The following is a 139,303-nucleotide window of genomic DNA, read 5'->3' as shown; positions in this document are numbered from 1 at the left end:
ACACATGTCGAGGGTGTCGATTTAAACCCAGTGTTTGAAGTATTGAAAAATAATAAAAAAAGAAAGAACCACCGTTTGCCTCATGTTAGATCAAGCATCGAATGCTAAAAGGGACAATCCCAACTTGAAACATTGTAACATAGATAATTGCTTGGGTCTCCAAATCTTAAGGTAAAGGAACCAACCCATGGCTAAGCTAAACTAAAAAAATTTTGAACAAGGAGAACTGAGTGATCTTAGGCTTAGTCAGATGGGTGTATGCGGGACACTGACTTGGGTCTGGTGTGAGTACCACATGTGGCTGGCTAGGTCAACTCGATCGCAATAAAATATTTCAGAGTTTTAATGCATCTAGTTGAGCCGAGAATTGGTGGTTCGAATTTCAAACAAGTTAGACCAGTCGCTAGTTCAAATCTTAGAGGCGCCCATCCTTTATCTAAGCTAAGCTGATTTATATTAGAACCATGAGGATGATTAAGATTATACACCTCGAGCTGGTCACAAAGTATCTCAACTGAAACTGGTCAAAATATAAAAAATATTTTTGAAACAAATAAATAAATAAATGCATTAAAAATCAATCAAAAATTTGAAAAATAATTAAAAGTTGTACCACTCAATGATTTGAATCGACTGACTAAGGTTGATTCGGGCCGCCTGCGAAAGGGTTCGATGTTCTTGAAGGCCAATAAATTCAAGTCAGCTTGCCATAGAGCGAGAGCGGGTAATCGTAGCCAGTAGGTCAAGACCCGGTCCAGGTTGAGCGTCGTCGCGGCGGGAAAGTGCGAGTCCGCCCTCTCCTTCTTCCTTGTCGAGTTAGAACAGGGAACGAAGAGGATCCGGCGAAGAAGGAAGAAGCGGTGAGGTTCGGTTTTCGTCCGGAGCAGAGGACAAGCCATGGTGGGGGTCATGGCGGGAAGTGAAGCGAGGAATAAGGCGCTCAACCTCCTCAACGCCGTCAAGTTCCCGCCCGACCTACCGTCGAAGCTTGAGAATTTGGGGCGGCTCGGGGAGGTGATCGTCTCCAGGGATCCTTCTCTTCTCCGGGAATTCTTACCCCACGTCGTCGAGTTTCAGTCAGATAAAGCGAGCCCCGTGAGGAAATTCATCGCTGAGTACGACGTTCTTCCGTCTTCTTTACGTTTCTTCCACTTTCGTCTTCGTTCTTAGCATACGGAGGCTTGTCGTCTAGGGTTGGGGTAAAGAGAGGGTGCATTTTTTGTTGGGTTCTGTTCTTATCGACATGGTTGTTGTTTCTGGTCTTGTTCTTCTTTCTCTTGATCTTGGTTCTGGTGTTATTGTTGCGGAGTTCCGCACCATGTTTCTCAATGCACAGTAGGCTGTCGACGCGATCCTCGTTCCTCTCTTTAGCAGTTTACGTAAATTACTTGAGCTTTGTCTTTTGGGGAATTAACGAATATACATATTATTGTTTGCCTTCTTCTGATTACTTCGGCGTAATTTTTTGAAAAATGACATGCATCTGTTGGACAGAAGTTTATGTTTATCCATCTAGGTTTACCTAAGATTAACAATTTTCTTGCTGTGGTCCGTTTGTATACTAAATGGAAGCAACACTTCTCTCTGGCGTCTTTCTACGAGAACTTCATACATGTGGTGTTCCAATGTTGTAGTGCATGCACCATAACGACCAACAATTTCCTACGGCTTTTGGAGTGGTCATCACAAATGAACTATATCTGCATTGTGGGAGTAATATCTAGAAGAATGAAAAAGGGAGAAGGCATCGTTATGTGGTTGGAAGATTTGACATACATCAGACATTATGGACTCTACAAACCGTGTCATTGCATGATTCGGGTTGGATGTTACACAACGTATTTCTTTTCTTCATTTTGTTTCACAAACAAATTCAGTGTGGGTGAGATTGTGTTTGGGATGATGTTCTTATCATTATGAACTGTGTTCTTGTTCTGGATCCAACTCAGAGATCATGTCCCATCTGGTCTACAACAATTATGATGCTAGACAGGATCCTTACGGTGTTCCTTTCATATACAACATATTTTAGACTTGATTTTATCCTGGGTCTGATATTACATGAAATACCAGTTTCAGAATAACACCATCTCCACTTGTTTTTGTGGTCATCAAGCTCCTGATACGGACTACTGTACTTGATGATATGAGTTGAATATGGTTTTTACTGCATTTAGTAGCTCGTACGTTTTGCAGGTATCTGCCTCTCTAGAAGTACCTCAAAAGAGTCTATGTATTCACGTCAAAATTTCCTTTCTCTTGGCTTGTCCCCTTGGTCTTATTTATCATCCTATGTCATGACTCTTCCCTTGAATTAGCGGAACTCTGTGTAAGTTACTTGAGGGTAGCAAAGTTCCAATGATTGTTATCTGCATATTCTGTGATATTTCTTCGAGCAGTAACTTAAAGGTAGAAATAAATCTGTTAAATATATTAACCGACAAACAAAGGCCCTAAGGCCTCGCAAATGCCAAAGATATGTAATGAAATATGGTTTTATTCAATGACCTCAGAAAAGCTGTATAAAACAGCATCCAGAATAACCTGGAAGAAAACTTATTTACAGACAAACATAAATTAGAGAAACAAAGGTAGACCCATTGGTGCTACAGCTAGCCCGAACCTGGTCGAGGGTTAATCTTGACCAGGTTACAGCTGAGTGGTTAATCGAATAATCCAGCTTTAATGATCTGCTTGCTAGTTGAGAGCTTGCAGAGGACATCCAAAGGAGGTTTCCAAACTTCACACGTTGAGCATAAGGTGTATTTCATAGGTTGGAGGAATGTTAGGTGTCTGACCCTATACGAGAGTCCATTTCCTTTTAATTGTGTTTTATTTTGCTTTCAGATGTTATGAGTCACAGTTACAGTCAGATCGAGTGGATTAGCCCCAGTCAGATGATAAACCCACCCCTACTCAGTATAGTTTCTATATTTCCAGACTAATTAAACCCCTAATCAATAGAGAATACATGAGTTTTGTGTCGCTGGAGCCCTTGACCGAAATTGAGGGCTGCTTCTTCTTCCTCGTATATATGCGGTGCATGAAAAAAAGGGCCCCGAATGTTGGACCAAAGTAGACTGAGTCAATTTTGACCAAGTTCAGAAATGGCCAGACATGGACCTGGAGTGTTGACTGATTTGGTCAATGTTGTGAATTAGCCATGTCCCAAGGCCACATTCGTGTCCGAGCATGTCGACATGGATGTGACGCCCATCTAGAGGTGTCCCTGTATCATAGCCTCAAAAAAAAAAAAATCAGAGACCAAGCTCTGATACTATTAAAAGTAAAGCTGTTAAACAATCAAGTGATCAACAAATAAAGGCACTCAGGCCTGAAAAGTATTTTTGTTGAATAACCTCAGAAAAGCTGTATAAAAAAGCATACAAGATAACTTGGAAGACATCTTATTTATAGACAAACATAAATGAGAGAAAGAAAAGGGCAGATGTAAGGCGACCTAGCTGTTGGGCTAGCTCCAACGGCTTTTAAAAAGAGCCACTAGAAACCGCTACCTCCAACCTGCTCAATGGTTAATGAATAACTGCGCGGAGTTGTAAACGGCGAGGTTTTTCTCGGGTATAATACAGTGAGCTTGAAAAAAAAGGGAAAAAAAGGGGAAAAATACGGTGAATTTTTGAAAATTTAAAAAAACTAAAAATGAGGGAAAAATAAAATAAGTGAGAAACTAATAACAGAAACATCAAAAGGTAAGTAGATTTGCAACAAATAAAAAATAAAAAATGAAAAAAAAACTGTTTGGCATTAAAACAATTGAAAAAATGAAAAAAATGAAAAAAGTGAAAAAAACGCGTCAAAAACGCATTTTTTTCGTTTTTAATGTTTTTTCAAAAAACACTTTTTTTTTAAAAGTTTTAAATGGTCATTTAATTTATCGCGTTCTTTTCGAGTTTTTTTCGAAAAAACCGCGTTTTCTGTGACTATACAGGCTAATCTTGACCAGGTTCAGCTGCTAAATAAATATATGCCTAAAGTAAAAATAGCAAATACATAAAAAATGAAAATTACATGAATAAACTTATATACAAGGATGTATATTAGATTTAATGTATGCATACATGCAAATATATTGTCATATGTATTACACATATGTAGGTATAGATGAAGATGTATATATAAGCATAAATACAATAGATACACAAGTATTTACATATAATCTAACAAAATAATGTAGAATCAATGGTCCAGTTTAGGAATAATTTGTGTTGGAGCTACAGCTACTATTTCATAGGAAAATATTTAGGTCCAGCCCACTGGGATGATATTCCTTATAATTCTTGAAACTGCAGGATTATTGGAGAAATTGGATTTAAGCATATGAGCTTTTTACCTGAACTGGTCCCTGTCCTAATATCTTTATTGAACGATGCAACGCCTGCTGTAGCTCGACAGGCTGTTACTAGTGGAGCATATCTATTTCAGAAGACCATGGGATATATTGCATTTCGGGTATGTATTTTTACCTGCCTAGAATTTTTATTTCTTTACATCGTTCTCTGTGATTATTACCCTAGTCACATGCATAAATGCATATAACAGTTAGTTTTGTATAATCTGACATCTCAGGCTGACATGAACTGTTCATGACATGGCAACTAGGGTATCGACACCATCAAAGAGTTGAAAATTTGAAATGATATCCTAGTCCTAGCTAAGTTTCTATGTTTTTTCTTTTTTGGGTCATATGGAATATCAAATCATTCAATTTCATGGAATTCAGTTACTTGCATATCTAATTTTACAGAATATATATTGTTACTCAAGATCTGTATTCTTGATTATGGTTACAATTTCCAAAGCTTCCATCTACTCCTTGTTAGCCATATTATATTATGCCCTTGTTCCACTGCCCTGGTGTGACAGAAGCCATATAATTAATCATTTAAATGGTGTCCATTTGAATATGAGATTTAATTGCCAATGATGATGATATGACTTTTGTCAATTTTCTGACGTTTCTCTCAGGGTTTATATTCAGAGGAATTAGATAACTTACTTGAATCATCATGGACTTCGATAACAAAGCTGAAGGAGGCATTATATGAAGTTGCTTTTCAGGTAAAGATCTGCTTGATCCAAAGCTTGCATGATTATTCTTTTGACTAGTCTAATTTTTGGTTACATGTTCACAAGCCTGGAAATGATGGTGCACGGATACTAGCTGTAAGGTTTGTCAAATCTACTATTCTCCTTTTTACTCCGGATCCAAATGGCAGTTCGCAGTCACCACCTCAGATAGATGCTGATGGTAATATTAACATATTTTGATTTGATACTTTGGTTATTGGCAGAACCATTTTACAATGTCTATATTCCTATTTTTGATGGTACAATGTTTAATGATGAAGTTTCATTGTCTACACCAGAAAAAAATATTGAGTTCAACATATCATGGCTGCGCAGTGGCCATCCACTGCTTACTACATCAGATCTAGCTCTTGAAGCCAGCAGGAACTTGGGTCTGTTACTTGATATGCTTAGGTCACCATCACTAAAGACATTAAGTAACTCTGTCATTGTTGTACTGATCAATAGGTATGTAGACATATGGAACTTATGTTTGTTTCCTTAGGCCACTATAAAGCTTCCCTTGAAAAAGTTTTCTCTGTACTTGCTAGGTTTCAATTTTGTTCAACTATTTGTAGTTGATATCTTCAGTTAATTTTATTATATTGCTGTGTATAAGAGTTTCATGTTGGTGTTCTCACCAGATTGTGATTTTTGCTTCTTTTATTCATTGCTTGATATTACTGAATGCCACCAGTCATTAATAGCAGAAAGTTTTTTTTTTTTTTTTTTGAGCGACTGACATTCACTGGAATTTTTTCATTTTTCATCTTAACCAGTTTGTCAGATGTTGCAAAGAAGAGGCCAGCATTTTATGGGCGTATTCTGCCAGTTATTCTTGGCCTGGATGCTTCAGTTTGCACATTAAATGGATCTCGGATCTCTGGTGTACCCAATGCATTGAAGCATGCCTTCTTAACATGCCTAAAGTGTAGCCATCCAGGGGCTATCCCGGTATTGTATTATATTTCTCGATGTGTCACCCACAAAAATGTTATTAGTTTCTATTTGCTGCCTGACATATAGGAGTGCTAGTCTGATGCCTTTAAGGCTTTAAAAATAGTTATATTTCTTTGTTTGGCAATCTGGGAATTGGCCCCATTGCCTGATTCACAATGCAGCCATTGTTGTGAATATGATAATCTGATAAACCCGGATGGTGTTTTTATCTATGTTGCTATCTATTGCCTCTGCCTTGATATGCTATTGTTTTGCATTTGCTTTTTGCCTTCTGCTTTATATTTGCAGGTATATGCATAAATGCACACTTATATCTGTGTTTTGTTTATAGTGGGGTGCATACTTATAGTGGGTACTGAAAACCTTCGCGAATTAGAGCCTATAGCGCACACCAGGAGAGCCTGATCTCTTGTCTAATATTGTAAAGTGTGTGCTGCAATGTGTATCAGTCAGGCCAATAGTTATGCTGTATTGTGAAGTATCATAAGAAATTGTAAATTTATTGTTAAAAAATTTAAAAAAATAAAAGGTAAAAAAATAAAAAGTAGAGAAAAATCGGGAAAAATAAGAAAAATATGTTTCCGATGGAAAACATGTCAGACATAAATACAGGATTATAAAGATGAGCATTCATTAATTTAACATAACATAACCACAATGTCATAAGTCACATGGGTACTTCAATAAGGTCCACGTACCCGTGAGAGCGTACCCATACCTAAAGTGGGTACTTAGAGACACTTGGGTACTGTTTAGCATGTAGCTGATCCAAACTACTTATTTTATTTGATTTATTTTTTTTAACTCAGTTTTCATTCTGTTTTGAATTATTGTTCAGTAACATATAATGTTTTTATTTATATCACTTGTTTATTTAAATGTTGCTTTCATTTTGATTTTTTCTAGATTTTACATATATATATATATGTATATATCTTGCCGTATCCCCGTACTCACATTTCCTGAAGTTACGGTCTCATAACACATACATAAATTTACAGTCTTATACAGCACTGATAAATTTATTCAATGCAAGTAAGAAATGGTTAATGTTTTCAACCACAAGAAATGGGAAGCAATAAACCTATTTTTTCTTCAATTGTAGATCGACCTCCTATGCGCTTATATAGCTTCAAACTGACTTTTTCTCCTTCATAGTTAGAAGATCTCCTTCACATTTAACTCCTAAGAGTTTGCAAAAGTTGAGTGAAAGGGGCTTCTTAAAATCCAAAAGGAAAAATAGGTGTTCAGGTGTGTTTTTCTTCCACCAACCCCATATTGTAAGGTACGAGGTGTATTGCACCATATCATAAAATACGAGGCCTTGATGCAAGATATGGGGCCTTACTGTAAGGTACAGCGATATACAAGGCACACCCTCGTACCTAGTTAAGGGGTGGTATTGTATCTTAAAACTTAGTAGTTGCAATACATAGTGATAGTGTATGATACAACCTTGTATTGCACGTTGTGTACAACATTGCTCTTGTTTACTTTTCCTCTTTCTTTTATTGGATACACTTTTAGGTGGACATCTGATGCATGATTAAAGTTCCTCACTCTAATCCCCAATGAAGAATAAACTGAACAAAGAATAGAAACAAAGAAAGGAACAAAAGGAGATAACAAAACAAATCAAGGTTATTGGTTAGTCACTCTTCACTAACTTCAAATGAATCACACGTGCCCTCAAAACAGGGCTTTGTAAACAATTTAGATCTTGAATCCAAAACTAAAATAGCAAGGTCTGGACTCTTAACCAATAAAAGAAAGCATATAAGAGATCCAATAAACCTAACATAAAATGGATATGTTCTAGGACCAGTTTTGAGTGAATTTCTCTTGTGTCATTCTCACTGGGTTGAAGAGTCGTTCTCATCAATGAGATCTTCGATCTTCGATGGGGTTCACCTTCAGCTGTTGAGATAGTCCCAGACAACCACTACTTCTATGAATGGCTTTCTAGTTCCACTTCTGGCGTTGTCCGTCCATTGAACGCCTTCTGTGGTTGTCAGGGACGTGGATGGGGCAAGATCTCTATGCTACTAGTGCACCTTTCGTGTCCATCACATTCAGTGGTTTCCTCTTTACCAATCCTTCGGGCGGCAGCATCAAAAGCTTTGCTCAAACGCGACATGCTCTCTTATAGTTCAAAATTCCAACAACATACCGTAGGGCTGCTCTTCAAACTCTTTAGTACGTTTCATACCAGGATTGTCCGTCTTTTCTTCTGCCAGTGCAAAGAATGAATGAGGACCTGAGCTTTGATACCAATCTAGCATAATGATGAAAGCTCCTTACTTTAATCCATGTGGAAGAGGGAAATGACAAAGCAAATTAGGGTTCTTAAACCATCTTCACCAACTTCAAATGAATCATACGTGCCTTTAAATAGAGTTTTCTAATTAATTGGATTTCGGAGCCAAAACGAAAATAATAATGTTCGAAGTACAACTTAATCTAATAAATGAAAACACATAAGAGATCCAATAAAGTGAAATAAAATGGATCCATTCTAGGTAGTAGGATCCACTCTGAGCGAACTGCTCTTGTGTCAACATCCCCTGACCACATATCAACCATCTGCCTGTCCAATGTTTTCCCACTATTTGGTGGCTTATCAGTTAAACAACCAGTAATGCTGCAAATATAGCTAGTCTTGCATCAAAGTGGGTCTATAAAGATGTATTTTCCTTGTTTATGGTCTTCCAACTTGTTGAATGTATGTCGATCAGAATTCTTTGAAATCTTTGTAAGAAACAGTACATATTCATCACCAATTCAAATTCTTTTGGCATATAAGAGAAATAATTCAGATCTCTTATTAGACCACAATATCTCATATTTTCAAGTTTCTTTTATTGCTAAACACTAAAAATTCAGCCTTCTAATTGATTTGAATGATTCTGAATCAATAATTTGACATCCAAGCAAGCTAATAAAAAACATCTGCAATCATGTTCATCTTTCAATGTTGTGGTGTGTAGTGGCGGGATAGACTTATAGAAGCTCTGAAAGCCATGGATGCTGGAGAGCTTGCAGATGAAGCTCTTTCTCAGCTAGATAAACTTTCTAGTGAGGTGCAACCATTACAGGTTTGAAGTTTGTGTCGTAATTTTTGTCTAAGTAATCTTTCGTAACTATATTTCTTTTTTTGATCTAATTGGTCTTTAATGCATATAGGAGGCAAAAGGTGGCGTAGAATTGGCTGACTTGCCTATAACTGATCATGGCAAGAAAAGAAGTGTTACCCAAGATACCGACTTCACTGCAACTTCTGATTCATTGGGAAAAAGAATACGACAGGCTCCACCTATGTCACAGGGGCAACCCACAGTGTCAGTCGAGACAAATCTGAGAGCTCCAGAAGACTTTGTACCTAATGGGATTAAAGATACAAGCACAGATGAAGTTTGTGGCCCTGTGCAGCAGCTTGTTGCTATGTTTGGTGCTTTGGTTGCCCAAGGTGATAAAGCTACTGGTTCGCTAGAGATCTTAATTGGAAGCATTTCTTCTGACCTGCTGGCTGAAGTGGTAATTGCTAATATGCGTCATCTTCCACCTTGTCGTCCTAATGTTGAGGAGGAAGAAGAAACTGTAAGTGTAGGATTCATTTCGAGCCTTGTCAGCAGTACACTTGATATCAAGCCATCTTCAAATACGTTGGAAATCATGACATCCGTTTTGGGCTTAAGGTTACCTGCATCTTGTGACAGCACAGTAATATTTCTTTTCTTTTTCTTTTTCTTTTCCTCTCATTTTGCCTTGGAGTAATCTGATGACTCGTTCTTCTCTGATTTCATCTTCTTTCTTTTATTTATGAAACTCATTTGTTTGAATTTTTCAAAAAATTTAGGTGGTTCACCATATTGAAAAATCTGAAGTCAAGGAAGCAACATATACCACCTCAGTTCCAGTTAAAATTGCAGGTGCAGACATGCCAGTTGTGTCTCATTCTCCATCTGTCACTGGCAATTTTAACATTCAACCAATGATAAATGATGTTGGGCCTTCAGAAGCTTCAATCCCTGGTTTAGAAGGTTCAGCTCCTGTTGTTGGGAGTCTGGAAAATGAGCAAGCGTGTTATGCTTCAACTGCAGATTCACTTGGAACACATCGTGAGGATGCAGCTAGTTCCGGTTTATCATTTGCTAACAAAGTTCCTTCAACTGCTACTGTTTCAACTGATCATTCGGAGGCACTTAGCCCAAGGGAATCTGCAGCAGATACAAGCTGGATTTCTTCTGCAGCTTCAACTAATGTAGCATTCTCTACTTCATTGTCACTTAATAAGACAGCACCTCCAACTGCTAACCTATCTGAAGAGCAGAAGGACGAATTGCAGAAATTGGCATATATCCGCATAATTAATACTTACAAAAGTGTAGCGATTACAGGAGGCTCAGATGTCCACTTCTCCGTCCTGGCATATATTGGTAGCGAGGTAATGCATCTATAAACTTCATATCTTATCTCATCCAGCTACTTACGTCAATGATGCTATTTTTGGTTCACTGTTTGTTGATTTGAAGCTTAATGTAAAAGGTGTTTCACTATGCTAAGTAGAATATAAATATTCTGAGGCCTTCTTTGTTTTGCTATATTCCTCTTGGTTGCTGGAATATTTTGTAGTAGTTGTTAGTTTTTTCATATCACTGGTGTTTCCCCATGCTTAGGCCGTCACAACAGTTTCTTGTGATTCATTTGTTTGCATTTTGTTGACTCTCTTCTCTGTCTCTCTCTCGTTCTCTCTCCTGTTGGAGGTGAGTTTTTTTGATAGTAATGTCGATATATTGGCTTTCTCTCTCTCTCTCTCTCTCTCCAAATTAGAGTTACAGAATTAGCATACTTTCCATGTCTGGCAAATCCAAATGTGTGTCTGCATGATTTTGTTTCTTCGCCTGGGAAAACAACTCTCCATGCGTGTGAGATTCATCCTTTTGCAGATTAACATACTTTCCTTGTCAGTGAAATCCTTTCTACATGCCTACATGATTTTGTTTCTTACCTTGGTAAAGCAACTCTGCATGTTTCTGAAATCCATCCTTTGCAGGATTTCCCTAGTAACTCCTTGACTATCTGTCTCTTTGTCTGTCTCCCTCTTAGAAGGAAGATGAAAGAGCAAATCAGAGGAACACAACTAGTGAAATCCATTCCCATGCATCTGCATGAATTTGTTTCTGGATAGTAGCAGTAGGATATGTTGGAGAGAGAGAGAAAGAGAGAGCGGTGTGTGGTAGCCAGTACTAGTGCCACTTTAAGGGCAACAAATATATATATATATATATATATATATATATATATATATATATATATAGAGAGAGAGAGAGAGAGAGAGAGAGAGAGAGAGAGAGAGAGAGAGAGAGCTAGTTTTTGATGACCCATGCATCATGCCTGACCCTGACTTGCTTCTGTCAACAACGCTGGGAGCACAAACTTGCTTTCTTCCACCAGTGACCTTTGAGAGCCTGGATCTGCCTCCATTGGCAACCTGTTTTTTTGCTAATGTAGCTGCTTCTACCGTAGAGCTCTGGGAAAACACAAAGAGTTTTACCCTTGATAAGGGTAAAATAAAATTTTATTTAAAGTTAAATGATCTCCTTGGCAAGCTATCTAACACATGTCACTTATTTTTCCCCGAAGATGTTGACTTGCAAAATTTTGGAACTGGAGCATGTTTTTCTCATACGCTTATAACTTGATCCTATATATACACACACACACATTATTGGGAAATGGTACGTGATGACTAGATGATGGACGTGATAACAACCCTATCTCTTGGAAAAGTGATTTATTTGATCAGATTTTGTGTGCTGCTTATGAGATAAAAATATTGAGGGCATTTATATTCTAATCCGTATTAATTAGCCACATAAGCAAAAACTTTATATTTCTCTAGATGATCTCCTAATTGTTCGAAAACAATAAGTGGTGGTTTCTTATCCCACAATTACTTTATTCAGGTTGAGATTGCTTTCGAGAAAAGCTTTTCCAATTATATCACATAAATTTTGCAATTTTTTATTTGACATCTTACGAACCTTGCTCCTGTTATCCCTCCAACTTGCTTGAATTAATCATTTGCTCTAACCATTAGAAGATTTCCAGATGATTGTTTTCTCTTTTTTGCCTGCAATCACTTATTCTTCTCTCTCCTCTCCATGTTATGCCTGGTCCTTAGATGCTCATGTACTACCCTTATCCCCTAGCAGGCTAGCTGTTATGAATTGTTCATATGTGGAGTCCCTTCCAAGGATCTGCTATCCTCTCTTGGTATACACATGTTATTTCAAATCATCACCTAGGTGATATGAATCGTGTCGATATGAAGTCCCTTATGACAATTTGTTTCTCTCTTGGTATAAACTTTACTCCACCAGTACTTCGATTTGCTACTCTTTCATTATTTATTGGCCTCTTTGTAAGGTTTAACTTTAAAGCAGCATTGACTGATAATTCCTCTACCTAAAAAGCTTCTCATGTTCGAAAGACACCTATAATAAGACAGTCATAATTTAGCATCTCTTGTCATTAATCATGCAACACTCTTGCAGGTCTGTAGTTGGTAAAATTTATCATTTTTTAATTATTTCTTGTAAATAGTTTCTCTTGACAAAGGCAGAACTTCTTTATGTGCCTTTGCAGTTTTCTTTCCCTGCCTCGTTTGTTTTCTTCAAATGACCATTTTATTGCTTTTTCTTAGGAAAAAGTTTATTGGTCCACTACATATTCTAAGAAGTCACCACTGTGGACACAAGAACAGAAAATATTGAGAGTTATCGCTTATTCTTACACGACCTAACTCTATGGTATTGCTTCCTGGCCATTTTCTCATTCTGCACGTTAGAATGCCTTTGTGGAGTTTGTTATACTTAGACTATGGACGATTTGTCTCCCTCACCCCACCCCAAAAAAAAAAAAAAAATCATCATCAACTCTTCCGTAATCACTATTTCTAGTTTACAAGACTGTCAATTGCTCTTTTTTGAGGTTATAGGGCCTGGTTTATCTAGTGCAGCCAAAGTGGTTCCTTCTTGGTTCCACCTGCATGTCATGCCACACCATCATAATTGGCTGAAGAGAGGGCAGCAATCTGTCATTTTGAATCTCATGCTTGTATTTCTATTTTTCGGTTTGAAACATATCATTTCATGTCTTGCATATTTTGAGAATTTTGATGTTTTGTTTGACTTTCATTTTGTCTGGTGCTTGCAGTATCCATTGGAGCTAGATGCATGGGGCCTTCTGCAAAAACATATTTTGGATGACTACCTAAATCATGAGGTAATTATGTTTTGCTTTGCATGTTCTTTTTCTCTTATCAAGTCTAGAGAGGATCTTAAAGTTTCTTAATGCATTCAAAAGCATAAAATGGTCCAATTTTATGATTTGGCCTTTATTACAATACATCAGAACCATGTTAATATGTCTTTTCAGTAGATTTTGAAGTATATAATTCTCTTATCGTGTTGGACAGTCAGAATGACATTGATCATGCTGTGAGCGATTTATATATCTTCTGTACATCCCACTTGTTACAGTTTGAATTTTCTAGGTACATGATGAAGGGATTCTTTTCTGTAGATCAGTGAAAATTGGTGCATGACTGAAGAGCAGTTCAAGGACTTGCTCTCTCTCTCTCTCTCTCTCTTTCTTTTTTTCTAGGTGTGACTCTTTTAAGCTTTTTCTTTCTTGTAATGGGTTGTTAAAGGGGTTTTACCACTTCCAAACAAATACTTCTGTATCCTTGTTCCGTGAAACACCACGTTTTCCGTGATTTATGCAATCTTTGTAATTGGACATGGTCTAAGAATACCATATTTTGGTTTACATCTTACTTGAAATTATCTGGTATCTCATTGAGAGAGATGCCAAAAAGAGTCTCCTATGGTCATACAAATCCTTCTGTATCTTTATTTCTAATATACTGGGATTCTATAATAAGTTGACATTGTTGTAGAAGAAGAAGTTGTATGTTACTCTAACTTTCTCCTGACATACTGCAGGGGCATGAGTTGACATTGCGGGTACTATATAAGCTTTTTGTTGAGGCTGAGCAGGAGCATGACTTCTTTGCCTCGACTACCGCAACCTCTGCCTATGAAACCTTCCTTTTGACTGTAGTATGTTGTTTCTTTACCCAAGTAGCTTTTACAAACTAAGAATTCTTGAATGCTTTATTTGGAATGTTTTTGCACCCACAGATTTCTACTTATAGAATGTGCTTATTACCTGAATAGGCTGAAAGTCTACGAGATTCTTTCCCTGCATCGGACAAATCTCTTAGCAGACTATTTGGTGAGGCACCTTATTTGCCAAAACCAGTATTTAAATTGTTAGAATGTCTATGCTCTCCTGGAAATAACGAGATATACAGCAAGGAATTGAAGTCTGGTGACCGAGTTACTCAAGGCCTTAGTGCTGTATGGAGTTTAATTTTATTACGGCCTCCAATTCGTGATGTTTGCTTGAAGATTGCATTACAGGTATATCTTACATCCGAGATGCTCTAGCAGTTGTACTTTTGTGTCCCTTTTCTATGCCTAGGTGCTAAGTTAGTCCCATGAAAATGCTGATAATGTGTCCACTTCCAATGAACGGAAACATGTATCACTTGGGTATGCTATCTCATGTACCTGTTTTTGTCCTTTCACCTCTAAAATTCAAGTAACTTTACTTTTTTTGTTGCATCTGAGAGCCATTATTGAAGATATGCATGCTTTTTGCTTAACTCCTCTCTGGTTTTCTGTTTACGTTCTATTTTGATTTCTCTTGTGCTTCTTTACATGTCTGCATTATTGAAATAGTGTGGTACAAGATAAATATTTTATGAACAAAAGATTGAAGAACAATCATTATTTTTTTGTGCTTCTAAAATAGTCTTGATTCTCTACTCTTTTGCATGAAAACCCATCATGCCTGTATCTGATTCAAAAATATAAAGGTTCCTGGTAATATAGTATCTTTTTTCTTTTTATATTGGAGAATTATGGATTTCAAGTGGAACTCAGCTTGAACCTGGGTTATGGATTTGTAATTCCTTAGACCATCCACTATCCAATTTATTTATTGGACTCTTCAGGTCTGACCTGCTTCGTCGACGGGATCACCTTCTTGCATGCCAAACTTGTAGTTCGCTGTGTCACATGGGTGCAGATGCAAGCACAGAACATTTTAGAAAACCTTAGGTGCGTATAATATATATATATCAAATAACAAATTTGAAACTACAAATCAATGATTCAACAGGGACTTAGAGTCTTTAAGTTTCAAATTCACACTTCATCATTCTATTGTTGTTCCATTGATATCTTGATTTTCTTCAATGATTTCATTTGAATCATCACCAGAATAATCAAAAGAAGGAATAGTAGGATAAATTAAACTCATATTAGCATTATATAAGTTGTGCTCTCCTTCAAAATCAAATTCTTCGTCCCCATCCCAATATTGATCCGGTTATAAGATGAAACTTAATAAGATGAAAATGTTAACCACAAAAATGTAATGAAACTAATGCAACACAAAAGATCATTGAGTCAACAAAATAACAGAAAGAATTATTTTTCCTTTCTTGAAAGAAGATACAAATTGGAGTATACAAAAACCAAGTCCTCTACATGCGGGCTAGGGAGTTTATTCATTTTAATGTTGTGTATATGAGAATATGTGTTCCAATTTCTTTGGCAACATGATGACGTAACAGACTGTGGTAGTAATCTCATTGCAAGTTTTCAAAGCATGGGCATTCCTGATCCATAAGTCGTCCAATTTGCTACCCCTGAATCTTTAGAGACAAATTTTTTTATAGATAGCCTTAAATATTCATAAATAACTTGTCTTTTGATATAAGAATCTATACAAAGTCACTCTATACATGATATTCTGTTTATATATATCTCATTATCTAGATTTGGAGGGACACATCTAGGAGCTCCTTCCAGCCATTTTTTAGTATTTAGGATTTAAAGAATGAGCCATGAGTGCAGGAAAGTATTGGTCTTATCTTATTTTTTGAATGAACTTGATAAAAAAAACCTCTGAATTATCAAGTGAACTTTTTTTCTTCTCATGCTTAACAAGTCTAGGTTGAATTTCTTTAACCACATCATCCCACATTTCATAAAATCTATGACGCATAGGCTCATCATCTTTATCTACAATATGGATTACTGTAACGAGTGCTTTTGTTGGGATGCATTAAAAGGATTTGCCAGTTTTCTGAAGAAATGCAACTTTGAAATGTTACATGCAAGAGAACATGATACATATACAGTCAAGAATGAATAGGATTCTATCACATTTTTGGGGATCTTTGCCACCGTCTTTATTGCCGTATGTGTGATACCCGTACTGGAATAATTTATTCTATCATGCATTATGTCATGTTGAATTTGTATGCATTCAACTTTTACTCTTCATTTTTTTGTTCTTTTCCATCGTTTCAGTTGGCAACCATCATTTCATTCCTTGTAAGAGTTACTGGGCATGTTTCTGACAAGTATTTCTCTTCTTGTCTCCTGCAGAGTGCTGTTCATCATTTAGAAGAAGTGAGAATGAAGGCAATAAGATTGGTATCTATTTGTGATTTACTTTCCTACACAATATAAGTGGCTTATTTTATTGTCTGCTGAGTGCTTATGTTTTGGTTGTACAGGTGGCCAACAAGTTGTACCCAATGTCCTGCATTTCACAAACCATAGAAGAATTTGCCAGTGAGAAGCTGCTTTCAGCAGTAAATGATCTTCAAACTACACTATTGGGAGACGGTAACTCATCTAAGGTATTAACTGCCTATGCCCGCAAAGAGCTACCTTTGTTTAATGTAAAGTGTAAACAATCATCTTTTAGATATAGTGATGAGATATTCTTAAAAATAGTTGAACATTTTCCATGAGAAAGTGCTTTCATCAAAATATGGCACTGTAAAACTGTTTGTTGAAATACAACATCTAATTTCATCTGCAAGTAGAGCTGTTGTAAAGAAGAATTTTTGTTTGCACATGAGCTGATGTTTAATAGGCGCCAGACGGGTATTATGTGTTTTAATTTATATTTTAAGAAGTATATAAAATCTTTTGTCACGTAGCTTTGAGCCTAGGTTCCTGGGAAAACTGCTGTGTGCCTAAAACAGTTCGTTTTGCCACATTGTTTGTTGTTTGTGTCTGGAAGTTCATGTCCAGCATGCATCAAAGCTTCGATAATGCATACCTATTATAATGGATTACTGCTACTTATTTGTACAGAATACTGATGGGCAGTTGGCTGCATCTGACGATGTATCTGAAGCTTTGGTCTCCGAGGCACAAAGATGCATGTCACTTTACTTTGCGCTATGCACGAAGGTACTGAAAATGCCTTAATTATAATAGCTTGTGCATGTAGGAAATCCTCTCCAACCTATTTGAGCATATGTTACATGCACAATTTTACATGTTGATGTTGTACATATTCTTGTAGACAAGAAGATACTTTAGTGACAAGTAAACCTAGCATCTGACTTCATCAACATTTTCCATTGACTTTGTCATTACTTTTTGTGAATCTGAGTTATTACAACTGCTTTCGATAATGTATTTATCTTATGTACACTCGTCCATGTATCTTACAGGAGGTGTAATAGATTACATCCTTAATGACATTTCGAAAACTGTTTTTTGGGTTTTAGTGCATATAAAGCCCATTCAAGGTGAATGTTAAGTGTTTAATGAGAGGTGGATTTACACATCTAAGGAGAAAAATCGAAGCTGATTTCATGCATAAAAGATAAGGGCTTTCATGATTTTTTTGCATAGAGCCTACTTCCATTCTCTTCTCTAAGGTGGAAAACTTAAGTAAGGTGGAAAATTTAAGCTATTTTTTGACTGTTGGCATGCTTGGGAAGCAAAACAATAGGAAGTGGATACATTGTTTTTCTCCTTTTTGGATTAGCTTACTATAAATTTGGGAATTTTTTTTAAAGTTTTCTTCATTATTTCTAGACTTCTGGTGAAGGCATGCTTACTGTCTAGGGAGGATGTGTATATGAAATGGAAACTAGATCATGACTTTTACAATCCTCAAAACCTTGACCATTTTCTCCTTTTCTTTTCTATATATATATATATATATATATATATATATATATATTGTATATATGTCTTATCTTCCTGAATGTTTTCTCTTCAACATTTAATGAGGAGAGAGAGAGACATACAGGTCAAGGTTTCTATCCTACAAGATAGAGGTCAAAGTTGTTAGTTATGGTTCTTGGAAAGCTAGGATTGGAGTTTAGATTGTGCCTGCCTAATATTAGCTGTCAGGGTGTGCTTCCTGGTAATTTATGTATTTTTCTCAAAAGTCTGATTGCAGAGTTGGATGCTAATGTTTGGAAATGTTGTAGTAAAAAAGACCTGAAAATCCAATGTCTACAGATTTTATGAACATAGAAAGCTAAGAATATTAGCTTTGAAAACCCTTTCAAAATCTGATTTAGACGTAGGATTTTCATTTTTAATTTTATAGGCCTTGAACATTCTGCAACCATCCATACGGTATGATTTCTGAAACAGCTTAAAAATGGTTGAAAAGGCAGATGGCCCTTACATGGCATGTTATATATATATATATATATATATATATATATATATATATATATATATATGAGTAGTGCTCGATTGAACGATGCCAAATCCTTGCCTAATCACTGACAAACATAGAAACAGAGAAGAATCATTAAAAAAAAGAGACGGGAGCTAAGTCACATGGATGCACCCGGATCGACGCAACACAGTTGCACATGTTAGTGCCGCAGACCAAACAGGTGTCCCCTTCTTTACCTTGAAACCACCCCAAAATAAAAACTTACCTCATGTCTCTCTCTCTCTCTCTCCTCCCAACACTCTTTTCTTCTCAGAACACTCGCTCTCTATGTTATCAAAGTTGCTAGGTGCAGCATATATATATAAAACTCCTACCACACACCCTCATTTTTTTGAAAATTCCTGTACCCACACACACTATCTATGTTATCAAAGTCGCTAGGTGCAGCTTGGGACAGTCTGTGCCCAGGCACACTTAGGCAACTGTTTAACTAATTATGGCTGTACCTATTACATACAGTCAAGTATTATATAATTTATGTTATATAGTATCAGATTGTCATATACGACTTATATGTTAAAAAGTTTGGGAAACAACTGTTATATATATTAAGTTATTAATTAATATGTTATATAATGTGACTAATAGTGATAACAATCCATAATAGTCACTACTTTATGATTTATAATTGTATATTATACTTGTATTTCGAAGACAAAATGTATAGCATTGACGATTCAAGAAATTGAAAATCAATACAATAAGTTGCTAGACTCAAATGTCAATTGAGCATTATTCACTTTTTCTCTCTCCCTCTCTCTCTACACACACACATATCATAGTCACAAATATTTGCATTATTTATGAAATATTGGGATGAAAACACCAAAAACAAGCGAAACGTATGAATAATGGAAAATGCCGTAATATTTTTAAAATATCGAGAAAATGAAATATCATAACATTTTTGTGAGTTTTAAAAGATTATTTTTGATATTTTTTTTTTTCTTTTTACATTTTAATACTCTTTTAAATCTTTATCAATGTTTTCTAAGAAAATCAGGAGAAAATTTATAACTTGTATTTTTCTATAATACTTTTTCTGAATGTTTTTGTATTTTCTTGAGCAACACAAACTTTTCTACTAATATTTGAGGAAAATATCATTAGAAACCTGAGAATGATATATATTGACACACACACACACACACACATATATTTGGGCTTTTTCTCTTTTGGGTTTGGGTAGGCGGTGGGGGTGGAAGGGGTGGAGGAATTGAGGTTGTACCTGTTACCTTCTGAACCATTTTCAGGTGCACAACCTGAATCGATTTCCCTCTTGAATAATGGAGTGGGTGAGTATGTGCAAAGGTTGGTAGCTACAATTCAGCGCATATATATGTGTGTGGGTGCTGCCATGCTCACATTTTTTTGTGAAAAATGGTGAATCATATCCTGAATATCCAGTTCCTCATCCCTTGCAGATGGGCACATGGAGATTCATGCTCGAATGTATATGTGTGTTTCCTTGGTTGCAATTTGATAGAACATTATAGCCTCAAATATTCTAGTATCTAAAGTTCCTCTGTTTTTGTATGGATAGAAGCACTCTCTGCTCTGGCAGGTGTTCACTGTGTATAGAAGTGCATCGGAGGCTGCAAAGGAGGTTTGTTTTTATTTGTATCTCTTAATGGTGGCTGGATTTTTGTATTTAAGCATGCTTATAGATTTTTTGACATAATGCAGGCCATTCGTAAACAGATTCCAATTCTGGTACGGACTATTGGTTCTTCTGCAGAGTTGCTTTCTGTCATTTCAGACCTTCCTGCAGGAAGCGAGAACCTACTTATGCTGGTCCGTTTTTGTCCATACTGCAACCCTTTTTTTAATCTGTTTAGAAGAAATGGTCTATTGCTGTCCTCTTACTGCTCAGATATGATTTGCTCTTTCTCAATTTTCTGTGTGTTCATGCAGGTTTTGCATACGCTGACGGATGGGGCAATCCCTTCACCAGACCTGATATGTGCTGTCAAAAGGTTATATGAGTCAAAGCTGAAGGTAAAAAGATGTCCATTCCAAGGCATGGAATACACAAGATACTTGATGTCTTATGGGATCTTACCTAATTCTCTTCTTGCAGGACGTTGCTATTCTCATTCCGATACTGTCATCTATGCCAAAGGATGAGGTCTTCTTAACTTGTCATTTATTTAGCAGTTGTAAACAGTCATATGTTCAATTGTTGTGTTGTTGACTTGGATGATCGAGTATAATGATGTTATTGTCTTTAAGGTTTTATGAGAATAGTCAGTATGGTTGAAAATCCCTTGTTATTCATATGTCATTAGCTTTTGTCTCAGAGATGATTCTAGTTTATTCTTTTGGTTCTGTTTGGTTTCTTATGCTGTATTTGTTGTACCCTGTTATATTTCTCCATGGAGGTTAGTATAAAATAGGAGATCTTGGCCTCAAATATTTTTTTGTAATTTGGTGTAGATATGATGCAACCATTCAAATGATATTTCTTTTTTCTCACATTAGATTTATTAGTCTAAAACAATGCTTTACTATAACTATTTTGATTGCTGTCCTCTAATTTCAATGGGCCAAATACTTCTTTTGCATGGAAGGTGGGTTTTCTTTGTGCTTCAAATATGTCAATGACTTTGTGATATTGGTATTGGAGAATCCATGTACTTGTGATAATGTTGGCATTTACTTTCATGGCTAATATATTCTGTTACTTGTTGGATGATCATTTGTCAGATTCTACCAATATTTCCCAAGCTGGTTGGTCTTCCACTTGACAAGTTCCGAGCTGTACTAAATTGTATACTAAAGGTAAGGTTACTTTTTTGAGCTTTTGATTGTTTTACCTGATAGATTCTATTATTTTCTCCCATTAGTTTTTCTATTAATGTCTTGCCGTGTATATCTAAAACAATTTATTGGCCCATAGTGGAGGATCCAGAAACTTTCCTCGTGAGGCCTGTTCATATTTGCCAAAATATTAGGGAAAAGAAAGGGGGGCGGGGAGGTCGGTTGTTGGCTGCTTCTTTTTCTTCTTCTTAATACTTAATGGTGCCATGCACACTTTTTTAGAAAATTTCGTATGTGGATTTAGTAAATTCTGGAGGACAATGGCCACTACCAAGCCCCTTGGCTCCTCTCATGCCTAGGGGGTTTGGTGTATCGAGTGGGGCTTCAGATGCAACAAATGCAATGGAAGTTACTAACCTTGGCGCTTTATGCTGCCACCATTGGAAAAATTATCATTGCCAGGGCGTGGTTTTTCTCATGCAGGATACAGAGAAAAAGGAAAAAAATGATTTATTTTGATAAGGAAGACATATATGTAGATAAGCAGTGTATCTTTATGATATGTGTGTATTTTCAATTTTCACCTTGTGGGTTTTGACGATTTGGAGATATTGGTGGAATTAGCTATGTATAATAGTTTGAGTCCATTCATCTGATGGCTTATGCATGTGAACTTGTCAATGACTTAAAAGATGTAAAGTTTTTATGCCTCGATATTTTGAAGCCTGCTTCCACGAGTTTGTTCTACTTATTCCCAAGCAGCCTTTATCTTAATTGATGATGACATGTACAACGTGTTTCAGCAATTGTATGTTTTTCCACAATTCCCTCAGTTCGTGCCTGATGTTTAATTGTTTTGTTTTCAGGGGCCTTCTCCTGTCCTTTCTCCAGCTGAAGTCTTAATTGCTATCCATGGAATTGATCCAGATAAAGATGGCATAGCCCTGAAAAAGGTAACGATTGTGCTCATGTATTTTTGTTGAAGTTCAGAGAAATAAAAAGTGAAGAAACAGTCCTTAATGAATCCGTTTATTTCATTTTTTTCTTATATGGTCAAATCGTCAAATGCATTGGACAGAGAAGGGTGAATCTAAATTAGCAACATCTTTATCTTAATCTAATATCAAATAATTGATAAACTGCATTTTATGCAGGTCACAGATGCATGCTCTGCTTGCTTTGAGCGTCAGGCTGATTTTACCCAACAAGTTCTTGCTAAAGTTTTAAATCAGTTGGTATGTTGGTCTATTTGTGAAGATCATGTTTCAAGATAGAGCTTTTCAACCAATCTATTTTCTAAAACAGGTTGAACAGATTCCTCTTCCTTTATTGTTCATGCGCACAGTTATACAGTCCATTGGAGCTTGTCCCTCTCTGGTAAGTAATAGCTTTCCCAGTCATTGTAAAATGTGATGGCTGAGCACTTAGAAGATTGTTTCGCACCAGTAACAAATTATTACTATCTGGTGAAACTGCCCAAAAATTGGGGCAGATTCATGGAACCATGTAACAGTGTTCCACGAATCTACCTAAATTTTGAGGCAAAATCATTGGACAGTAACAATTTGTTATGGGTGCCAAACGGCCCTTTAAGGTCGGATTGTCAATGGATTCTTAGATTCCTGACGGGTTTTCCTCAGCTGCAGCTACTGGTTCCTCCTCAGCTGCTGCTACTGGTTCCCTTTTTAACCAACACAATATAATATATTATGCTTTATCTGATGGTTACTTTTGTGTATGTTTTTATGCCATGAGCTCCTCAAGTGGAAGCATTTCATTGCATTTCCATTGAACACAAGAATTCTCGCTATTTCTTAGATTCATGGACCAAATTCAATTCAGTGGTGTCTTTCACTCACATTTTTTTCCAGTATTTAACTTCAAGAAGTTGCCTTTGTTATTGTGTTTTTCAACACATAATAATGTTTTGTGAACTGAGTTAATGAGCTTCACAACAGACATAATTAATGACAAAATGCAGGAAAAAATGTTCAATTTGTTGCTTTTATGATAATTCCTTTGCCTGCATGTCACTGGTTTAGGTCCCAGATTCATATCCTGTGGGCTGGCTAGACATGCTTATATCTGTTGGGTGTACCTGGACCCAGCTTTTAGGCTTTGTCAAAATATGTTATTTTTGGTTGAAGCTCAGCCAGATTAAACGGCTTCACTGAAGTTGAGATGCTAATGTGGTAAACTGCCAATGATGCAGGTGGACTTTGTGATGGATATCCTTTTGCGCCTTGTCAACAAACAAGTATAACTTCTGGACTTATTCAAACAAATATTAATTTAGGTGTTATTGTTTAGCTGTTTCAAGCATGATCATCTGGTTGGTAGAGAAGAACATCAACTGAGAGCCTTCTAAGTTTGAGGAACTTCATGGTGTTTCATAACTTCTAGCATGTCCTGAATACGTTTGGATGGATAACTCTATGTGCTTAGAATAATTGTCTGGGTTCATGCAGATTTGGAAATTCCCAAAATTGTGGGTGGGCTTCTTGAAATGTGCACTCCAGACACAGCCACAATCTTTCGGTGTGCTACTTCAGGTGATGTGTTGTATACTATGTGAATAGATCTATGTTGGTTTCTTGGACTTTGTTCGTGACCATGTGAATTTTGGTTTGTGGGGCTTACTTTTTGTGATGGATGGAAGTTTGAGAGAGAGAGAGAGAGAGAGATCCTGGCCGTGGGTTTTCCTTTATATGTTTGTACCATTCTTGAAATATAACTAAGTGATGAATTTCTTCCTTTTTCCTCCTCCAACAGTTGCCGGCTGCACAACTTGAAAATGCCCTGAACCGGAGCCCTCCTCTTAGAGTACCACTGGTTGCTCATGCAAGCCAACCGAATATCTGTTCATCACTTCCCAGGTTACTTTTAGATTCATACATCCTTTCCCAGGTTCACCATCCCCCTGCTTATTGTGTTTCTGATGATGAAAAATTTAGGTCTACCTTGGTGGTTTTGGGGCTAGCCTCCGATTCTCAACCTACAAGTCAGGCACAATCAGTCCAACAAACCAGTGAGCATGGGAATGCTGGTGGAACATTTGCCACTGAAACAACTCAAGAGTCATCTGCTGCTGGCTAATGAGTGGACGGACAGATTTAACAACAGGTTTTCAAATTTGACGGAAGGCTGTCAGGAGGAATAATCTAGCCCTACAAGAAGGCTCTACTTGTATCAGTAGATGAGTAACCTTCACTGGCATGACAATCCAGTGTGGAAATTCCGTGTCCTGATGGAACTTGAAAGAAGCTGAAGGAGGAATTAGTTATTCCTGCCCTGCAAATCCCTGCCCTGAAAATCGAGGCCGGCTTGGATCCCACAAACAGCTGAATGGCACCTCCTTGTGATGCTTAAAATGCGCCACAATTTATGAGAGTTCAGGTGAAGCAGCAGCATCTGAGATTCAGGCCTCATCTGTAGATACTAGAGAACATGCTTGCCTGCTCGCGAAAGTTTTGTTGCTAGTGAGGTAAATCCGTAAATTTGTTAAATGTATCATAAAAATTACATTTTGTCGTCTTCATACATCTAGGGTTCTGTTTATAGATCCAACCCATTGAGCGGCTTTCTTTAGATTTTGTTCAGGGGTGTCCGTTGGCTTGCTATAGTGCATGCACTTTGACCTTCCAAGAAATTAAGGGTAGTTCAGTGTATCACTACTTTTTGCTTTTTGGTGCCAGTGGAGTCTTAATTGGGAGCCTTGAGCAGTGTATGTGTGTATTTTGCAGCTGTGCATCTGATACTCTAGATGAACACACAACCCCTCATAAAGCATTAAAATAGTGGAAAAAAAATTGGTTAAACTCAGCCAGCTTTAGATCTTGGTTTGATGAGGCTTTCGTGTTTAAACTTTTGATTTATATCGGTCGCTAAATTTGGCCTGTGCGAGGTGTAAGCATTTTCACATGATGATTCTGTTCTGGTTAGCCGTGTTCATGTGATCCATGATTTTCCTGGAAATTGATACGATCAAACACAAAAAAGTAAAATGTTGTCAAACATGAGCAATCATTTGTTAAGGACGCCCTCAGTAGGGCTGCATCAATCCTATCAAATACGTGTGCATCGTGTGTTCCGTTATCAAATAGAAAGCCAATAATGTCCCTAACACGGGGAAAAGAGAATAAATGTTCAAGTTTTGAAGTCTAGTCCTTCCTTATATTGGTGGAATATTGTGGATGAGGGTGAACCCGATAAGAACAGTAGTTGGATCCACTGTAGGCCGGCAGATTAAATGCGATCGACCCAGGTGGGTAGCATCATTTATTTGTAGAACAAAAATTTTTAAGCCCAACTTTTGATGATATGTCAAAAATATACTTGAATTAGTTTTTTTTAATTATTCTTTAGACGCCATTTAAAGAAACAAAGTACAAAAAAACACCTATTGTTAGGGCAAGGAGTAAATACCATTCAACCGTTGAAAGATAATAAAAAAACTGCTTAATTCTTAAGAGAAATTTTTAACAAAGCCGTTTTTATAAATGACAGAAATCCTCCTCGTAATGAACTATTCTCCACTATCTGAAGTTTTTTTTTTTTTTTTTTTTTTTTTTTGTTGGTTTTCAGTTGCCAATTGCCATTTTATATCAAAAGTTAATGTTTTCTTCTACAGGCTGCGCTTTAAGAAATTTCTTTCGCAAGTTGAGCACTTATTGTTCAATGTTAGCGTCATTTAGAAATTTTGATCATGTTTTTCTTTTACATTTCAAAGTTTGACCCAATTTTTGTAAAAATTTTCTTTTGTCAAATCACTTTTAAAATAAATCATACCCTTCAAGGTCCATACTACAGTTGGTGGGGATTGGGGCATGTCTCTAATTTAATTCTGGCAGGTGCTATATCTCTCTCTGTGCTTTAAAGGTGATAAGGTCATTCCTACCATTGCTGATGTCTAGAATCCAACCCCATGACAAAGAAAGTCTTCTGTAGGCAGCATGTTGTTAACCTTTCACTCACTACTAAAAATAAATGCTACATTTTGGGCCCTCGACTGCTCTCATCCAACCATTTTTAGTGAAAAGACGGGAACTAGACAAGTCGGTAATGGACACTCGCAATATGATAATGTCAGGATTTCTAAAAGAGATGAAGACAAACGATAGTTGATATTTCTCAAAATATGCCGAAATACAATCATGAGATTATACGACATTTGCCATTGCCCCTCCGTTACGGCGACGCACAAATTGAAAATGTCAAAAAATTACCAAGTGGGCACAGTTGGTACCGACCAAAATGAAATGAAAGTGGGAAAGCAAATCCTAGAAAAAAAAAAAAAGTCTTCTATTCAAACCGGGTGTAAGATTTTATTTCCAAACTCAACAGCACCTTGGAAAACATTCCATATGAAGCCTCCAATTTGACCTTTGCCTACATTCCCATTTAAATTCCTTAAGCAATATAATTTTATACTTATATCCGATCCGAATCGGATAGCCATTGAAAGATCCGATATCCACCACCGGGACGCCAACCGCCCCCCACGCTCACGGCCTCCGACTTTTCTTCCCTTCCCACGTGGCGGCGTTCCATTGGTGGAAACCGCTGGCTCCCGGAAGGGAATCAAGCAGGCAGCTCAGCGTTCACACTTGGTGAAGTTACGAAAACACCCCTTGGGGACAGACCGCCGGGCTCCCGCAACTGCTCCCCCGCCATTGAGGAATGGAGGAGGAAGACGGCCCCAGAGGTTGACCGTGGTCCGGCTCGAGCAATCTGAACCGCTCGTTCGTGGGAGCAAGTTCGCACCGTCGGATTGGGAGGATCGGACGCTCAGAGTTGAGATAAATGGAAGATTCCAGAAACAGCGGAGATATCCGTTCCTATAAAGATGGGGTTCCTGAGCGTGGAGTGCTCGTGTCGCTTGTGTGTTCGCTCCTTGCTCTCTGAGTTTCCACTCTTTTTGGGGGTTCTCGGTGGTGCTGCCTTTCTTTCCGTCTTCTTTCACTCCAGTGAGTTCTCGGTGAGCAGATCGTTTTTTCCTTTTTACACTTGCTTTGCTTACGCTTTATATTTTTTTGATTTGTCTTCCTTTTTTTCTTTTTCTAATTTGCTAATGGGTGCTTTTATATGCTGTTGTTTTTTTCTGATGATGCTTCATCATGGTTATGTTCCTTTTCTTCTTCTTTTTCTTTTTTTTTTGAGATTTTTGTGATGGTGTTGATTCTGCGGATAACCATTTTGTTTGCTCGTTTTCTTTAGATTTGAGCTTCGGCTGCTTCCGTGATTCATTTTTTTTGTTTTCGTCTCTCCTCTGTTTCACAAATCTTCCGCCCTTTAGCTGGTGGATTTTTGAAAGAAGCTGGCTGGTTTTCTTCTTCTTCTTCATCATCATCATCATCGTCATTTCTTTTTTCTCTTTTTACTTTGATGATCTCTTTTTCTTTGACCACTCGTGGCGGAGCTTGCTGGGCATTTGATCCCTTTCCTTTCAGCCTTTGATGTCTTACCTGCTGCCTAGATGCTTCATTTTCTCTTATATATGATTCTGGTCTACTCCGTTTCGTTTTTTTTTTTCTACAACTTCGTCCGTAACACAAATAGACTGATATTTCGACAACTTCGTTCCGTTACAATCTATTCCGACAAATAGATGAATCTCCTGCTGATTCTACGATTCTTTTCCAGTTAAACTTGCACTTTATTTCGTTGACATTAATTGCTAAACTAATTCCGGCGATTTTCCCTTTTTGTGCTTGTATTTCAAATTTGATTCTTCGGAGCAATGTTGATTGCTCTTTTTAAGCAATTCATAATGTTGTCCCTTTTAGTTCTTTAACTTCGGAGCAATGTTGATTGTCATATATATATATATATATATATAAGAAAACTGAATGGTGACCAACAAATTCCTGATTACTTTTTTACAAAGGCTTCTAAAATTATAATTTTAATGTCAATATATATGTTTTTAAACATGCACATTACCTTTGCATAACTAGATTTTCATAAAAACTGCCGAAAACAAATGAATTTGTAAAACCAAGTTCTGAAATAAAATTCATTTAAAACTTCTCTCTCTCTCACACACACACACACACACCCACGTGCACACACATATGTATGATATCCAACATTTCAAGTGTTCTTTTATAAATCCAACCATATTGATTTGAACACATTAAAAACCAAGAATAAAAAAGAGAACATTTGTTAGTATGAATCGGATTTTATCAGCCTACGACTGTAAAACCATAATACCATTTGACTTCTGAACCCTTTTAGAAAGTCGAGCTACATATTGAAATGCCATTTAGAGTCTATTTAAGTCAGACTTGTTCAGAACAGCTCACAAAGAGCGCTTTGCCTAGACATACACCAATCTAACTCACCATTTCTAGTAACGGCATGGAAACACGCCCTGCTCCTTTGCGGCGGTTGAGTTTTTTATACCTTGTATAGTAGTACTGAATTTTGGACCGTGACCTAGTTTCGCATTGTGGTGATAATTTAGATTCCGCTTTCTTGGCGCGAAGGATAATACTGAAGCCGCCTTCCGACTTTTAACTTTTCCCTAACCTTTCTTGTTGCCTTTCCCATTCTTTTGAAAGTATTGAAATGTGGTTCTAATTCGCGTCACTCAATCGATTTTTTTTGAAAATTTTGGTTCATATATAGTTTTTTGAATTATATTCGTTCTCCTTTTGAGCCAGCTTACTGTTTTCCTTAGCTCTTTATTCTTGTTTACTTCTGAAATTGCCATTTTCTGAAGCCCAAGTAGCGAGGCTGTTGGCCTCTGCACTGTGAAATTTCTCAATCGTGATTGTAAAGCTTGCTCCATTTCACATGACGCTTGTTTTCTTAGAAGTGTTTTATAATTCTTTTAGAGAAATCTATATGTTAGCTTCTTGCTCGCTCTTGAGCTTGCGCTTCTTAAACTGTTTCAAATGTCATGCGCCTGTTGTCCATTTCCTAAACGCTCAGCGTGAGGTCTTTCAGTTCATTTCTTTGGCGAGAAGTTACGGTTTGACTAATCGACGGAAAGTTCTCTGCATTTTCAGGCTTTCAGTCATGTCGAGGTGCTACTGCTACCCAACTGTTAGCGAGGAATACAAGAAAGCCGTTGAGAAATGCAAGAGAAAGCTCAGAGGGCTCATCGCTGAGAAAAACTGTGCCCCCCTTATTCTCCGTCTAGCGTAAGTCTCGATTTCTTTATTTCGTTTCTCACGATGACTGGAAACCCTTTAGAAGCAGACCACTATATAGGCCTCAAGAAAGAGTCTGCGGGAGCCGACGCCGCTGGCGGCAGATTCTGAAATATCACTTTGACAAAAGTTAACGAAATTTAGCTTAGATTGAGTCGTTCATACTCATAGGACGCATACTGATCTTACCAAATAGAGAAAAGTATATTGATGAGAGAACCCTCAAGTGAATGACGTTTATCATAACTAAGCGGCTACTCCAACCGTCTAATCGACACAAAATGAGAAAGCTACTCACTGACATGCACGGACCTGGAAAACAGTTTGCAAATCGGCCTGTCAGAAAGTAATTGTTCCTTCTGGAATGGCCAGTCTGACGTCCATCTGCGCGAATTTGTCAATACCGACAGGGTGAAAACAAGCTAGCTGTTCCTTCACTTTTCGATAAAAAAGGATTGCTTATTGTTGAGTAACAAGTGCACCGAAGACATTCCCCAAATAAGTCAAACATGCTTCTGTTCTTTATTTAAGGTTGCCTGTTTTTAAATCTATGGATTTAAAACACAACCTAAATGAACGCATTTAGGATGGATTTATCACAATTTCTACGATCAAGAATTGTGTCTATTTTGCCTGTTTGTTGTATCTGTTCATGCGAGACGCAAAAACCACACTTCTTTAGTCACAGATTATTAAAATTCTTCGACTCTTCCCTCCGTGATATCGTACTAGTACCCGTCTCAGAGGCGGTTATTTCACCGTCTCGACATGATATGATGCAGATGGCATTCGGCCGGAACTTTTGATGTGAAAACGAAGACTGGCGGCCCTTTCGGTACCATCAAGAACCCGGTCGAGCTTGGCCATGCGGCTAATGCTGGACTGGACATTGCCGTCAGGCTCTTGGAACCAATAAGGGAGCAGTTCCCCATCCTTTCATATGCCGATTTTGTTCAGGTGAACTGAGTGCCTTCTTCCTCCTCTAGCCCGCCTTCCCTTCCACCTTAATGAATGAAATTGCGTTTCCGTCTTGTTCATTTTCATAAATGAGATTTTGTATTGCATTGGAAACGCTTGACTGCAAGAAATATTTAAATCCTATCGGTTTGATGTAGTTGGCTGGAGTCGTCGCTGTTGAGGTTACTGGGGGACCGGATGTTCCTTTTCATCCAGGGAGGCCGGTAGATCTCTAAACCCGGAATTTGCTTTGATTCTTTCTGCTTTCTGTATGCCTACTCCCAATCCATAATCTTTTCTCTTGTTGATCCTAATTGCGGTACAACGTGATACCTGCAGGACAAAACTGAGTCTCCAGTGGAAGGCCGCCTTCCTGACGCCAACCAGGGTATGCATCATGAACATGTGACATCAAGTGCGCTTGTTCACGCTTGTAGGCTTATTACCTTCGATGGCCTGTCTTCCTAATTCTTTTCAGGTGTTGATCACTTAAGGGTTGTCTTTAAGCAACACATGGGTCTATCTGACCAGGATATTGTTGCACTGTCTGGTGGGCATACCCTGGTAAGCTTGATTTTTCCCAAAGATGTGCATTCTGTCTTTTACCTTTTGTAGTCCAATCGAGCTCCTTGTCATGCTGGGAATAACCAAATTAAAGACCTTACCAGCAGTCGGACTTGCAAATTACCTTTCCAATGGAAACAATGCCTGGATAAAAAAAAAAAAAATCAGGAATTCGATAAAAAAATCATGATTTCGATAAAAATTCACAAAGTGGGAACTTATAGAACAGAAGCAGGGGGAGCTGTCTATTCTTGTGTTTTGTTTAAGCGAAACCAAACAAAGATAACAAGTTTGGCATGACCACCATTTCTTGCAGGGACGGGCCCACAAGGAGCGGTCTGGATTCGAAGGACCCTGGACTCGCGACCCTCTGATATTCGACAACAACTACTTCAAGTAAGTTAAACAATAAAATCTCTCTCTCTACTTAGTCTCTCGTTTTTGTTTTCTTTTCCAGATAGTGTGAAGGATCCAATTCAGAACATGATTGTTGTGTTACAGGGAGCTGCTGACTGGAGAGAAGGCAGGTCTGCTTCAGTTGCCAACTGACAAAGCTCTTCTGAGCGACCCAGTCTTCCGTCCCCTGGTGGAGAAGTATGCGGCTGTAAGTATTTGGGCACATTCTGCGTTTCACTCCTTTTCTCGCGGGTCACTTCTTCGTCTCTAGTTATACCATAGGTTAAATGAGAACTACTTTTGACAAAAGCCCTCTTGAACTTTTCTGCATATTGATTTGAAACAGGACGAGGATGCTTTCTTTGCTGATTACGCTGAGGCTCACCGGAGGCTCTCAGAACTGGGGTAAGATAAGCCTCTAGTAGCTTTCTCTGGGGAAGGAAGTTCCCATTTTTGGCCGATGCACTTGCTTTAACTCTCATCTTTGTTTCTTTTACCATCAGATTTGCTGAATGCTGAGGCCGAATCATGACATTACCGGTGTTGAAGGTACCTTGGCTCTTTTTCCGGGAGGTCTTTGCTGACCAAGCGAAGAAACTGGGTGTTGATGTGTCGTGTGTTTGGGTGTCATTGCAGGGGAATAAGGGAAAAGAAATTTTCCGTGGTAGCGTATGTATCGTACTGGATGTTGTTATGTATAACATGTCAGTTCTTTAGTACCTATCCTGCTAGTATCGTCTGTGTCTGGCTGTGAAAATTTAATGAGATGTTTTTCCGGATGGCCTCAAGTAGATGGTGTTTTTGCAACTTAGCATAAGAAAACACAGGAAACGTCTTTGTTGTGCCTCGCGTTCACATGGTCAGTTTCGGGCTTAAAACCTTCAACAAGTCAAGGGTTTTTCGTTGACACGAGCTGAGTTTTGTTGACATAACATAATAGACCTTGAAACCGCAGATTTTGATTTTATAGATGGAAGAAGCAATTTGTTTGCTTGCTCTCTTCAGCAAAAGACTATTGGGTAATAGATCCCACTGCTTTTTAATGCTAGTCGTAAGATAGGCCTACGCCTTTCCCAAAAGCAGTAAACTGAACGTATACAACTCTTGAATTTGTTGCTTTTCCCTTCTTACTGATAAGGGCAACCTTACGTACACAACTCGGTCAATGATATGCCTTGAGGTTTTCTTCCAGGGATGGTGAAGCCATGACTGTTAGGTCAGTGGTTGAAGGTTTTTAAACTTAAATGGCCACTATTCTCAGCTCGATTTTAACATGTAAACTCTTTTTATTTTGTTTTTTAAACGATGGCAGTAAAACGAGCGCGCGCCCACACACACACACACATATATAAGCTGAACTTGGAGTGCCATCCAATCATAGCCTAGCCACTCAATGCATTGATTGAGTCATGCGCGTATGGTTTAACAGAGAGGTGAATGAATTATGGACAGATGCATATGGAAGATGAGAATTCTTATCAGTCGTAGCATTGCCATCGTGAGAAATAAAATGTTCCTTTGCCGACATCAAAAGTTGGTGAAACAGTAGAAAAGCAATCTCTAACAATTGAAGACCCAATTGGTTGGAAATTGCAGGGAGTGGCAACTGCTTCAGACCAGAACTTTCTCTTTGAAATCGTTGACTGTGGTGGCATTAGCTTCAACCCTTCAGTGAACACCCCGAGCGTACATAAGCAACTGGCATCGATTTCCTTACTCATCTTAAAAAAGGAAAAAGAACGTTGTTCTGACCTGTCTATTTGAAGCATTACACGTTCAGTCATGGCTGCAGCATTCCAGATGCTTCTTCATTGCTGAAGGCCAATGATCACTAACATGGGACAGTATGTTAGGACTTGGCAACAACGGAAAAACTACACTTACATATGAAAAGGGATGGATGCATCTCTCTTGTAACTTTGTAAGACTAAAAATTGAAAAGTAAATTTCCTTTTTGTAAAATGTTTGAAGCATACAATTTTTCTTAAAAATATAAAAACAACTCTCCTTTGAACATGGATTCCCTAGGATGCCCCATCGTGAGCAAAATTCTTTCCCACACTGTAGAGGGTGCGGCGTGTTCGTTTCACCAATCGTGCGGTTTCCCATTCAAACACAACCTTACAAGTCCAAAAGTTCCCCTTAGAAGTAGATAGATTTTCTTGCAACACCATAAATGTGGTACATGAGAAGCAAAAGCAAATAGTTTTAATTTTTTTTTTTTCAAAGTTAAAATCATGGGTGCTTTTTATAATTATAGGAATATATTATGTTTTTTTTTTAATCCGTGACAGTAAAAATATTCAATTACCGAATCATTGTTGCGTTAATAATAGATAATTGAGCCTTTTCACTGTTATAGTTAAAACACGTAACAAACAACCAGAACAGGAGAAAAACTCGTGATTGGGAGAAAAAAGAAATAAATAAACAGCGGCACCTTCTATGCAAATAGGTAACGGGGAAAGAGGAAGACACGTGGCGGGCGTATGATGAAGCCAACGTCCTTTCGGTGTCGTCACGGAAACTGCAAGCGAGGCAGTCGCGGGGAGTTACCACACTTTCCCACGAAAATTCCGAACATCCGCTGGCCGTTGACGAGATGCATAACTGGTGGTCGTCCATCTGACGGCGGCGGCGATTTTCTCCGTCCATCCGTGGGAACGCGCTCTTTCTTGGTCAGCGGAGGCTTCGCCCCTCCTTCTTTCACCGCTGTCGTTAAGAAGAAGAAGAAGAAGGAGGAGGAGGAGGAGAATCGGTTTTTCTTGCGATTCGTGCTATATAGAAGAGGCGGACGTTTCAACCCCTTCTGCAGCGAACGCCACTCTACCCTTTCTCCGCAATCCTTTCATTTCATCCGACTCTTCTCACAACTCTTCCCCTCTCGTCCTTGACCATGGACAACGCCGCCGGCCCCCTGCCCCAAGGCGGGCAAGATTTTCCGGCTATCCACACCCACGGCGGCCGTTACGTCCAGTACAACATCTTCGGCAACAACTTCGAGGTCACCTCCAAATACACTCCTCCCATCGTTCCCATAGGCCGCGGCGCTTACGGAATTGTCTGGTGAATCTCTCTCTCTCTCTCTCCCTTTGTGGCAGCTTTTTTGTTTTCCTTCTCCCCTTTCGGTATGTTTTTTTTTTTCTTTTCCTTATTGTTAGCAAGAAATGATCGCTCAGCCAACGACATCTCTGATCCGAGCAACCTACCTAGCTAGCTTCGCTTAAGGCCTATGAGTTAGATTAGAGCTCAAGAACTCGAAACAGGCGGTGCGTGTGATCTCTTGGAGCAATTCGATCAAGGTCTGCTTAGTTTCCAGCAAAAACAACAAAACTCCAAGTTATGAAGTTTCGCGCAGACGCAGCCATACCAACAATGGCACCCATCAGGAGACGTGACGTCCTTCTCTTCATCTTCACATCGCACTTGAATGAACACCTTGGGGGTTTAGCTTTCATTTCTTTTGTTGGCTTTAAACTGCTGCTGATGATGCCGATATACACAAAAACACACCATCTCCGTTTTTTTGGTCTGGTGCCAACCAACAGATTGCAGCTCAACGAAAGTGCACTCATCTCTAATGAACCTTTTAGCAACTTCCAGAAGCAGATGAACTTCAGATTGCGTTGGATCACCTGATCTGGGTTTGAAGCTCACAATCAAAGCCAGAGATGATGATGATGATAACAACAGTAAATGGTGCGGAGAAAGTTAGGTGGCCAGCTAATCTGTAAAACGTTTCTGATTTCTCTTCTTTCTTTTGTCAACTAGCTAATGGTGATGACAAAATATCGATGGGGATTGAAGATATACCAGAACGAATAAAAGAGAAAGGTGGGCGTTAGACGATCAAGGCTAGAATTAGTCTGTGTGCTTTGCCTTGAGTTGTAGGTTCACCGGGATTGCGCGTCAGTTACTCTGGGTAAAGTGGCGGACCCAGTCCACTGGGTCTAGTCAAGGGTGAAGAGAGAGAGAGAGCGAGAGAGACGTCGGCAGATCTGACTACTCGCATGTGTAAAGTGTCGGAGAAAAGTTAAAGGAAGCAAGAAAATGATAAGTTCGTGGGTAGGCCGTCTGGGCCCAGGCCAACAACCGCGGGCCCAGTCAATCCTGTGCATGACCCCCAAAAGGTCAAGCAAGGTTCTTAATCAAACATAATATCCGATGGAAGTAAGAAAAGGTCAGACCCAGTCGGCGAACAGGGTCGGATGAAAGAATAAATACAAATTAATTCTTCACCAATCGAAAAGTTACTTTTGAAAGAAGCAAAGAACAAAAATACGAGTAGTGCGGTTTTTCTCTTGTTGAATTGCAGATCAGTTGTTTGCCAATTGCTGACGGATTGATTTTCTGACCACCTGATCAAAGTGACAAGTTCAATTAATAGGTTTAGCCAGTTAATCAATCGGCTTTCTCGCTCATTTGCTGATTAAATGTGCTTTGAATAATCCTGTCAATGTTGCTCTGCAAATTTGTTTTCACTAGTTAATTCAGTACATGATTGTTGTTGTTATGTGTTCTGTAGTTCGGTATACAACTCGGAGACGAACGAACAGGTGGCCGTAAAGAAGATTGCTAATGCTTTTGACAACCCCACTGATGCTAAGAGAACTCTTCGGGAGATCAAACTCCTTCGGCATTTGGACCATGAAAATGTATGAATATTTTCTTAGTTTTCTTGACTTGTTTGCTTGAGGTTGTAGCCCTTTTCATGCGTACTTTTGTATGTGCGTGCGTCCTTAGCTATTGCTTGTTATGTGTACTACGCATTAGAATACCAAAAAAGGCATGGATTTTGTATGTGCGTGCGTCCTTAGGCTACCTGGTTTTCACAGGAAATTTACAAAAGACCAGCATTCTAGGCAAGCTTGTCAGTTCACTGTATCAAACAGTTGGTCGTGGCGGTGTTTCACGTTGCCAAGTATAATATGGGGGTGACCTGAGCTTGTAGGCAACAAGAAGCAGGTTCTGTAGCTTGCTATGATTGTTCTTTGCCTATATGTAGTATTGCCTGAAAATATTTGCTGTTTAATTGTTTCTCTGTTTTGAGGATAAAGGCAGTTTTTGTTTTTTTATCAGTTTGCTGATTATTTCTTGCTGCATGAGTCGATACTGAGTCATTTATCTGTACAACAATTCCACATGTTCTAGTCGCTGAGTCGCGGGAAGAAAATGTTTAGATTACAAAGTAATACGATACTTCTTTGGTACAGGTCATAAGTATCAGAGACGTGATTCCACCACCTCAACCAGAAGCATTCAATGATGTCTATATCGCCTCTGAGCTTATGGACACAGATCTTCATCACATAATTCGCTCAAATCAAGCTCTATCTGATGAACATTGTCAGGTAATCCTTGCGCTCATTTGGTTCCTCACAATTATTAATCTTATGCTAAGCTCTTAAAAGCTGAATTCTCCGCTATAAACTTATGCTTGCAGTATTTCATGTACCAAATCCTTCGCGGCCTCAAGTACATCCATTCTGCTAATGTTCTTCACAGAGACCTGAAACCAAGCAATCTGTTGGTGAACGCAAATTGTGACCTGAAGATATGCGACTTCGGGCTTGCACGACCAACATCGGAGAATGACTTCATGACTGAGTATGTTGTTACAAGATGGTACAGAGCACCCGAGCTTCTTCTCAACTCGTCAGACTACACGGCAGCTATAGATGTTTGGTCAGTGGGATGCATTTTCATGGAGTTGATGAACAGAAGGCCACTATTTCCAGGGAGAGACCAGATGCACCAGTTGCGCTTGCTAACAGAGGTAAACACTTCAAATCTGAAGTTTCAGTAGCAATACGTAGATTCATTAGTGAATATTGCTGCCAATTATAGGAGTTCAACCTGACAGAAAGAATTGTCCATCAAGTGCATTAATCAACAGCCACATTTCTTGTTAGTTACTCTCTCTTCTGTGTTCTGCAGCTGATTGGAACACCGACAGCAGCTGATATTGAATTTGTTAGGAGCGAGGATGCTCGGAGGTACATTCTGCAGCTTCCACAACAACCACGCCAATCTTTTGCAGAATTGTTTCCTCATGTTCACCCCGTGGCCATCGATCTTGTAGAGAGAATGTTGACTTTTAATCCTGCTCAACGAATAACAGGTACCGATCTTCATCTCGTGCTCTCTAGCCAACTTACCAGGATAGCTTTTATACACTACTGGATTGTACGAACTAACAAAGACCTATTTGATCAAGACTTTCTTTCTCTTTCTCTCTCTCTCTCTGTGCATGTGTGGGTTTGCTAATTTGCACTATATTGCAGTTGAGGAAGCACTGGCCCACCCATACTTGGCAGCGCTACATGATTTGGGGGATGAACCAGTTTGTGCACAACCGTTTCTCTTCGATTTTGAGCAAAATGGTTTGACGGTGGAGCAGATGAAGGAGCTGATATATAGGGAGTCTCTGGCATATAATAATCCACAGTTTCAATGTTGAGCGACAGTATTCGTGCTTTCTGTCTATATGGCAGACACTGGTTTGCTGATATCCCCAAGGGAAAGGAAGAGGACTAGCCAGGCCGCTCATATGGATAGACACCCATGCTGCAATTCTCTGCTCTGGGTCCTGTGAATTCTTTTCCTTTCGTACCTCTATAAACTCTTTCGGATGTTTCTGATTTCCTTCCTGCTGCTATAGAGGTTCCAATTACGACAACTCTAAGACTAGTTGTTCCTGCTAATTTCTCCTTGTAACTCAATGGACTGCTGTGCTGACTGCACCACTATGCCCTTTCTATTTGCGAATCCATGATGTAGTCATCAACATGTGAAGGGCTTCAATTGGACCTACTTTCTTCAAATTACAGTCAGATGAAGTGATTAAATTATTCTGTTCTCACTTATCCTTCTTCTTCTTAAGGGAAGCTGGGGCTAGGAAGAAGATCGTTATGACGTTGTATACTAACAACCTCTAGCGTTGAACACTTGAAGGTCTCACCTTCGACCTCCTACCTAGGTGAATCAATCTCCTGCTGATTATCGCCTGTGGTGCTTATGTGCAGAACTTCTAGAAGTTCAGAAAGGAGGAGTCAATTTCTGGCGGAACTTGTTCATCTCAATAGGACATAGGAGGGCATGCTAAAAAGTACCCTAATCACAATCTTTCATCAAGTTTAACAATAAGGAGAGGAGCAAAGTGCAGCTCCTATGACACAAATAAAGGGCAGGAGGATCGCCGCAAGAACCATAGGACTTGAGATAAAAGCTTATCAGATGAAGTAATTAGCACAACTAACTAACCAGATGCCACCCCAAATTTGACAAGTAAATATAAATTAGATTCGGATGTCCAACGAGTTCAGTAGGAGAAAGTCCACACCAACTGCGGATCCATACCATCATATGCCGGTGTTTACCAGCGCAGGACATGAATCTCATGTCTAGAATCAAATTGACTTTTTGACCAGATAGTGAGCAAGGAATGGACATCCACGCCAGACTTGTAAATAGAAATTTACTAGGTTATTTATGACCACTCATCAAACGAACCGACTGTACAAGAGTTGAGCTCTGATCTGTATTGAGTTAAGACACCACACCTTTTGCAGAAAAATTAATCCTAGAAATAAACCCAATAAAAACTTTCGGGGTTTACTTTAGTAATCCAATGTGAAATCCACGAAATCACAAATTGATACCACAGGAAGGCCAGTTAGCACTTAGCAGTTGGAAATTGGAATAATTGCAAAACTTTTGGTTGTCAAAATAGAAGCACATGCACCACTGTGCCCCTAGTAAAATGAAGCGGTTCGTTTATGACCAGACCGAGAGTTTTTGTTGCCTGCAACGCAAGTATAAACTCCGAGGCTAGTAACTCCGCCCACAGGGCCAACGCTTGTTTTGGTTTGTGCATAGGGTTGATGCCCATGGGAGTCAAACCAACCACCGGCCTCATTGCCAGTCGTTAGCCCAACCCAAACCCCTTCAGGCAAAAGGAATGCAGTTGTTGCGGTTTTCAAGTAAACAAGTTTCACAAACAACAATAACTCTGTACAGTTTCCACATAAACATGGCATGTCAAACATTTACACGAATGTCCATTCTGATTTAGAATATTTGCTCTAGTTTTCCACATGAATTTCTCTCTCTCTCTCTCTCTCAAGGGTAGATGCATATTCTATGACTTAAAGACCAGTTCCACTTGCGAGCTTAGAGTGGGAGAAATGCAACCGACCTAAATCGACTTTTTGACCTTCCGTATTCCTGAAATGCTATGCAAGACGAGAAAGAAGTCCATCTACCTCTGGGGAGACAACACGGTTGAGCTTTTCGTATTATCTCCGGAGCTTCGTTACTGAATATCCTTCAGAACTAACCCTTTTCATCAGCTCAGCCTGCAGTCACAACACAAGGTGCCAGCTTGTCAGATATCATTGATTGCTACTTCTACCATTCAGGGCAAGTTAGCAGATTTTCTTACTCAGGCTTCGCTCGAGTTGAGCATTGTGTTTCCCAATGCCAGATTTACCTCATGGGAAACAGATGGTATTCAGCCATTATTGATTGAAACGTCTTAGGTTTTCTTCCCTACATTTCCCTTGGTTCATAAAGCATGACTAGCAGCGGACAGTAAGAGAAATTTTTGGTGAGATAAATTACAAAAACGTGGTACCTGTATTAGTGACGTTATGAACCCGCCTCCCTGTAATTTTTGCATTAAATCAAACATAAAAGTGTCAAATTATGATAAACACATCAATTCTGAAATTTTGAATTGTCAATAAGATCAAGCTACCTTGAAATCTTTCATCTCCCACGACACCTCCTCCCAGCTTTTAGACTGCAAACCTTCCCATGAAGAAGGGACTTGTATCCTCTTTACATGCTGTACCAGCCTTAGGCTATCTATATGTGTTCACCCACAAAGAAATAGTAAGTACATTTACACATGCAGACAAGCAAAATGTTAAGAGTAGGCACTTCAGATGCAGAATATAAATAATGCTAGTTGCGTGGTTTCTAGCAACTAGACAACCCATTGGACTGCCAGAAAGACAAGGATTAGCACTTGATCTAAAAACTAGAAAGCAAGAATGGGAAAGAGAAGAAAACAAAAAGCTGACAATAAGCTTGGGCAAGGATATAAAGGTTGAAAGTCAGTGATGATACTGGGATCTAAAGGCAGTGAAACATACTAGTGACAAAGGCCTCAACCCAAATGCCATGCTTTGACCATGAAGGTGCAACTTCACAGAAGGGAATTCCCATGCTCGAGCAAATTCTACATGTATTAAAGCATATATAAGTAAAACATGAAATTCACAAATCGCCACAAGTGCTGTCAACAGGTTCAATGTGAAATTTGTCTTTTTGGTCGAAATAGATGATTATAACCAAGATAAATACAAAGCCAGAAAACTGTAGGCAAAAAAATAAAATATTAGTAATAAATCAGTAAGCAGTACAAAGGCATTAAATGAGCAGTCGCACAGAAAAGGTGAGGAGCAGCCATAGGTTGAAGCCACACTACTTCAACTTGTTCAGAATCCATTCATATTCAAAAACATGAACTTACAGGAAACAACTTACTCCAAAACTATCTGTCGAATTACTCCAGGTAGAACACCATCGTTCAGTGGAGCAGTTTGAACCACATAGGGATGCATATTATTTGGATTAGTTGGACCCTCATCACTCATTTGGTTCATGTCCTGTATGCCATAAATTAATTAAACAAGCTTAAGTTAAAACAATTTTATTGGGAAATTCATTAACTACAAGAGGATTTTAAACGAAACTATGAAGAAAAAACCCATAACATATTAAACACTAAACTATCTCCAAAAAATGAAGCATCATAATCAAACAAACCTTTGTGAGTAAGACATATTAAACAAACTAATTTAGGAGGCTGTGCTGATTTTATGTAGGAAAGTGATGGTCTTACTTATTACTTCTTATTGATAGTAAAACAAGAGCTTTTTAGGCATGGTAGTAGTTCTGTCATAAATAGGTTAACCTTATCAATAAGTTGTGACTTTGATGGTGGAAACTGTGAAAATAATGAAATTTGTTTTTTCTTTTTGCCAACATTGGTTATCCTGGTGGACTGGCACTGTAATAACAAAAAGGAAACCTGAATATTTCATTAGATTGCACTTTGTTCAGCAAACGACTAATATGTTGTATGCTTAAAAATCTTTGTAAGCAACGTCCAAATAACATAAAGCTGGCACCTGCTATTTAATAGCCCGAACATTTAAGTCATTGTCCTAAACCGAAATAAGTCATTGTCCTAAAAACTAACACTCTTAGACAAAATGAGAAGATGAAACGGGGAACAAAATTGTACATGAATTGCCTAATGATAGAAAACACGACGACTGGAGCAGAAAAAATGGATAACTAAGTAAAAGAAAATAAAATCCTTATCCAAACAAGAATGAAACTGACCTAGCAGAAAATACAAGCGCATCAGATTTTATGTGTGAAGTAAAGGACTCTAAGTACACACAGGAAAAGCGAGATCAGCCAACAACTCACCCTTCGACAAACAACAAAGAAATTTGTAACTGTTCCCTCCAAAATGTGGTCACCATCATTTGACAAGAGAAGCTCTGTTACTAATGGAGCCCTTAACTTCTCCAAGTATTTTCTCGTCCTGCAAAAAATTATGAATATGAATAAGTAAAGGAAGCCTTCTAACGGAAGCATATATAATTTTTTTCTCAAGGATTTTGCCCATGCATTTTGCTTATAGAACAAGCAAAATTTCCATGACTTCTCTGTAGCAAATGTCTGGTACACTTCTTAAAAGAGAACCTGGTACATTTTCATCTCCAAATTATCAACTGAATGGAAAAAAGAAGAAAGGTTCAAATTTCAGACTAAACAAACCTTGCCCATTCAGAGAACTTTGACATAGCGATTTCCCTGCTCTGACCCACAAGAGCTAAACAAGCAGCACTATCACTCAGACCAAACTTCATTGGCAAATAACCTCCAATGTGCACATAGACATCACAAGGTCTCACAACAGAATCATCATCAGGTTGGTCAGTGGTTCCGTGAACAAGTGATGTAATTGCCAACTCTTCTCCATGTTTCCTCTTCTTCAGCGCTAGTGCCAACCCATTTTTCAAGGAACTGTCGACAAGAGGTCTGATGAATATGTCCCAAGATGACTCAAATCTGCATTTTAACGGGTACAAGTCTGGCCTTCTTTCACCTAAAATTTCAACAGACTGCACTAGGCGTCGTAGATGTCTCTCCCAGAACATCACGTAAGAAGCATTCTCATGTGTTCGGAACGTCGTATATGCACCTAACAATGAAAAACAGGAGATACTAGGTATTTAAGAAAACGATCGATAATGGTCCTAGATCTGCTACAAAGCTAGTATCAAATAATCAGTAGCTTTCGTCGAACATGTGAAACTCTACTAGTTTCGTAACAACTAGTGATGCAACCGTTAAGTACCACGGCACCAAGTAGAAAAGGTGGAAAATAAACTAGAAGTCAGAAATAACCCTTTACAGAAACATTTACTCTTTCCCCTTCATTGTGAAACGATCTTCACAAATAAGAATGAACTGGTGCTCCACAAAAAACCACATGCCAAAGACGCCGCATAACAACCATAAACCAACAGAAAAATTGCCTCAAAATAATGGATGCTAGTTACTGAATTCCGGGGAAAGGACCCAAGACAACAGATGGTGGTCACTGGCATACAGAATCGCTTACTATACCGCAGAATTATAACTAAGGGAGCCTACCCACTGCGTACGTTGGATCCAAAAAACCATCCGCGGGGTGTCTGTATCCAACTATTTAACCAGAAGACCTGCATAAGTTGGGGAATTGCGGAAAGAGAGAGAGAGAGAGAGAGAGAGAGAGATGGACCTGAATAAGTTTGTAGGAAGGCAGAAACTGGAGCGGCATTGCTGGGTTGAATGACAACGCCATTCTTCACCAGAAGGGGAAGCGAACCCTCCATCACCCGTCCCCTTGCTCGAGCGACGCCTCGTCCAAGGGATGCAAACGGGTTGAATTCGTGTCATTCGACATAAAGAAATTCAAAGAAGGAAAATGTTTCATGTAGATCAATAAAGCGGAGGAAGAAGGTTGCTTTTCTCTATAAAAAAACAAAAAGTTCAACAACAACAACTATTGAATAAAAAAACATTTCTTCCAGACTTAGAGTCTGTTTGGTAGGTAGGCGAGAAACAAATGGATTGAGTTGTTTGGTTGGCTAAGTGGAAAAAAGAAAAAGAATTCGTTAAAGAAAATAAAAGGAAAAAAAAAAAAAGAGATTGTTTAGTCTTTTTCAAATATGACGGATTGAAAGGAAAAGAAAAAAAAAAAAAAAGGTAAGTGAAAGAGTTTTTTATTCTCATACTATTATTCCTTTTTAAATCCATGTGCTAGTCATTCTTTCTAAACCCACGTGCTATTTAGTTTTTTTCTTTCATTCTATTCTTTTTTTCTTTCATTTTTATCCAAACAAACTTTTTAATCAACTATTTTCATTCTTTTTCATTTCATTCCTTTCCCTCCTCTTTCTTTTCCCATCCCTTCCCTTCCCTTCCCATCACATTCTCTCTCTTTTCATTCCTTCCTTTCCCTCCAACCAAACAAAATGTTACTGACTAATAATTTGCCTCTTTAGTTTTCCCCTTCTCTTTCTCTGAGTCTCCCGTTCTTTCTTTCCCTAACTCCCTTTCTTGCTCTCTCAAACTCTCTCCCCGGTTTGCGTTGAAGGGAAAGAGAGTCGCAATGGATAAAGGTGGGCGTTTGGATGGTCGGTACTCAATCGGTATTCTTATTTAGTTGGACTTCAGCTCCATCTTGAATTTCAAAAAGGGTACTGGGCCGGCTAAATAAGTTATCGGGTCGGGTCAAATAAATTCTCGGTTAAGTTTGATAAGATTTTTTAATATATATTTTATTAATTTATATATATAATTATAATATTTTATATTAAAAATATATATTTTTAATTTAATCAAATTAAGCTCCAACTTCCTTTTTTAAGTGTGGGGACGGAGTTCGAGTGTCAGGCCCCACTCCTTATCGGGTCTGGCTCGATGGTCAGACTTGTTTATTCTTTAAAATTTACAAAATCAACTCTCATTGGAAAAGAGATTTCAAAAACACACTTTAATTCAGAAATTTTCTGAACAGCCACTCTCTAAAACTTTCCCGCTTCACATTAGACCTAACTCAATCCAAAGAAAGAAAATGAATTACAGAATCATTTCTTCCTGACTTGCTGCGATCGATAAAAATTAATTAATCGAAATTGCATCTTCAAGCCAAACGTTGTTAGTTTCTAAGAACGTTTATTGAGCTGACAAAATGCAAGCTCAAAGGCTAATTGAAACGCTTAAATAATGAGAAAGAAAGATCTCCTCATTCGCATGGCCGTAATTAAGAAATGAATTAAAAGGAAAATGTGAAGGTCCAACTCATGATCGAATCATTAATTTGTACTCTTCAAAGAAAGAAGCAAAAATGAAGAATGTTACCATTCATTGGTTCAGAAAGGTTGTGTTTGATTACCATGGATATCATATAGAGTGCAAATCAAAGAAACAAAGATGAGATCAGTCAATGGTACAAACCTAACAATGGTTATTGCATATTTTCTGAATATACATGTCTCATAATTTTCAGGAGTCTGTATAAATCAATGATAAACTTCTTGAGTTTACAAAGTCTTTTTACACAGATGGAACAAAAACTGACTTTGCAGGAACCTTTTAAGTTTTCAATTTCGTGCATTTCGTTGGTACCATGAAGAAATTTTTAGAACATGGGAGGAACTAACATTTTGTATGAAAGAATACATAAATAAGTTTTTTTTTTCCAAGTCACAAAATTCATTTCTTAAGTCATCTGACAACGGTGGATGAAGGCAAGGTTGTTGTATAATCATTGAGTCATAGTTAGGGCTGCACCAACTCGGATTCGATTCGAACTCACTCAAGTAAACTTGACTCGAGCTCGACCCATTTTTTATACGAGCTGAGCTCGAGCTTAAATATAAACTTGAGTATATCAACAAGTCGAGTTTGAGTTAGTCGAACTTCGGCTCAACCAAACTGGAGTTTAAGTTTTTGTTTTGGGTTTTTAGTTTTCTTCTCTTCAACGACGCTTCTCTTTAATTTTTTCTCCCATTTTTCTCTCTCCTCACCCCGTTGGTGTTCATTTTTCCTCTGGTTTTTCTCTTTCTTTACCCATGCCTTCATCCACACGGCAACGCTTTCCTTTACTCTCATTATTTTTTCTCACCATGCTTCATATCATCATCCTCTCTTACCACCATTATATTATAAAAAAGAGAAGACGACCATTACTGACATGCAGAAAACATGACCTCAAGTTCAACTCTCCTCATGTTTAGTCAGCTCCAACTCCATTTCGAACTCAATATCAGCTTCACAACTTCAATTTGAACTCAAATGGAGTTCGAGTTGACTAAACTGAGTAGAGTTGAACTCGAGGTCGTGTGCAGTCCTGGTCATAATTAAATGTTGTTGTCTACTGACGCCGTTTTCTGCATGTCAGTCGTCTTCTCTTTTTTATAATATAATGGTGGTAAGAGAGATGACCTATCACTCAAGCGGAGTACCCATCACTCAATCTGCTCTTCTCTCATTTCTGCCAAGTTATTTTTAATCGTGGATTCCAAGTTACGTGTATTTTATATATTTTCATTTAAACAAATTGAAGATATCATTAGCATGAGTTTTAAATCCATGCTAGCTATATGTTAAAAACAAGTCAGATGAAAAGTGGTGCAATCTAAAATCCAAAATGACCAGAAGAAAAGTGGTTCAATCTTAAATCCAAATCACCATACATCTTATCACTTAAAATTAACGAGATTTAACACCTGATAGAAAATGTGTAGCCCCAACATTACCCATATATCTTAAAAAGTTGTTGGTTCCATTATTTGCGTAATACCTCTGCGCTTTCATCTGCCATTCAACGCCCATGTCCACTCCTGAGCTATACATCGAGATCTCGCCGTTCAATTGAAAATATCGGATAACTCAAGCTTTGTGTCGTTTGATGTACATATTTTTTAAAATCATCATTAAGGGATTATATATATATATATATATATATATATATAGTCTCATAACATTGTATTTATTAAGGTCCCACAAAACAGGGTTTAGAAATGCATGGTATTTAAAATAGACAGAGGAAACCCAAAACCACTATCGATATTAGGGAGAGAGCTGAAACCTAAACAATCAAATGAATGAAATATTATGAAGAAAAGCAAAAAAAGATGTTAAAGGGGTGGCCGGCATAGGCCTTGGTCTCCCCTCATATTTTAAAAATTTTAAAAATTTATATGTAAATCTAAAAAATTTTAGTTTAATATATATATAAATTTAAAAAATTTCTACTTCGATCCCTATTAAAATTTTGAAAGTATAATTTGACCCTTGGGACAAAAAAATCTTTGACTCAACACCAGTTTGCAATACACCGTTTTTAGAAGAGAGAGAAAATCACACTTGTAACATTCCGCTAAAACCCCACAACAAGGTGTTAGAAAGGTAGGAATGCAGGACCGGATGCAGTCTCAAATAATGGACTTTATGTATACAACGTTTCTAACAACATTTGGTTGAAGCCAAGCAGCTGCCATATAAAAAATCTTTATGTAGTGCAAATTGTCCTTTTCATGAGGGGGAAGCAAGGGGGCTGGCAGAGTGAACACAAGTCGAGTCGAGCCCGAGTTCAGCCAGCTCAAGCTTAGCTTGAATAATGAAACCCCGAGCTCGACTCAATTCGTGCTCAACGTAAGCAACGAACTCGACTCGATAGTTACGTGTTGAGCTCGAGCTCGACCCGACTCGTTGTTCACTCCTAGTTTCCATGTCCCTGGAGACCCACGTCCCTTGGAGACCAACTCAACTAAAAATTGAAAGGCAAGGGAGACCCACGTCCCTGGAGCACCATTATTTGCTTTGTGAAACACATGCCCAAAACAAATACTTTTATCAACTTATCAGTTCCACTTGCAACTCGGGTTTGGCTTATTACAGGTCGAGTACTTGACACCCCAACATGTACTCAGCCCTATGCGCAGGCTTATCCAAGCCCTGGGCGGAGGGAGGGGGAGGGCCACCTAGGCCATGACCCTGCCCCAGCTAACTGAAAAAAAAATTACATTGAAAAAATTAAAAACTTTTAGTTGCCTCATGTATATTTGAATTTGAATTCAGTTTGATCCTACCCAAATTTAAAGGTTGAATTGTTCCGACTGCCCTTAAAAAAAATCCTATCTCCACCCCTAATCCGAGCCCCTTTGTTACATGAAAGGAATCGATTTCACCCCCTCATCTTATGTCATTTCACAAAGAGCAAAATTGGTATTTGGTGAAATAATGGTATAATGACCTCTTTACGAGCAATTTTTCCAAAGTATCTGTCTAAAAGAATCGGCAATGACTTAGAAAGTGTCTATCCTCTGAATCTGGTTATGTACGACGCCTTTATGTATGAAATATCAACTTTATTTTAATAATGACAAAAAATGCCATGACTAATAAAAAAAACTTTTTTGAAACAAAAAAACAAATAAAAAAAGACAGATTCCTCAAAGTGAATAGTACAAACTTGCCAATTATGACCAACACATCCAATGAAAACTGGTTATATACATTATCCAATGCACAAAAGTATTGTGTATTGGGGTGTAGTGATCATAATAATAATACTCGAGAGTCATTGTCAGGGCATAGAAAAAATACGAAAAAATCAAAAATTCAAAAAAGACTTTGTTTTTTTTTTTTTCAAAATCGGCAAAAATCGCCATGGCACCACCCCCAATGCACCCAACTAATAAGGAGCCACCCATTTGACAGAGTACAAAGGTTAGTTGGGAGGGTGTTGGAATTTGGACAACCATTTATTATTGCAGTTTGTTGGGACCCGGTCCTTTTATATGTTGTCGTCAGAATCCTGCAAGCATTTAATTTCTGCAAGCATTTAATTTCGTTTCAGTATACAGTGCATTTAATTGCTAGGTAGTTAAAAGTTAAAAAACTGTTACTGATGAACAATCGTTATATAGGCTTAACAATTACAGTGTTTTGAGCAACAATTAACAGTACTTTTTAACAACAACATTTCAATTTTTGGCCATTCGGTAGGCAGGTTTGTATTGTTTTATATGCATATATAAAAGTTGGTTGGTAGAATATTGGACCACTGCTTTTAGATTATGTCTATATAAAAGCTAGTGGAGAGTTTCATCGCTGTTGTGCTCTTTAGCACTTCCTACTTCCTTTTTGTTTTTGAGTCTGCGAAGTCATCATTTGGTGCTCGTAAGAAGATCGACATAGCTCAGTACCACCATAGATTGTGTGGGACGGCCGGTCCGCTGAGATAATTAGTCGGTGAAGTGATTTCAAGATGTGGTTCTGCGAAACTTTGCTCAGTTGTCTCAGCTAAGGAGGTATGCATATTACAGTCTCTCTTTGAGGTTAATATATATGAGGTAGATTTTTTACTAGGTGAAAATTGTTCAAGGTGCTGAAAATATGCTGACTTTTCATTGCATTAAGATCTCAAAATACGAAGATAATTATTGTTATAAATTAAGCAGCTTCTGGCTTTCTTTCCAAGCTTATCCAGGTCCTAATCTTTTCCACGCTTCCATGGACGAAAACTCTGCTTGGCAACCACTCCTTGCTGAAGATGGCGGATCAGAAGGTGGGTTTCTCCTCAAGTCCGCTGAAGGCCTGAAGTTATTCCTGAGCTATGGGCTAAAGCTTCTTATGGCAGCCATCTTTGTCACCTGGGTTGCCTTCATCTTCCTCCTCCCCACCCACTTCATGGGAAAACTGCTCGCACAATGGATTTCGATAACCAACACTACAGTATATGGTATATCAGGCAAGGACCCTGGAGATAATATGATTCTTTAATCATCAGATCGGAGGCTGGAGAAGAATAACTTAGCTTCAGCAATATTTATTATCTTGCTCTCTTTTAATTTCCTCCATTGGCAGGGATTCCTTTTCTTCTGTTCAGCGCCCCCGTTCTGGCTACTGCGCTTCTGGGGGCTGCGTACCTCTCTTTTTTTCCCACGGAGTACGATTGGCATGAGGCCTCACCGCTTATGAGCTTCCTTCAAGATCTTGTCTATAACTGTGCTTCTCAGCTCACGCTTTTTTTGGCATTGCAGAAGAGCTCATGAACTGATTAAATTGGTTGCAGGAGAAAGAAGAAGCGTACGTCATCCTCCCGGACCTTGTGGACTCATCCGGTCATCGTAAACGGGCCTCTTGGTGTGGTTTCTGCTGCAGAACTGATCGGGATAATTGCATTTGCCGTTTATATCCTTTGGGCGCTGCCTGCATATATAATAAGAGACATTACCTCCGGACCGTTTCTTGCTCCAAGAGCCGGCCTGTAAATTTCATACACCCCTCTTTTCTTTTTTCTTTCCTGCTGATAACCTGCACCATGGTCTCCATTTGCAAATGAACATAACATAGTTGATTGAGCTGACAGGTTAGTAAACCACTGGTTTAAAGGGTGGTAGGCACTGTTGTTCGTTGAAGGGAGAAACACAAAAGTTTGTCCCGTCTGAACCCAGCTTCCTACCTTGGGCAGTAAGATTTTTCCTTCCGGGCACCTGAAACTGAAAGACTTACATTTCCAGGCTTAGGATCCCATGCATGTAACAAATCCTCCATGTTGGATGCATTTAGTTCCGATTAGATGGAGTTGCTGAATTAGGAAAAATCCACTACTACTGTAGTACGAAACACGCTTACAGGAAGACGACGGATGAATATTCTTGAAAGCATTAGTTTTGTAGGCCGATGGGTACAAGGCCGTGCTTTTGCAAGTACCAATTAGAGAGAGATTCTAGCATAAGAAGTGGCCACCTCACGATCTTAGGTTCTCGTATTTCAATGGCAATACAAAAATGGGTGCTTTGTGTGAATTATAACCTTTCAGCGTTCCTGTCAAAACCAAGGGGCGTTTAGATGGCACCCCATAAACAAAACTCTTTTCTAAAGACTGTAACTTGATTAAAAACTCAGTTTCTGAAATCTACTTTGGATCTTTGCCTTAAAAAACATATGTGAAGTCGGATTTTCTAGGCCTTTTAATTCATAAGTACGTCAAAACTAGCAGGATTTTGAAGAGTCCAATTTGGATGATCGTCCAAATCTGCCTGAAATGATGTTCCCAAGGCCAAAGTTGGTTTTCAACTGTCATTCAAACCGCCACATTTTTTTATAAATTTGCCTTTGACTGTCAACTAAACAAGCTTAATTAAAAGACTCCTTAGATCGAAAACAGTTCTCATCCAACTACAAATGGAAGGGACTTAGTGCTTGGGCCATAGTCCTCGGCAGAAAATTATTATTAATTTTTTTCCGTCGTTTTAGCGTTGGAGCATCTGAGGCTCAAAGTCTCTCTAAACTTCCTGTGTGCGTATAATGGCTTCTTCTGCGGCTTGTATAATACTCTAGTCACTGTATTGCACTACAAGTTATATGATGGTCTTGCAAATTATGTCTGTGTTTGAGTTACTGAACTTTCGTTGCAGTGATCTTATGGCATCCTACGTCGGTCGCCGTCTGGCAGCTGTTGGATTCTACTGCACTGCTTTTCTTCTTATACCCACAGCTAGAGGTTCTCTTCTTCTCCGCGTTTTAGACATTCCATTCGAGCAAGCAATAAGGTATCACAGGCGGCTCGGACATGTGACGTTGATTCTCTTCACTTTGCACGGCGTGGTTTTTATCATATCCTGGGCTCGCCTTGGTTTGTTGCCAGAAAAGGTCAGTAAAAACCAGACATTCGTTTGCATCTGATTTTTCTGGTTTTCTTTTTGGTTTCTTACTGTCACCATGACTTAAAACGGGAAGTCTGTGGCGAAGTTAGAAAAATTTTTATTTGATTAAAAAAAAAAGACCTCTTTAATATATAGTAAGTTGATTGATGGAAACTATATATAAATAAATAAATAAATAATTGAAGGGCAAAAAAATATAAATAAGTAAAAAGGTTGGATCCAACCGATAATAATAAAGAGAGGAAAGCCCATGTCATATATATAAGGGCTGGGCTTCATCTTGTCATTTAACACCTGGGCCGGTCCGATTAAAAACATTCACCGGCCTGCGCATTGAGGATATATATATATAGGGTTTGGGCACTCAATACCCGAATCGGGTACACATCATGATAAATGCCTGGAAAACCCTCTTCATGTGTCATTCATTTCATGTGTCATTCATTGATGGCATCCTTTGGAACTCATCATGTGTTGCCAATAGCACCGTTACAAACTCTTAGCATGCCGATAAAAGGTTTTTGAGATATGAAATATTAAGGATTTCAATATGGGGGTTCATCCAACTAAGTAACTGACGGGTATAAAGTTGAAGGTTGAAACCAGCCCAATAATTAAGAGGGCCGGGTTTGGGCCACTGGCAAGAACTTCGAGCCAGCCCTAACCTGACTTTGTAAAGCCTTGGGCTGGCCTGCCCTAGCCTATGCCCAGCCCTACATATCAATCATGAACTGCTTATCCAGTATCGACTTTAAAGAATTTTAGCGTGCACACAACCTTTAAAATCAGATCTCAAAAGCTTAAATTTTTTATTACTAAATTGTGATTAATATATGTATTATTTGCTACCACTTTATGGTGTCAGAGATGTTAAAGTTATACTACGTTGTGTTCATCTAATATTGTGTATGGAAAATTTTGCAGATAATTGAGTGGAAAACTGACGATGTCTCTCATTTTCCTGGGGTTATAAGCCTTTTGGCTGGGCTATTGATGTGGGTCACTTCGGTTTCTCGAGTGAGAAGAAAGAGCTTCGAGCTCTTTTACTACACCCATCAGCTCTATGTAGTCTTCATCATTTTCGCTGCATTACATGTTGGAATTAATCTGTTCTACATCATTGCTGGTTCAGTTTTTTTGTTTATTATGGATCGGTTTCTCAGATTCTGGCAGTCAAGGGCTACCGTGGATGTGCTTTCAGTGAAATGCTTTCCATGTGGAGCAGTAGAATTGACTTTATCAAAGCCCAAAAGTACTGCTCTTTTACATGCCTTCAATTTAACTTCTGTAACAGTAGAACAAATTATATATGCTACGGTCCTTTTCATGACAAAAATCATATATATATGCTTAGCTTTCTCTTCTACTAATCAAAGTTTTTCTTTTCCAAATTGGACCAAGACTAGTTTACATGCGCAATTGATCATGTCAATTCACTCCTTCATGTTTAATATTAATTGAAGGAATGAGTTAATGGAGATTATTAGATCTATTTTTTCAAATTAAACGTTCTCATGTGGCTGTCTAGATCACTCCTGACTAGATGCTAATTATGATTAAAACAACAAAAAACATAGATTTGATCTAGAAGTGGTGCAAATGTTAGGGATACTGGACTTATCATTGCAGTAAGACACATGAACCAACTAGATCGCTTCTGATTAAGATTCTTCTAATCATGATTAAAATAACAAAAAACATACATTTGTTCTACAAGTGTAAATGTTAGGGACATTGGACTTATCATTGCAGTGAGAGTGTAAGACACAGGAACTATCAACATAATTTCTGTATAAAGTGGAAGATGAGAAAGTAAGCACATGCATATGTGGGAATATTTGATATCGATCTTTTCCTAGTTCATCCTCGATTACAGGCAAGTGACAGACTCATAGCTTCCTTTGAAACGGCGCTCAATATTAAATATGACAAGTAAAGTTTATGTTCCTTAATATTATGGCAGTAAGTACACCATATACATGAAAGAAATAAAGGAATGGATTAATAGAGGAAAGCATATATAAAAATATTTGTTGCTGTGAAGTCGATAAGGTGGAATAGAAGTAGCCTTTTGTTTTGATCAATACCATAATGCTTCAACATTTTTCTGTTTTTCATGTTGGTATGAGTCTCTTGATGCGATGTGTCTATGAAGAGTTGTCTTAATTTAATTTCTGTTGGTTTTGCTGCCTCTAGATATGAGATACAATCCTCTCAGCTTCGTTTTCCTACAAGTAAGGGAGGTGTCCTGGTTCCAATGGCATCCTTTTAGTGTATGTTCTAGCCCACTAGATGGCAGGTTGCAGTTAACAGTTCTAATTAAAGTTTCCGGGAGGTGGACACAAAATTAAGAGACACAATCATGAATGCTAAGAATCATGCTAAGTCCAGAATAAGTGCAGCAGTTGAGGGATCATATGGGTGTAGATCGCTGTACCATCTGCAGTAAGCTCACATCTCTATGATCCTATCTAGTTACTCTAAGATAGCAGCAGCTTAATTTATTGGTGCAATATCTCGTGTTTTATTTTCTCAATAGCTCAAATGACTAAGTTTAGCTGTGTAGAATCAATTACATGCATTGCTGCCCAACAGTTCTTGCATAGTTTACATATCAATATATTGTTTTCGTCTTGAGCCCAACGAGTGAAACCATTAAAAATAACATAATTCATTCAATATTATTATTCTGAGACATTACTGTATTGTGTTTTAAAAGATTTTCCACTCATTGATTTTTCCATTATTCTTCATATCTTTTGAAGATTTAGAATTTCTGATAATGTTTCACCAAGATTTTCCCAACTAGAAAAATCAAGTATTGGGAAAGTTCTCTTAACTACGGAGACAACATTGAGGAATGATCCATCTGGTCATCGTTTCTACTTTTCATGCTTCCCTGTCTTCTATCAATTGCATTAGCTGAAGTGGTATGATAGGTAAACTTGGTGTTATCTATTTTGGTAATACCATACTTAATGTAGTAGAAATTGCTTGTAGCTGGCTGCTTAATTGGCTTCGATGAACACGGGTTAAACCTAACACGCAACAGATTGAGAATAACTTTTGCAGCATTAACAAGTCAAATGGGTTAGCAGTATTCAAAACTATGTTCCAGTCCTGCACATTTCAGAAAACACTTGTAGATCATGTGAATCTTACGATGAGTAACTGCCCAGTAAAGACTATACGCAGAGATAATTAATCGTCTACCCGACCAATTAATATGGTGTCAGAGATTCATCAGTATCGGCATTTCAGAGTTTGGATATCAGTGCATAGACTATATTCTAAAATCATTCAGTAACCTATTACTGGAAGTTGAACTAAAACACATTCTTGGCTATAATTACATATGTTCTATTACGATGGTACATACATGCAGAAGTTTAATTTGTTTCTATCAGTCTTGCTTTTATGAACGACTCAAAGTGCAGTTTCTACCTTCGCAGATACGAAAATCTCGTATTGGTAGCTGGAGGCATAGGCATCTCGCCTTTCATTGCCGTTCTGAAGGATATCATTCATAGAGCTCAGGAAGAAAAGGATTGCCTACCCAGAAAGATTTTGCTTGTTTGGTCAGTGAAAAGATCAAAGGAGATTTCTCTTCTTTCTGACATGAATACAACATCCATAAGCGCATTCTTTCCCAAAGTTTTAAATATAGAAATTCAAGCTTATGTAACACAAGAATCAGGAATTCTACTGGTATGTTTCATATTTAAATTGTGACTATTAAAAGTAGCATTTGGGATGATGAGCTTAGTTCCATGATCTACAAACTAATACAGGAAGATGGAAATTATAATTCCGGAGGGGAGATAGTGAATTACTTTCCCAGCACTGGTAATAGCATGTCAACTTTGGTTGGTTCATGGAGTGCGAAATGGTTGGGGATCTACATGTTCTCTTCGATATTTGGGTTTATAGCACTTGAAGGTCTGGCGGAATTCGTCTTGGAAAAGATAAATATATCAATCTCATGGTTAAACGCAGTTGTATGCATCATTTGCATGCTCGCAAGCGTCATCTTGTTTGGAGGGCCTGTTATCATGCTTTGGCGTCGGCAGGAAAGCAGCGAGTTGGAGTTTGATGTCCATAAGGAGAACAATGATGCTGCAGGACTAAATAGCCCCACTGAGTACTGCGAAGACGCATCAAATGATCTTCTTGCCTTGGTATCTACTCATTATGGCCAAAGGCCAAACTATAAAGGTAATCCGTTTTTTTGGTAAACTACTCATATTGGTCAGTTTGTTAGTATTTCATGTATCTTCTGCTCCAAGACAAATGATAGATTTATTAGATTAGATACTTTCACAAAGGTTCCACGAATTTGCCACAATTTTTGATGCACATGCTTGACTTGGAACGATAACAAAGTATCCTTCTTGCCAAGCCAAACAGCCCCTTCATGTCAGGCACATAGGAATCTAGTGAGAGAAGGAGATGTTTAATTATGATCTTAAAATTCACTACAACAGAACTCAAAGGATCAAATGTCTGCGAGCCAGGTGGGTGACATTCTTGAGATCATATTTATTATCTGATTCTTTTCTATTCCCATTGTTTCTGGCAGAAATTTTCAGTTCTACATCAGAAAAGTGGGGGAAATCGGATGTGGGGGTTCTCGTCTGTGGTCCACCAGGCCTTGAGTCGAGCGTTGCTGCAGAGTGCAGAAACATATGCCAACCCGTTTTCCACTTCCATAGCCTCAGCTTTGAATTTTAACTATGTTGATGTGCAATTATCAATGCATTGCATTGTTAGCTAAAACTTAAATGGGGTAATCATTTTTTGGAGCTTGATGAGATTGGCAGCTTGCTGTTCAGCTGAAAATGTGACGCAGGAGCAGAGCAACCAGATTTATTTTCATATTTAGGATTTTCATTTGTTATTTTCTTTCATTTGATTCTGTCCGTTTTTATCCCATTCAAAGGCATTCAGGCCTCATTTATAACCAGTTTTTGAGTGAATAAAAAAAAACCATAATGGTTATTTATGTTTTCTTTTCACCTTTTATAGTATATTATGCTTTTCTTTAGGTAGGCATTGGTCGTGGCTTAGAAGAGAAATCCTTCTTTCTTATTGTATCAACTTGGTATCAGAGATTTGGTTTGTTTTTCCCTATTGATCGTGATAATGCATAATCCGAGGAAGAGTCCTGAAGGCCAGGAGCATATCATGCAAGAAATGAATGAATTTTTAGTTGAATTTAAGAAAAAAAATATGCAACCAAGAAGAAAAAACCTGCAAATTAAGAAAAATCTTTCAAAAGGATAGGAAGAGTATCAGATACAATTGAAACCCATCGTCTGGCAGCAAAGAAGCAGAGATGTATCCAGCGTCGGAGAGCAAAGAGGCAGACATGACTCCAACATGGGAGCGCAGGATTGGCATGTACGCATGCCGGTGGAAACCCAAGACCTGGCGTAGGTTATAACCAGGTTGCAGACGGAAGAGCGGTACCAGAAAGCTTTTGGCGTACCCCGTTCTCAGACATAGGGTGGCACCCATGCTTGAAGACACCAGAATCTACCCCACCAGTGAGCATTCCGCCTACCAGTGGGTCTGGGACGAGCAGTAGTCGATGTCCTCCACCATCGCCACGGATCCCCGTGGTGGGAGGCAAAGCGCGGCCCGGATCGAGAGAGCTGAAACTTAAACAATCAAATCAAATATTACGAAAAGAAGATATCAACGCCCAAGGGCACAGGAGCCTTGGTTGCCCTTCAGATTTTAAAAACTTTAAATATAGAAGTTTTTAGTTTAATATATATAAATCCCAACAAGGTGTTAGAAAGGTAGGAATGCAGGACCGAATGCTGAGCCAAGTCTCAAATAATGGACGTTATGTATATAAAGTTTTTAACAACATTTGGTTGAAGCCAAGCGGCTGTCATATAGAATCTATTTAGAAGTAGGGGGAGGGGGTGGCAGGGGCTATTGGCCCCCTCAATTTTTTTTTTAATAAAAAAAATCATGTAATTTTTTAATTTTAACTTATATAAAAATTTTGAAAAATTATATTGAGCGCATGTTAAAAATTTGAAACTATATTTTGGTTCTCCAATAAAAAAAATTCCTTACATGGCGATGTGTCTCGCCAAGATAAAAATACCACAGCTCCCACCAGATTGTGAAGATCAAAATGGACCATGGTATGCTGACCCCATTATGGATTTATGGTGCCTCTATAATTGTTGAATCTCTCCTAACATTGGCCCCCCGATTAGATGAATAAGTGATTCCTCAAAGTGAACCAAACTGGTTATATACATCATTCAAAAACACTTTTTTTTTTTCAAAAATCCATAAAATCTCTTTTTTTTTTTTTTTGGTGCACATATTTTATGTGCAACACCCCAGTGCACGCAACTCACTTTCGCACTCTCTTGTAAGATCAACCTCTTGACAAAGTACATCTCACCTTTTAGTTTCGTTGGGTGGGTGTTCGAATTTGAACAATCATTTATGATTGCGCTTGGTTGGGACCCGGTCTTTCAATATGTAGTCAGCATTTAATTTCAGTGTTTATATAATAATAAACTAATACTACTACTAATAACAATAATTCAAGTTGTATTGAATATTGCTGCATAGTTAAAAGTTAAAAAACTGTTACTAATGAACAATTGTTATAAAGGTTTAACGACAGTATATAGTGCAGTTACAGTGTTTTTAGCAAGAATTAACGGTACTTTTTAAGAACAACTTTTCAATTTTGACCATTCAGTAGGTAGATTTGTATTATGTTATTGGCATATATAAAAGTTTGGTGGAATATTGCGCCACTGCTTTTAAATTATGTGTATATGAAAGCTAGTGGAGAGTTTCATCGCTGTTGTGCTCTTTTGTACTCCTACTTCCTTTTTGTAGTCTGCGAAGTGATCATGTGGTGCTCGTAAGGAGATCGACACAGCCTGTCGGCTGAGATAATTAGTCGGCTGCAAAACTTTGCTCAATTGTCTCAGCTAAGGAGGTATGCACATTACAGTCTCTCTTTGAGGTCAATATTTATGAGGTAGATTTTTTACTAAGTGAAAATTGTTCAAGGTGCTGAAAATATGCTGACTTTTCTTCGCATTAAAATCTCAAAATACGAATATCATTATTGTTATAAATTAAGCAGCATCTGACTTTCTTATCAAGCTTATACAGGTGCTAAATTTTTCCACGCTTCCATGGACGAAAACTCTGCTCGGCAACCACTCGTTGCAGAAGATGGTGGATCAGAAGGTGGGTTTCTCCTCAAGTCCGCTGAAGGTCTGAAACTTTTCCTGAGCTGTGGGCTAAAGCTTCTTATGGCAGCCATCTTTGTCACCTGGGTTGCCTTCATCTTCCTCCTCCCCACCGACTTCATGGGAAAACTGCTTGCGCAATGGATTTCGATAACCAACACTACAGTATATGGTTTATCAGGTAAGGCCTCTGGAGATAATATGATTCTTTAACCATCAGGTCGGAGGCAGGAGAAGAATAACTTAGCTTCAGCAATATTTTTTCTCTTGCTCTCTTTTAATTTCCTCCATTGGCAGGGATTCCTTTTCTTCTGTTCAGCGCCCCCGTTCTGGCTATTGCGCTTCTGGGGGCTGCTTACCTCGCCTTTTTTCCCACGGAGTACGATGGGTATGAGGCCCCACTGCTTATGAGCTTCCTTCAAGATCTTGTCTATAACTGTGCTTCTCAGCTAATGCATTTTTTGGGATGGCACAAAAGCTCATGAACAGATTAAATTGGTTGCAGGAGAAAGAAGAAGCGGACGTCATCTTCCCGGACATTGTGGACTCATCCGGTCATCGTAAACGGGCCTCTTGGTGTGGTTTCTGCTGCAGAACTGATCGGGATAATTGCATTTGCCGTTTATATCCTTTGGGCGCTGCCTGCATATATAATAAGAGACATTACCTCCGGACCGTTTCTTGCTCCAAGAGCCGACCTGTAAATTTCATACACCCCACTTTTCCTTTTTCTTTCCTGCTGATAACCAAGAAAAACTGCACCATGGTCTCCCTTTGCGAATGAACATAACATAGTTGGTTGAGCTGACAGGTTAGTAAACCACTGGTTTAAAGGGTGGTAGGCACTGTTGTTCGTTGAAGGGAGAAACACATAAGTTTGTCCCGTCTGAACCTAGCTTCCTACCTTGAGCAGTAAGATTTTTCCTTCCGCGCACCTGAAACTGAAAGACTTACATTTCCAGGCTTAGGATCCCATGCATGTATCAAATCCTCCATGCCTGTTGGATGCATTTAGTTCTGATGAGAGGGAGTTGCTGAATTAGGAAAAATCTACTACTACTATAGTACGAAGCACGCTTACAGGAAGACGACGGGTGAATATTCTTGAAAGCATTAGTTTTTGTAGGCCGTGGTACCAATTAGAGAGAGATTCTAGCATAAGAAGTGGCCACCTCACGGTCGTAGGGTCTCGTATTTCAATGGCAATACAAAAATGGGTGCTTTGTGTGAATTATAACCTTTCAGCGTTCCTGTCAAAACCAAGGGGCGTTTAGATGGCACCCCATAAACAAAACTCTTTTCTAAAGACTGTAACTTGATTAAAAACTCAGTTTCTGAAATCTACTTTGGATCTTTGCCTTAAAAAACATATGTGAAGTCGGATTTTCTAGGCCTTTTAATTCATAAGTACGTCAAAACTAGCAGGATTTTGAAGAGTCCAATTTGGATGATCGTCCAAATCTGCCTGAAATGATGTTCCCAAGGCCAAAGTTGGTTTTCAACTGTCATTCAAACCGCCACATTTTTTTATAAATTTGCCTTTGACTGTCAACTAAACAAGCTTAATTAAAAGACTCCTTAGATCGAAAACAGTTCTCATCCAACTACAAATGGAAGGGACTTAGTGCTTGGGCCATAGTCCTCGGCAGAAAATTATTATTAATTTTTTTCCGTCGTTTTAGCGTTGGAGCATCTGAGGCTCAAAGTCTCTCTAAACTTCCTGTGTGCGTATAATGGCTTCTTCTGCGGCTTGTATAATACTCTAGTCACTGTATTGCACTACAAGTTATATGATGGTCTTGCAAATTATGTCTGTGTTTGAGTTACTGAACTTTCGTTGCAGTGATCTTATGGCATCCTACGTCGGTCGCCGTCTGGCAGCTGTTGGATTCTACTGCACTGCTTTTCTTCTTATACCCACAGCTAGAGGTTCTCTTCTTCTCCGCGTTTTAGACATTCCATTCGAGCAAGCAATAAGGTATCACAGGCGGCTCGGACATGTGACGTTGATTCTCTTCACTTTGCACGGCGTGGTTTTTATCATATCCTGGGCTCGCCTTGGTTGGCTGCCAAACAAGGTTAGTAAAAACCACACATTAGTTTGCATCTGATTTTTCTGGGATTTTTTTTTTCACCATGAACTTAAAACGGGAAGTCGGTGGCGAAGTTAGTAATTTTTTTATTAAGACCACTGATTAAAAAAAAGTAGTCCTCTTTATTATGTAGTAAGATGATTAATGGAAACTATAGATAAATAAATAAATAAATAAATAAATAAATAATTGAGGGGCACAAAAATCTAAATAAGTAAAAAGGTTGGATCCAACCAGTATGCTAGGGTGCGTAAAATGTCGTATATATAAGGGTGCCTAAGGGGCTGAGTACTTATGGGCCAGGCTTATGGTGGTCATTTAACATTATGGGCCAGGTTTATGCTGGTCATTTAACACTTGGGCCAGTCCGTTTAAAAAAATCCACTCGGCCGGGTATTGGGGATTTCTATAACTCATCTTTTCACTTTTTTTATTTCGTTTTCTCTCTCTCCGCATATGATACTAGCAATCGGCTCACTTAAAAACTTTTGGTGTATCCGCGTAACTGCCTTAAAAACTCTTCATGTGTTGCTCATGGCATCGTTTGAAACTCATCATATGTTGCAAGTAGCACTCTTAGAAACTCTTAGCAAATAGACAAAGGTTTATGAGATATTAAAATATAAAATATTAAAGGTTTTAAATATGGGTGGTCATCGAAATAGGTACTCGATAGGTACAAAGTTGACGGTTGGACCCAACACAATAATTAAGAGGGCCGGGCTTGGGCCACCGTCACGAACTTCGTGTCAACCCTAACCTGACTTTGTAAAGCCCACCCAGCCCTACATATACATCATGAACTGCTTATACAGTATCGACTTTAAAGACTTTTGGCCGTGCAGGCAGCCTTTAAAATCAGATCTCAAAAGCTTAAACTTTTGATTTCTAAAGTGTGATTAATATATGTATTATTTGCTACTACTTTGTGCTCTCAGAGATATTAAAGTTATCCGGCATTGTGTTCATCTAACATTGTGTATGGAAAATTTTTCAGATAATCGAGTGGAAAACAGACGATGTCTCTCATTTTCCGGGGGTTATAAGCCTTTTGGCTGGGCTATTGATGTGGGTTACTTCGGTTTCTCCAGTGAGAAGAAAGTGCTTCGAGCTCTTTTACTACACCCATCAGCTCTATGCAGTCTTCATCATTTTCGCTGCATTACATGTTGGAATTAATCTGTTCTACATCATCGCTGGTTCAGTTTTTTTGTTTATTATGAATCGGTTTCTCAGGTTCTGGCAGTCAAGGGCTACTGTGGCTGTGCTTTCAGTGAAATGCTTTCCATGTGGAGCAGTAGAATTGACTTTATCAAAGCCCAAAAGTACTGCTTTTTTTTCTCTAACAGTAGAACAAATTATATATGCTTGGGTTTTTTCATGACAAAAATCATATATATATATGCTTAGCTTTCTCTTCTACTAATCAACGTTTTCCTTTTCCAAATTGGTCCAAGACTAGTCTACATGCGCAATTGATCATGTCAATTCAGTCCTTCATGTTTAATGTTAATTGAAGGAATGAGTTAAAGGAGATTATTAGATCTGTTTTTTCAAATTAAACGTTCTCATGTGGCTGTCTAGATCACTCCTGACTAAGATGCTACTCATGATTAAAAGAACAGAAAACATAGATTTGATCTAGAAGTGGTGCAAATGTTAGGGATATTGGACTTATCATTGCAGTAAGACACAAGAACCATCAACTTAATTTCTATATAACGTGGAAGATGAGAAAGTAAGCACATGTATATGTGGGAGTATTTGATATCGATCTTTTCCTAGTTCATCCTCAATTACAGGCAAATGACAGACTCATAGCTTCCTTTGAAACAGTGCTCTATATTAAATACGACAAGTAAAATTTATTTTCCTTAATATTATGACAGTAAGTACACATACATGAAAGAAAGAAAGGAATGGATTAATAGACGAAAGCATATATAAAAAAATTTGTTGCTATGCGGTCCATAAGGTGGAACAGAAGTAGCATTTTCTCTTGATCAATACCATAATGCTTCAACATTTTTTTGTTTTTCATGTTGGTATGAGTCTCTTGATGTGATTTGTCTATGAAGAGTTGTTTTAATTTAATTTCTGTTGGTTCTGCTGCCTCTAGACATGAGATACAATCCTCTCAGCTTCGTCGTTCTACAAATAAGGGAGGTGTCCTGGTTCCAATGGCATCCTTTCAGTGTATGTTCTAGTCCACTAGATGGCAGGCTGCAGTTAACAGTTCTAATTAAAGTTTCCGGGGGATGGACACGAAAATTAAGAGACACAATCTTGAATGCTAAGGATCATGCTAATTCCAGAATAAGTGCAGCAGTTGAGGGATCATATGGGTGTAGACCGCTATACCATCTGCAGTACGCTCACATCTCTATGATCCTAATAGCAGCAACTTGATTTATTGGTGCAACATCGCGTGTTTTATTTTCTCGATGGATCAAATCATTGTCACAAAAAACGGGGACGGGTATTAAATGGCGAGGAAAAAAACGGGTATAATACGACAATGTTTTATATATCGGGAATAAAACGAGAAAAGTTCGGCAATTTTTTTTTAAAAATTAAACATTTAATACATCTTAAAAATTATAAAAAATAATAATTAATAAAAAATGGCAAAAACGGAAAATTAACGGCAAAAATGGGAAAATAACGTATAATACGAGTATTATACGGGTATTAAATGGGTATTATACGCGTTTTTTGTTTTTTTGACGTTTTTTAAAAAAAATGAGAATAATACAGGTATTATACAACAAAACTGTTTTTGGCATTAAATACGCATTTTTTTTTAAAAAAAATACGTTTTTTGTGAAAATGGACTTCTTTGAAATTGTGATGGATGCTTATTATGTTATTTTGTATATCTAATTACGTGCACTGCAGCCCAATTGTTCTTGCATGGTTCAAATATCAGTATATTGTTTTCGTCTTGAACCCGATGACTGAAACCGTAAAAAAATAACATAACTTTTTCAACATTATTATTCTGAGACATTACTGTATTGTTTTTTAAAAGATTTTCCACTCATTGCTTTTCCCATTATGCTTTGAAGCTTTAGAATTTTTTATAATGTTTCACCACGATTTTCCCAACTTGAAAAATCAAGTCTTGCGAATATCTTATTACTACGGAGACAATATTGAGGAATGATTCATCTGGTCCTGGTTTCTACTTTTCATGCTTCCCTGTTTGCTATCAATTGCATTAGCTGAAGTGCTATGAGAGGTAAACTTTGTTATATATATATATTTTGGTAATACCATGCTTAATGTAGTGGAAATTGCATGTAGCAGGCTGCTTAATTGGCTTAGATGAACACGGGTTAAACCTAAGACACAACAGATCTGGAATAACTTTTGTAGCATTAACAAGTCAAACAGGGTAGCAATATTCAAAATCATGTTCTAGTCTGCACATTTCAAAAAGCAACTGTAGATCATGTGAATCTTACGATGAGCAACTGCCTTGTACGCAGAGATAGTTAATCGTCTACCCGACCAATTAATATGGTGTCAGAGATTCATCAGTGTCGACATTTGAGAGTTTGGATATCAGTGCATAGACTAGATTTGAAAATCATTCAGCAACCTATTACTGGAAGTTCAACTAAAACACATTCATGCTTTTAATTACATATGTTCTATTACGATGGTACATACATCCAGAAGTTTGATTAGTTTCTTTAAGTCTTGTTTTTTTGAACGACTCAAAGTGCAGTTTCTACCTCCACAGATACGAAAATCTCATATTGGTAGCTGGGGGCATAGGCATCTCGCCCTTCATTGCCGTTTTGAAGGACATCATGCATAGAGCTCAGGAAGAAAAGGATTGCCTGCCCAAAAAGATTTTGCTTGTTTGGTCAGTGAAAAGATCAGAGGAGCTTTCTCTTCTTTCTGATATTAATACAACATTTATACGCGCATTCTACCTCAAAGTTTCAGATATAGAAATTCAAGCTTATGTAACACAAGAATCAGGAAATCTGCTGGTATGCTTTATATTCAAATTGTGACTATTAAAAGTAGCATTTGTGTAGATGAGCTGAGTTCCATGATCTACAAACTAATACAGGAAGACGGAAATTATAATTCCGGAGGGGAGATAGTGAATTACTTTCCCAGCACAGGCAATAGCATGTCAACTTTGGTTGGTTCAGGGAGTGTGAAATGGTTGGGGATCTACATGTTCTCCTCGATATTTGGGTTTATAGCACTTGAAGGTCTGGCGGAATTTGTCTTGGGAAAACTAAATATATCAATCTCGTGGTTAAATGGACTTGTATGCATCATTTGCATGCTCGCAAGTGTCATCCTGTTTGGAGGGCCTATTATCATGCTCTGGCGTCGTCAGGAAAGCAGCAAGTTGGAGTTTGATGTCCATGAGGAGAACAATGATGCTGCAGGACTAAATAGCTCCACTGAGTACCGCAAAAATGCATCAAATGATCTTCTTTCCTTGTTATCTACTCAATATGGCCAAAGGCCCAACTACAAAGGTAATCTTTTTGCACATAACTGCTCATATAGGTCACTTTGTTAGTATTTCATGTATCTTCTGCTCCAAGACTGATGATATATTTATTAGATTAGATACTTTCACAAATGTTTCATGAATTTGCCCTAAGTTTTTATGTACGTACTTAAAACAATAACAAAGTATTCCTCTTGCCAAACAGCCCCGTTATGTCAGGCACAGAGGAATCTAGTGAGACAGGAAGACATTTAAGTATGATGTTAAAATTCATTAAAACAGAACTCAAAGGATGAGAATGTCTGCAAGCCAGGTGGGTTACACATTCTTCAGATCATATTCATTATCTGATTCTTTTCTATTCCCATTGTTTCTGTGCAGAAATTTTCAGTTCTATATCAGAAAAGTGGGGGAACTTGGATGTGGGGGTTCTCGTTTGTGGTCCTCCAGGCCTTGAGTCGAGCGTTGCTGCAGAGTGCAGGAACTTATGCCAACCCGTTTTCCACTTCCATAGCGTCAGCTTTGAATTTTAACTATGTTGATGTGCAATTATCAATGCATTGCATTGTTAGATAAAACTTAAATGAGGTCGTCATTTTTTGGAGCTTGATGAGATTGGCAGCTCGCTGTTCAGCTGAAAATGTGACGCAGGAGCAGAGCAACCAGATTTATCTTCATATTTTGGATTTTTATTTGTTATTTTCTTTTATTTGATTAGAGATTCTTAAATCCGCTTTTACCCTATTTAAAGGCACTTACGCCTCATTTATAATCAGTTTTTGAGTGAATAAGAAAAAAAAAACCATAATGGTTATTTATGTTTTCTTTTCACATTTTATATTCTATTTTGCATTTCTTTCTGTTATCCCTAGATTAGGTAGGCATTGATCGTGGCTTAGAAGAGAAACCCTTCTTTCTTTTTGTATCAACTTGGTATCAGAGATTTGGTTTGTTTTTCCATATTGATCGTGATAATGCATGATCCGAGGAAGAGTCCTGAAGGCCAGGAGCGTATCATGCAAGAAATGAATGAATTTTTAGTTGAATTTAAGAAAAAAAATATGCAACCAAGGAGAAATTGCTGCAAATTAACAAAAATCTTTCAAAAGGATATGAAGAGTATCAGATATAATTGAAACCCATCGTCTGGCAGCAAAGAAGCAAAGATGTATCCAGCGTCGGAGAGCAAAGAGGCAGACAAGACTCCGTCATGGGAGCGCAGCACTGGCACCTAAGGATGCCGGTGGAAACCCAAGACCTGGCGTAGGTTACAACCAGGTGGCAGACGGAAGAACGGTACCAGAAAGCTTCTGGCGTTCCCCTTTCTAAGACATAGGGTGGCACCCATGCTTGAAGACACCAGAATCTACCCCACCAGTGAGCATTCCGCCTACCAGTGGGTCTGGGACGAGCAATAGTCGATGTCCACCACCATCGCCACGGATCCCCGTGGTGGGATGCAACGCGCGGCCCTGATCGAGACCTGCCTTTGCCTGCCATCTCCCCCATCGATGTGGCAATGGGACCCCGATTTTCCTTCAGATAAACCCACGCCACCGCTGGCTGCCAACGACTGGCCAGGCAGCGGCATCAGCACAGCAGACCGACCGCCGGTGGGGTGATACTAGAGGCCCCATTTCCTGTCCTTCCCATGCACCGGCAGGCAGTTGGGGAGCGATTTGACAGCACATGGGCCTCCCTTGTGCTGAAAGCCACACACACACAAAAAAAAAAATGGCAGCGTGAACATAACAAAAGATTAAGGAGGAAGCGGAACCCATCAGATGGTCAACAAAAAATCCCGGAATAGTTTCATCTGCCATTCAAAGGTCTTGTAGCAGTACTGGCTGCTGCCTCCTTTGTGGTCTGCAACTGTTTAGACTTTAGGTAGGTAGAGAGAGAGATACGTTGGTGGTGCAGTTCTTCTCGTAAAGATGCTCCTATGATTACTCTGGAAATTAGAACACCTGCTTATTTCACAGAGTTGGGTGCTTCTATACGAATAGAATCTGTGAAGCATTCACTTTCAATCTACTTCCCTACAGTGGTCTCATCCAATTAAGGCAAATTCTGGTGAAGCCTAATTTTAAACCCAGCAAGGTCGGTTTATGTCTTAGGTTTAAGATCAAAAGTGAATATATTATGGTGTCATTTCAAAATAGAGCAGCGTAAATGAAGGCATTGGAGATGATGCTTACAGATTGAAGATTATGATGCATGGCAACATTCATGGCAATGAAAATTACGATGGATTTAATAGTTAAAGATATCAAAGAAGAATTATTATGCCGTTAATGCTTGTAACGTATCTCGCGCAACTATTCCTTGAAACAAGGAGCTGTCGTTTGTAAAAGGCCTAATAAATATCAAGGTCTTGGAACTATCGACTTCAAGGTCCATGAAACTCCACGTTGAACTTTTGTGCTCTTTCTTTTATCTCAGTAAAGAACTTTGATGGTTAACTTACATAATTGTCAGCAGAGGCCCGGCACCCAGAACGAACCAAACACCACCAGACAGTCGTCAAAGTCGGCGTGTTTTTCACGTTCGAATCTCCCACTCTCTCTCGATGTTCTACCACTGTTTCTTCATAAGTTTGTCTCCAAGCTCATCGAAGTCCTATGTATTTCCAAACTTCCATGGAGGGAAACTCTCCTTGGGAACCATTCCTTGCTGAAGATGGCGGAGACGATGGGCTTCTCTTCAGATCTGCTCAATGCCTCAAGGTTTGCCTGAGCTGCAGCTTAAAGCTTCTTATGGTAGCCATCTTCCTCACATGGGTCGTCTTCGTCTTCCTCCTTCCCACGGACTTCATGGGAAAACTGCTCGCCAAATGGATTTCCATGACCAACACCACTGTATATGGTTCATCAGGTGAGATCCGGGAAGATAATGACTCTTTTAATCATCAGAGGCAGGAACGAAAGGGAAGCAATTACCACACCAAATTAGTTAAGAACAACTTAGCTTCGCAATATTTATTCTCTTTCTTTCTTTCAATTTCCTCCATTGGCAGGGGTTCCTTTTCTCCTGTTCAGCGCCCCTGTTCTGGCTATTGCGCTGCTGGGGGCTGCCTATCTCGCCTTCTTTCCCACGGAGTACAATGAGTATGAGGCATTACTGCTTATAAGCTTCCTTCAAGATCTAAAACTGTGCTTCTTAGTTTATGCGTTTCTTTGGCATTGCAGAAGAGCTCATGAACAAATTAAATTGGTTGCAGGAGAAAGAAGAAGAGGCTGCCATCTTTCCGGGTATTATGGACCCATCCGGTCATCGTAAAGGGGCCTCTTGGTGTGGTTTCTGCTGCAGAACTGATCGGAATTATTGCATTTGCAGCTTATATCCTTTGGGCACTGCCTGCTTATATGATAAGAGACTATACCTCTGGACCGTTTCTTGCTCCAAGTGGGACGGACCTGTAAATTCCTTGCTCCCTTCTTTTCCTTTTCCTGCTGATAACAATAAATTTTATACTTTTTAACATTTTTATATTTCTTTATGCTTTTAAAAAGTTTTTTTTTTTTATCATTGCATACTCATAGGTATAATTTTTCAGGGTGTGCACTAGGGAACCTCGACAGCCATGTCTTAAAACAAAGCCAATGAAAGACTCCACATTTCCAGGCTTTAGGAACTGATAATTTGATTATCCATGTTTTCTCTAGGCAGGCATGCATGTCATTTGTTAGAGAACACAGGTGAATCTTGTCAGAGCATGTTTTTGTAGGCCAATAGACGCAAGTCTCTTCCTTTGGTAACATAGAATTTTTAATGAAGGGGAGCAGAAATATAATTTTTTTAAATTTTTATGTAGAATAATGAAATCTTTTAAAATTTACGTGTAAACTAAAAGAAAAATTGTAGAGAAAAATTGTGGCAATCAGAAGGGCGGGTTTAGATGAAGCCACAACACTCAGCACTGCTATGTCGTTCCCACGATTCTCTATTTTGTTGTTTCCATTGAATGTTGGTGGTGCAGAATCAACTACCATTCAATGGCCAGTAGAGCGTTGGCTGAGCAACAGTTGAGAGAGAGACAACTCCGCTGAGTAGTCTGCTTTGCAAGTGCAACAGGAGAGATAGAAAGAGCCCCTCTTCTCATAAAATTACTCTTACTATTTTAACGAGTTTCTTAAAAAAATTGTTTATATGTTTGGGTGGGCATGACAAAACCAGGTTTCGAAAGGTAGTTTTTTCACCCCTTCGTAAAATAGCGTTTTCAAAAAACAAGTTTTTTTGAAAATGTCATTTTCAATGTTCCCAAACACGTCCAAAATGGAGTTTTGGAAGCAAAAAGATGTTTTTAATCCAAAACATTATTTTGGGTGTGCAACCATGCTGGGGCTCCCATGTTCCTTTTCTAATAAAGGGACTGCTATATAATTTTTCAAAATTATTGGGAGGCCAAATTAAAATGTTTAAAAACTTGAAATGATAAATATATTTTAACTTTTTAAAAATTAAAGAGAGCCCATGGCTCCTAGCTCTGCCCATTAAGCTATTAAAATACATTTGGACTCCTTCCTACAAGGAGGAAGCCATTTAGGGGCATTAATTCGCCGTATCTCGTGCCCACGTTTTATCATGTCACACTTTATCTCCAAGCTACTAGCACTCATGTGACTTAGAAAATTAGTATTTTTTTTTCTTTTTCTTTTTTGAAAATATGATTTTTCTTACTTTGCCATTCTATCATGAGGGCATTTTAACCATTTAAGAATCCAAGCATTGGCTTTAATAATTAATGCTTTGGGCACCCGATCCCGAACATTCCAAACTTATGACCTGCAGCATCCAAAAGGTTGGTTGAGTGGGCATTTATGATAAATGCCCAGCACATGCTGGGGCAAAATAAAAAACTATTGTCATTTTCTTTTTCAATAAAAGATTTGACCACTTATATTTAATTAGTTGGGATGTAGTTCTCCTAGCCAGTTAACAAAGTGAAACATTTTATAGTTATTGTAATATTTCAAAAGTTTAATCTAGTATAAAAGCAATGAGATGATTGTCATGATTTCTAACCTTTTCGAGGGTTGAAGCCAAAACTATTAAGGGGTGGATTGGGATCCGTCGAATCAAGAGCCCAAGCCCGGGAGTGGGTCGGGTTGTTATTCAAAATCGGTTTAATACTCGAACCTAAGGTCCTACACCCGCGAACGCATCCAAACTCAAGAGTGGATAGAATTGTTATAGCTATCCCCAAGATCATAGTCTATATTTCATAGTCTATATTTGAGTGCTTATATTGAGAAGCCCTTCATTTCTCTTACCTGCACAGTTACGTAGGTGCAAAGTGTGTATGTCAGCTAATACACTCGTCCCATCCATTGACGCACGACCTTCATCCCACTCGAATCGGTGGCTGACCTCCTACCAACTCTAGCCGGAACAGAGGAACCCAACCAGTGCGCCAAACCGGGCAATGTGCACGAAATACTCCTCATTGCAATGCAATAATTGAAATATGCATGCATGCGTTCTTTCTTTTCTCACCTTATTCAAGTAAGTTGCTCCTTCAATCTCCTTTTTCTCACCCTTGTCCGAACCTTCGACAATCACAGGTCCAAATTCTGTTGTAAACTTCCTGAGAATGCAATCTGCATAATGCATGGTTTTCTCTGCATCCTGCACATTTAAATCATGACCGCTAGTGTGGGCAGCTTTTGCACCAACCCCTCAAAGTTTTTTTACATTCACATTAACATCTTCAAGTGTCCCTTTCTGTTTCCACTTTCTTGTAGCGGCTGCTGTATTTATGTCCAGGTGTTTGAATTACCGAACTTTGCTCGCAGTGTCCATTTTGGCCGCTGCTTCAGTCGCCGTCTTGGAGCAGTTGGATTCTTTTGCGTTGCGTTTCTTCTTATACCCACAGCTAGAGGCTCCATTCTTCTCCGCGTTTTAGACATTCCATTTGAACATGCAATCAGGTATCACAAATGGTTGGGACATGTGACGTTGATCCTCCTCACTTTGCATGGCCTGGTTGTTATCTTAATATGGATCGCCCAGGGCACACTGCAAGCCAAGGTCGGCAAATTCAAACCAGACATCAATTTGGTTCTGATTAAAAATTTTCGTCTTCTTTTCTGCCGTCTTTTTTACATGTTAGTTTTACCATGAAAGTTGAATATCAGATCAAATCAGAAGAGGTGGCCTTATTGCAGTTTAGATATAGATCATTGAGCTCCTCCCTTTTTTGCTTACTAGTGCATAAGGCTGCTTAAGGAATCAACTTTAGAAATTGGAGCCATGTATCATGGAAAGTTAAATGTCTCAAAGGTTTAGATTTCGATTTCTAAAGAATAATTGAATGTGTTACGGTTGGGCAGATTCATGGGACTGTAACTGTATGTTACTGTTGCCAAAAGGCACTTACGTATAACTCATATTGCACATTAGTGGTGGTCTCAGAGATGTTAAAGTCATCCTGCTTTGTGTTCACCTAATATTGTATGTTGTGGAAATTTTGCAGATAATTCTGTGGCAAACTGACGGTATCGCCCATTGTCCTGGGGCAGTAAGCCTTTTGGCTGGGCTGTTGATGTGGTTAACTTCGCTTTCTCCAGTTAGAAGAAAGCGCTTCGAGCTCTTCTACTACACCCATCAGCTCTATGCAGTGTTCATCATTTTTGCTGCATTGCATGTTGGAATTAATCTGTTCTACATTATTGCTGGTTCTGTTTTCTTGTTTATCATGGATCGGTTTCTGAGGTTCTGGCAGTCCAGGACTACTGTGGATGTGCTTTCAGCAAAATGCTTTCCATGTGGAGCAGTAGAGTTGACTTTATCAAAGCCCAAAAGTATTGTTCTTTTGCCCTTATTTTTCTCAACACCAGAACAAATCATGTGTGTGGGTTAGAACAAATTATGTTTGTGTGTGTCGACGCACCCATCGTATACAGTAATACAGAGAAATCTTTTCTTAAAAAATGATTTGCTCTTGGGTTTTGGTCATGACAAAAACAATATGTATGTGCTTGGCTTCTGTTCTATTAATCGATGGTCTTTTTTTTTTTAATTGGTACTTGATTATACGCATACAGTTGCAGTTATTTATGTTTAATATTAATTGAAGGAAGGAATTAGTTAACAGAGAGGATTAGATCTATCAATTCTTCAAATTAAACAATCTAATGTGTCTGTGCATATCACTATACTGGCTAAGCTGCTAATCATGGTTAAAACAAAAAAAAAAAACATCGATTTGTCTTAGAAGTGGTGGAAATGTTAGGGGGATATTGGACTTGTCAACTATTGCAAGACCGACAGGAAAGGTGTCCTTCTTGTATATATCGTGGAAGATGGGAGAGTGTGCTGCATATATGGTGTTTGATGTCGATCTTTTCCAAGTACATCCTGAATTACAGGCCAGTGAGAAACTCACTGCTTCCGTTCAATATTATGACAGTATATACCATATAGAAAAATAGAAGAAAGGAATGAATTAATATAAAAGCATAAGCAAAAATATTAATTTATTGCCACATGTTCCATAAGGTGGAGTAGAAAGAATTAACCCTTCGTCTTGATCAATATCTCAATGCTTCAACATTTTCCAATTACATCCTGAATTACAGGCCAGTGAGAAACTCACTGCTTCCGTTCAAACACTGCTCACCAAAAACGACAACTAAAACTGCTTTTCGATCAATATTATGACAGTATATACCATATAGATAAATAGAAGAAATGAATGAATTAATAGAAAACATAAGCAAAAATATTAATTTATTGCTACCTGTTCCATAAGGTGGAGTAGAAAGAATTAACCCTTCGGCTTGATCAATATCTCAATGCTTCAACATTTTTCAATTTTTCATGCTGACATGCGTCTCTTTATGCAATTTGTCTATGATGACTTGCTCTAATTTGATTTCTGTTGGTTTTTGCTGCCTCTAGACATGACATACAATCCTCTCAACTTTGTCTTCCTGCAAGTAAGGGAAGTGTCGTGGTTCCAGTGGCATCCTTTTAGTGTTTCTTCTAGTTCACTAGATGGCAGGTCGCATTTAACTGTTCTAATTAAAGTTGCCGGGAAGTGGACACAAAAATTAAGAGATGAAATCTTGAATGCTAGGAATCATGCTTCCGGAATAAGGGCAGCAGTTGAGGGGCCATATGGGTATAGGTCGCTATACCATCTCCAGTAAGCTGAAATCCTTATGATCCTATGTAATTAACATGAGATAGAGCAGCTTAATTTACTGGTGCAATTTCATGGCTAATATTCTCGATAGAGCAAGTAGGTAAATTGAGATATGTGGAACTACTTATGTGCACCATAGCCCATTATTTCTTGCACAGTCGCTATATAACTGTACTGTTGTCACTTTGAGCCCCCAACAACTGATACCATCAAAATGTAATAATTTCTTCAATATATTACCAGAAATGAAAATTCTGAGGTATTACTCTAGGAGATTCCTGATACTATCCATTGTCTTTCTTGAAGTCTCTTTTTGTATTTTAAGTATATGATGCCTTCTCTTTTTGTTTCTCCACTGTTGTTAAAAAGTTTTCTGCTCACAGCTTTTTCCATTATTCATTATATCTTTCGAAGCTTCAGAACTTCCAATTGTTTCCCAAGATTTTCCCAATAAAAATCTCATTTTGGAAAACTTTTGAGAGAACTCTGACAACCAATGGAGACAACGTTAATATATGACCCATCTCTCTGTTTCTATTGTTCATGCTCCCTTGTTTGCTGTCAATGGCATTTGGTGAAGTGGATGAGAGGTAAACTTTCTTTTATGGTAATGCCCTGCTTAATGCAGTGAAAATTGCTTGTAATTGGCTGCTCTGGCATATAACTCTGCCATATTGGAGCAACATCTCTTTCCAAATGGTGAAGGCATTTAATCACATGAGGACCATGTTCTCGGTGGTGCCCTTACAGTTATAGAAAAATGAAGAAATTAATTCCAAAACTTTTTTTCAGGCCCAAACCAATCCCTCAATTTGTACATGACAAAAAAATTCATGATCAGTAGTACTGAGTCATGGTTTGTCAATCTAATCAAATCTCTGTTGGGCTGTTGAAGCAAACATCTCTGTTTTTTCATTTAGTCTCATTTTTTATCTAGATAAAAACTGAACAAGTCTGCAGATCATGGTAGAAATTTTGATAATTAGGACATATACAGTTCCAAGTCAAAACCACTGAAGGCTTCTCAGTGGGCTTAGATGAACACGGGTTACACTTCAAAGTTCAAACACAACAGAATTTCTGGATGAACTTCTGCAATATTAGTAAGAAAAATAGGTCAGCATTCGAGTCATGTTTTGGTCCTGCAAATTTCAGAAAGCATTTGCAGATCATGGGAATCTCAGGGTAACTTACGGAGTAATGAATATAGATAGAACCCAAATATATATCATGGTGGAGATTCATCAATGTCTGCATTTCAGAGTTGGAATCAATGCATAGACTATATTTAAAAAATGATTTGCTAACCTGTCACTGACAGTTCAAGTAGAATATCATCAGCCGATTATCATGAACCCCTTATTTGTTTGCAGTGAAATGAATGACGGTGGTGCTTTGCAGAAGTTTATCAGTTTCTATAGCCTTTGATTTCTGAATGACTCAAATGCATTTTCTACATCTACAGGTATGAAAATCTCATATTGGTAGCTGGGGGCAGTGGCATTTCTCCCTTCTTTTCCATTCTGAAAGACATGCTGCATGGAGCTAAGGAAGAAAAGTATTGCCTTCCCAAGAAGATTTTGTTGGTTTGGTCAGTGAAAAGATCAGAGGACCTTTCTCTTCTTTCTGAAATTAATGTAACATCGATATGTGCATTCCCCCTCAAAGTTTTAGACATAGAAATTCAAGCATATGTAACAAGAGAATCAGGAAATCTACAGGTATGTCCTATATTTGAGGGGTTTTAGCTATTACAAATAGTGCTCGTGAAGACGACATTAATTCCATGTTCAACAAAATTGCAGGAAGGTGGAAATTGTAATTCTGGAGGTGAGATAGTGAGATACATTTTCAGCACCAGAGGCAGTAGCATGTCCACTATGGTTGGTTCAGGAAATATGAAATGGTTGGGGATCTACATGTTCTTTTCGATATTTGGCTTTGTAGCACTTGAAGGTGTGGCAGAATTAGTCTTAGGAAAGCTAAATATATCAAACTCATGGTTAAATGGACTTCTGTGCATCATTTGCATGCTTGCAAGCATCATTTTGTTTGGAGGGCCTGTGATCATGCTCTGGCGTCTGTGGGAAAGCAGCGGTTTGGAGTTTGTTGACGATGATGAGCAGCAAGAGGATGTTGCAGGACTAAATGGCTCCACTCAGTACGGCGAGGATGCATCAAAAGATCTTCTTTCCTTGGCATCTATTCATTATGGCCGACGGCCTAACTACAAAGGTAATCTTTCTGCTTATAGCGTATATTTATCAGCACTTCATATGTGTGTGTGTGTGAGAGAGAGAGAGAGTGTGTGTGTGTTTGAGAGAGAGAGAGAGAGAGAGAAAGCGAGAGAGAGATTTATGATCTTAAAATTCATCACAACAGATCTCAAATCAGCATGTTTGCTTATCAGGTAGGTCACACATTCTTCATATGTCAACGGTTGATTATTTTGTATTCCTTTTGTTTTTGCAGAAATTTTCAGTTCTATATCAGAAAAGTGGGGGAACGTGGATGTGGGGGTTGTTGTTTGCGGTCCACCAGGCCTCGAGGCCAGTGTTGCTGCACACTGCAAGAGCATACGCAACCCAGTTTTCCACTTCCATAGCTATAGCTTTGAATTTTAACTATGTTCATGTGCAGCAATTACCAACTTCATTGTTCGGTAAAACTCAAATACGAGACCATCAAGTTGGACTTGAACAAACTTCATGCCCCTGCAAAGCAAGGAAGCAGCAAAAATAAGAAAAAGACTGTACATGGTCCTTTTCGTAGAAGGAAGGCAATAACTAGTAATAAATTACCCTTCCGCAGAAGGAAGGAGATAACTAGCAATAAACTAAAGTAACGTGGCTATTCAAATGTGGCCATGTGGAGGGCCGTGAGGTTCCCGAGCTTATTAAAGTTGAAAAAATTTCTATGGGGATAAGTTTATTTATTCATTCTTCCTTTTTCATTTACTTGTGCAGGGATTAGACTGAATATTGTAATGGTTACTTTCATAATTAAAATGTTGTACTGCTCTTGTTTTCTTGTTCTCGTGGCCTAGTGACAGGATACCCCAGGATCTGGCTCTCCACAGACTTGTTCAGCTGTGCAAACAGCTGCACAACCGGGGAGCAACCCCGACTGCTCAAAATCTCCATTAACAGTGCAAGAAACTATAATACCCAACTCGCCAAGAATACAAGAAGTTAATCCATCCCAACCTGATGGGTCTTGTAGACAAAGTGAAATACTTGGTAGAATTTTGTTAAAACCTAGCGTATAATTTAATCCACTGGCCTCCCATCAATGAAATTTCTAGATAGAACCTCACAGCCTCACAGGACTACCAAGGACGTTTCTTGTATAGATAATCCCCCAAAGAACGGTTGCAAAGCAGAACGAACTATGCCAAGGTAAAACACTTGTTCAATGATAGAAAGGTGTTCACAATACGCAGAAAAAAAGAAATTGAGGGCACAAGCATGTTCTTTCACAAGAATGGATAGCTTTATTGACATAAAGACCAGAACATATCTTTGCCAATCACCTCACTGGCACTGCCTTTCAGCAGATATCAATTAGAATCGATCTTTGGGCGCCCATGCCATTCGAACCAGCAACCGGACGCGCAACTGACCCGACCAAGTGCCGTGCGTCAAACCTCTCGGGCTCACTAGTTCACAGAAAAGATCAGTTCTATGTCAAAGTGGGGTAACGTCAACGTGGGTGCGGGTGTCCAGCCATTTGCAGCCCACCAGGTCTCCAGGAAAGCGTCGGTGCAGGATTAACAGAATGGATGACTCCATTTTCCACTTCCATGGCTTTGAAAAGTCAAAAGGGTAGCTACTAAAACTCTTTAAAATATGCAGTGGGACAAGATCGCACAAGTTCTGAGAAAAATGCATTCAAAGTTGTGGCTGTTCGAGAACAGACCTCATTTATGATCTTACAGCACCTGGAAGAAAATAAGAGACGGCGTCTTCTGCGGTGCTGGCTATTCTCAACCTCGTGGTATGTGTGGACAGCCGGCAGTGTTATCACCTGCTGCAAGGAACCGTCGTTGCTTCATGGCTTGGCAAGGCCCATTTCAGGCGACGTACGGGACATTGGGATACAGCGACAGCTGGGTAGCGATCTCGTCGTTTGAAGTTGTTTGTTTGCTCTGTCATTGACCTGTTATTTATGGCCACAATTGGGAAGTTTTTATATTTTATATTTAAACTAAGTTATTATTTTAATATGATTTACAAATTAAACATAAATTACAATTTCAACCAGTTCACAAAAATCGGCCGAGTTCAAAACTGCGGCAGATGGATTAGATTCATCTGCCAATACTGCAGTACCACTTGCTGTATACTGTTCTAACTTTCGTATTTTATTAATATTTTTAAGTATTTCTTAGTTCAATCTTTTTTGTTTACTGCTTGCGCCCACATCAACTATAATAGAACTTCATAAATATAGGATAAAAACTGCTTAAAACACGACTGAATAAACAAAGTTCTGCATCCAACAGAAAGTTGGAACCAGAAGCACAGTACATGAGATAAGCAAGCAAAGAAACAGAAAATATCACTAGGATGTAAGAAGAAGATGGTTTAACTTCTCATATGAAAGCCCCAAAGACATTTGCAGCTGCTCCATACGCTTGTTGAGCAGTCTCCTTCTTAGCTCAGAGAGACAGAGAGATCCACGCACACACACACACACACAGACAGAGAGAGAGAGAGAGAGAGAGAGAGAGAGGAATTCGCTGATTCGAAACACTGAAGCAGAATTACAGGAGAACTACAAAAATGCAACTTCAAATTCTTTTTACAGAACCTGTGCAGAGCTCATGCGAGAAAAGAAATAAAAAAGAATCTTCCCAATGGAAAACATCTTTCCAAAGGGTTCCCTAAGTCAATCTAAAGTTTAATGGACAGACAGGACAAACTTTCCAAGGAATTGAAGGTTTTTCTTGTGACCAAATTACAGACAAGAACACTTGTAACCAAATTAAGGACAAGAACACTAAGCAGTTCCTCTTCTCATCACATACACTTTTCCCTTCCTCCATACCAAAACAGGAAAGGCATAAGAAAGAAAAAAGAAATATCAGTTTCATTAGATCTATAAATGCTCTAACTATTCTGGTTGTTGCAGATGTAAGCCCCTTTTTCAGCTTCCATTAAAAGAATATGGTGAAATTCTACAAACTGAGACATGCAGATGGCTCAAACAAGCAGTTACAAAACATGCTTCTACCCGATGCTTCAGGTAGCGATTTTCACTTGCTCCCCTTTTTAGCTTCACTATAAAGAATGACACCAATAACCGTGAGAGCGTAACCAAGCATGCCAGTTACAGAGACAGGGTTGCGGAAGAGCAAGATAGAAACCACCACAGCAACTGCACCTTTTGCATTGCCTAGCACCTGCAGGATAGGTGAAGACTCATGAAATAACACAAACTTCAGAACTCTAAAAGTGTCTCCATAAAAAGGTTCCATCGCCAAAGGTATGAGAAAGTAGTATTTTTTATCTTTTCCAAGTGGTGAGGAGCAACACCTCAATATGAATTCTTTCAAGAGATTTCATGTCCATAACATTCAATAAACTGCAAGAATTCTGGCATTTCACCAAAATCTAACATCTCATTTATGTCATCATTTAAGAGAACTATCCACAATTGATCTCCTAACTTTGCTCGGGCAACATGCAAAGGTCATTAAGTTGACAGGCCATCACAGGTTCAGCTCGGAATGAAGCAATCTTTTCAACAAAGATGAAGCAGGAGGAATGGGGTGCGGCCGTGCGGGGGTGTTTGGTAGAACCGGTGTTTATGAATTGGAGGCCTGCCAAACTGCAGCCAGTGATGAGCGTTTTACCTTCTCCCCAGGCAAAGAAAGTGCCGATGTTGGAGAATACCAAGCAGACTTCTTTCACATGGATTGATACCTGAGAATGAGAATGAGACTGACTTGACATGCCGCGTTCCCCAAATGGTATTTTGGTTAATAGAGAAGCGCATATAATTAGCAACCAAAAATACCATTTGGCGAGTGCACATAGCCAACTTCTCCATGCGTTCGACTCCGAAACAGGCAAATCAGTAGTTCTAATCATCCATAGACAGTCAAAATGGTTCAAACTTCAAAGATAATATGTTCCCATTGTTTGCAACCATTTCAGAACGCCAAAAGCTACCACAATCCATTCTTTCACATAATTGAGTTTCTTGCTAATAATGAAGCATTTGAACTCCTAGCCATAGAAAAAGACGAGAAGGTTCTCATTTTCACCACAGTACCAAATGCCAGGTTGAACCCAACAAAAAAAAAAAATTTAAAAGAGAAAAATAAAAGGGTGCCAAAAGATAGGGCACGTTAATTAGCAGCAGTAACAGAAATAGCTTCAGAATGCTAGAATATCCTTTTTGACATCCTGCTGCTACGCAAGTCAAGATCATTGTTCACATACTCCATACAAGAAAATTTGAAACGGTATCGTTTCTTTATTCAATTTCTGTGTTATTCACGTCATGTTTCAAACAGGTAGCGACTAACGTCTTGAAACTATTAGTTTCTCTAATTTCAGGAAGAAAGGCTAAGACAATAAGGAAAAAAGAAACATGAACCACAAGGAAAAGAGTCTGGCAAGATGTACGTACTTTTATTTCTTTCCTTTGAAGAATAGCCGAAAATTTGTGTGAAGTTACTGACCATGATGTATAATACTTAACATTGTCACCCTCTTCAATTCAATAAATGGGAATAAACAGAGGCATACAGCCAGTAACTATCGTGCCATATTATATTAAATAACGAATCAAAAACCAGATTTCCAATTGAATGCCATATATCAGCAATGAAAATCTGCAGCTCCATGTCAAGTTATCAGAAAGTTTGTCTTTCATAAGGAAGTTTATCTTTCATTCTTCATTTCATTGATGTTGACTTTTGCAGTTTAAAAATAGACAAACACCAACTTATGAAAAATTAATCAGAAAACAGAGCTTGTTAGTCTACAAAAGAAGCCAACTAGATATGTGCTTATATAAGTCGCTCGAAAGAAATTGTAAATATATTAATCCAAATATAATGCAGGTGCCTTTTGAAATAGTAAATGACACAATTAATGGACGACATACCTGCAGAGTCAAGGCACTTGTGTGTTTGGTGACCAAGAAGTTGGTCAAGTTAACAAAGTATGCCAATGATGAATTGAATGACAAATACCAAACAACTCGGATGTCACGCCTTGCGAGTGCAATGGTGAAGCCCAGCACATTTGGCTCCATGTACAATGTGGCAGGCAGCAAAAGCACAACAGCAATGGGAGCCATGTAGAGAAGAAGATTCATTGAGTTCAGCTTTTCCCTACAAAGAAGAAGCAAATAAGGTTCAGCACACCTTTCACTTATTTGATTTCAGTTTAGGTAAGAAGGGTCAGAAAGATGCTAACGCTCACAGAACATGAAAAAATATGTAGAACCCAGAACTAGCAGGACTGGAATGCTAAACAAGGATGCACCTTAGGAAAAAGTTTCCAGAAGGCACACATGAATAGATAGGTGCACAGCATGAGACTAGTTCCTGTAAGGCTGTAACTACAACTGACACTAAAAAGAGAATCCAATTAGACGTGTTACCAATCTAGCTAGGCAACTCAGAGTAGCGCTGTCTTTTATTGTCCTGGAATCCTAATTCCCTTTAACGATAGAGAACGGCAACCCAGGAAAAGTAACAGTAGCAAAGGTAGTACCCTTCAGAAGACAGCAGAATCCCTTGGAGTACTGACTTTAACGCCCTCGCAGCAGTTGCGCCAATGCACATTATAAATCCAAATAAATGAAAACTCGGCTCTCCCTGCGACAAACATCAACAAGGTCGGTTAATGCGTATCCAGAAAGACTAAACCATCAAACACCAAAATCATGATCCTGTTCTGCTCCTCCGGCGGTAACAAGCGAATGACACATTTTGGCAACATAGAAGAGACTGCCTTCCAATTTCAACTGCCAAGTTTTCCCTACAATATGATTAACAAAAATGAAACGCAGGAGGATCATAAAATCGCAAATCAAACATCCCACTGCATCTAGAAAAACCAAGAAAAGGAATTGATTATCGACCGGAGAAGGGAAAAGAACTAAATGTCCACCTAACGAGAGGATCAAAGGAAAACCATTTTACAGTCAAAGCTCAATGGAACTATTTAAACGCGTCACGCTATAAGATGATTAACAAACCAAAACGACATTGCAAGGCAATATTTAAATGAAAGGGAAATCCATTCCAGACAAATTGCAACCAAAGTAATCGAAAGAAAACAGAGCACCGAGCTTGACTAACCCCACTTGCTATGATGACTCCGGTGACAACCGGAATCAACGCCACATACGTCAGCCAGGCTTCTCGCTTTAACGTCATGATGTAGGCGAAGACAGCGGTGAAGAAAGGGGTGGTCGCCCCAACCGCCTGATTAAACGAAACAGGGAGGTATTTGAGGGAGACGTTCCCGCTGACAACCGAAGCGCAGAAGATGGCGCTAAGGGAAGTGATTTTCATGAACTGCACCTGCGACCGCACCATCTGCATCGGCACCAGCTTGAACCAAGCAATGGCCACGTAGCTCAGGATCGAGCATGCCATCATGTGGCACATCGTCAGAAAGATCGGGAATCGGAACCCGTAGTTGCTAAGCAGGTACTTGTTGAGCAGAAGGACTCCGATATTGGAAGCGTACCAAGAAGTGACGAGCCCGAACGTAAACAATCGGCCGCCAGCGCCAGCACCTCCTCCGGCGGGAGATTTCCCCGACTGAAGCGGAAGTATTCCCTTCATCGCTCTACGAGACCCCGCCCCTAATCCAACGCCAGAAATCCTACAAATTCGAGCTCGATTTCACGCATAGAGGCAATGCAGCTAGAATTTCGTCTCAAAAACGACGCCAATGGCGCGCATTTCGGTGGTACCCATCAAGACCCATCAGTGAAATCCACGGAAAACCATGCCAGGACAATCGACGGGTCTACTTGGCCGTCGAGGTGGAAGCTAAGATCTCTCGGAGAGGATTCATGAGAAGAAAGGCGTCGATCTAACGACGCCCAAACAGAGCACGTAAGAAGAAAGCAACTACCTCCGATCGAGCGAGAGTTAGCTTCCAGACAGGGACGAAGCTAAGATCGGAAAACTATAATTTGCAGTGAATATCTGAAGAAGATTAGCACTGGCAAAGAGAAGAATGCGACGAAGAAGGAGGAGGAGGAGGAAGCATGGGAAGCGGAGGGTTGACGAGGATTCCTTTCCGTTGAAATCTTAAAACGACTGCACCGACGTTCGCGCGCGCGCGCTTGGAGATATAAATAGTTCGGATCTACCGTGTACCTGATCCGGCCTAATTGAATCTTCCTGAACCGGATTCTTGCTTGTATCAGGTCCGGACTTTAATTTCTTGATACCGATTTCGGATCCTTGCCGAATCTCTGAACTCGGTCTCAAATCCAGTCGCCAAAACCACGTAAACTAAAGAGTCCGAATCCCCTTAACATTCGGATCGTGTTTCTCTGTATTAGATCAGACTAAATCGATCCAATTCCGAGTGACCACATATTGAAAGCGTAAGAGGCGGGTGTGAAAACTCACCCCATATTGAGATGCAGGCCCCTGTATTTGTTCCATGTTGTTAGTGTTTGTAGTTCGATTAACAATTGAATTAAGGTTTAGTTAGCTTAAAATTAAACACTAAATACTCTAAATGTTGGGGTCTCACATGAGATGAATACAAATCTTAAATGTAAGATGGTTTACTCTTTAAAAATTAAAATCCAAATCTATCTTAACATTTATCTCAAACTGGTTTAGGTCTTTATAGATTGCTGCATCCAGTTCGATTTGGCCTAACAACTTATCGGGCTAACCCAGGTCCAGTGAATTGGGGCCTGCGTGCCCGCCGTTATGGGTCGAGCCAACCCATGAGATTACCAAATAAACCGGGTCTTTACTGTAGATACTAACCCGATCTAGTTACGCCGAGGCGTGGGTAGCAAAACGGGAGGAGCTAGGGTTTTTGAAGCTCCCCTCTCCGCCTCCCTCGAAGTCCTTTTAAAAACATATCATCCTTCCTTTGCTTCTCTCTCCCGAGGGAAGTCTTGCACCTCGACGCTGCGTTTCACTCGAGCCCCTTGTTACTGTCGTTGTTGCAGGCTTTGTGTCCTGATCATCCGCCGTCATGGGGTGAGATCCCTCTCTGTTTCTCTCTCTCTCTCTCTCTCTCTCTCTCTCTCTCTAGATATGAGTGGTCTCCTTCGCTAGTGCTGCTTTCTTTTCAATTGTTAGCATGTTGGTACATTTGAAAATCTTGAATCAAATTCATAGTTACCTTAATTCTGGACGTCCAATAGGTTGGTGAAATTGCTTTTTTCTTTGTGCATCGATTTCTATTTGAAGCTTACGATCTGTACAGCGACACACAGCACTTAACGCCGTGGAAGGCAGGGACTAGTTCTTGACATGCCATTGTGGATTAGACTAGGTAGTTTTCAGTCAAATGCAACAGATATAAGGAAGAAAGTTAATGGGTTGAAACCGCCAAATCTTGGGTTGCTGGGTAACTCATTGCGCTTTTTCGGTACATACGCCCTTGGGTGGAAAAGGCCTGCTTTAACCAATAAAAAATGCATTCAAAGATCAACTGCTTCAGGGCAATCCAGGATAAACATTAACAATCAAGGCCAGTACCCTTTCTGGTTTAATTGGTTGCTCAGATTCGAAAGTACCTTAGTTGAAACACCTTGCTGATCTTCAGATAGTTTCACATTAACCATTTGAAGGGGATCCTCGGTCAATTTCATATCAAACGGTTTTAAGGGGATATCGGCCTATTAGAAAAGGAGCTAATGTTGAAACTTACTGCTCCTCCATGCCTAATTTAAATAATGGAACAGAACAATCTTGCTTTTCAGGATTTAAGTAAGTCCATCTGGCTCTATGTTGCAATTGGTCAACGACTTGAGCTTGTGCCCAGTAGTAGTTGTAGCTTTAGTTTGGAGGAGTACGACCAATCCTTAGAAACTGGAACTTTGTTGTTGTAGGTTCCCAACAAGAGGAGGCATGGCTGCGGAAGAATAGGGAGATGGGTTGGGGTTGTTATTGTGCCTGACTGGGGTCCGAATCTAGAAGAAATTTGTATCTTATGATCAAAATGTCGCATCGCTGAATAGGCCTTGTTTTCTTTCGTTACTTTCATCTATTGTTTCTAGCTTTTTTAGGGTTCTGTATTTAAATTTCAAAATAATTGCTGTTATGGCTAGATGTAGCATAACAAAAAGTATGAATTATTATTTCTGCCTTAGTCATGTTGCTTGTGATGCTCAGCCTACGCGTCGAGCAACTGTAACTGCTACTTTGAATTTGTAAGTAACACCTATCTAGAAAAATGTGCATTGCGCTTATGGCATCAAACACTTTCTTCCTTTTGGTATGGTGTATCGTTGCCGCAGTTTAATGGTGACAGATAACTGTTAAAATGACCAATTTCCTTGGAAGCACTTGATTCAAAGCTTTACGGAAGTTATCGTTCTGTATGCTATTCATTTCCACTCGTCTTGGGTTTTAAATTGCAATTGTGGCTGTGTTGTTTTTATGCACGAGTTTAATATAAACATGGAATATATCAGGAAGACTCGTGGTATGGGAGCTGGGCGCAAGCTAAAGACACACAGGAGGAGGCAGAAATGGGCTGATAAGTCATACAAGAAGAGTCATCTTGGCAACGAGTGGAAGAAGCCTTTTGCAGGATCTTCACACGCTAAGGGAATTGTCCTTGAGAAAATGTGCGGGCTCTTTCATATGTAGATTTCTTTCTGTTTTTCAGCCTCCCTCGTTATAATAATTTCAAAAGGATAATCCTTTCTTTTTGGTTGTTCCAGTGGAATTGAAGCCAAGCAACCTAACTCTGCTATCCGAAAGTGTGCTAGAGTTCAGTTGATCAAGAACGGGAAGAAGATAGCTGCCTTTGTTCCTAATGATGGTTGCTTGAACTATATTGAAGAAAATGTGAGTTATCAGTTTTACAATCTTCATGTGGTACATGGTTGGAAAATTGGACGAGTCATCTCCTGATTCAATGGAATTGACTTGAATGCTTACTTGATTGGATGAAACCACTCATGTATGTCTTTTTGAAGTTTTATCGTAAAACATAAATTTACATGCCATGTTCTATTATGTGTTATAGAAAACGTTGACATGGTAGGCCTTTGAAAATATCCAATTACTAGTATGGATCTTTGTCCAAAAATTAACGAATGAAATGCAAGTCAGTCTGACCTACCAAGTTCCTTGCCTGATTCAGTATCCGTAGAATGCCAACCATGATTCTGAGTTCTGTATGAAACCATGTCTATAGATTCGTTCCATTGTTCTTTCAATATTTCTCCACCCATTGCATTTAGGGCTGAATAATCAAGTTAATGACTGCATTGACCAAGATTGTGAGATACTGCGACAATAATCCTGCAGGATGAAGTGCTAATTGCTGGATTTGGACGGAAAGGGCATGCCGTCGGTGATATTCCTGGAGTCCGTTTCAAGGTGGTTAAGGTGTCTGGTGTTTCTTTGTTGGCTCTGTTCAAGGAGAAGAAAGAAAAGCCTAGATCTTAAGTTTGTTCCTCATTTTTGCCATGTAACCTTACATTGTTTTTTGATATTCTGTGGAGTTGAGCTTCAGACACTTCTATTTTATTATCGTTCAACTTTTTTTTACTTTGTTTACACTCCCATTTCTCTCGTCTTTCCATTTTGTCTTGTGGTACGCGATGCTTTTTCCGTGGCTGTATAGGTGAGGCTCTATTCATATTATAAGCTCCCAATGTCGAGATATTCGTTTAATTGTCGTCACCTTTTAGTTACTCATGATAAAGTGCCTATCTTTTTAGAGAAATTGTTCTGGTTGCTCTTTTATGTCACCTATCTCTAGTTAATTATGGAAAACGATGCTCTTTGAATGATCGCCGTTTCGTGGTCCATCATTCTTGTAACTACTGTTAACAGCGCGTGAAGTCAAGAGCATGAAAGCAATGTCGCAGCTACGTGGCCAGCTCTTGAGAACGATGACTTGCGTATCTGAACACTGAATGTGGTAGTTCTGTATAGTTACCATCGTTATATAATTGAATGGCTGAATCCCCTGAGGCTCTGACTGTCCATACGATGAAGGCTTTGGTGCCGTTTTTATAAAATAAGTTATTAATGTAGTGATATTGATATTTGAAGAAAATGGATCAGGTGCGATGCATGCTGGTGGGAAGAAAGAGAAGGCGGATCATGAAACGTAAGCTGACTAAGGCATAGCGCCTAGTCAGTCGCTTTTGAGACAAAAGTTTAGTAAAATGATTTTGAAACCTCATAATTAGTAAAATGGGTTACGTCTTAACATAGACAGTATCAGCTTAGTGGTCGACTTGGTCCATGATTTTCTTGATGAATTCGTGGGAGATCTTTTGTTATCAATACCCCAAGTCTGATCAAGCAATACCCAATTGCTAAGAGATCTCTATCTGACTCTGGTCCTTTTATATCTGCAACCAGCGATATGGAGATGTTCTTCCCCTTGACTCTTCATGTGGAGCCTTAATAAGCTGAGTCTTCTTGATGACCTCATATCTGCTAAACGAAAATAAGACAACCTATTAAACAACCAAATGATTTTTATTGAAGAGGATCACAAATGGTCATCCATTGAAAAATTTTATTTTGCTAGCGCCTTGTGGGTTTGAATCTCTCTCTCTCTCTCTCTCTAGGAGGGGGGGAGAGTGTGTGTGTCCATTGGATGAGGTAGAGTAGGGTCTATTTCACGTTCCTATGATCATTACATAGGACACATGTGCTAACCCGTGATTTCTGAAAAAGCAGTTGAGAACCATATGACTCTTGGAAAATGTTCATTAATGAAAAATGACTTTTTCATGGTTGTCATTTAAGGTAAGGGATGTGATGTTTTGGAGCCTCACTTTAGGGGGCGGAGGGTCTTCGTTTCCAACCGCACCCCATGCATACGAAATGGACAAAAACCTTTTCATACGAAACCAACGGAGAATTCTACCCACAGACGCAGAAGAAGCAGATTCCTCAGACGGGATTCACAGGAGGGGCCACCTGTTTTAAGCATTTTCCTCCCTTCCTTTTGCATGAACTATGCGCTGTATCTCTACCAATTGGAAAATCCCGTTCCCACGTGGAAAGCATGTGGCTCTATGCACTTTTTCCCTGCCCGCTGACCCCTTTGAAGCTGCTTTATTGTTTTTTTTTTTTTTCCTCATGTTTTTGAACTCGAGCAAATCACATCCCAGTAGAGAGACTTTGTCGCTCCGACGGCAACTTAAAACTCCATGGCTTCTTTTCCAGACGTGTCTTTGATGTTATGTATGGAAAGGCAGACTACTGTCAGATTCGATCAAGGCATGTAGAGTATTCAATTTTTAATCTTATTGAACTTGATGATCTTAATTAGGCTCTTTCCTTCTGGAAACAACTCTCCGATTGCACGGTAGCAACGTAGCTACTCAGTGACTTTAGTTTTCTTTCTGCTTCTGTAACCAGTAACGCGACGCTTTTAACTAGTTGTTGATAATTAAGAGCTATTTGAACGCATGAAAGAAAAAGCTTGAGCGTGTCCTTGTGAAGCCTAGAAGTGCATGCAAACAAGGTGCATGCCTCCACCTTTTGGATGGCAACCTTTAGCACCATTCTATAGTAAACCATGGAATGCCACTGCTCCTCTTCTCCCTTGTTCCCAGGGTCCATGGCCGCATCGGCTTATGCAAGGAATTGGCCGATGCACCAAACCCCTTGAATTTCATGGAGCGTAAAATTTTGAGTTCAAGTTATGCTAGATCCTCAAAACCTACGAAGGGAAAACTACACAAGTTTGATTTACTAAAAAGGGGTGCAAAGGGGGTGGGGAAGATCCTGAAGAGGCCGAACCGAAACCTCTCTCCCTTTCTTTCTTCTCTTAGTGTCTACGGCTGCTTTGGAACCTGAGTAGAAAGCGGAACCCCATCAAATAAGTGTCCAGTTCACAATTTCGAGTTTATTTATAGTGATAGTGGCAAATGAACCCGCTAATATGAACATTGGTATGCCACCTTCCAAGGCAGCTGTACAAGTTCAGGTGCAAGCATTAGAAGACATGCATAAGTCGAATAACCGAAAGTTAGGCAGATCTTCATCAAATTATGTCAAGGATATATCAAACTCTACTCTTGACATTCTTCTTCAACTTGAAGGTTTGTAAGCCTCCCTTGGTTAAATATACATTGGGAGAGTTATCTTTTAGAGCTCTCATCTTAGAACCAACACATTTGCGTCTCCATGGATTCCTTTTCTAGACTCAAAGTTCAGTTCAACTGGATGACGCCCCAGTCTGCCTTCCAGTTGTGAGACCAACTTGACCATGTTGGCATGGTGTCACCTTTAAGGGAAAGGGGGCATTGGGAGCAAGTGGGAGTAATTAGAAAAAGGGGGAAAGAAGACTTGCGTGCATGCACCCACATGCACATGCATTTTCCGAGTCTCAAGTCAGAAGTCTTTTATATATGACCACTGCTGCATCCATCACGAGATTGTTAGTCTTGAATATCTTACAAAAGAATGCCTAGTTTGTAGTGAAATGATGAAATCACGCGTAAGTTTCAAAGATATTCGTTCAACTGCATTGTAGTATGTCTGTGAAAGTGAAAGTAGGAAAAGACATAAAGTCAAATCACATAAATTTGAGGCTGATTAACTTTGAATCTGTCGATTTATGCTGAATCGCTGATTCAAGTGGATTTTAGCAACACCAATTAATATGGGAGCCTACTGAGTCCCATTCAACTTGGAAAGTCAAGAGTGTTGAGAGTGAGACCATTGCTGAAACAAGTTACCACGTTGAAAAGCCGTGATTTGGATCTACCAAATCAAGAAAAGAACGGCATTCCAGCCAATTCAAACTCAGTAAAGTGAACAAATGGAGATCTTTCGATCTTCTCTCTCTCCTGGGGTGAAGAAAAAATCTGGTCCTTCCCTTTCTGTCTGAAAGCACTCCCCTCCTAAGAAAAAAGAGAGAAAGAAAAGCCGAGAAGCAAAAAGAGCTCTTCTTTAAGCTAAAAAAGAAGTCATCAACCGTCTCAGAAACACCGTCCGGACTAATAAATAGTCCGCAACTGAACACCCGCACACAGATAGAGACTCTCTCTTTCTCTTTGTCCCCACCTCTCTCTCTCTCTCTCTCTCTCTCTATCTAAACATGCTAAATCTCCGGCTCGAGAATAGGGAAGGCAAACGAGGAGTAAAGCCATGAAGTTCGAGGGTGCGTGATCTTCTGCTCCTCCTGTTCCTCTTCCCTGCCGAATTCTTCTTTTGGGGATTTCGTTTTCGGCTATTTGGGGTTGCATCTGGATACTCACTGTGAACCGTCTCTCTGAGTCCCTTGTCCTCTACGCTAATAATTTCTTTAAGCCGAGAACTTGGTTGTACTTTATGTCGAGTGATTTTTTCTTCTTTTCTTGTTGGTGACCTCGTGATTCAATTTAGCTTTGAGTTTGCCATGTTTGAGTCAGTGGGGCAGCATTATGCTCACGATGTTTATCTGAAGATTTAGCTCCAGTTACTTTCCTGCGACCGACCTTTTTCTGTTTTTTCCTCCTAATTTCGTTTGATTCTTTCTTTAGTTTTTAAATTTCTTCTTTTCTTGCAGAATTCTTTTTCGCCGTATTGTGGCAGCGGCTGTTTTCTGTTCTCGTTTCTCTTTTTCGCTCCCTTAGTTTTCAGATGACCAATTTCTTTTATAGTTAGTTTTGTTGGGTACAGAATCTTGAATTATGACTGGGAAAGGAAAAAAGGATTATCAAACCTTGTAACATCAGTTTTCCATAATTTAAGTATGTTCTTGTTTCGTTTCTTGGGTGTTCTGAGTGAAAAAAAAAAGAAAAACCTTTTGCAGAAAGTGGGTTATCTTGTGTCTTTTGTATGGAAGATGGTAATATTTCCAGTTTATCAGTTTACTGTACATGGGTCTTCAGTAAATGCAGCTACAAGATTTTGCCTTCTCATCCCTAAATTAGGAGTAGGCTGGCTGGGGTATTAGAACAGTTCTCCGTTTCTTGATAAAGATCGCAGAAAAACCTCTAGAATTAAGAAATATTATCTGCGGCCTTTGATCTTTTTATTTATTTATTTTTATTTTCCATTGGCATTCTCATAAGATAAGGTCAGTTTCTCACTCAGTTCCGTTGAAGTTCTAAGAAAGGCACAACGTAACGGTTTAATGTTAAAGATACTGAAAGAAGAATTCTCCTTCTTAAGTACCATCAACCGAATGATGCTTCATTGCTTCCGATGTTATCTTGGAACACTAGGCAATGAATGTTTCTTTTCTTGAATGTCCTCACTGAATTTGTCACATTGATTGGCAAAATAGGTAGTTCCAGAATTATCAGTTATGCTTGGTTTCTATATGCATACTGGTAGGTACTTCTACTTGATTCTCGTGAGCAGCTAAGTAAAACTCCCATCTTGCTTGTTCCATATGCCGTAATGATATTCATAAAATGCTAGCTAGACAAGAGAAGAAAAAAGAACTTTTTCAAAAATTTAGGCCAGGAAGCAAGACAAATTCATAGTAGTATAAAAGAAATGGGCAGGGTATATCTGAACCACCAGAATATACTTGGTAACCTTGTACTGGTTCCACGATCACTAAAAGGGCTGAAGTTCTGAACCTGGTTTGGTGAAACAAGAACAGTTTTAGCCTTTTAGGTGTAATAGGACTCCCAGTTACTACAAGTAATCAGATATTGAGGTGCTCCCTGATCGAGGTGGGCATGGATGTCTAACTAGCAAGCATAATTTCCCTTTTCGTTATAGCAGGTTGTTATCATGTATGACTTATGTGATAGGGATCCCAGTTTTTCCTGTCATGTGGGATAATATACGAGAGTGTGGTACTTTAACTGATACCTGCTAGCTGCTTCCTGAAGGCTTTTCGACTTCCCTTGAAATCTTAAGTAAATGGTCGGCGACTTGGAATCTTAAGTAAATGGTCGGCGACTCGGCATCACTTGACATAGTGTGCATCCAACGAGCCAAAGTTACAACTGCTTACCTCATAAAAGCAAGCAGAAAGATGAAATTAAAACTGTTATTTTTTCACCTTTGCTGCTCCTTCCATTGTCCATGGATTTGAATTCAACTATGTATACATGTTATTGGCCATAATTTGCGAGAATATTTTGGTAGCATTATGAGTAGAGGAAGAGTAAAAAATTACAGTGACATATCACATTGTTTGAGGAACCTAGATGCTATGGGAGTAAAGGATTGTCAACAAGGGTGTTCAAGTGGTCCATAGATTTTTATCCAAGACTGGTGTCATTGTACAGTAATGATATTTTGAAAGGACCGGGTTTTTCGATCAAATAGTCTCTTAATGGCATGATATTGTAACCTGAATCGTGTGGAAAATTCTCTGTTCATCAAGATACACTGAGAGTTTCCCTTTTGAGTCCACAGTAGAAGCCTCTAAGTTACCAAGTTTGCAAGAGACACTTAATTCTTATGACGAATTAAGTAAAATCGCCATCTGGTATGTTCCACATACTGTAAGACAGTGGTTGTGAAGACTGAAGAGATTTACTGACTTCAATAACATTTGCTTATGCTGAATGTAGTTATTGTGCAAGGGAAGATAAGTTATTCTTCATGTATAAGCCTTTTTGGGATATTATTACCATTCGATGTGTTAATATATTAGAGCTTATTGTTTCTAAGGTATTGCCGTTCTTTTATGTCAGAATAGTCCATGGTGATTCATTTGTCATGCTTTCACCATGAAATGATGATTTAAGTATAGCTTGAGAGATTCTCTTAGTTGCATTTTCAGCCAATAAGCAGTACTAATTGCATAGATTTGTTCTTTTTTCTCAGGGATGTAGCACTACTTCCAGGAATGTGACATTATACATATCTATAAGAGGATGGAGTCATGTGATTGTATTGAGCCTCAGTGGTCTGCGGATGAGCTATTGATAAAATATCAGTATATATCAGACTTCTTTATCGCTCTTGCTTATTTCTCCATCCCTCTTGAGCTTATTTATTTTGTCAAAAAGTCTTCAGTCTTTCCATACAGATGGGTTCTAGTGCAATTTGGTGCATTTATTGTTCTTTGTGGGGCAACTCATCTTATCAACTTATGGACATTCAATGCACACTCAAAAACAGTTGCAATTGTAATGGCTGTTGCTAAAGTTCTTACTGCAGTTGTGTCATGTGCAACGGCCTTGATGCTTGTGCACATTATTCCTGATTTATTAAGTGTAAAAACTCGGGAACTGTTTTTGAAAAACAAGGCTGCTGAGCTTGATAGAGAGATGGGCTTGATACGAACCCAGGAAGAAACAGGCCGACATGTGAGAATGCTTACTCATGAAATTAGAAGTACCCTTGACAGAGATACTATACTGAAGACCACTCTTGTTGAGCTTGGTAGAACTTTGGCTTTAGAAGAGTGTGCCCTTTGGATGCCTTCTCGAACAGGTTTGGATCTTCAGCTCTCCCATGCCCTTCGTTACCAGAATACAGTTGGTTCCATTGTACACATCCAACATCCAGTGGTGACTCAGGTCTTTAGTACCAATCGGGCTGTCAAAATTTCACCAAATTGTCCCATGGCCAGGGTTAGACCACTATCAGGGAGATACATGCCTGGCGAGGTTGTTGCAGTACGTGTCCCACTTTTACATCTGTCAAATTTCCAAATCAATGACTGGCCAGATTTTTCCACAAGACGTTATGCTTTAATGGTGCTGATGCTCCCTTCAGATAGTGCAAGGCAGTGGCATGTCCATGAACTGGAGCTTGTTGAAGTGGTTGCTGACCAGGTTAGTATGATGTATCTTTGCGGCTTTGATTGCATCGTTGCAGCATTCCATATGCCAAGCATTCCAGATTCTACGTCTTCTTATGCCTTTGCTTAGTAATGCCTTTTCATACGAGAGATTTGCATCACTCACTCTCTCTCTCTTCATGTGGAGATCACCACTTAGATTTGAAGACGTAATTCTGATGGCTGTATTTAAATGCATCTCCACCTTGGGTGGTCTCCGACTTTGATTCAGGAAGCATTGCTGATGGAATTCATTTTTAGTTGACATCAACCAGCCATGTGTATTCACACTTCCTGACTACTTGATTTCTCGTCTAAATGCTTCAGGTTGCAGTAGCTCTTTCCCATGCTGCAATTTTAGAAGAGTCAATGCGGGCAAGAGATAAACTCATGGAGCAAAATATTGCACTGGATTTGGCACGTAGAGAAGCAGAAATGGCTATTCGTGCTCGAAATGACTTTTTGGCTGTTATGAATCATGAAATGCGGATTCCTATGAATGCAATCATTGCATTGGCTTCTTTACTTCTAGAAACTGATCTAACTCCAGAACAGCGTCTGATGGTGGAGACCATTCTAAAAAGTAGCAATCTTTTGGCGGCACTTATTAATGATGTTTTGGACCTTTCAAGGCTTGAAGATGGAAGCTTTGAGCTTGAAAATGAAGTTTTCAATCTTCACGCTGTCTTTAAAGAGGTACTTCCTCAGCCTATCAATCATATAACCTTCCGGAGTTAGACTGAATTGGCTTTCACGAGGCAGGAAGTTACGCATACTGAGTTTGTTTGCAATATGTATTGCAGGTTATTAACCTGGTAAAACCCATAGCCTTTGTGAAGAAATTATCTGTCTCGTTGAGTTTGTCTCCAGACTTACCAGAATATGCTGTGGGAGATGAAAAACGCCTTATGCAGATTCTTCTCAATGTTGCTGGTAATTCTGTCAAGTTCTCAAAGGAAGGAAGCATATATGTCATCGCAAGTGTTGCAAAAGTTGAATCTTTGAAGGATGCTTGGCTTCCTGATTTTCACCCTGTCTCAAGTGATCGTCATTTCTATTTGCAAGTTCAGGTATAGATAGAAACCATGTTTTGTTTATGGTTTGATTTTTGTATGCACCAGGCCTGCTGCAACCTGGGGATCGCCAAGCAGCTTTTTTTTTTAACATAGTTGGAGACTTTGATTCTGCAGGTTAAGGATTCAGGTTCAGGAATTAGTCCACAGGACATTCCAATATTGTTTACCAAGTTTGCACAGGCTGGTAACTCTGCAAATAGAAATCCTGGTGGCGCAGGGATTGGTCTTGCCATTTGTAAAAGGTATTCCATTTAATTTCAACTTTATTTGGCATAGTATACCATTCAAGTTTTGGCGGATAAGAGTTTTCTTTGCTTATGGTTGTCTTTACCACCCATGGAAACCATTATTCTTTTGATTGGTGTATCTTCTAATCTGCCTGACGTGTTTGACTCAGGTTCTTGAATTTGATGGGAGGACACATTTGGCTTGAAAGTGAGGGTTTGGGGAAGGGTTGTACTGCTATTTTCTTTGTAAAGTTGGGAATTCCTGAGAATTCAAATGAAGGTGCATCACAAATTGTTTCTGCAGTGCAGTCAAATTTTCTTCGGATAGATAATTCTGGAGTACAAGTGCTCGGAACAGACAACAGTGGAATGGTGGTTTTACAAAGTCCCAGTAGTATGATTTAAATGTATAAGCATTTGGCTGTCTGGTGCCATTGTTTTGTAATATTATGTGGAAATATCTGCATCTCGCTCGCCTTCAGATAAAATAGCATACATAAATAGAAAATATTTTAGTTTATAAATGTCAACGTGTTTACATTGTCAAGATACATATGGAGATGGCGTGGTCCATTCAAAAGTGGAGTTTAATGCAAGTCTTTCATCTGGTATGATATGGGGTCTGTCTACTATTTACCCTGTCAACATACACATGCCTATTAGATCATCAAAATCAAGGCAATAGATACGGACGCTTTCTCTTATTTTAGAAGTGGATTGTTCATGTCTCTTCTTTCTTAGAGTTGATCAGTCCTAAGATCAAAGGATAGTTGTGAAAAGAAAAGAAAAAGGAGGGTGGGTTGAAGTTTTCTGACGGCTGTGCTGGGTTCTTCCTCAAGCTTGGAACCAAGAAAGCCGCTGCAGTGGTGATTGCAGATCATTGGTTTCTTCTTTTTTCTTTCTAATGGTAAAACCATGCAGATATATTAAACCTAGAGCTAGGAACCTGGCCAAATTCGTCTTTACCCTTGGCATGTTTAGGCCACCCAAATTTTCTTGGAGCTCCTTTTCTTAGCTATCTATGCTTAGTATTTATGAGAGTTCTGAACTCTTATGCTGGGGTTCTTCTCGTGAATCATTTGAGAGAAAAGGTCTACTTATCATATTGGTAGGATTTATGCGTTTGTCGTTAGTGGAAAGTATCGAGGGTATCACGTTGAAGACCTTAGATCAAGTTCTAACCCGGCCAACAGGCCAGGTTTTTCATTCCATTCCCGTTTATAAGAGCTGATTATATCAAAATTTTGGCTTTCATAAAGTCTAGTTTCAACTCAATTTTTAACAGCATCCAAGCATTCCAAAACTAAGGAGTGGTGGAGCTCACTTTTCTTATCGTCAAGAGATTAAAAAAAAGTCAAGTGTCGGTCGATCTTGTATATATTGTTCTTATCCAATGAAAAAATTAATCTTCAATTAATTTAATTCAAAAAATCAAACCCCAGTGTTATTTGAGCTTTTTTATACTGTTTGTGTATTAGCTTAAAAGAAAACTTGCTGGTAAAGGCGTCCTTTTATGCATGGATTTCATTTAATTTGACTTGGGGTTTCAAATAAAAGTCTGCTTTTGTATCATTGCGAGGATCAAATTCTTTCTATGGCTGCCGATGTCTTAATTAAGGTCCTGTTTGTTTGATAAGGCCCCTGTTTTTGCTGAAGCCTCTTAGCATCCAGCGGTTAGGTCTGCGGAATCCTTGAATGATTTTGTGTCCCCCGTTCCAAAGAGAACTGAATCTCATGAATCACCGAGTTCCAAGGAGATCTGAATCCCATGAAACCCGAGTTCCAAAGAAAAGTGGTTTTTTTCCGAAACCGGGTTTTTGCTAATTTTGTATAAAATAGTTTCCCCTGTTCCTTTCTTGCTTCATCATCTGTTCTCCAACGTTTCCTGCCTGCGACCTCCACACTGGTTCCTTCTCCTGGGATGGTCAAAATCGGTAATCTACTGAATCTCCACCTCGTCTACCTTCCCAAAGAAGAAGAAGAAGAAGAAGAAGAAGGCGAGAGAGGAATGGCCGGGTATCGTAAGTTTTTTGTCCTCTAGATCATTCAAGAAGAGTAAATTTCAGAGTGACCGCAACTAGAAAAAATTTAAAAGCTAGATAAACTTGAATACAGCAATAATGGTTTAAGATACATCAACTTTATATTTAATAAAAGGCCACAAACAATCGTCAAAGAGATCATGGCGGGACCACCTCAGCAGCAGGGCGGCTAACTGCATAATGATATCCAGACAACCTTCTCAGCTGTGTTCGGCAGAATGCCAACTGAAAGAACCTCACAAGCAACATGCTTTCAGAACTTGTTCTACATCAGGGTCATCGCCAGCCTCCTTGTCCTGTTCCAACAGATGAACCAAAGTTAAGGGGTAAGAGAAGTCTAATATGAGAAATTGAAAGGAAGACTAACAAACAGTAAAAAAGATCTGTAATTTGCCACGCGCTAAGACTTCTCACAAGTTGAATTCTGCAGGGACTCAAGAATGCTAACCTTGTGCAAGTACAGAATGTTGGTTTTCCCAGGACCCGCTACAAGAATCCCCCCTTGTTGCCTGCAACACCAAAAAGCAGACTTGTTGACTCCATAATGCTGTTTCATGCACGGCATTCGATGAAATTAACTACACTTTTCATTATCGATTCACTGTATATGTAAGTTTCGGTGCATGCCAACTCTCAGATTTCATATGAATGAAGGAGATAGTTAAGTTCCATACCAACCCCCTCTTGAGACGGTGTCCTTTTCGAAAGAAAGCTTCCAATCTTGCCTGTATCCTTCAAGATACAATTGAATTATTTTCATACCTGCCTAAGCCAGAACAAAGAGAATCTTAGTCAAGTGTTACAAATGAATGTCCTGATCAGGAATCAGTTTGAGGTTGAAGAATCTCAGCATCGCATATTCAAACGAAATATCAAAATTTAACGTGTACCGCAGGAGTGAACGTTGTTGTTACTCCAGAAACAAACTTCAAAGCATTGTATGATGAATGACTGGGATCAGCATAAACTTCTGCATAAGGAGTAGATTATGTAAGCACTCTGATCATTAGTGGCATTTAGGAATACAGAACTCTTTATCGTTTTCAAAATCATACCTCCTTTGAATTTTGTCTGTTCAGAAAATGTCTTTGCCTAGATCAACAGGAATCGGGAATTAAGCCAACAGAAACAAGCAGAAATCTAATAATAAAAAATTTAACAAAGAGTCGAACATCATAGGAGAGATGGAAATTGTATTCTAATTCCAATCCCTAAAAACTACATCATTACTTCTGAACAGCAACAGGGAGCCATAAAAAACTACCCACTTAAGGATCAGATAATCACCAATTGAACAAATGAAATATCAATCTGAAAACATCGTCTGAAAGCAACATAAACATTTGATTAACCATTACTTACCTGTTCAAGATTACCCGGGCCTATCAGAACAAGTGCCGCTTCACAATCGTCCAGCTTATCCTAGAAAAATTGCTAAATAATGAGAGATAATTAAGAGCATGATTTCACTAAACGATACAGTAACTATCAAGATCGAAGATAACCCGTCATTCAAACAATATGACCAACAGCTATCTGTGACTCATTTGTCCAAAAAGTTATCAAAACTAATCCAATTTTTTTGGCACAATATCTTACGCTGACAAGTGAACGACAATTTTGATTCAAGTACATGCCAGAGCAAGACTATCAACTTCAAAAAATGAGGTCTCAATTTTTCTTCACTAAGCTCAAAAACTCACTTACAGACCATACTGATTGGATGTGGTCAGTGGAAAGCATTGAGCTGACTCAAAGAAAACCCAGAAACCATTTAACTCTTACATTTACACATATTTTACCTTTACAGAAGCAAGAAGATCAGCACGCTTGCGACAGAGAACACATCTGCAGTTTCACACTCAATTAGCTCTAGAAGTGCAGCATAATATCATCTTTAGCACATGAGAGTGATTACAATACCCAAAATGACGAGCAAAAGCAACCACTGCCTTTCTTTCTTTCCATAAATCAGTAACTGGGATTTCCTTTCCTGACAAGTCTAATACTTTAACATCATCCAACAAAGCTTCTGCATCTTCAGGCATCACAGAAAGAGGTGCATTCTCTGGACAAAGCAGGAAAAGCATATATATCTTAGCCAGTTTAAGAACATGTGAAGCATTTGAACTAGTTAATTGCAGAACCAGAATCCAATTATTCATGATATGCCGTAGAGGACACCAAAAATTGTTTAGTGGAGGTTTTTTACTTCAAGATTAGCTTCTCTGATACAAGAAAGGAAAAGGGAAAAGTGGGTACCTGACGATGACGATACCACAGGTGCTCTTACTCTTCTTCGCCGAAGGGAGACCGTGCCGTTCTGCCAGTTCTTATAGAGGGGGACCTTCCACGGGATTCCGTTGCTTGATTTTGTCACAGAGAGGCCAGTCCTCGAGTACTGAAGACTGCCACTCGCGTAAATGGCGGTCGGAGACCCTGGAATTCCGGCGCCGGCGGCCATCTCCTGGCGGGAAGAAAGCAGAGAGGGTGGTCTCTTCTTTGGCTCCGTGGGCAGCAGGCAGGGAAGCAATTTGAGGTCCCTCACAAAGAGCGAGAGGCTTTTCCAGGCCAGAAGAGAGACAAGTGTCAGACTACCCTTCTCCGATTCTGCCTCGTCCAAAGTATCTCTCTTTTAACTCCTCCTCCATTTGTGGAGCGGATTCTAAAAACAAGCCCGGAGTGAGATTCTGCCACGAAAAGAGCAAAACTCAAGAAGCCCATCTCTACATTAAGCCTGGGCACCGACCCGCCGCCGGGTACCCGGTACCCGGCCCGACTCGGTCTCGGGCCCGGGCCTTGCTTTTATAGTAGTCGGCCCGTTAGTTACCGGGCTCGGCCCGGCCCGGTAACTAACGGGCCGGGCGCGGGCCAGCCGCTTTGATCGGCGGCGGCCCGTGAAGCACGTTTTTTTTTTTTTTTTTAAATGAACTTCGTTACTCATTAGGGACCTAGGGTTAAATAAAAATGAACTTGAGCTTAGAGAGTTAGGGTTTACTTTTCGACCTTCCGTCGTCACCGTCGCCCGTCGAGACTCGAGAGATTGCATTTGCGGCATTGCCTCCTCTTCGCCCATCGGCTGCTCCTCCGGTCGTCGCCGTCGCTATCGGCTGCCTTCTCCGGTGACCGTGTGCCGGCTGCCGTGAAGGTCTTCAGTCTGTAAACTATCAATGTGCCTATAAAAGAACTTGATACTCCATGGTGTTTCATCATCTGAAGCTGTAAATTGTGCTGCCTCCTGCATTCGTTGTGTCTGAGTTTTTTCAATAACGGGCCGGGCCGAAGCCCATCTCAGCCCGCCCGGCCCATTATTAATCGGGCCGGGCCGGGCCTCGAGCCTTGACCGAATCCCGAGGCCCGATATGACTTGGGCCCGGCCCAGCCCGTTTAGAAACGGGCCGAGCCTCGGGCCGGCCCGTTTAGGTTATTGGGGTTCATTTTTACATTTTTATCGGGCCGGTCCGGCCCGGCCCGACCCGATGCCCAGCCTTACTCTACATTAGTTTAAAATGACAGGAGGTAGAATTGTTCAACAGGCTTGTGCTTTAGGTGAAATATTAGTTCATAGTACCATTTGTTGAACTGTGACCAATTCAGTTGAGCCTATTGTAAACAGGCCAAAATATTGTAAAATTTATATATAAAAAAAAAAGTAAAAACAATGAAAACTGAAATATCTTTATAATAATTCTTAGAGATGATCAAAAGTTGAGAAACGCGCTTCTTGAATCGGCCATGGAATTGGATTGGTTAATTATTTGCCATTTACTGGATTTAAATCGCTGGCCGGTTCTGATAATTACATTGATTCTACATACAAGTTCTGATCAAGATTCCTCGGCCGCTACATTTTGATGAGGAAAAAGAGAAGAGTACAAAGGCCATGCTATTAATGATTGGGATGTAAGCGAGCTAGATTTGGATCGAATGCAGAAATTTCCATTTCCCGTTACTTCGGACGGATATTTGCTTACTTGAGTTCTAATTTAGATTTGGACATGTACAAGTTTTTGGCACCCAATAGAATCGGATATCTGCTGGATTCACTGAAAAACTGATCTGATACCAAACTTATAAGGACATCAACAGACCCGATTCGTTACCATATTCAACTATTCAGGTATTGCTTAACTTGACTTAGAATCAGATTCAAGTTTGAACTAATGAATTTCTATCTCTAATCGGAGTTGGTAAGAAAAACTTCATATCTCATCTGCATCTGACTGCCATCTAACTGGATCGACCACATTACTTGGATTTGAGTTGAATATCGAATCATGTCCGAATAATTGACATCTTACTCATTTGGATTCACTTATGAATTGACTTTGATGATTTACCAACTGAACCCAGTACAATCTTTCGATCAAGAATGAACTTCGGCCCTTGCTCTAGCAGTGGGATCAATCCTCCATCGAATCATGAGAGTCAATATATAAAACTGCAACTTGTACTGCTGCTGGTAAGCGCACATGCATGTGAGTAAAAGAGTGAGGGAAGGAGAGCATGTAGTTGTTGAAGGGGCCCATATTATTATAAAGTCGTCCCCTTCCTTTTCCTTCGCCGAAAAGCGACCATGACCATCACCATCGTCGTCGTCATCTTCTACTGAGAAAGATGAAGCGAGGGAGGAATCCTTCTCTTTTCCATGCCGCGACAACTGCACGCAGAAGGACATCACATGCTCCGATTGGCGTAACACTGTCGTTTAGCAAAGAGACGGGGAGAGAGAAAGAGAACGATGAGAAGAGCAAGCTAGAGTTTAATCATGCTTCTCTCGAGAAAACAGGGGCATTCTGAGAAGATTGTTAGTTTAACAACTTACGTCATTTTAATTTGTCTCAAGAAAACAACGTATTTCGTTCATGAGGAAAATGTAAAACGTGACCATACCATGCATGATTAACACCACATCTTACTCTGTATCACTCTGCATCTGATAATAATATCGAGAGAGAGAGAGAGAGATCAGAAGGGCACCTTAAGAAGATAGAGAAGATTGTTAGGTCAACTTGCATCATGTTAATTTCTCTCAAGAAAATAACTTGTTTTCATGGATCATGCGAACGTAAAACATGTCTACACCATGATTAACACCATACCTTATTCTATATCATTCTGTATCGAGAGAGAGAGAGAGAGAGAGATCAGAAGGGCACTCTAAGAAGATAGAGAAAATTGTTAGTTAACAACTTACATCATGTTAATTTCTGTCAAGAAAACAACCAACTTTATGTCTCAGACATGCAAAACATGACTATACCATGATTAACACCATTTCTTATTCTATATCATTATGTATCGGATTATAATGTAGAGAGAGAGAGAGAGATTTTGCTAGGACAAGCATGTATGGCGGCTCCTGTCGGCAAGAACCCGGCGAAGCCTGTCGATCTCAAGGGCGACGTCGTCGGTGGGCAGCTCGAACCTACACACGGGGCACGTGCTGGCCTTCTTGAGCCACCCGACGATGCAGCCGACGTGAAAGACGTGCCCACAGGCCAGCCGGCACCCACCGCCGGCCCACCCTCCCATCTCCTCCCAGCACACGACGCACTCCTCCCCCTCCTCCACCACCGCCACCTCCTCCAACGAGACCACCGTCGCCACCGACGCCGGAGCCGATCGCACCGCCTTCTCTCCACCGCCACCGTTGCCTAACAGCCCGATACTCGCCCTCCAAACCCTCTCGTACCTCCCCACCACGTCCACGTACCACCGCAGAACCGACCAATAATCCAACCCGAACCCACCGAGGCTAAGCACGTTAGGCGCGCAGTGCTCCCTCAACCTCCCCTGCCAGTCCGCCGGAGACGTCAGCTTCCGGCCACCCTCCAAGTCGCTCTCCTCGTCTTGTTCGAAAACTTCGAATATGAGCAACAGCAAAATCCCCGCGTCGAAATCGCGCAAACCACAGCCAGCACCACCCCCACCTCCACCGGCGGTCTGCACTGGCGGCTCGAACTCGGACCATGAGGCGAGTTTCCGAAGCAACCCCAACAGCGTGCGCCCGATCATCACGGTCTTTTGCTCGAAGGATAGGGATTGGAGGTGGCGGAAGGTGCGGGCAAAATGGTAGGGAGACAGGAGGAGGAAGCAGAGCCTCTGAAAATGGAAGCGTGCCTCCCCGGCGGCCAACTTCAACGTCTCGGACGACGGACGGCCGCCGGAGTTTTCCATAGCTCGCATGATGGTATCAGAGATCGAACTCATTAGAGGAGAAAGAGAAAGAGTTGATCGGAGTCAGGGAGCAAGAGGGAGTTGCTCGAGAATTTGGTGGGAGATCCGACGCGCCAAATCGTGCGTCGTATCTATATGGTACCTGGGCGGACGGCAGGGACATTCATAATGGAAGACGTGTTACATTCGATGCCGTTTATCTTATATGCGAGGGAGTGCTCGATTCACGTGGGCTTCTCCCATCATTCTCTGCTTTTTGCTTGGCCTTGCCTTTGTTTTCTTCTTCGTTCTTCGCTTTGGTCTGGTGCACATAATAATAATAAACAGAGTTTCTTTACTTCTTTTTTCTTCTTCTACAGTCAACTGGATGGGGCATGAAGATAGAGTTGTCTGCTCAAACGTCGACAAGAGTTTGTGTGCCTTTCCATGGTGATATCTACTGGGTTACTGCGCCTGGTAATTGTATTGATACAAATATCAGAACAGAACATGACTGTGTGATTTATAGAACATGGGGTAATCATCTGATACTTGGGCAGGGGAGCCATGTGAAGGGAATCTGGTCGCTAGCTTTGGATGCTCGCCTTGCTAGAGATGCACATTGCTGCCTAAGAATGATCTAGAGATGGATGGACGCACAAGACAAGTGGGACTCCCTCTCTTTCAAGGACAGTCCTTAGCCCCCCCATATCAATTGAGACTCTAAAATATGGTACTGCGACTTTTCTTTTGGCCCAGGGCCCCAAATGGTGAAATTGCGTGGTGGTTCTTGGTGAAGAGATCCACTATTTGTATCGATATATATATATATCCGTTTTTTAAGTCATTCAATCATCTAATAAAAACCCTTTAATCCATATTAATAAACTGATAAAAAAAATAAGAAAAAATGTTATGGGTATTTCATCATTATTATTTGTTCCTATTTTTTGTATGTGTTTTTCGCTCAACCATTCATTTGGATTAATAAACGGCCTTGATTAGATAACCAGATTCATAATTCACTTATATATATATATATATGAATGATATCATTTGTGAATTTCCTGATCCAAATTTGGGTAGGTGTGATTAAACACACCATTTGGTGCAATGTATCAACCAGTGTATTGTGACAAGCAGAAAGATTTCTCACTCCAAAACTATAGGAAGAAATCCATGTATATATAATGCACACGTTAAATTTATTTGATTTCATCACACTTTAAACTCTGTTTGGGTTTCAGAAATATTTGGTTATTCTTTTCGATGCCTCCTTTGTATCTGCAATCCTCATTACATGCTCCAAGTTCATAAGCTGTTCGTTTCGTGATCAATATGAACAAGCATAAGAAAACGAGAATGCTCTTCCGACGAAGGTCATGAGCATCGTTCGACCGGCGTTTCATCTTGGGATCCAAATCTTCGCATCTCCTGTACATTCCACTCTTCAAGCAAATACATAACAGGATTTATGCCTTTCACAGAACAGAAGGTAATTTGGATTGATCGCCAGACTGTATCTGGTGATGGCCACCTTAGCGTCCTGGTCCAGAAACGGACAAGCGAATCTGGACAAGAGGACCAGTTTGGATTTTGGACTCATCTCTCTGGGACGCAGGCGGAGCAAATAATGGCGGTACCCGTTGATGCTGTGGAAGAAGACGATGGCTACGGCCTTTAAAAAAAAGAAGAAGAAATGTTTGTCATGTCAATCTGTGGATGACGCTTCTTTTTAGAGTGGAGGCTAGCCGTTGTCCAGGCCATGATCCCAAACAATGCAGAATGGAGCGACATAATATCCAGATTATCGAGATCTTTTCGGATCTCACATCGTCACATTCATTCCTAATTGGGTTTCTTATATGGGGTTTCGGACATTGGATTCGAACAAGTAATTCATACCATATGTGACCCCTTTTTTCCATTTTTAGATAGTTTATGCGATTAGGAAGTTTGTCCATGTCAACAATATATATTACATACCATCTAGTTGATATGCAGATAATTTTCATATTATTGTTTTTTATTAACTTTTACATAATCCTAATGCTGTGTATTCGTATTGATACTTCACAATAATGTTTCTCGTTTATATATATTGGTGTTCTTTAAAATTCTAAAATTTTCTAACCAGTACTTGTTAAGTAAATTTTTTAAATTATAATATATATGTATATACTTCTTAGGTCAAACCTTTATACCTTCAAACTTTTACATATTTGACTTGAATGTTGTGCTTGCCGCAGTTTGCACCTCGAACAACACATCGAAACATGATTGCAACTATGGAATTCAAACAACAGATCCCTTTTTAATTCAACACAAACAAAATATAGTATTATAAGTCGAGTTTGAATCCAATTCCATACCCAAAAGAAAAACATTCGCATTAAGTTTGGCTCTTTCCAACAAATTTCATAGAGCATATTATTTAAGTTCGTCCGTCTCATTTGGTCAAAGTAAACTGAAGAATGTTACAACGTATTTGATTCGTGGGACATTCTAATTGGCTTCAGATGAAGAATGTTCTGATTAACTCACTTCACTCTTTCCAACACATGAAAAACTAATAAAAAGTTCAAAATAAACAACTAATTTGTGATCAACTGTGGATTCAAAGCAGTTTACACCAATGTTGTGAAAAGCAACTAATTTGTGATTGGGTGAACCGACGTACAAACTGTTTTATAAACATGTCTTAAAAGATTGAAGTAAATTCATGAAACTGTTGTAATCAATTTGATTTTGTGCAAATTAATAAACAGTAACCAATTGCCAAATAACCACCATTTGTTACTATTACCAAATAGCAGCCCTAAAGATTTAAGAGTTCACGGTGGAGAGATAATCGAGTGATCTTTTCAAGGCATACTTTTTTTGTTGAAAGCTCTACGTTTAGTTTAATTATTTAGCTCCTAAATGTCTAGGGATGTAGGGATCTGGAAGCTTCTTTAAAAACTATTAAAAATGTACAAAAACATCCATGGAGACCACCAAAACAATTTGTAGAGGTCTATAAAGTAGTGAACTTTTGTTTCCAGAGACATATATACTTTATTCAAATGTTATATAATCAAATGTAATCTCCAACAAACAATCTATTGTATCCGGTAACACTAAATGTCATGTACTCTTGTTTGGCCTGATGCCCCAAACCCGAGCCCGGGTCCGGCTTGATGCTCCAAAGCTGAGCTCGGGCCTAACCTGGTTACAATAAAAAAATATTTATTGAAAACATAAATAAAAATTTTGAAATATCAAATATATTTTTAATAATAACATGTATATTATTATTAAATAGAAATATTAAAAAAAGTTAATCAGACCGAATTGGGACCAATCGAGTCAACCCGGACTGGTTTTTTTTGGGCCACGGCCCGGGTCCGATCTGAACAGGTACCGGGTACTTGTCAAGCTTACAAGTAAGCCCGTTAATAGAATGTTCTCAAACCTGAGATTTCAAACTAGAAGCTCAGCCATCTATATTCTTGACCAAGGCTAGGCATAGGGTAGGGCTGGGCTGGCCCAAGACTCGACAAGGTTGGGCTCGGGTTGGCCTGAAGCCCTTGCCAGTAGCTCAAGCCCCGCTTGCTTATTGCGTCCAAGCCAACCGTCAACTTTATACCTGTTGGGTACCTAGTTTGATATCAATTCATGTTTGAAACCCATAATATTTCATGTTTTAATGGGCCAGAAATCCAACTAGGGCCAACTGAACTCGATCAATTTTTTTAATGGGCCGGCTCAAGTATCAAGGAACCAGCCCAAGCCATTAGAATACCCTCTTTAATGGCCTTGTCACAATCTCCTTTGCAACTATCGAGCCAAAGTTGCATATGTCAGGAAAGTTGGAGCATTACTATAGTCTCCAACTTATAAAAAAATTTCATACACAATGATTGATTTTTCCATTGCCAAATGACCCAAAATAAAAAGGGTGCCTGTCAATCCCATTAAATTAGATGGAACGGTCAAGATCATTCAATGTAGCTGTCTAGAAATGCCTCTTATATATATATATATATATAATTTGATCGAATAAGGTGAAGAAATAATATCTTTTAGTTTACTTGCTAGAAGCGCCCCTATGGACTCTTGCCGTATCCCACAAGCCTATCTCATTTGGATTAGATCTTGCACGATCCGACCCATATCCATCTGATAAGGGCCCCTAACTAAATCTCACCACCCAAAATATCTTCCGCCTTCCTGTTCCCTTCTCACCCTGCCTTTGGTTATTGACAAAGTCTTATAACTGCAATTTGTTCTGCCAAAATTATTTTGTTCCCCCTTTTCCTTTTTTATATTGACGCCGAAGGACCACTTATTTTCAGATTCTCCGTCAGCCGGCCGGAACTCAGATCCGGTCGTCCGCTAGGGCCATTTTTGTATAAGTAATGCTTCTAACATTTATTAAAATTAATTATCTCCAATTTAATTTTAAAGTAATTGGGTATACCCTACCCATTGTGTATAAGTAAAAAAAAAATGGTCCGGACGCTGTTTTAGAATATTTATTGGATAAAACGCGTCGTCCGGCCCAATCTACGGGCGAGCCGGCCGCACTCGGGAAACAACGTTCCATCTTATTTATTTAAGTTAGGTTAGCTCCGGCCGGACCCTGGGCTAAGGCCTTCCAACTTATTTATCGGCTAAAATATATCGTAAATATAAAAATGATAAAAATTTAAAATGTTTAAAAAATATTTAAAAATGAACTCTTGAATCCTGCCACCAGATCAGATTTGGTTTTATCGATCCGATTCGAAACTGTTTTGTGGGAAGTTTGAATATGAAAATCCCCCTGAACTGACGTAGTTGGAGTTGGTGTTATAAAATCCGACTAGAGTTGGGCGGTTGATCTGTTGTCTGATTTCTTGTATCAAACCCCAATTTAATATGGCTTATTTTATATGTGAAAAGTATCCGCTCACATGTAAATACCTAATCCAATATTGTTTGGTAAAGACTGTTCTTTTAATCCATTTATAAATCTTGCAAATATTCAAATTTTTTTTTTCTTTCACCGAAATATTGGGATATTCTTAAAAATTAACTTGATGTTATAAAAATAAATAAAATAAAAATTTGCAATAAGACACGACGGGTGTGTGATCAAAGTAACAAATAAAAGAAAGTGTTTGATGACAAAAGATAATTTGAAAAATGAAAAAAAATAGAAATTTGGGTTTTCTTTTTTATTATTTTTTATGAGAAAAAAAGACAAGTTCCTACCTAAACTAACAATTTTATTGGCAGAATTAATGTTAAAGATATTTTAGAAAGAAGTTCAATGGTTTGGCAAGAAACGTCCAGAATAATGCTTCTGCTTTCTGGTGAAGGTAGTTCTTCCAGCCAGTAGCCGTGTTCTTTAAAATACGTGAAAATACAAATAATTAATTTAAACAAAAACAATATAAATATCAAGGTTTATGTTGGCCAATTTCGTATTATCTGGGTGCTAATAAAATACAAATTTCAAAAATACCCAGATGGCATTCACGTCTCATTGTTCTATATGTATTTTTGAAATAGAGCAAAATTTATTTTTAAAAAAAGTTTATTTTTGATAAAATATTAAAGTGAATCCATGGTTTTGGATATATCTGTATCTGCATAATGTATTGGGTCCGACCCGGATAGAAGTGGAAAGTTATTTGAATTTGAAAAAGAAAAGGAGCCCCCCAAAAAAAAAGGTGAACCCCAAAAACAATAAATGGGAAACGGAGGGCTTGGCTTTGACGAAAGCGAGGGATTGTCTCTCGCTCGCTCTCTCGTTGGCTCTTTCGGTCTTCCGAGTCTCTGAAGGCACGCGCAGAGACAGAGAGAGGGGGAGAGAGAGAGAGAGAGGGGAGGGGAGGGAGGGATATTCCCTGTCTGGAATCGTCGGAAAGTCGCCAAAGATCGATTACGCCTTCCGGCTTCGATCCTCTTATTGAATTCTTGGTCTTCTGTCGATTCGTGGATTCTTTTCTGCGGTATTGATCGAGGTTCTTGTAGATGGGTTGTTTCGCTCGTTCGGGAGGATCGAAGAGGAAGGGGCAGCGGCAGAAGCAACCGCAGCAGCTCGCGAAGAAATCCGACGATCAGAAGCCGTCTCCAGGTAGGCGAGAACCATCTCCATGGTTCCTCATTTGAATCTTCGATAAATAGGTTTCCTTCTTTTGGGGGATTTCGATAAGCATTGATTCGCAAATGTGGATTCGTTCTTTTCTTTTTTCTCTGCTTCATTCATTTCTCTCGCTTCTTCCTCTATGGAATCATTATTTTTATGTGTGGTGCTTGTGGTGGTCGGAGGCTACCAAGAGCTTGGTTTTTGGTGTTTTTGTTGAACGAGAAATTGGGGTCGGTCATTTGGTTGCGATTTTTTCGACGTTTTTGAATGGTTCGCGGGTTTTGGTGGGAATCACTTGTTTCCTTGTTATAATAGTCTAGCCTCCAGGGTAGGAATTCGGCTTCGGCCGTCTACATCTTCTTATGCTTATGTTCAGTAGTCGCTTCATCTTTTTCATTCCTCAAAAAATTTACTTCCCTTTCGTTAATTTTCTCTGTATCGTTGGCCGGTAGAAAATGTAGTGGAGTTATGATGGTGGTAGTGGTAATTCGTAGTTGTCCCGTTTCCCCATTTTAAATTGTTATGCTCTATAGAACCACTAATCGGTTCTTGGAAAACGATTTTTCATGTAAATTGGCACGTGATATGAAGAGGATAATTCGTTAATCAGCGGGTCTCCCTGAAAATAGATAAATGTAGGCAAGTTTTGGTCATGCTGATTTCATCTTGGTTCATGGAACAAACAGTTTTTTGGCAGATTAACGCAATTAGTTGTGCTTTATTTTTTTCTTACATTTTTAACTTTTTTCTCCTTCAGAGAATTTGAAGAAAAATTCATCGCTAGAGAAGGAAGTTGTTAAGGATGGATCTATTTCCGCTCAGGTATTCAGCTTTCGTGAATTGGCAGCAGCAACGAACAACTTCAGAGAGGATTGTCTCTTGGGTGAGGGAGGTTTCGGTCGAGTATATAGGGGTCGTTTAGAGAGCACCAATCAGGTTTGGTTTTTTTCCTCCCGTACTTATTGCTTAAAGCATTTTGCCACATGCATTTCCTTTTTTTTCTGCTTCGTGTGAAAATGGGAGTATTGCCAACTCTTAATCATAATTTGGTAAATTAGTCTTTGTTTTTGTTCCTTTCTCCATTCAAAATGTCTTCAATATATGTGAAATTGCGTGTCTGAAGTTGTGGACCATGTAATGGTTGATATCGTGGATTGGTTGATAGCTTATATCTTCCTTCCTCAATCTCAAACTCATTATGCTGCTTGCAGTTCACTTGCCAACGACTTGCAGTGGCAGATAAATTTGATGTTTTAGTATAGTACCCTTGGAAGTGAAGCTTTGTCTCTGTTTGAATTTTTTGAAGGACTCAGTAGTCAGTAAATGGTGATTCATTTACAGCTCCCCAAATCAGGAAAACAGAACATGGTACTCTAGAATGGCTTGCAAACCTGCTTCTTTGATTGAGAGAGGTTCTTTTCTCTTTCCTTTTTGAAAAAAAAAAAAGTAGAAAAAGAGCTGTTTCTGTGAAGCATGCATTTGTAAATTCCGTCGAATTTATTGCTGTTTGAAGCCCTGTCATCCCCTCCCTGGAGTTCCACACTCAGTTCCATGTAAACTCAGATTTGGTGCAGGCTGACATTGGTCTTGCAGGACTATATTCCTTTGCGTCTTGCTTAACCATGTTCAGTTGTTTCCATATTGTGAACGTGGTTTACTAAATTAGTTTACTTAGAGACCTTCCTATGGCAAGCATTATTTCTACGTACTAGAGTCTAGACACGCTCTACCTCCAAGTTAGGTCCTATTTCAGGCTGCATCTTTATGGTGAGAATATGAGAAAACATGTTAAGCAGCATGTCATTCTATTAAACAGTGAATTTTCTGAGAAATTTCCAACTGTTCATATCACAGGTTGTGGCTATCAAGCAGCTTGACCGTAATGGCCTGCAAGGCAATAGGGAATTTCTTGTCGAGGTCTTAATGCTAAGCCTTCTTCATCACGAGAACCTTGTCAATCTCATTGGATACTGCTCTGATGGAGACCAGAGGCTGTTGGTTTATGAATACATGCCCTTAGGATCATTGGAAGATCACTTACATGGTAAATTCCCCTCAAACACACCCCCTCCCCCACCCCACCCCCCAATTCTCAGAAGTCCTTTCCTTTTACTTTCTTTCTCCATAATACATCTATATCCAATTCTAGTTCTTTTCATATGGCTTTCTAAAGAGAACTCATCACTTTTCCACACAGATTTGACGTCTGACGGAAAACCATTGGACTGGAATACTAGAATGCAAATTGCAGCTGGTGCAGCAAAGGGTTTAGAATATTTGCATGTCAAAGCTAAGCCTTCTGTAATATATCGTGACTTGAAATGCTCCAACATTCTTCTTGGCGAAGGATTTCATCCAAAGTTGTCAGACTTTGGGCTAGCAAAGCTTGGTCCGATTGGAGATAATACCCATGTTTCCACAAGAGTGATGGGCACATATGGGTATTGCGCACCTGAGTATGCAATGACCGGGCAGCTTACACTGAAGTCTGACATTTACAGCTTCGGTGTGGTGCTTCTGGAACTTATCACAGGAAGAAGAGCAATTGATTATTCCCGAGCTGCGGGAGAGCAAAACCTTGTTGCATGGGTAGGTCATCTTTTGATTTCACATATACTACTTCAACAACAGATTATATTGTTCTTTATCGGCAATTTAGTGATGCATTTTGCAATGGTGAACCTACACTTTTATGCCTATGCTTTTGTTATCTGATTTTTCTCTGGATCTGAATTTATGCAATCATCTGAGATGGGTTTCTAGAAAGATATTAGCAGTCATCGAACTTGCATGGATTACTTGTGTTGGTTTTGTGCGGAAGCTTTATCCCAGAGCTTCCAATGAATTCACATTTGGCTTTCTATTAATCAGGATAACAACCATGTTTCTTTCCATCCAGTAATTGAATCTATGGATGCTTTCAGGCTCGGCCATTGTTCAAAGACAGAAGGAAATTCACACAAATGGCAGATCCCTTGCTTGAGGGTCTGTTCCCAGTGAGGGGCTTGTATCAAGCACTTGCTGTTGCTGCAATGTGTGTCCAAGAACAGGCAACAATGCGACCTCAAGTATCAGATTTGGTCACTGCTCTTACCTACCTTGCGTCCCAAAAGTATGACCCTGATACTCATCCTATTCATAGCTTCCGTTTCGCTCCTGGAACTCCACCTCATTCTAGAAGAGACACCAACAAGAATCAAAATGACCCTTCTGAAGTAGACCAGTCTGCTAGAAGCAAGAACGAGTGATCCTACGACTGATCCTAGAGGTTCAGAATTCTTGCTAAGATAGCACGGTGGAGCGTGTATGCAACACTGGATCATTATTATCTCTCTCACAAGTGTACCGATTTCTCCCTTTGTATTATTTGCAATCAAATTTTGCCTCACGATTTGCTGTCATCTTGACATGTAATTACTCATATGTATTTTCAGGAAATTCATTGTGTCAATGTATATGTCCGCGTCTATTCAACCCCTTGTATCTATCCTCCAGTTCCTGTTTTGTTGCTCTTAGAGATGATCATACGTTATAATGCAGAATCAGTCAGCGGCTTCGTTTGTTAATTGTTCCCTCTTGCTCTTCACTGTTGCAGTTCAAGACTCCTATTCAGAAGTTTCGCTTGTTCATTGCTCTCTCTTGTTCTTCACCATTGCAGTTTAAAACTTCTATTGCGCTGATTTCGGCTCTTCCTGTAATACTCTTTTTTGCTTACTTTTCGATCTATAATGTCGTTGCTCTTAATACGCTTTCTTGGGAGAACAAGTCCCTATGAAGCCGTGAGTTGCGTGGGGTTATCAGGTGATTAACTTTATAATCCTTTTATATTTTCATCGCTTTAGCAATTCAGTTCTGTTTTTTCGGTTATTAAAGGCTAATCATTTTCTTCAGTTCTGATTCGATGCACAATATTATACAAATTTAGTAAATGCCGGATGCACAATATTATAAAAATTAAGTAAATCCGGATTTTTACATGTAATGGAAGAAAGTTGGTAATGGTCAGACAACTTGTTTAAGGGACCCGAGATTCGGGTAAACTCAGAAACCTGACGTTAACTCTTCGATATATTTTTTTTGCTGGAAATATCCTTGATCCCACTGTTAGCGAGTAGCACCAAATAATTCGATCGGACTACAAAGGCCAGAGCAACGACAATTGATTATTAAAGTTTTTTTTTTTTTGCTATCTAATCTTATAGATATGATGTTCTTAATAGTGATTTGGTGATAAACATATATTAAATTGATTATTTTTTATTTTAATAATATTTTTTAATAATTGAAAAATGAATAGCTCTTGTAATATATAAAATTTTGATAGCAGCAAATGTCAACTTTTTACAAAAATAACTTGAGCTAAAACATTATTTATATAAAGTTAGTATTTATATAAATATAAAGAGGTTCACATTTTGTTTAGAACACTTCTTAACACAGATTTAACTTAAGAGACAAAGTTTTTATCCTTTACCTAAGTGGTCTGATATTTTACCAATTACTCTATAATAGGTATAAGAAATGTTGAACAACGAGCTCAGCAACTCAAGTTTGTTGCTCGTCAAAGCTTGGCTCGACGAGCAGACGACCATTTTGCTAAAGAAGGTTAAGCTCATGTCTTGGCTCGTCTTTTTTAGTCGATCCGAGTTCGAGCTCGCGTTTGTTGAACTCAACTTTTTAAGCTCGAACAAAGACCAAACAGCGAACACTATTTAACATGAAACGTCCATTTCATTTTCTCATTTAATGCGTTTTCCTTCTCCTTACTCTCTCCGTCTCCATCTGATAGTTCCTTTAGGCAGCACCGGCACTACCACACCGACGACCGGCGATCAACCGCCAGCACCAGCCGTGAAGTACTACCATACCATCGAGCTCGAGCTCAAGGTTTCATGAATCAAGCCGAGCTTGAGCTGACCCAGCTCAAGCTCGACTGACCCAGCTCAAGCTCGACTCGGCTAGTGCTCAAGTTTAGATACAAGTGCGATGAAAACTTGAACCATTTTAAATCTTTTTATACCCAATTCGAATTCAAAATAATTTGGTAGAATGTCCATAACAAAATTTTAAAACTCAAATGCGCCTTAACCAGATTCAGAACCAAAACAGATAACCAGATTCAGAACCAAAACAGATATCAGATAATATCTACCTGAACCATTGACATTCCACATCTTTCGAGTGTCCAAATCTGATTATAACTAACTGGTCAATAATTTGTTTACAGATTTTTAAAATATATTTCTATATTTGAAGACAGTTCAAGTTCATACCTAATCAGCTGAAATGTCGGCCGTTGGAACAACCTGAAAAAATGACTGCGTCATACTCTTTTCCTTTTAATCAAATAACTGAGGTCCGTATATTTCTCACCTTTCTATATATAAATTCAGTTTTGTAACCGTCCAACACGCTAGAGCTCTCAATGATTCAATTTGTTTGGCAAGAATATATTTTTCCCATTTTATATGGTTTTTTTTTTCTCTTTTTAGTCTTAAGTCCGAGAAATACAAAATAACAGCACTCAAATAAAAAAAAAAAAGCTTCGATGATATGTTTGTATTTGAGAGTTAAAACTTTCGGTTTATATCAAAAGATTTTAAAATATGGTGTCCAAATTATTCCAAAAAAAACAAAAAAAAAAGAGTTTGTGTATCACCTAAACATATGTTTTTATAATTTAATAAAAACTTAACTGATAAATGAGGTAGTGATAGGATTCCACAGACTCAAAAGATTTCTATGTTAGAATTTAAAAGGAACTTCCTTTGAACATGTGCATTTTTTCAAAAAATTTCATTTCACAACTTAAAGTTGGGACGAGAAATTCTCACCATCGTCGCATTATTCAATTAACAAATTAGATTTGGAACTCCAGTTCACAAATCGAATTTTAGTTTTAAGTTTTTTTAAATTAAAAATGAGCCCCAAAAATCAAGCCTTACAAAGAGAGAGCCGATGGAAAATCTCGAAGGGTTTAGTCTCTCGTCCAAAAGATTCCCGCAAATGGAGCACTTGAGTTGAAAAACGAAAAATGGAAGTCGTGTTTCCGAGATTATAGCTGAAAAGTAGGATCAAGCTGAGAATTTATCGGGATGGGAAAAAACAGAGAACGGCGATAAAGGCGGGAACTCTTCGCCGTTGGCCGGTTGGCTTGATCAACGCTCCTCTTGCTAACTCTTCTCGAAATCATTCCGGGAGACTGAAACGCGAGCGGGCCTTGCCGATTCCTCCTCCTCTTCTCCGTTGAACTCTTCATCTTTCTACCCTTCTTCTCTGATTTTTGCCTTCCGTTGATGACACTATAGATTCTTCTGGATGGATTGCTGTCTGTGCTTCGGAGGATGGAAGAAGAAGGGGAAGCAATGGACGGGTAGACCTAACAAGGTCCACCCGCTGTCACCCGATCACCGACCCGACTCCAATGAACTCGAGAGTCGCAAATGGACTTCCCCTGCTGAGGAAGCCGGCGATCGGGAGACATCTCCATGTAGGCGGTGAAAGATTGAGCTGTTTTTTTTTTTTCTTTTTGCTGGCGGGATTTCCACGACTGATTTCTTAGTACCCGAAACTTTGAAACTTTCTTGCTTTTGTTATGATTCCATCTCATGGTTTTTTTCTCTTTGTTTTTTATTGATGAAAACATGGTTAGATTTTTTTTTTTATGGGTGGCTAGTCGTGGTGGGAGTTTTTCCCACTATTGATCCGGTGTTCTTGTTTAGCTGGAGTTTCTTGTTTGATTTCGATGCTTCCCAAGCTTTGGGTGGTTTTCGTGTTTTTGTTGTGTTTCAATCTTTGTTCTATTAAAGGTGTCTGTGATAGCTTCTGGAGTGGGTGCTCTGTTTGGCATTTTGCATCGATCACCTTCACTTCCTCACTTGAGCTCTCTTCATAGACTGACGTGAATGCTGATCTCTTGACGGGATTTAGCTCCGTTTGTTTTTTCTATAGTTTTTTTTTATTCCTTTTTGGTTCCTCTGAGTTCAGTTTCTTTTGACCGTTCTCCGATTTCCTCTCCTTTGAGATTCCCGTCCACCGTAAGACCACCTTTTGGTTTTCGGAAATTCGTCTCCTCAGACCCCAGGAGGGTTAGGTTGCAATAAAAGACGACAGTTTTTTTTTTTTAACTCGTAGAGTCTCTCGAGTTCAAACGACTGGCGGTAATTTTTCGTGTTGATTTTATCTTGCTTAATGAAAAGAAGTAAAGAACCAGTTTTGTTGGCAGATTTATAATTTTCTGTTTTTTTTTTTCTTCCTTTTGCTGGGGATCCTAGTTCTATTATTATCCTTTTATTTTTACTTTCCTGTTAGGGGGACCAGAGGCAACTTTATCACCGGCGAGCAAGATTTCTAAGGATGGATATTGCCATACTGCTGCTCGGGCGTTCACATTGCATGAATTATCATCGGCAACTAACAACTTCAGCGCCGACTGTCTTTTAAATACGGGAGATCACTATCGACTATACAAAGGCGTCCTGGAGAATACCAATCAGGTTTGCTTGTTTTTATCGCCACGAAACTTGTCCTGCAGTTTGCGTATCTCTCCTTTCTGCTTGGTGAATGAGAACCATAAGTCTGGCCAAATTGTTAATGAATTAGTAACTTCGTCATTGGGTTCTTCTTTCTCTTCATACATCAACAACTATTTAAATTTTGCCTGGAAGAAGTGGCACGGGTTACGAGAATTGGCGGGGTCAGCATTCAAATTCAATTCGACTGTCAGTGATATGTTTGATGCCACTTGCAGTTAACTGCTTAAATTAGTTAGGTAACAACCACACACACACACACACACACACACACACACACACACACACACACACACACATATATATATATATATATATATATATATATATATATATATTCAACCCGTCTCACTTTAAAGACTGTTACTACTTCTGTTTTCTCTATCTCTCTTTTGGTTTGTCCTTTTTATAATAATCTTCGCTACCGTTAAATGGATGAATCTTAAGGAAAGAAATGGAGTAGAAAAAAATGACTAAACAAATACATCTAAGACACGAAATCCTGCTTGAGTGATGGTAGGGGACTGATGACTAGTAGCAGCACTAGTCGATGAACCATGGCCCAGCCAATTACATGGTCCTGCACTATTCAGCTTGGTACCGACATGGTTGGCGTAGATGGCAGGTCCATTAGCCATATGAGTGTTAGCTAGTCCCATGTGGTTCTGAAAATTTTTAGTGGGAACATTTTGAACAGGATTTTATCTGTATCTAAACAGCATCAGAAAGTGACAAGCTTACTCATAAGTTTAATTGTGGTTCAAACAATTTTATCTATATGGTTTTAAGATTGTGGCCATGTTTTAATAAACTAATCCGAACTTTACTTGGCTCAGCTTGTAGCTATTAAGCTGCTTCACCGCAATAGGCTGCAACAACGAAAAGAGTTTTTGGTCGAGATATCAATGCAGAGCGCGCTTCATCACGAAAACGTTGTTGATCTCATTGGATACTGTGATCATGGGGATAAGAAGTTGTTAGTCTTTGAATACATGCCATTAGGATCTTTGGCAGACCACCTGCATGGTGTGTCTCTCTGTTGTACTTGAAAAAGCCTTTCCTGCATTTCCTATTTAATTTTACATCGTATCTTATGAGTAACTAAGGGTAACTTGTTGCTCGTCCATTCAGGTTCTATTTCTGCTAAAACGCCGTTGTGCTGGAGTACCAGAATGAGGATTGCAGCTGGCCTGGCAAAAGGCTTAGAATATTTGCATGACAGAGCTGATCCTCCCGTAATATATCATAACTTGAGAAGCTCAAATGTTCTTCTTGGAGACGGATATCAACCTAAATTGGCTAATTTTGGACTATCGAAACTTGCCCCATATGAAGGTGAGCGGAATATGGACTGGGGAAGAGTATGGGACTCACAAACATGTGCATATTGTGCACCAGAGTATTTCATGACCGGTCGTATTACTCCAAAATCTGACATATACAGCTTTGGAGTTGTCCTTTTGGAACTTATTACTGGAAAAAAAGCATTTGATCATTCCCGGGCTACAGGAAACCGTCTTGCTGCATGGGTATGTACTTCTTTTATTTCACCTCCAGCGTCATTATGAAATTAGGATTAATTCTGTTGATATGTCTCCCTCTGTCAAGTTCAATTTTTTTGTGATGTTCAGTCATGTACGTTATTCAACCATGAATTCGCTTTCTACCAGGCTGTGCTTTTGCTGTTTAATAGGTAGCAACTTCTCGCGGAATAAGTAGCAATGCCAATTCCTAAGAATCGGAAGCAAAAACTTTGAGGAATCCTGATTCTCATGTCATTTTGCTTCAATTTGGCCTCGGATGTCATTTTTAAGTTGAAGTTATTAGTTTATATCAATTCGCTGGAATTTAGTGGTCCAACACATCACTTCCTCTGCTGTTCTCATAGAGCTGCCTACCCGCTTTCCGCTTCTGAATCATCCAAAATTTGAAAGGACCATTGCCCAGTTCCAATTGTTGACTGCTGCTCATTTTCCACTCCTGTTGTGGCAATTAGTCTCCCCACACGAATGTGCGATGCACCAATTGCCATAGGTTGCCTGGGCCTGAATTCTTCTAGAAATCTTTGCTTAAATACTGTTCTTACCATATATCCTTGGACTTGCATGGACTGTGCTGAAAATTTTGTTTCAAAGCTTTGATTGGAGTTTGTATCCGGGTGCCTCAGGCTAGCCCTCTCCTGAAAGATGCAAGGAAATATCGAAAAATGGTCGATCCGGGGCTTAAGGGTCAGTACCCATTTAAGAGATTGTACCAAGCATTTCATGTTGCTGCCATGTGTCTTCAAGAAAACCCAAGAAGGCGTCCACCAGCCGCTGACCTCGTCACTGTCCTCACCTACCTTGCATCCGAAGAGTACGAGCCTGACATTCTTTATGCTCGGAGTGGGCACCTTGCTCCTAGAACTGCGCCACGATCAACAAGCAGAAGTGGTGAAAAACAGAGTGGCTGCTCCGACCACCGAGATCAGGCTGCTGAAATCAAGATCCGCAACGGCACTGAGGTTCCGAACTCTTGACAAGGTAAGGGCTGTAGGGTGCATGAAACTCTCTCGCATATTGTACGTCAATGGTGTCATCTGTATTCTTCTTTAGTGCAGTGTCTTTTCTAGAAATAGAATTTGCCACAATTCCATCTTGGCAACGTGTTGACCTTGACACCTATTTTAAATTTTGTCCTTATAGAACTGAAATTAGTTCTCATGCTGCTTTATGCACATCCTCCCGACGTAAGCGGGAGTTTTGAATGAGAGCAGAGGGAAGGGCTGCCTGACTGTGCCTGACAGAGAGCAGAAGCTTCCTTTCTCTGGTTTCAAGGTTTAGAGTTACATTGGTGTTAAGAGTTATATTGACGTCTGGTGTGGAGTGGAGCTCCCATTGGTATAAGAGGATTCACGCTCATTTCAATGGCCAATGGCCAGCCGCCTACCCGTCACCGTCCTGACTCGGTGCGCCGAACCTAAGCTTGTCATTTGTCAGCATATTACAAATGAGAAGTGCGTCGAGGAATATTTAACCATTTTTAATTTCTCAGCTGTCTCACTTTTTACTTTGGCTGTGTCACTAAAATGTCGCTTTAGTGCTTTCACTTTGTAATAACTTTTCATTGTTTTTGGTGCTATATAGTTTAGGAAGTGATGGCGTTTATAAGCAACGGGGTCACTATCATTGCATATTGGCGTTATCCTATTGACTACAACTTAGCGAGGTCCATTCAAATTTCGGTAAGTTTTTTTGTTTCTTTTTCTAGTTGTCTTTATCTAATATTTATATGTTTCAATATAATAAACCGAAAATTGTATTGGCGGTATGTTATAGAACGCCAGAACTGCAACTCATTGTTAATTTGTTGCGTTTACATAACTTTTGTTTATTTAGTTATTTGTTTTGGAAATGAAGAAATCACTTTCAAGAGACACTACCAAAGGTCCAAGTTGGACCAGGCGTTGGTGGAACGTGCCGTTGGAACTAGATTTTTTTTTTTTTTTTTTTTTTTTTTTTGCCAAGGAGCACTCAAAGCCTTAAACATTATAAAATGATCAAGGGGTTCGAAACAAATAATTAAGGGTCATAAAGTATATGAACAAATTAATTATTGGAAACCACTAATATGAAACTAACTGCCATTTGTGGACTGTGTGGGCACATGCCCACACGTGGTTCCAACAGGGGCTGTATTCAGGCTTTGCATGGCTTGACCGAACCTAATGGGGAGCAAAAAACATGGTGGTGGGCTTGAATGGAGCGCAAGCCGGGCCACATAGCTGAACGAAGCTTGATACCAGCTAAACTCGGGTCTGGTCATGACGGATTGGTCCAGGTCGGGGTATACCAGCTGTTCTAGTGCTGAGGATTTGAAACAGGGTTTAGGTGCCCATATCACTTCTAATTTAAAATCTAGAAAGATTTTTTGACGTGAAAAAAACAAGTTTTTTTCCAAGTTCTTTATTCGAAGCTCATGAACACATTGCAGCCAGAGCACCTTGATTGAGCTCGGTCCATGTAAACGCCAACTTTTTTGAGACACTAGGCAGTCCGCGTTCTATGGGTGGCACCCGTTGACAGCGCGCTAGTATCATCAAGCCACCATATTTTGCTGTACGCACACGGACGAAAGTGGTGGTGAAAAGGAGGGGCTCTTTGCCTCTTTCCCAGTAACCCGACCTTTGCTTTTTAAAATTTTCCTTCATAAACGCTTTATAAAAGTCGGCTTCTGTGTTGTTCAAATTCACCATGTCAGTAGCACCCAGAAGAGCTTGAAAATCTACTATCAGAAATTTTCGTAGATTACAAGACTTGAAGAGTTTCGGCTTCTCCAATGGCCTTGAACTTCGTTATATAGTTTCTTTCAGTTTTATGCCAATTCGATGACGTTTTCGGTGACACTAGTATCACAAATACCCACCGGCCACTCATCTGTCTAACTCATGATTTAATGCACAAAACGTGCTTTTACGGCAATTCCGACGTTTCAAATGTTGAGACCATTGTGACAACTCCGCGCCAAAAAAACTCGTATATGATTTTCAGCAGGGCGATGGCCTGGATAGTCCTTGGCATAATTTCCCTGTTTGTGTGTGTGATTGTTACGGGAGCTGTTGTACTAACAAGTGCAACGAACCCTGACTAGATAGTTTCATATGAGTATATATTTTGCCAATTAAACCACATGAATGTGTTCACCACTTCGAAAACCACGGAGCAAAATATTCATGCGTCTCCATGTACGGAGGAAATTTTTATATACTATCGTGTTTTTAAATGCTTATTATACAGCTAAATCTATGAATCAAAAAAGCATACCTTTGCCTTCACATTCTATGTCATCAAATAGGCAGCTCACGTTGATGCAGCTATATGGGCGCAAAACACACAACAAAGGCATTAGGAGTAAATTTGCACTATAACATTTGATATATATATATAGAGAGAGAGAGAGAGAGGGAAAGAGAATTCACGCAACTAACCAGCAGAACATTTGGAAGTAATAATGATCGAAAAACTGTACATAATGAATTTTCATTGCTCATTTAAAAAGAATATTTACTAACATTTTTATACACGCTTTTCATGATCCCAGAAATTGGGAGGAATATGCTTAAAATGCAGGTCTAATATGAACCTTACATTCGTTTGAAAGAATAGGCTAAAATCTCAAGGAGAGAACGGCATATGATTAGGTCTGGCTAGAGAAGTTTGGCATCTGTATCTAAAATTCAGCAATTACCTATGTAACAAATGATAGAGGGGCAGGAAGGGCTCTGCAAGGACGAGTATTAGATAACAGCTGCATTCAGACACATTTTCTCATAAACCAGAGAAGATGAACAAGAAAATTTCGTAGCTTTTGCTGTGGCTGCATTAGAACTTGTTCTTTCGCTTGACTAATTATGCCATCCTGTATCTCTGAGGTGACAATGCATCTCTGTTACTTAATGTCCATTTATATCTTTCTGGACAGGTGACTTTGGGTCATCCTCTACAACGATGGGCTTGTCATCACTGCCTTCATCATTATTGTTCATCTTCCCCTGTAGGAACATTTAAAAAAAATGATCACATTAGCACACCAGGAGTGCTTATCAGGAAAATGACAAAAGGCTACTCAGCATTCAGATCACAAAGTTAGGTGGCGCCCATCAGCAACCCAACTGCTCTTGAAGTCTGAACATGCAATGTATAGTCCTTAATAATTCAAAACCATCCACACACCAAAGTAATGCAAGACATAGTGTTGGGCCAGCAACCAAAGATACTGAAATTGATCCATACCCAGAAAAGGTTTGCTACCATGAAATCAACTAGCTAACCTAACGACAAAACTAGGTTTACAGATCGGCAAGTGAATGGCAATTGTGGACTACTGCACTCTCCACTGGTAGAATTGAAATTTAAAACATTCTCCGCCAAAAGTAATCCACCATTGGGAGATGAAAAGTGGACTCTTGTTAAGAGTTGAAAAGACACACAAGAAGGTGCAAAACGATGAATGCCCTTATCCTGACCTTATTCCTCTCACGCCAACCAAGTCCGAAAGGCCTAGAGAGCAGACCCGGCTTTCTTGTCGGTAGCTCTTGGTTAGGCTCGTGATTAACCCTTTCAACAGGTGAGGCCCTGCAAGTAGGGAAACAAATTTTTAGGTCTAGCTGATTGCCTAAAACATGTCCTTTTAGTCAGCTCCATGAAGAACTAATTACTTGGATTCCATACAGTTTTGCATCAAAATATGCATGAATCTGACTATTTACATGTAAATTTTGAGATCTTAAGCTGGCCTGAATCGGTTTCAGAAAACCACATCCAAGTCCAAACCTGATTAGACTTGGTATAGCTTGGGGGGTCTAAACAATTTACATCCCCACACACAGCTAACCACTTAAACATATGTGCCCCTGTATGGTGCTCGCCAATGTGGATAAAAGTATATACATGAAAATCAAATAGACACAACGTAGTTGTGCTAACAAACATTGATAGAAATGAAAACCTTTTTTTGCTTTTGAAGGGTCATATCAAATCTGAGACAAGGACAACAAATGAACAGCATATGCCATAACATGGAAAAGAAATATAGCATATCTGATCCGTCTGCCTCAATATTCCTTGAATACAATGGAGATCAGTACCTTGGAGATGGAGTTGATGGTTGTGCTGCTTTAACCTGACCAGATTGATATTGTAATGTAGCTTCTAATGTGGTCTCTGCCATGACTGCCCTTTTCTCCATTTCTGCAAGGGAAGCGATTGCCGCTTCATATTTTTCCTGCATGCAAAACATATAAGTCAAAGATATGTATGGATAAAAGAGCATAATAGAACAAAATGGCAAAACGATATTCCTGGTTCATAAAAATGAAGCCTGAAATGTCAAACTATATTGCCTATTTATCATTCCTCTACTCCCTAGACAGAGCATCAAGTAGAAAATTTTAGAGACTTATCAAGCCCACATCCTCCCATGACAAGTACAACAGAACAGCAAAATGGCATTTTCCATCTGACATGAAAATGTCACTCCATACAGACTCAACAAATGTAGAAACCAAACATGCAAACAAACAACTCAAAATTTGGGGTTCCATAAAAAAACCTATAACAGAAAAAAAAAAATAAAAATAATAACAATTGACAAACATGCTAAATGGCCAATCAATGCTATTCTGAACATTAAGTCTAAAGTATGAAGTCACTCAACCTGAAGAACTGAAACATGATATACAAGAACCAAAGCACAGTTGCCAACGACGTTAGCCAGTGGACCATTCAAAAAAAGAACGTGGACATAAAAGAACCTGAAGGACATCAGCCGCATATCTCTGAGCAGCGGCATCTTGCTCAGCAAATCTTCTAGCATCCTCTGTTACTTTCTGTTCTTGCTCTACCCGCATCAGCACCTGAAAAAACATCACCCATCAGGTTTCAAATCTTAATAAATAGCATTAACAGTTCATTTTCTCTAGTACAAGAAGTCATTTTTTTAGTGCAAGAAGTACCAAAAAACAAGTCAGTTGTCAAAATCATTAGCTTAGACCCTAAAAGCACTAATGGGGACTAGTCGGTCCATGTCCGTAGACTAAAATAAAAATAATGAGGCACATAGGCACAACATCTAAATTTTAACAGAAGACATAAAATATTGTTATGAATTACATCAACCACATAATTCATCAAATTGCATATAGCATCACACTGAGAAATTGAGACATGAGTACCTATGATTCCTTAAGAGTCGCATATAAAATCAATAGTCAAATAAAAATAAGCAGGAATATATACTACGACAAACGGATATGCGGGTTTAGCCCACGTACCCGTGTCGATACGCCGACACAGGAATATGGATACGGGATACGGGGTGGATATGTTTTGGATTGGGTCTGGGCCAGACCCGATCAGAACCAAAAAAATGAAGTCGTTTTGTATGATTTTTCCTGTATTTATATGATTTTTCCTGTTGTATTAGTTCTCCTCTTACAAAAAACAGTAGAAGAAGACACGTTCTTTACCAGAATTATTAATTTAATGTTTTTTTTTCATTTTATCATTTTTGAGAATATAAAATTTTCCGTATCCGCATATCCAAAAAATTTGAAAAGTGTCTGTATCCGTACCCCTGTACCCATATCCGTATCGTACCTACACCCATGTGACATAATATATATATATATATATATATATATATATATATAAGATTGTGCTTTCCACTTTGTGTGCCCACCATGCTTATGCCTCTGCTTAAACGGTTAGGCCTGCAGCCCATTATTGCCAGATAGGCGGTAGATGGTTTAAAAGGGTATGCATAAGAAGCACATAAAAGAGAAGGCATAATTCATTTCTTTCACACACACACACACACACATAAAACATTTCAAAAGAGAAAAATGCAAAATATACAATTGAAAAAAAAAACAGCAAAAACATGAGATAAAAACAACTTTCTACAGTGGGCACCAAAAATTCCCCCATCAGTCAATGACTAGGTATTGTCTAGCAGCCCTATTCAATTTCAGGCGACTAATCAACGAAAATTAGTCCTTGGGCACTTGAATGTCAAGGTTTAGTCACCAAGCCAGCAACCGGTCCAGTTAGGCCAAGGTGACTAGTCAGACCAACTAGTCACAGGTTTGACATCATAGCTGCTGTCCTGGCTTAGATAATTCAGAGGAAGATGGGGCCAAAAAAAATACCTGCAGCATCACATGTTCTTGTTCCTGTTTATCTGCAAGAGATTGTCTAAGTTGTTTAACCTCCCCTTCCAATTGTTCTACCTATACAATAAATTATAAGTGTCAGCTCATCTGAATGATAACATACAACCTTAAAGAATTTATGAAAACCACTTTAAGCAATCCAGGTACTATTGGAAATCCAAATCAAATGCAATACCAACCAGATGGACAATAAACTTTTCTGTTTTGGAAAAATAAATTGTGGAAATGGGCAAAAGTCTGAACAGAGAGTTATCCATTTACACATGGAAACATAAGATATTCTTCAACACATAGTCCATCCACAGATATTAGGAAGGTTGTTTGAGAGAAGGATTGTCTCACAAAAATTACTTTCCCCTACTTAAATGCAAGAGATGATGCCAGCTGTGAGATTACCACTTGTAGCTCAGATCACAAAGCAAAGAGAATGCGGTTTACAGGAGTTAATACCACTATCCTTGATGAGTTTAAGCAGTAGCAGCAATAGTATAGCGTGCAGGTCATACATGTTCTGCCCAGTAGAGGATTGGTCGTTCCTGTAAGGCTCCTATGCCATTTCGTGCAGCTACATAGAGCTTTGCACCATCAGAGTATTGACATCTTAACAAATTGGTCCACTACAAATTACAGTCACCACTAGGGTCTTTTTTCTGAAGTATTGTGACATTGTGGAGACCAAATAATTTGCTATCAAAAATTTTTTCTTTACTAGTCAGAAGACATGAAAATCTCATGATATTCTTCAAGCAGTATAAAAAACATATGAAATTATTTTGCAGTCTCATTTCTGTGAATAGGAAAAGCTGAAAAGGCAATCTCAATAGCAGCACAATTGGAAAAAACTCTCCTTATGCATCAGCCTGATGGATGGTAGACCCACCTTTGCACTCAAAAGCCGTCTATTGTCCTGCTTGACCATTTCCATTAGTGCTGTCTCCAACTCTTCAGCTCTGGCAAACAAGAACTAGTCCCGTTAGAAAAAAAACCTAATTTGCGTATGAAAATATGACAAGAAGAGACTGTAAGTTGCAACTGCTTTTTCCAAAAACAGCTTATAGCAATGATACACATACAAGAGAAAACAAATTACATTTTGAAATTATGACATATAAAGGGATTGAAAGAGAGTTTTAAAAAGTAAAAAAGGCACTTGCTGTTGTTGTAAACTATTATATATGGCATACAGCTCTAACAGTTATGTTTGTTAAAAGATGACATGGCAGCCAAGTTAATATACTAGCACCCAGAGACTGCTTAATGGTTCACAGAAATCACAGCTAATATGCTGATGGTATTGACCTGCATGCACACCAGTACAATCCAACTAAGCTTTTAGCCTGAACTGTTCAACCCAGGTCAGCAGATGATGGTATAACTATAACAACCCGACCCACTCCCGGACTCGGTCTCCTGGTTCGACGGATCCCAACCCGCCCCCTAGCAGTTTCGGTTCCAATCCTAAAAAGGCTAGGAACCAGGACTGCTAGGGGGCGGGTTGGGATCCGTCGAACCAGGGGCCCGAGTCCGAGAGTAGGTCGGGTTGTAATAAGTAGTATCAGAGCCGGTTCAACATTCGGACCTAGGGTCCTACACGCGGGGACACGTGTGCCTTAAGGGGGGTGGATTGTAATGCCCCAAATGTTTAGTCCTGTATGAAAAGATTGTCCTGGTTCCTAGCCTTTTCAGGGTTGGAGCCGAAACTGCTAAGGGGCGGGTTGGGATCCGCCAGACCAGGGGTCCGAGCTCAGGAGTGGGTTGGGTTGTTACAATAACTGGCTAAATTGAAGCAACCATATAAAACAACGGGTAAACATCTTATTCAGATCACCCAAGAAAGTCATGTTATCCAGCCCTTTTAGCAAATTACATCATAGAGTCATGCCAAGGTAAAGATAAAAAGGACCTGAGTGCAGGGACTAAGCAGACCACAAGTGCATAGTCTATTTTGCAGGTGAAAATAGTCACAGGACCACCACAACCACTACTTTCCAGAAAGGTGCCTATATGCTGCTGCAGCAAGAGGCATGTGAAAGCTGATTATCCGTGAATACATGGAAAGGTAGAGGGGCTACTGGAAGTTAAGTGTGTGTCAATTAACATGTGAAGGAAAGAAGAGGGTTATGGCTGAAGGGAGGTACTGCAAGAGCAGTTTAGTCGATGGGGAAGGATTCAGATAGAGGGGATCATTGTTGTTCTATCATTCCTACCACATGCATAAATCAAGAGAAATCAAATGCGTAAAATTTAATGCTGGGAAACTTAAAGACATTATCTAAATGAAAACAGAAAGAGACCACAAGCTGTGTCACATGGGTACACCTCCAAAGGGGGCGTACCTACCGGTACCGGTACGGGCCTGGGTACGGCCTCGGTACGCGTTGACCGTACCGGGTACGGTCAACGTACCGAGGACCATATTCGTCCAAAATTGGACACGGTCAACATTGACCGGGTCCAATTTTGTCCATATTTTTTAAATTTTATTTCATTTTAACGTTAAAAAAAAGGTAAAACGAAACCCTCGAAACCCTTGACCCTCGACTCTTTACCTCTCGTCTCTCTTCGGTGAAGCAGCGGCGGCGACTGCGGCTTCGGCAGCGGCGACGACAGCGGCGATGACAGCGGGTTTCAAATCTCTCTCTCTCTGTTTTCCGGGCGATGGGTTTTCTCGCCCCCCTTTGGTGAAATCTATAGCCCAGCCGCTTCCTCATGTGTTTTGTGTGTTTATTTGTATGTGTCAATGTGATTTGCAGCTTGTTTGTGTGTTTTCATAATAAACTTGATCTTCTTTTCTTCCTGGTAAGCCAGAGATTCAGATAATAGAGGCCTTCTTTTCATTCTTCACTGTCTTAGAATATGAGGCCTTTTCATTCTTCACTGTCTTAGAATATTGTTGAATGTGGATTGGATTTGCCGGCAGGGCATGTGAACGAGTGCTGCACTCATGTCGTTGTACTGCATGAGTGCTGCATGTAGAATTGTAGATATTAATGTTGGCAAATTTGTATTGTATTATACAATACAAATTTGCCAACAATACATTTTTATTGTATATGATTTTGCACTACATGATCCCTGTTAACTGCGTCTTCCCTAGTTATTGTTGTGAGCCTGTGATATATCGTTTCATGAGAGGATTCACCTATTTTGAATGTATTTTGAATTATGATTTATGAATACGACGATATGTTATTCTGTTTGTTTGTAATTTTTTATATAGATATGTGCAAATATATTTTTCTGCATTTTTTGACATATATATATATATATGTGTGTGTACGGCCGTACCCTCATACCCAAGTTTTTTGAAAATGGTCCGTACCAGTACCGGCACCCGTACCCGTACCCATGTGACATAGACCACAAGGCTAAAACCACAAAATTAATGGATCATATTCAGGTATGGAACTGATGGCTTTGGAGGAATAGGCTCAGATGAAGGCACAACAAGATTTTTTAAAAATCTTATATGCGTGAAGTGAAATGTGGTAGCTAAGGGAGGGGGCTAAATAATTGCATTTAATTGGAATAAATTAGATGTGTCCTGTTCAGTTTTTTCTTCCAAAATGTTAGATGCTAAAACATGTTAAAAATGTTAGCCTATGTCTTAGATTGTTTGTCTTTCGATCAAAAGAAAGTTAACTAGAATCTTACATCTGTAAATGCAGCGATTTATATAACCATATCATCTTCATACAAAAATACCCACACCAAAAGAATAGGAACAAAAAATTGAAAAAGGTTGACGGACCTTAGGTCAGCAGCCCTCTTATCTTCCAGTAATCTGCAGAGCTCAACCTTCAACCACGTCACCTAAAATTTAATGTTTAGATTTGTTAGGAAGCAGGTCATACTGATAGCATCAACCAAACATTATTGTATCACATGCATTGCATATAACTGGATTAACGGTACACTGCTTAGGATGAGATTTGTCTGTCTCATCAGCTTCTCTAGCCAAAAGCGAAGGAGAACTCAAGCCAAAAAGGAAAGTCATGGAAGAGAAGTTTTTTCATGAAAACAGAACAAGAACACAGATGGTGCAAAGATAACAATTGAGCCACGTGCAGCAGGAAATATTTGATTGAAAATAGTATTTGAAAGACAAACATGATGTCAGAGACCTAGTCAAACAAGCAGATTCTAAAAGAACATAAAGGTTGAGGAGATGAAACCTAGCATTCTGATCTTATTAAAAAATTACAGACCCTGGCATGTGCACAGGATCACAGATTGACTGCTTATGTACCAAGATGGACTCGTGACTACGGTTCACCAAATTTCAGAATAAGAAAAATTCCATTGGAACTCATGGAATTAAACAAGGGATGAAGACAAAATTAATGTCTGTCACTCTTTCCTAGGTAGAACATCTGGAAGAGGTTAAAACTAGTCGAGTCAATAAGCAAAAGAAGATGACACAGCCTCAAAATCGTTAAAGCATCCAACAGAATACCTGTTCCTGAAGGTCTGGCCCAGAACTTGAATCTGTTTCACCAGTTAGGCTACAAATTAACTCATCAACATTTGTTGATGCACATTCCAAAAGGCATGAAGTCCCATTTTCATGCATTTCATCTGAACCCTCCAGGCACTGTGATTTGGGCAGCACTGATCCAGGTTCCTGATTGAAACCATAAAGTTTAGAAGCAAGACCCTGAGAATCTCTCCAAAGACGGAGCTCTTTACTACGCTCATCAATAGCAGCAATTACTGCCGGTCGATGTTTTGTCCGTAGCTCTTGCAATTTTGCTTCAGTTACAGCCTGATAGCCCATGCAAGCTGTTAAAACAAGCTGACTGCTGTCAAAAGTTGACCCAGCCAGAGACTGTAACAAAGTAACTGCATCTCCTGCATCTTTTGTTGTGACAAGTGCCGGACCTACAAATTACAAATCAAATGAACAATGTTAAATCAACAGCAAGTTTTCATTGTTAAAAGCCTAAAGCACAACCTTTCGTATAAACAAGAAATGCCTCTGCAAAACTGAATGATCTTATATATAAGTACAAAAAATTTGAAAGCCCAGTACTTTTTTTTTTTAGTTTGTATGCCTCCTTGCCTACAACCAAATTCTTGACCTCAGTGTGTAAATACTCCAGAATTAGATATTAACTGTAGTGTACAACAAAAAAGACAAGCCATGAATTACCCAATACCGTATAGTTCCATAAGAGCAAGAGCTGTCCGAAATAGCATGACACGGTTTCCATCAAATAAAAGCACATCCCAAACACGAAGCACTGAAGCCAAGGATAAAAAACAATGTTCAGAAAGATTGGCAGATAACTGGAAAATGTATATGAGCAATATCATATATACTACATTATACTGTACTAACAATTTGTAACACCTTACCGCTTTCCCATGGCAGCATATTCACAAAGATTGAGAGAAACCAGGGTCCCGTAACCCATGCAACTTGGACTCCCAAGTAGTCCAAATGATTAACTGCGCCAACCACAATCATGATATGCTGATGAGAATGAGAGATCTGAATTATGAATGGAAAAACAAAGATACCAACCTAGTTTGGGGAATCTCTGTCTCACCAACTCTTCAAGAACAAGTTGGTCCACCTGAAGAACATCAAAATCAGATTAATATAAAATTCTCAAACCATTATGATTATGGGATTGTTGGATATGCTTATGCCAGTACAAATCATACTCCAAAATGGACCATATAACCTATCAAATCATACATAATACATGCACCAAAATTTATTTCCATAAGATTCCACAGGACATATTCAAGTCAAGAAAGGAGGGAAGATGTGCTAGCACAACCTGTGATTCAATCATTTCCTCAGAGTAGTATCCATCAAAGTATTCATCAATGATACCCATCAAGGTCCTGACAATAGAAATAAAATTTCAAAAAAAAAAAAGGTATGTGCACATAAAGGAAAATAGAGAAAAGCAAACAAACAGAATGTGGACACTAATACATCAACGGAAAGGTAAAAGACAAGAATGTCAACAAGCAAACTTCGAACTCACCAGAATGCATTCTCTTCAGGCATAAGCAGAAGCAGTAAACCAGCAAAGAAATTCATAGCCTGGACATAGACAACAATAGGCAATGAATCTGAATTTGTTCTCAACAATGTTAAACAAGCTATCCTGACCAAGTGTAATTGAATGAGCATAATTTTGGTCGAGGCATCTAACAATTGAGAACTTTGGAATATGACAATTGGTGATATGCAATATTTTGCAAATAATCTAGTCAAGATAAAAACACATGGTCACGAACCATCAACAAGAAAATATACCTGACAGTAACCAACCAAGGGATTGTGCCTAGCATATGCTGTAAGCAGACGCCTCAAGGCATTCCGACCATCCTCATCCAAAGCAGGATGACCTGGAAAGGTTCGAGGTAAATCCTGTAAAACAAACAAGTTAGCCTACAACTAGCTTAATCAAGAAAATCACACACCAATATAAAGGAGAAATCAAAACATATTTAAACTTCATATTTTTAAGCTCCAAACTCGATTGATTTGCCAACCTTCTCGATCTGCCCCTTCCATTTTTCAGGTACTACTCCATGGCACCTCGCTGATCCGTTAGTATCAATTTCTAAAAGGCCGTCATCATCTGCATTTTCAGCTTGAGCAAAGTCCTCCACCGCAAGTAGATCAGTATAATAATTCTCGATTCTGCGCGCCTTCACACCAACAAATGCTTGCCATAGCTGCAAGAAAAAAAAAATACATACAATCTTCGACCATGACCAAGTAATAACATCATGGAAATCTACCCGCTAAGTCCATGTTATGGAATGACAAAATCTAAAAGAATCATAAAAAGCGCAGCATACTTCTCCTCTTAAAGCCATTGGAACGCCCCCATGGACAAGGCATTCCAGCTCTTCTCTCCAAGGACCAAAAATTTCTGGAACAACCACATCACCGACGGAACTAGTTGCTGAACCTGGGTTGTCATTTGCATCTTGGACCGGGTCCGATCTCTCTACATCATAAAACTCTTCTTCAGAATCCTCTTCAGATGCTCCCGCATGTGTCTTAGTAGAAATCCCTTGCTTTCCTTGCTTTTTCTCGTCAACGATTGCAAGACCGCTACCCAGGTCAGACTCGATTTTCCTCAACACTTTCCCTTTCCCGACACGGGCACACATCATATGTTCAATCGTCCTAAGCAATGGTCTAACTTGTGTCCATATCTGAACCTTATGAACCCTCGGTTCCCTGGGTGCTCCTTCTTTCTCTGATGCATTCCCGTTGGCGCTAATACATTGATTACCACTTAGACGACCCTCTTCATCATTAACAGTCACCTCATGGTCCACATTAGCAGCACCACTCCCTGCAGGGGATCCGTTTTCCAGTAGCTGTGCAGATTCTTCAAGGTTTTCCAGGAAGTTGTCCCATCTCTCCGATCTCTCTTCCTCCTCCTCCTGAAAATTTTCTTGTTCTTTAGAAATTGGCAGCCAAATACTGTAAATTTTCTAAAAGCCAATTACAGAATCGGTAAATAAGCAAGCAGTAAATGCATACCTTGTAGATGTTAGCATATTCACGATATCTCTGCAAGTGCTGCGGCCGCACAGCGAACCCATATGCATCCCTGTTAGTAATAATTCAGACATCTATCAATGCTTCAAGTATCCGCAAGGACACTTTGCAGATAAAAGAAAAGGATGGACTCATAAAATATAAACGAGAAATGTCTTCCCTTTATCAAATAAAGAAGATACAAGCATGGTGTTAAAAGACCTCATTGACAAAGCTCACTGTTATACCTCAGTTCAACTTCCATCAGAACATCATCTGCCGAGTTCTTTCAGAACATTTCCCCGTCGCCACTTATGTGGCCGGGAAACAGAAGCTAGAAGCACCATTTTTCTAATACGCATACCTAAAACGGGAGAGCGACCAGCAGGATACACTCATATCCACTCATACCAAAAGCAGAAACAGTTGAAAGTATGGACAAAGCCACGAGAAGTCGCTTCACAAGAATGGAATAACTTCATATATTCCAGTGCATCCTGAGAATTTTACCGCGTTCCTGAGTCACGCAAACACAGAACCTCACACCCATAACACTATGAGACCAGTTTTTCGTCGAACCATAGAAGCCCAAAGCCTGACGACTCCATTCACCAATCCGCCACTAAAGGACAAAAAAGAGCAATGAAAAGGAGCTTATCCTAACCAAATTCCTAGCTACAGGTTGGTACCCAAGTGCAACCGTAGCTTCCCAAACAAAACGAGAATGCAGTTTCAGAAACGCGCATTCTCTGCAATCCGAAACCCAGATCCCCAAGATTCACAAAGCAGGCACCGAGGTCAGGATACCACAAGCACGATCCAGCAAAACCCCGGTTTCCCCAGATTCTGACAAAGTCGGAGAACCCACACAATCCCACGCACTCTCGATCTTCTATATTCCACCAAACCTCGTCTTGGAACAGCGGAAAGAAGAAACGGACGGACGAAGAGCGCAGAAGACTCCACTTGTTACACGAAAATGCCAGCCAAAAACAAGAAACGAGAATTCCCGAGTATCTCGGGACTGCAAACCGCGTGGTTGCGAGCGAGACGTGTCAAGATCTAAGATTATCAAGACAACTATCAACCGTATTGTTCCCGCCGTTCTTACACGGATGACAAGATTTTGAACGGTTCAACGGAGATCTCGACGCAGATCTAGCAATTTGTCAAAACGCTGAAAAAAACAGTACAGCTCGCCCTGAATCGCAATCTTTTCCCAGAATAAACACACAGAGAGACGGAGAGAGAGAGAGAGAGAGAGAGAGAGAGATTGATCACCGCTTGTATTCAAAGGTAACGAGAGGGAGAGCATTCTTCCCCTTCATCTCTTCCCGATTCTCATCAGAAATATGCCCCTGCTCTTTTCTGTCGGCGCCGCCAGATAGACTTTAACACTTCCTATCTCGTAAAGAACAAATCCAGAAACAAATACAAGAACAAAAAGAGAAATCCGAGGAACTCAAATCAGGACCGGTAGATTTCTTAGCCCCTCGTTTCTCCTCGTCCACTTCAATTCCCCTCCGAGAAAGGCCTGCAAGAAGGACGGCGAGGGGGAGAGGGGAGGCGAGAAGAGTCGTTAATGGCCGTCGCGGGGAAACTGAGAGTGATGAAGAGTGAAGAAGCAGCGGGAGAGGCGGAAGTTGCATGATGCGGTGGGTCCGTGGGGAAGATCCCTGCGGACCGTCATCATCTACGCGGTAAATTTTCTACCATTTTCTCCGCTTCCCTCTTTAATTCAACCATGTACAATGACGAAACCACCCTTAACGTTTCGGGAGCCTCTCCTTGCAACGGATGGCCCTCGGGGGATTTTATCTTTTTGGCTTTTTAGATTCGGGCGGAGCTCCAGTCGGCCCGGATCCGGTGGGGTCCATTTGAGCACCCGGGATCGTAATTCGTATTGGATCTCGGCGCCCGGCGGTGACGGCGAAGCTCTTTTAGTTCATAGGCTTTGTGTCTGTTTCAGATCCGGCCGGTCACCGGATTTTTTCTTAACAAAATTACTGCAATCGTATTATGCTTAGAAAATATTGAGCTGTTATGTTAAACATTTTAAATTTCAAATTTAAAAACATATATTTATGTTTTGTTTTTAATAAGAATGCATATATTTTCGAGAACATAATGTTTTCCTTATCAAACACATTACAATTTAATTTCTGCAATAAAGATAAAGTATTTTGCTAGTAAGTTTTGTTTTAGTTATGGATTTAACGAAACATACATTGTCCAAAAATCAGTCTCCGATCTCAAATCCAATGCTATCAATCATTTGCATCACATGGAGATATCTTTTTCTGAATTCTGAGATTGTGACGCTGATTGAGGGCCGGTAATGTAGCACAATCCATGAAAAGAACGATACGCGTTGTGTGGATGGGTAGGGCCAACGGGTTCCTTGATTTGTAAGATAAAAGTTGCCTTTCCAAATTCATGGTACAAAATATCCAGAGACATTTTGACTTTTCCAGTCAACCGGTTGGTAACGGCGAGCCGAGTTGCTGGGCTCGAGCTTGGCTCGGAGGATAAATGATGATGTGCTCTAGATGGTGAGCCCTTGAAACGCTTGCTCGGGATGCAAAAAAGTTATATCTAAATCCGAATTCGAATCTAAAATCTGATTTTATAATCCAAATCCGATTTTTACATTCATATCTACATCCGAATTTTAAACCAAATTTGGTCAATTTTCAAAATGTAAGAGTATTATATATATATATATATATATATATATATATATATATATATATATATATATATATATATATATATATATATATATATATATATATATATATCATATTTGTTTAAAAATAAACCCAATCTGAATTCATATCCAAATCTGATCAGATTTATGTATACCTGATTCAGATGTCATTTCTTAAATTCGAATCTAACCCGATTTCGTGAATGAATATTAAATTGTTTTCCATATCCTATTTGTTCATAACGTTTTAGACGGATATCCGATTCAAATAGATATATTGACGTCCTTAATGAAAAGGAAGGAGCATGTGCAGTTCTTCTTAAATGCTTAAAAGCATTGCATTGATGCAAGAGAAGGATACAAGTTCAAGTTCTCATGTGGCCACTGAGCCGAGCCGAGCTCAACTTGGTTTTCACTCAAGCTAAGCTTCTAGCTGGCTACCAACCGTGGATCCAACCTCAAGCACTTCAAAATAAGATAGAGATAGAAAAGAATTTACGGCTGCAAATCTGATGGGCGAATAGAGAAAAGAATTTGTACTTTGCATTTTTAAGCAGGGGAGTGGTTAAATTTCACAAGATTTAGCATTGTTGTGATGTTTATGAATGATAAAGTTTTATCAAAATCGAAATGTTTGACATCTTAAAAGGGTAAAAAATATGGGATAATCTAGCACTAGTGGGAGCTACGACCTCGAAATATTTCTTAGGATAAACTTCCAATTAATGTTTTTTCAAGTTCCTAGACGCTTATCTTTATTCAGTGCATTGGAAGGAAATGCCACTTTAATTGGCGATCAAGTCACTTGCATTAATCTTGGGAAGAAGACAACCTTTACTTTTTTGCCGTACTTCAGAGGTGAAGCCACATCATATTGTTTCCTTGTAAGTGTCATGTGTATTACTGTTTACGCACACAGATGAATACCATTAGGAGTAGTGGTGAACACTCGAGCACAGCTTGTAAACGAGTTCAAGCCGAGCCATTTGCTTAATGAGTCGAGCTCGAGTTCATGAGTCGATTAGTTCAAATAATTGAGTTTAATTCGAGCTCAACACATAACTGTCGAGTCTACCTCAAGCCTTAATCGAGTTTGTCGATCATTAATCAAGTCGATATATTCAAACGAGTTTACGAGTTTGTCAAGCCTTAATCGAGTCGAGCTTGAGCTCAACACGTAATGGCGAATATCAAATCTATTAAAATGAGTTTGTCGAGCCTTAATCGAGCTCGAACTCAACACATAACGATGAATGCCAATTTTATCCAAACGAGTTTGTCGAGTCATAATCGAGTCGAGCTCAAGCTCAACACGTAACTGTCGAGTTGAGCTCGCGCTGCTTCTGTCGAGCTCGAGCTAACTAAACTCGGGCTCGTGTTCACCCCTAATTAGGAGAATCAAACTGAGGATGGAGTACGGACCAGCTATATTATGACCTTTTGGGTTCCATCTCAACTTATTAGACTTCAAAAAGCTGGTCATCTCATTGACCATATATTAAGGAATACTCAAAACCCAGACATATTTTTTGCCACAAGAAAAGGCCTAGGCTTAAGGTAATGTTTAGAAACCAAGCATCACTTTCATGCACCGGATCAACTTTGGAAGCGCCTGTGCTGCTACATCAAGTTAATGGCGAAGTAGATGCCAATCGAAGTTAAAATAAATGAAATTGAAAGCCACAGCAACCCTCATGACATGTATATACAACTAGGACTGCTGATCTAATTTAAGTAGTTGTTCTAACTAATGCGTCTTCTATTTTTAATTCTTGTTTGAGAAAGAGGCTGCAACCGCATCAGTGCTTTTATGAGAATAATCAATAACCAAACTGGACCTGCGTTTCGATAAAAGAACATAAGATCAGTTCAATACTTTGTGGTAAGTGGATAAATAATATCTGCCTAACCTCAGTCATTTGTTTATTTTTTAGATGAGCTCTAGGTGAACACATGGTGGAGGAGGCAAGTGGGGGCTTGTGTAGGCAATTGCCCACACAGACCTAGCATCATAGTCATTTCTCGGCTCTAATAAGAACAACGCCCTCTTTCCCACACTCATGAAATCAACAAGAGAAACAAAGAAGAGAAAGGAAAAAAAAAAAAAGCACAAGGATTTTTAAGTGGTTCAGAAACAAAGTTCTCCTACGTCCATGACCGCACAGAGTTAACCCTCATCTCTTAAGCATTTTGGATCCACCTAAATTAAAATGTCTATTTAGTATAGATCATGCTCCACACTCCAACAATTTCTAGCTCTATCACAAGGAGTAGAAGGAAGCGGCCCTTGGCCCCCTTTCATATTTTAAAAACTTTAAAAATTTATATGTAAATAAAAAAAATAGTTTAATATATATAAAAATTTTGAAAATTTTTATTTCAGCTTGTGTTAAAATTTTAAAATTATAGTTTGGCTCCTACAACAAAAAATTAGTGTCGGTGCCATCACTTCTCTCCCAGCAGCAAGAAAAGAAAGGAAAAGACACGAAATATTATACTTATTTGAGCTCATTTCCAGATTTAGCTAGTCTATGAAGGTTTCGATCGATGTTATCAGAATTGGCGTGATTTGATTCATGGCCATTCATTTCTGACTCACCGTTGTTGTTTGGCTCGAGATAGTTTCTTTCAAAAGGAAAGCTATAGAGAGAGTTGTTTTGTAACTATTTATGATGTCAGTGAATGCGAGAACCCCATGCTTTCATAATGAATGATGAGCGATGGCCCTCCATTGTTCCCACTCCCCGCTATGAAATAAATGCCTTCAATGCAAGTCTGTTCCCTGTTTTCATCATACGTAGTAGAAGGAACTACCACTGTTACGATCACTAGATAATTGATGTGCAGACAAGCATATCTAATGAAGGCTTCATACGTACCTAAAGAATGCTTAAGAGGTGAGACACATATATTGTTTAAATGCTTTTTTGCACAATCCAACCATACTGATATGATCTAAATAATGTTTTGATGAGACACATACAGTGTGGTAATATTTTTTTTTTTCAGTCAAACAATGTTTTTATAGCAATTGAAAAATCAATGGCTACCATAACCTCAAATTTTTATTAGTAGAAAAGTTAATTTCTTTTTTTTTATAAAACAACTTGAATTAAGACTTCTTTTATGTTAAATTGAAACATGTAAATGTTCTAACATTGTTTTAAATGCATTTTGATAAAAAATTAAGTAGTCTGAATATTTATCCCTGACATACGCGGTCTGGGATATACCAATACATATATATAGCTGAGGGCCACCAATATATAATAACCTGATTTTAGACCCATCAGATACATATTAAATACTGAGTAGCACCAAGATGCAATAAATTAATTTATGTGAGTCCATATGAGCAACTGCCCACATGTGGCTCTGCCAGTAATTTAAAGCAGTTGTTATATTGATCGATTGAACTAAGAATCTAAGTTTTCTTTAAAAGAAGTATTCAAGGCACGATTTTTGACAAGCAAACAGGAGTGCATCTATCTTTGCCATCACAGCATATTGGGTGAAAGCATTGTTTTTTCAGTTTGAGGAATGGTAACAGCATTTATAAGTCCATAGAGTCACACGCACACGATATTTTCATGTTTTCCTTGTATTCTAGTTAGTTTAGTTATGATTGTACATACGATCTTATGACTATTTAGTAGTAAAATGCAACTAAATGAAGAAAATTCTTTCAAATCAACAGCTCCATGGAAAGCTGTGAAAAGGAAGAAAACTTGATTTCTGCGTTAAGATGAATAAAGCTTACCAGAAATCTTCTCATAATTATCGTAGCCTTTGAAGATCAAAGCAAATAATCACCAGTTAGTTGTGGAAACTGTTTGATGATTTTGTTCTGGCTTTTAAGTTTTCCTCTTTTTGAGGGTTTAACCTGTCTTTCCATGTATTAACGTGCGTTTTGTAGCCTCAGATATCAAGACTATAATCTAAACTCCGAGATTTCGGCCATAAATTGACAATCTGGATTTTTTTTTTTTTTTTGCAT

General features: G+C 39.2%; 13 protein-coding genes and 1 pseudogene across 18 annotated transcripts; 9 read left to right on the top strand and 5 right to left on the bottom strand.

Annotated features, from left to right (window-relative positions):
- Positions 1–730: 730 nt before the first annotated feature.
- On the top strand, positions 731–25,275 carry LOC116247253 (uncharacterized). 2 transcript variants are annotated; one of them, XM_031619303.2, is made up of 27 exons: positions 731–1,115; positions 4,311–4,470; positions 4,987–5,079; positions 5,155–5,269; positions 5,388–5,556; positions 5,868–6,042; positions 9,036–9,143; positions 9,232–9,768; positions 9,905–10,492; positions 13,267–13,335; positions 14,058–14,174; positions 14,292–14,537; positions 16,578–16,625; positions 16,709–16,834; positions 17,298–17,396; positions 20,237–20,299; positions 20,380–20,487; positions 20,608–20,691; positions 20,774–20,821; positions 21,400–21,474; positions 22,320–22,406; positions 22,608–22,688; positions 22,759–22,830; positions 23,666–23,710; positions 23,922–24,005; positions 24,226–24,329; positions 24,408–25,275. In XM_031619303.2, the coding sequence occupies exons 1-27, from the start codon at positions 898–900 to the stop codon at positions 24,547–24,549; spliced, it is 3,861 nt and encodes a 1,286-aa protein (XP_031475163.1). In that variant the 5' UTR covers positions 731–897; the 3' UTR covers positions 24,550–25,275. The 2 variants fall into 2 exon arrangements, with proteins under 2 accessions (XP_031475163.1, XP_031475162.1); XM_031619302.2 differs by having other exon boundaries at positions 5,128–5,269.
- A 1,990-nt stretch (positions 25,276–27,265) lies between these two features.
- LOC116248806 (L-ascorbate peroxidase, cytosolic-like) lies at positions 27,266–32,317 on the top strand. Of its 2 annotated transcripts, none has more exons than XM_031621786.2 (10): positions 27,266–27,419; positions 29,469–29,603; positions 30,395–30,569; positions 30,728–30,793; positions 30,909–30,957; positions 31,048–31,133; positions 31,450–31,529; positions 31,635–31,737; positions 31,876–31,934; positions 32,033–32,317. In XM_031621786.2, the coding sequence occupies exons 2-10, from the start codon at positions 29,479–29,481 to the stop codon at positions 32,046–32,048; spliced, it is 759 nt and encodes a 252-aa protein (XP_031477646.1). In that variant the 5' UTR covers positions 27,266–27,419; positions 29,469–29,478; the 3' UTR covers positions 32,049–32,317. The 2 variants fall into 2 exon arrangements, with proteins under 2 accessions (XP_031477646.1, XP_031477644.1); XM_031621784.2 differs by having other exon boundaries at positions 27,275–27,430.
- A 1,808-nt stretch (positions 32,318–34,125) lies between these two features.
- LOC116247241 (mitogen-activated protein kinase homolog MMK1-like) lies at positions 34,126–38,380 on the top strand. Its single transcript, XM_031619283.2, has 6 exons — positions 34,126–34,595; positions 36,055–36,184; positions 36,743–36,880; positions 36,973–37,305; positions 37,467–37,650; positions 37,814–38,380. The coding sequence occupies exons 1-6, from the start codon at positions 34,426–34,428 to the stop codon at positions 37,987–37,989; spliced, it is 1,131 nt and encodes a 376-aa protein (XP_031475143.1). The 5' UTR covers positions 34,126–34,425; the 3' UTR covers positions 37,990–38,380.
- Positions 38,381–39,520: 1,140 nt separating this feature from the next.
- LOC116247242 (uncharacterized) lies at positions 39,521–43,659 on the bottom strand. Its single transcript, XM_031619284.2, has 8 exons — positions 43,399–43,659; positions 42,390–42,816; positions 42,036–42,153; positions 41,082–41,203; positions 40,688–40,773; positions 40,288–40,397; positions 40,165–40,194; positions 39,521–39,886 (listed from the first exon to the last, which is right to left on the bottom strand). Exons 1-8 carry the CDS (start codon positions 43,490–43,492, stop codon positions 39,827–39,829), a joined length of 1,047 nt encoding a protein of 348 aa, XP_031475144.1. The 5' UTR covers positions 43,493–43,659; the 3' UTR covers positions 39,521–39,826.
- A 5,127-nt stretch (positions 43,660–48,786) lies between these two features.
- Positions 48,787–56,358, top strand: LOC116246931 (ferric reduction oxidase 7, chloroplastic-like; annotated as a pseudogene).
- An 11,296-nt stretch (positions 56,359–67,654) lies between these two features.
- On the top strand, positions 67,655–76,348 carry LOC116248676 (ferric reduction oxidase 7, chloroplastic-like). Its single transcript, XM_031621603.2, has 9 exons — positions 67,655–68,037; positions 68,180–68,270; positions 68,384–68,581; positions 70,959–71,193; positions 71,639–71,966; positions 73,066–73,312; positions 74,778–75,033; positions 75,118–75,547; positions 75,785–76,348. Exons 1-9 carry the CDS (start codon positions 67,785–67,787, stop codon positions 75,934–75,936), a joined length of 2,190 nt encoding a protein of 729 aa, XP_031477463.1. The 5' UTR covers positions 67,655–67,784; the 3' UTR covers positions 75,937–76,348.
- Positions 76,349–78,086: 1,738 nt separating this feature from the next.
- LOC116249346 (probable sugar phosphate/phosphate translocator At3g11320) lies at positions 78,087–82,573 on the bottom strand. Its single transcript, XM_031622595.2, has 4 exons — positions 81,636–82,573; positions 81,046–81,149; positions 80,432–80,660; positions 78,087–78,716 (listed from the first exon to the last, which is right to left on the bottom strand). The coding sequence occupies exons 1-4, from the start codon at positions 82,125–82,127 to the stop codon at positions 78,570–78,572; spliced, it is 972 nt and encodes a 323-aa protein (XP_031478455.1). The 5' UTR covers positions 82,128–82,573; the 3' UTR covers positions 78,087–78,569.
- Positions 82,574–83,358: 785 nt separating this feature from the next.
- On the top strand, positions 83,359–86,048 carry LOC116249347 (40S ribosomal protein S23). 2 transcript variants are annotated; one of them, XM_031622597.2, is made up of 4 exons: positions 83,359–83,519; positions 84,962–85,117; positions 85,214–85,340; positions 85,806–86,048. In XM_031622597.2, the coding sequence occupies exons 1-4, from the start codon at positions 83,515–83,517 to the stop codon at positions 85,944–85,946; spliced, it is 429 nt and encodes a 142-aa protein (XP_031478457.1). In that variant the 5' UTR covers positions 83,359–83,514; the 3' UTR covers positions 85,947–86,048. The 2 variants fall into 2 exon arrangements, with proteins under 2 accessions (XP_031478457.1, XP_031478456.1); XM_031622596.1 differs by lacking the exon at positions 83,359–83,519 and having other exon boundaries at positions 84,948–85,117.
- Positions 86,049–89,467: 3,419 nt separating this feature from the next.
- Positions 89,468–95,124, top strand: LOC116248559 (ethylene receptor-like). Its single transcript, XM_031621424.2, has 6 exons — positions 89,468–89,634; positions 92,250–93,205; positions 93,538–93,906; positions 94,014–94,280; positions 94,401–94,528; positions 94,684–95,124. Exons 2-6 carry the CDS (start codon positions 92,300–92,302, stop codon positions 94,916–94,918), a joined length of 1,905 nt encoding a protein of 634 aa, XP_031477284.1. The 5' UTR covers positions 89,468–89,634; positions 92,250–92,299; the 3' UTR covers positions 94,919–95,124.
- Positions 95,125–96,593: 1,469 nt separating this feature from the next.
- LOC116248262 (thioredoxin-like protein AAED1, chloroplastic) lies at positions 96,594–99,150 on the bottom strand. Its single transcript, XM_031620947.2, has 9 exons — positions 98,818–99,150; positions 98,479–98,623; positions 98,358–98,403; positions 97,918–97,977; positions 97,611–97,647; positions 97,446–97,525; positions 97,230–97,321; positions 97,004–97,064; positions 96,594–96,851 (listed from the first exon to the last, which is right to left on the bottom strand). Exons 1-9 carry the CDS (start codon positions 99,017–99,019, stop codon positions 96,792–96,794), a joined length of 783 nt encoding a protein of 260 aa, XP_031476807.1. The 5' UTR covers positions 99,020–99,150; the 3' UTR covers positions 96,594–96,791.
- Positions 99,151–101,709: 2,559 nt separating this feature from the next.
- Positions 101,710–103,168, bottom strand: LOC116248492 (E3 ubiquitin-protein ligase SGR9, amyloplastic-like). Its single transcript, XM_031621311.2, has one exon. The coding sequence runs from the start codon at positions 102,766–102,768 to the stop codon at positions 101,893–101,895; it is 876 nt and encodes a 291-aa protein (XP_031477171.1). The 5' UTR covers positions 102,769–103,168; the 3' UTR covers positions 101,710–101,892.
- A 5,399-nt stretch (positions 103,169–108,567) lies between these two features.
- LOC116248401 (probable serine/threonine-protein kinase PBL7) lies at positions 108,568–112,398 on the top strand. The gene is made up of 5 exons (XM_031621172.2): positions 108,568–108,820; positions 109,590–109,768; positions 110,687–110,876; positions 111,030–111,421; positions 111,757–112,398. The coding sequence occupies exons 1-5, from the start codon at positions 108,718–108,720 to the stop codon at positions 112,078–112,080; spliced, it is 1,188 nt and encodes a 395-aa protein (XP_031477032.1). The 5' UTR covers positions 108,568–108,717; the 3' UTR covers positions 112,081–112,398.
- A 2,593-nt stretch (positions 112,399–114,991) lies between these two features.
- Positions 114,992–122,887, top strand: LOC116248400 (probable serine/threonine-protein kinase PBL7). 3 transcript variants are annotated; one of them, XR_004171018.2, is made up of 7 exons: positions 114,992–115,322; positions 116,144–116,328; positions 117,201–117,390; positions 117,496–117,893; positions 118,532–118,886; positions 119,490–119,587; positions 122,869–122,887. XR_004171018.2 is itself a non-coding variant. In XM_031621170.2 (6 exons), the coding sequence occupies exons 1-5, from the start codon at positions 115,151–115,153 to the stop codon at positions 118,880–118,882; spliced, it is 1,296 nt and encodes a 431-aa protein (XP_031477030.1). In that variant the 5' UTR covers positions 114,992–115,150; the 3' UTR covers positions 118,883–118,886; positions 119,495–119,779. The 3 variants fall into 3 exon arrangements, 2 of the variants coding, with proteins under 2 accessions (XP_031477030.1, XP_031477029.1); XM_031621170.2 differs by lacking the exon at positions 122,869–122,887 and having other exon boundaries at positions 119,495–119,779; XM_031621169.2 differs by lacking the exon at positions 122,869–122,887 and having other exon boundaries at positions 119,490–119,779.
- Positions 121,355–134,279, bottom strand: LOC116248399 (uncharacterized). The gene is made up of 18 exons (XM_031621168.2): positions 133,878–134,279; positions 132,600–132,669; positions 131,903–132,499; positions 131,591–131,776; positions 131,352–131,465; positions 131,077–131,135; positions 130,864–130,930; positions 130,602–130,653; positions 130,433–130,525; positions 130,234–130,317; positions 129,531–129,955; positions 128,826–128,887; positions 125,955–126,024; positions 125,051–125,131; positions 123,656–123,757; positions 122,990–123,126; positions 122,369–122,477; positions 121,355–121,894 (listed from the first exon to the last, which is right to left on the bottom strand). Exons 1-18 carry the CDS (start codon positions 133,922–133,924, stop codon positions 121,796–121,798), a joined length of 2,454 nt encoding a protein of 817 aa, XP_031477028.1. The 5' UTR covers positions 133,925–134,279; the 3' UTR covers positions 121,355–121,795.
- Between the last annotated feature and the right edge of the window lie 5,024 nt (positions 134,280–139,303).

Source organism: Nymphaea colorata, chromosome 2 (genome assembly GCF_008831285.2).
Source record: "Nymphaea colorata isolate Beijing-Zhang1983 chromosome 2, ASM883128v2, whole genome shotgun sequence".
Classification (NCBI taxonomy): domain Eukaryota; kingdom Viridiplantae; phylum Streptophyta; class Magnoliopsida; order Nymphaeales; family Nymphaeaceae; genus Nymphaea; species Nymphaea colorata.
Note: the sequence above shows the minus strand (reverse complement) of the source record. Positions and strands in the feature narration are given on the sequence as shown.

Coding starts and splice junctions, on each gene's coding strand:
- LOC116247241 (XM_031619283.2), top strand. CDS start 34,426: ATGGACAACGCCGCCGGCCCCCTGCCCCAAGGCGGGCAAGATTTTCCG. Junction 37,306..37,466: donor AGTTGCGCTTGCTAACAGAG/GTAAACACTTCA, acceptor TGTGTTCTGCAG/CTGATTGGAACACCGACAGC. Junction 37,651..37,813: donor TCCTGCTCAACGAATAACAG/GTACCGATCTTC, acceptor ACTATATTGCAG/TTGAGGAAGCACTGGCCCAC.
- LOC116248399 (XM_031621168.2), bottom strand. CDS start 133,924: ATGAAGGGGAAGAATGCTCTCCCTCTCGTTACCTTTGAATACAAGCG. Junction 129,956..130,233: donor TGCTCTTATGGAACTATACG/GTATTGGGTAAT, acceptor TGTAATTTGTAG/GTCCGGCACTTGTCACAACA. Junction 128,888..129,530: donor GGCCAGACCTTCAGGAACAG/GTATTCTGTTGG, acceptor ATTAAATTTTAG/GTGACGTGGTTGAAGGTTGA.
- LOC116248401 (XM_031621172.2), top strand. CDS start 108,718: ATGGGTTGTTTCGCTCGTTCGGGAGGATCGAAGAGGAAGGGGCAGCGG. Junction 108,821..109,589: donor CGATCAGAAGCCGTCTCCAG/GTAGGCGAGAAC, acceptor TTTCTCCTTCAG/AGAATTTGAAGAAAAATTCA. Junction 109,769..110,686: donor GTTTAGAGAGCACCAATCAG/GTTTGGTTTTTT, acceptor TTCATATCACAG/GTTGTGGCTATCAAGCAGCT.
- LOC116248559 (XM_031621424.2), top strand. CDS start 92,300: ATGGAGTCATGTGATTGTATTGAGCCTCAGTGGTCTGCGGATGAGCTA. Junction 93,206..93,537: donor TTGAAGTGGTTGCTGACCAG/GTTAGTATGATG, acceptor TAAATGCTTCAG/GTTGCAGTAGCTCTTTCCCA. Junction 93,907..94,013: donor TTCACGCTGTCTTTAAAGAG/GTACTTCCTCAG, acceptor TATGTATTGCAG/GTTATTAACCTGGTAAAACC.
- LOC116249347 (XM_031622596.1), top strand. CDS start 84,948: ATGGAATATATCAGGAAGACTCGTGGTATGGGAGCTGGGCGCAAGCTA. Junction 85,118..85,213: donor GGAATTGTCCTTGAGAAAAT/GTGCGGGCTCTT, acceptor TGGTTGTTCCAG/TGGAATTGAAGCCAAGCAAC. Junction 85,341..85,805: donor TGAACTATATTGAAGAAAAT/GTGAGTTATCAG, acceptor ATAATCCTGCAG/GATGAAGTGCTAATTGCTGG.
- LOC116248262 (XM_031620947.2), bottom strand. CDS start 99,019: ATGGCCGCCGGCGCCGGAATTCCAGGGTCTCCGACCGCCATTTACGCG. Junction 97,648..97,917: donor GCCCGGGTAATCTTGAACAG/GTAAGTAATGGT, acceptor CTGTTGATCTAG/GCAAAGACATTTTCTGAACA. Junction 97,065..97,229: donor ACCGTCTCAAGAGGGGGTTG/GTATGGAACTTA, acceptor TTGGTGTTGCAG/GCAACAAGGGGGGATTCTTG.
- LOC116247242 (XM_031619284.2), bottom strand. CDS start 43,492: ATGGAGGGTTCGCTTCCCCTTCTGGTGAAGAATGGCGTTGTCATTCAA. Junction 42,817..43,398: donor CTTCCTACAAACTTATTCAG/GTCCATCTCTCT, acceptor TTTCATTGTTAG/GTGCATATACGACGTTCCGA. Junction 40,398..40,687: donor GGTTGAGGCCTTTGTCACTA/GTATGTTTCACT, acceptor GAACACATATAG/ATAGCCTAAGGCTGGTACAG.
- LOC116248806 (XM_031621786.2), top strand. CDS start 29,479: ATGTCGAGGTGCTACTGCTACCCAACTGTTAGCGAGGAATACAAGAAA. Junction 30,958..31,047: donor CCTTCCTGACGCCAACCAGG/GTATGCATCATG, acceptor AATTCTTTTCAG/GTGTTGATCACTTAAGGGTT. Junction 31,738..31,875: donor TGGTGGAGAAGTATGCGGCT/GTAAGTATTTGG, acceptor GATTTGAAACAG/GACGAGGATGCTTTCTTTGC.
- LOC116248400 (XM_031621170.2), top strand. CDS start 115,151: ATGGATTGCTGTCTGTGCTTCGGAGGATGGAAGAAGAAGGGGAAGCAA. Junction 116,329..117,200: donor TCCTGGAGAATACCAATCAG/GTTTGCTTGTTT, acceptor TACTTGGCTCAG/CTTGTAGCTATTAAGCTGCT. Junction 117,391..117,495: donor TTTGGCAGACCACCTGCATG/GTGTGTCTCTCT, acceptor TCGTCCATTCAG/GTTCTATTTCTGCTAAAACG.
- LOC116248492 (XM_031621311.2), bottom strand. CDS start 102,768: ATGAGTTCGATCTCTGATACCATCATGCGAGCTATGGAAAACTCCGGC.
- LOC116247253 (XM_031619302.2), top strand. CDS start 898: ATGGTGGGGGTCATGGCGGGAAGTGAAGCGAGGAATAAGGCGCTCAAC. Junction 9,144..9,231: donor GTGAGGTGCAACCATTACAG/GTTTGAAGTTTG, acceptor TAATGCATATAG/GAGGCAAAAGGTGGCGTAGA. Junction 13,336..14,057: donor ATGACTACCTAAATCATGAG/GTAATTATGTTT, acceptor GACATACTGCAG/GGGCATGAGTTGACATTGCG.
- LOC116248676 (XM_031621603.2), top strand. CDS start 67,785: ATGTATTTCCAAACTTCCATGGAGGGAAACTCTCCTTGGGAACCATTC. Junction 68,271..68,383: donor TTTCCCACGGAGTACAATGA/GTATGAGGCATT, acceptor AATTGGTTGCAG/GAGAAAGAAGAAGAGGCTGC. Junction 73,313..74,777: donor AGGTCGCTATACCATCTCCA/GTAAGCTGAAAT, acceptor CTACATCTACAG/GTATGAAAATCTCATATTGG.
- LOC116249346 (XM_031622595.2), bottom strand. CDS start 82,127: ATGAAGGGAATACTTCCGCTTCAGTCGGGGAAATCTCCCGCCGGAGGA. Junction 81,150..81,635: donor GAGTCATCATAGCAAGTGGG/GTTAGTCAAGCT, acceptor TGTTTGTCGCAG/GGAGAGCCGAGTTTTCATTT. Junction 78,717..80,431: donor CAAGTGCCTTGACTCTGCAG/GTATGTCGTCCA, acceptor CCTATCCTGCAG/GTGCTAGGCAATGCAAAAGG.